We start from the raw sequence: 144,179 nt of genomic DNA on the forward strand, positions 1-144,179 counted from the left end.
CTACACACATATAGCAAAAGCCTCCTACCTCCACACAAATACACACACAAAGCCCACATTGTTGCTGACTGTGCAGCTAATTGAAGGTGTAGCGCATGTGAGAGGTTGTAAGAGTATTCGTGTAGCAGCAAGGTGACTTGGCTCGGCGCAGCGAGACTCTACAGATGGCCCGGTGCTGCCGAGGTGGCGGCAGCGGGGATGTGTGTGTGTGTGTGTGTGTGTGTGTGTGAGATAGAGTGCCGTGGAGCCTCAGGCATCGGTGGGGGCCCCCTGTGACTTGGCGGAGAAGCAAGCGAGGAAGAGGCCTGTGTGGGTAGGAATCGGCAAAGGTATGAAATGATCTGGAGAGGTGGTGGGGGGTCGTCAGAGGGGCAAGACATCAGTCAGAGGGGCAGGTGGGGGTTGAGGAGGTGGAGGTGGCAAGGTGATGGAGTTCATTTGGGGGATATGAGAGAGGAAAGGAAGTAGTAGTAGTATAGCCACTTTTTTTTTAGCCAAAAATATAAAGAAAGCATGCACAGGTATCAATGTTGTTGACAGTATAAGCACTGGTAGGGCTTTTGTCTATTCTTTAATCAAGTCTGGGTACACTCACTTTCTTTTCAATTTGTTCCAAAAATGTTAAAGTGTACACAAAAAGAAAAATGGTTGTGTTTTTGTTGATTTTCTTATCAGGTATACCACCACATCAAAATGATAAAAACCTTAGTTAAACCACATTGATCTTGTTAATAATGCAAATGACTAAATAATCAGTTTTGAAAATCTGTCTTACTCAACATGTGTACTTTCTTGTTTTCTTGATAGGGATCCCATATTGTTTAGACTGTTGTCTAGTTATTATTTCTCTTTTTAGCAGCCATTGTGAACATATCTGCCCGCAAGCTTGAGGACACAATGAAATTCATCCTCATGTCAAAAATCCATCCTGAGTCCTACAAAGAAATCCACAGTCCAACAGCATCAAACAGCTTAAACAAATCATCCACAGGTGTGTATAGGCACCCGAGAAAGACGGGGAAGGTCTAATTTGTTATGTCACGTTACAATTAGCTCACATACGGCCAATAAAAAAGCGATTATTACATGTAAAGTGCTACAAATTGTTACTATAGAGCCACTTTAAGGACAAAGTCAGTGTCGGAAGAAGGGCCCCGTTCAATCCCAGAGATGGAAAGTAACTCACTACAAATACATCATTACTGATTTTTGAAGTATGTGTACTTACTGTGTACGTATTGATTTTTCTAACAACTCTTTTACTCCCTATATTGTAATACAAATATCTGTACCCCTTACATTTTCAGAACAGGCTTGTTACTTGTTTAAATGCATTTGAGGGAAATTATCGTTTATTTTTATGTTTGCGTCATTGCACGCCGCCTTCCCAACATCACAAGACTGATTTCAACCTATGAGTGCAAATCATGCTCGTCAGACATAGCGAGATGAAACACCGTAACAAGACGGAAACAGACAGAGAGAGAGACTTGAATGGGGAGAAAAGGCATGTTAGTGTCTCGTATCTGCAGCCCTCTGCCTGGAGTTTCTTATTTTCTTATTTTCTCAGTTTGTTTTGCACAGAAATGGCCGGTAGAAATGTCCTTTAGAGGGACTTTGAGTACATTTCAGAGTCTGTATTTTCTACTTTTACTTGAGTAAAGAAGTTGAATTAGTACTTCTACTTTAACCAGAGTCTTTTTTTACACAAGTATCTGTACCTCTACCTGAGTGATGAACGTGTGTACTTTTGACACCTCTTTTCATTCCCACAGAATCTGCTCAGAGGCACATTGAGCCAAAAATGTTCAACTTCCCAGTGCAGCCCTTTTTGTAGATTGGCACATTAGAGACCTTTGCCGGCCAAGTGGCAAGTGGCTAACTTCCTGTTTAGGTCTTATAGACTTTCCAAATGTTATCAAACTGAATGGATCAAATCCTGATGCCGAAACAAATCATTTCATGGGGTTTTGATGTGCAGTAAATTTTAGCCACAGTTTTACAGCTGCTTCTTGCTCAATGTAAGCTTATGGGAAATAGTCTTTTAAGTCTGGAGAGTGTTTGTATTTGATTTTTTTGCTCCAACAATGATTTATTCAATCTCTCTGGGCTAACTAATTGCATGAGTCTGAAGTAAGAGTGGTGAATAATGGGCAAAATAATAAGGCAACAATAATAGGGCTCCAGTAGCCTGCAGAGAGAGAAGGACACTCATTAAAGGTAAAAATCTTTGTCTCACAGGTAGTCAAAAAAAAAAATCCTTGCTGAAGCCTAATAGGCCCTTTAATTCAGGGTAAAGACTGCTTACCTAAATCGAAGTACAGCTGGATCCTCCAGGGTCAATTGTTATTGAATGCCAAGTGAACCATTTTCTGGTTTCAACCCACCAGTTGACTCTCATGTCACACATGAGTTGAAAGCGAGTAGGAGGAAAGTGAAGGACACAGATGTCACGGTAACAGTGTATTAAATATTTTTTCTTTGTGTATTCCTGCGACCATGTTTGAACAAAAAAATACTTTATGCAGCCCAGGAACAGTATAAAACAGTGATTTTAGGAATTCAACCTTGTTCCCAGCAGCAGCCACTATTATTAGTTAAAAAGCTCTGATAAACCCACTGTACACTAATCTGTCCAGCACCAAGCAACAAAGTTAGCGACAAGTAGTGAAATAGTCGAGCTAAAGAGCTGAAGAGCCAGCTGCATCTCTCAGGAGTTAGCGGACAGTCATCAGATGGTAAACTCTACAAATCTAAATGAATGTTAATGTAGCTTCTTATCTGAAGGATGTATAAATAGGAGACTGTATGCAAACTTCTTCATCATAATAACTTAAAATATGTCAGTGTTGTGTTTACAGCTTGACTCCACTGTTAATGAAGGTGTAAGAAGTGTTCAGAGGGTATCAGTATATTTTGATCTTTTTAAGTTTGACTCTCTTTTTTTAGTACTAAAAGATTAAAATAAAAGTAATTTTGTTTCTTTGAGGATCAAAAATTAATCTGAAAAGACTGATTTTGAAGAACATCCATATTTATTCCTTTAGTAACTGACATGCCAAACATGAGAGCTATTTTAAAAGTTTCACTACGGGTCACAAAGCAATGCAACATCTGACCTATCACATCGAAGCTGACCAAATACGGTGCTAATGTGGCTAATGGGAATATTGGTGGAATGATGCCTGAGTGGATTATCTAAAAGACATTCCAGTAATACTTTAACTTTTTCTCCTCACACGCATAAAAGTTACTAATAATCCCTGGTGCTCTGATACAAATGCTCATGTGAATGTAGTATTCCATAATGAAGACTGTTTGTTTAGTCTGCTAAAGTAAAGCAGATTCAAACTCTTCCTTGATATGTTTTCTTCAATTAAACACACAGTATGTAGTTTCTTCGATGAAAGCAAAAGATGTGGTTTGATGACATTGTGAAGTAGCGTGGGATCGTGGGAGTTGTTGTCTTTAATGTGAAACCTCCATTGCCAATTATAATCAAATGACAGGACTCGGGGAGAAATGTTTACAGATGAGGTAATGTAATGAAGTCCTTCCTCACTCTCTGACACATCATCTGGTGTTTTCCCCAGAGTTCATAGCAACAGGCACCCAAATAAAACGCACTTTTACCTTGACTAAAATTTACAGATTTCTCTGGGTTAGATGTTGGAAACATTTAGGATAATGTAAGAACACAACTGCACAGAATATACTGTATAACAAAGTCTAGTTGTTTTTTTTAAGCATTATAATGCAAAAATCCTACATATTATGTCTTTAGTTGTGGACACATTTCAACTCCAAAAATACCTATTTTCCCAAACAACTTGACCCAGAAAATAATTTAAAAATGTAAATCATTGTCAAAAACAAGACACAGATGTATCATCCAATTAGTCTGGCAGAGATCAGGGACCTGTGTTTTGGTTGTCTGAGGAGATGAACTGCCACATTATCCATCCACACCACTGTACACGCACACACACACATACACACACACACACACACACACACACATCCCTCAACCCCCCAACCTCTGAGTGATGGCAAGAGGGAGAAGTGATGTGAGGAACGGTGGAGAGGCGAGAAGTGGGAGCGTGCGGGGGAACCCCTACTGGGCACGAAGACACATGCCCACACACACACACACACACACACACACGTATATATACAGTACACACATATACACACACACACAGACGTCAGACAGAGCCCTGCAGTCCCACCTTTGACACTAAGCTTCCAGAAGCAGGGAACTCTGGCTCATCCCCGCTAACACAGACTGGCAGGTGAAGCTAAGCGCCCTCTCTTTTCTCCTCCAGTCCTCTCCCTTTTCTGTCTGTCTTCTTCGCTTTCTCCATCTCTATGTGTGTTTTCTTTCTTTCGCTCACTTCCTCTCCTATTTCTGTTTCCTATATCCATCTGTTTCTTTCTCTTCCCCTCACCCCCTCCCCTCCTCTCCTCTCCTCTCCTTTTTCTCTCTCTCCTCTCCTCTCTTCCCCTCGGAGGCTGCAGGCTGGGGTTGAACTCATCTGTCAGGATCAGAAAGGGGCTGGAGTGACGGGAGACTCCTGTTTCAGCAAGATAAACAGCCAGCACAGATCAAAATACTCTCCCTTTAACACACACACACACACACACACACGCATGCACACCTACACGCATGCACAAAGGCACACACAGAGAGCGAGTGATCCATCTCGCACAACGGCGACGTCAGATTGAGGGTGTTAGCTCCTTGTCAGCTTAGAAAAGGTGCAGCATCCAAATTCAGGAGGCACCTGGTTATTTACAAAGTTAATCACGGAAAATTCTGCTAAACTTGGCCAGAGAACTCAGGCGGCTCGTGATTGACGGCGACCGAGCGAAGACTCCGATATAGATCTTTAGAAGAGACGAACATATTTTTGGACGAGGCATAGAGACATCTGTATTCGCTTTGACTGATATGTTGAGAGCGGCTGAATATCTAAACTAACTTCTTCCTCTCTCGTTTTTTCATTGCACACGAGAGCTACTTCAACACTTGCCAAGATGACAACGGTTGCCCAAATGTTCTATTTGATGTTTCGAGCCTCAAGAGCAAGTGGGAGAGAAAGAGTGATACAGAGGGAGAGAGGGAGAGAAACCGAGGGAAAACAGAGAAAATAAACGGTAATAAGAGAGAGGGAGAAAGGGGAGACTGAAAGCAAATGAGAATGAGAGGAGTGGAAAAGAACATTAGCTCAAGAGGTGCCAAGTTCACTATCTGCCAGCCTGAGGTGTGTGCAGTCCCGGGTGTCGTAGTGGCAGCGGAGGGGGAGGAGAGGGGAAGGAGGGGTGAGGCAGTGGGTGTCAGGTATGTCTGTCTTTCTATCCCAGCACTCCAACATGCGCTTTTTTGCTGCAGCTGCTGCTCGCCCGGATAACAAATCATTCCCTACAGCGCCTTCTGGTAACCTCGTCATTCCCGCTAATAACATTTGGAGATGCTAAGCTTGTAAATTAGCGAATCTGGACCGAGGAGATATTATTTATGCTTGTCTCCCATCCTGAAAGACTTGTCTTGATGGGTAAATTGTGTTTAATTCTTGGAGGAAGCCGTTTTTTTCAGCGCCCCAGCGTGAGATGAGATTAATCCCTTGACAACCTTTGCAGGCGCACTTAAAAATTGCTCCCAAATGTCACCGCCGCCGCTGCCACCGCCGAGATTTGCGGAGGGTGGAAACAGGGGAAGAAACGAGCACCGTGCAGAAATGGGGACACATCCGACGCATATGATCCTCCCCTGTACAAACACACACACACACACACACACACACACACACACACACACACACACACACACACACACACGCACACATATTCTTTAAATGTATTTTTCCCTTCTTAGCATTCACAGAAAAAAAAACACACACAAACTCGAGGCACAAGCCATCGCCCGCCCACATACACAGACACACACCTTGCACCCTCCTATAGATTATGTTCTTGTTATACTGACACACACACAACATACCATGGCAAATAAAACTGTATCACTTCAAAACTGTTCGAGCAGCGACAGCAGACACACGCGTTCACACACAGGAGCAGTTGTCCTAACACACACACAACACTTACAGCTTGTTCCCCAGATTGCCTTTCACTAATTTGTTCCCTCCGAGTGAGAGTTTGTTTTTGATTTAATGTTTCTTTATGGCTCGTGGTGAAAAGACACTTTTAGATTTATTTACCAAGAAGACAGACATGGCCGGGGAGGCCCTTTGGCCCCGAGCTGCTTTTTTATTTGCACATAAATTCACACAGTCGAAGTAAAACACTGACAAAACACCTCTGGTCATCCTCGAGGAGCTCCAAGGGTCATTCAGAGGCTCCTTATCCCAGCGTGCCCTCACCCGGGTGGGGTTTGGTGGACAGGTCGGCCTGGCGTGACGAGTCTTGGGCATGGTTCAAACTCCCCTGCAGCTTCTAGATCAACTTCCCGGAGAAGCGGCATAGGCAGTGGGGGTATCTATTTCTTAATGACCCAAAGAGTGGCGGACATACCAACTGTCAACACACATCCGCCGCCTCCTCTCCCTCCCTCCCCCTTGTTTGTTTCTCTCCGTGCGGTCTCATCGTCATGCTTTCGCTCTTTCCTTGTTGTTTTTTTCTCCCCCTCGATTCACAGCTGGGCTTGGAGGGGGGAGAACAGAGCGAGATTGAAAGAGGGGAGAAAAAAAGAAACGCACATAATTAGATTGTAAATGCTTCATGATATTTGAGGACTTCAAAGGGCACAACTGAAACGATGAGCGAGTTTTGTGTGTGTGTGTGTTTGTGTTTACGCCTCCCTGTTGACAAGTGCTTGTGCATGCACGCTTGTTGTCCTCCGCGTGCCTGCTCGTTATGTGTATCCGTACGCTCGCGCGTGTTGTGCATTATCATTATCAAAGGGGGCAGCTGACCCCTCTTTCTACCGGCTTTGCGGCAGTAAAAACACTCAGAAGTTCATTTCACACCAGCGTGTGAAGAGTTCAGCCAGAGCTGCAGCGTGACTGAAAACAATGAGCTTTAATGTGTTAAAAATGAGTTGCAAAGTGCCGTTACCCAAAGTTCCACTGCCATCTGACCCCCGCACTCAAACATAAAATGACACGCGTGACTGTTTTCATGAAACAAGTCATTTCTGGTAATTACAGTTATTTGCAGCAGCCGTTCCTACACACCAATTACACCCGTCTGGGGCCTTTCTGTGAGTGCGCGTATCTGAGAGTGGGGAAAAAAAAGCCAAGTTGAAAGCAAACAATTGTCACATGAAAACACTAAAACAAAATTTGACGAGACAATGATATTTTTCATCTGTCAACTTCTCCTCTTCAACTTCAAAAGCAGGAAGTTGACCTCCGGCCCCCGGCGAGAGAGGATTAGTCGACTTCCTGTCCATTGGTTGGCGTCCAGCTCAATTTCTGCACGGCCCCTCTGAGCATGTTCATTGTGAGCGCATTTATTTTTGGAAGAACTTTGATGAAATATGTTACATGACAAAAAAGGGGCTTTAAAGTTGTTTTTGCAGAGCTGAAGAGATGTCATTTAAACAGAACATAATCCATAAGCTGAATAACAAGCAGAGATGTTGGTCCTCTCCCCGCTCCTCTCTCCCTCTCTCTGTGTGTGACACAGCTACATAATGTCTGTCTGTCGCTGTCTGAATGTAGGCTGTGGATCTGGCAACACACTTTACGAGCGCAGACACACACACACACACACACACACACACACACACACACACACACACACACACACACACACACACACACACACACACACACACACACACACTGCAGATAGAGCTGTCCTCTTGCACAGTAATGTTTATTTATTGGAACATTTTAGAGCCGGCATACTTCTGTCTGTAAATTGACAGCTTGGCTCAATACTGAAGGGAAAAGCTCACTGGACCGCTGCTTCATTTCAAGACTGATTGATTGGCAAGGATGGAGGAAGAAAAATATCCGAGTGATAGGACACTGACTGTGCACGGATGACATTTTACTCAAGTATATTTATTACGACAAAGTGAATTTCTAGTAATCCATCGAATATGAAGTCATATATGGGACAAAGTCATTAGGGGGGGAGATGGTCCAGAGTTTCTCACTGTCTAATAATTCCTCTATTTGCAGAATATTTATTTTATGTCTACATGGAGTTTGTTGTGGGCGCTCTGCAGCTCTTCCAGATCACAAATTGTCAATTGGAGTATTTTTTTTTTAGAAAAGCTACCTAAAGATAAAAGCAGATAATTCTGGACAAAGGTGAACACCTGTCAAAGACACTGTTTATAACCTGACAACTCAAAATTTGTTAATGATTCAGTTTTCATTTGTAGAGTTTGCTGTATTAGAAACTTGTAGTCAACACAGTATACCTTACAATTAAGGTATACTTAATTGATTAACTACTGAAGAATATAATCTCTATTTCTTTTCATTCTGTTATAATCTATTTTATTTTCTATTTCTCTGTGTGTGTTTTTAATAATGTTTTAATGCATTTCTAAGTCTTTGAAAAGCCCCTGTGATGAAGTTGCCATGACTTCCTAAACCCTACAATGCACATTATTCTGGAGAATATGCACCAACCAAAATTAGTTAATTTCCCACAACTTGGCAACCCAAAAGTTGTCTTATTACTAATATATAATGCATTATTACACTTTAAATTATACCAATAATTATTTTCTAAATCCATAAGATTAAAACATAGTAACACAAATGTCAGTTTTCTGTAATATAATTTGCATAAATATCAATATAAATGATGAAAGCAAAAAAAAAAAAAATGTTGATAGTGTGCACTCAGTCCCAGTAGAGTGCAGACGCAGGCCAAAAAGCAGCTAAGCAGGTTCCTGCCTCAGGCGAACATCCATGTCAGATGAAAAAGTAAATAATCTTGTGATCTCCTCATTATAGGTGAAGCTTTCATCGTCCTTTTAACCTTTTTTTTTTGTTGTTGCTAAAATGAACGTTTGCCCGATCAAAAAATTCCATCAATTAAAACTCTTGGGAGCCTGAACCTTCATTGTGAGGATGGCCTGTACTTTTCAGACATAAATGGTGAAACCATTAAAATGAAAATCACATATCACATCCATTTAAGGAGCACTGACTAAGTCCTAAAGTTTTTGGAAAGCTTTGCACACTTGAAGCTAGAATTCCTTCAATTCTCGTTGTTTTGACTCCAGTAAAAATGTAGTTTAAAAAACACATGCAGTTTATTGACATCGCAGCATGTAATTTCTGGGCAATTAATCCTTCAAACTTAAAAAAAAAAAAAGGAGTCCACTTCTTCCATTCGAGGCCCCTGAAGTGCATCTTTAAAGTATATGCAGCAGAATATACTTTTTGCAGACGTTGCCAGAGAACATCGGAGGTGCATTGAGTGCATTTACAGATAGGACGTTCTGTACATTATATAACTCTGCTATCAAACGTATGCTGCGTGAGGGTAGTGATAATCTACGTGATTTAGCTCTATAATGCATTCTGACTTTATGGATTCTGGATTTTGTTCAATTAATTTAGCACTTCTAGTATACGGTGAGACTTTTTACAAAAGATCCCTCTGATGTGACTTAAAACATCAGTACAGACCTTGATGTCAGTGTCACAGACTAATGCTCGGCTGTGTCGGTCTGGGACTTGTTGGAGAAGTTATCCCACAGACCTCCAGTCCTTGGCTCTGTGTTCTGCTGAAGTCGAGCTCTCCAACAGTGTTTATGGAGCTGTGTTTTGTGGTCAGTGTGGTCTCTCACTTGTCCCTGAGGCCTTGTAAAGAGCCTCACCACAGGGCTGCTCAGCCACACTGAGCTCCCACCACAATACCAGAACTCACACATCTGTCGAGCAGCAGCATGTCGGAGCTCCAAATTTATGTCCTGGACCTGACGGGACACGAGGAGGACTGGAGGTCCTGCTTTGGATTTGTTCTCTGGCACCAAACAGTTGTTTTTAGTTTTGTGGTGGAGTTTATCTTTATAAAAAACTTTTGTTATAAGCCTCTTGAAGGTGAATGCTTTCAGACAGATTTCATTAAGACTGGGTCAGACTCTAACTTTGATGTGCTTTTATTCATTCTGTAACTCAATATTACAAAAAAATCCACAGATGCATTGTGAAAAAGCATTATTCACCTTTCAAACAACTTATTTTTCCCCTGAAAAAGAACCATTTCCTCTTTATTTTGCTATCTTATTATTTATAATCATTTCTCTTTTATAAAATGGCTGGTATGAAACAACCAAAGCGATGGTGTGAAAACAGATTCCTGTGATTGTGCATAATCGGTGGAATTTCCCTTTTTGATTAATGCAAGCAAAAGCTTTTCATTATCCAAAAAGCATTTCAGTTACATAAAGCATCCATCTGAATTAATTTAAAGTAGTTCAGAATAGTGTTGTGAGTGAAATTGCATTGGACTTTCAACACTCTGACTGCTTTATTTCCCTGAATCTCACACACACACACACACACACACACACTGCCGGCCCCGTGTCCTGGCAATGATGGCTAACACATGCCGTTTGAACAATCGCCCCAATCCCCCCTTATCTTCAGGAGTTATGGGCCTAAATCTACTCATAATACACAGCTCACTGAGGGTGTAATCCCTGGGAACATCAGAATAAATCCAGGCTATATCCGCTACACGCAGACTAGCGACTGGAGCCAGGGCCATTATGGCGGGACTGAGGAAGAGGAGGAGGTGGGTTAGTGACGGGCACTAATGGGTCGTCTATGAATTCATATTAACACCGAGCCATTAGGACACCTCCATCCAGGAAATCCCTCTGACCCTCGTGATAGAACAGCTGTCCGAAGTTTAAACTTTAAACCGACAATCCCTCCGCTGTCACGTCTCTTCCTGTCTGCCTCTCTTCCCTCTGTTTCCCTCCCCCTCTCTACCAGACTGTGGCTGGATTGTCCTGATTCGTCCCAATCGAAAAAGTCGTAACAATTCCAACACAGGGCCCAGAGGCAGGGAGACGCAGGCAGCTGGTCACATTTGGTTGCAATGAGAGGGGACACAAAAGCAGGGGGAGGACAAATACGTGACGACAACCGAGAGGGCAGTGTGTCTTTCACGCAACCTTTCGCAACCTCTTCTCCTAAAATAAAGAAAAAAATAGAAAAAACAAAGCCGGCAAAATCAAGTTGATCTCGACTCTGATTCAAAGTCAACTGTCAGGACACATGGCTGTCTGCTGCATGGCTTGTGGCGTCTGTAGCGCCGTCTGGAGAGCACGCATGCTGGGGAAATCCTTGTCATATTAAAAAAAGTCCAAAAGCAAACAGAGGAGTAAGTGGGCTTTTTAATCTTGGAGCAAAATGAAGTGACGAGGCGATCAAATTAAAAATGCAAACTTGAGCGCTCTCTTTCTTTCCCCCCCTTTCTCACTCTTCTTCTAAGTCTCTCTGCCTCTTTCTCCCAGGCTGGAGTAAGCAGCCAACACAGCCATCTTAGAGTCTGGGGGGGGGGGGGGGGGGGGAATCGAGGCCCCTAGGCTCTTTGGCTCCTTGGCTGGACAACAGTTTCCTGGCCTGAAGGGGTCAGCGGTGGGCTGTCTGAGAAACTGGCAGCCATTGGGGTTCCAGAGGGGATGTTTTTCAGGAGGAGTGGGGGGAGGTATCTTGTGGCTGGTTGGCATGGAGCGAACACTGACAGTTTCCAAATAGTGTTGTTCCTGCCAGGGCCTGCTGAGCTCTTACACATTACGCTACACACAGGAAAAGACCAGAGGCACTCGAGGCCTGGCGCTATAAAGCCCCTGACAGATCCGTAAGAAAGCGATAGGGTGCCTTATTTATTTAGGGTGTTCGTACTGTAATGTTTTACAACTCTCAATACTCCAAACAATTAGATGGTGCAACATGGGGTATGGAGAGAGTAATTCCTGGTAGAAAACAGACTTCATGAATCTCCTGATGCTTGTGTGGAAGAATTTACCAGAACTTATTTATTTTGTTTTACACTATAACTTTAGCAGCCTATAATTATCGTTACATGGTATACATAATGTTAAGTCTGCTGTAGGTGTTTCTGCACCTCAATAACAGCGCACATTTCAATGTTGTCTGGTTTCAGTCTCTCCAACAACTACATTTTGTTCTCTGGGAATGGTGCTGTCATCAAGTCCAGTAAATCCCAACTTTTGTGATCTTGATTTTGATTCAGTAGCACTGAAAGGGCTTTAATTACCTTTGCTGTGATGTCAAGTTCAGATGTCTCTCCGAGCCGACAAGTAGGGTATAATCATGGAAGACAACAATGTCCTAACAAACAAATTAGCATAAAAACTGAAATGGTAGGAGCACTTCCTGGACTTAAAAATCACAAGAAAACTCCAAGGCAAAAATTAGACTCAGACATGTTTCAAAGGAAGACTAAGGCTTGTTTCCGAAACGTGTCAGAGTTTGTTTTTAAGGTCTGAAATGACCATGTTGAGACAATAAAGCCATTTAGTTCAGAATAAGTGCCCTGGAGTTTTCTTGTGATTTTTAACATGTCAGAATAATGTTGCCTTAGTTCTTTCCCGAAGTTTGACCCTGTTCACACCTGCCAACATGTGTCTTGAGTGATCCGATTACAAGTGGACACTTCTAAGTACGTCGGTTCACACCTGGTATTAGAGTGCATCTCCACGTGTCGTAATTGACCACTTCTGATCGGACCTCACTTCCACACTCTAGGTGCGGATAAACACGCACATCATTTCTGTTTGCAAAGAGCAAATGCGTTGTTGTTTTTAACCAGTGGGAGGTAGTGATGCACTTCCCAACAGAAAAAAAACAACTAACCCTAACCCTAACCCTAAAAACAGTAGAAGAAGTTTGATGAATCATCCAGTTTACCTTGGACCGATTCTTTGGGTCATATGGAAATCAGACAGGGTGTGTCGTATGTTCTTCATCCACAAGTATCCATTTTGCTTGTTTCTGGGGCTTCCTCCTGTTATTTTGCACTTGAATATCACACTGTTGGCACGTAAATGAGTACTTACTTCCGCTTACGTAGAGGACGTCAGTTGAGTAGGCGGTCCTTCAATGTGCCCAGGACACATTTGCCTACACACTCAAAAGAATCTGAGCTGAGTGATCGGATCTCAATGCTTCTTGGGTGCATTCACACCTGTATCTATAGCTGTCCACTTGTGATCGGATCACCCAAGCAACATGCTAATATCAGGTGTGAACCAGTCCTTTGACAACTTGTACGACTTCTTCTCATTACAGTGAACTTGTGGCTGTTGGTCAGCAGCAATATACCAAATGAATCACACTGATTCTGGGTACAACATCACCCTCTGAACACTAGGACCCCATTTAACATGCATATGTGTTTGGGTAGCCTGTCTAGATAAGGAACGATAAATGTTAATACAGTTGTAAATGCATGAACAGTGGGCGATTGATGGGCCACATCTGGAGGTGGTCGATTGCTCCCTTCGACCTGGGCCCACCAGCTCTGCCTCCCTACTTTACATATTGAGATTCAATGACATCGCAGGCAGAATCCAGACATAAAGAATGCTTATTAATACCAGGTGTGAATGAAGAGGGCGTGGGTCGGTTGTCATTATCCAGGAATAGATCACGTGTTCGTAGCAGGTGTAAATGGAGCCTGGGTTTATGCTGTGCACCCACACACTCACACTCGCAAGCGACTGGGAGGAAAAGCGGCAGAGTCTACCTTCACTGCAGAGTGATGATGAGTGGTTCCAGGGATGCTTTCATTCATATCACCTTGTTTACATACAGAAATGTTTGTAGTTGGTTTGGCCAGGTGGATCAATAATGATGTCAGCCAATCACAGCAAGAGGTGATGCCTCTGTGATCACTGAATCTGACCCTGCTGTAGTCTGATCACTGCAGAAGTCTCCTTGTCTGAAGCGTGTTGCGCTGTAGCAGTGAGGTGTGTATTTGGATGCAGTCATATCTTCCTACACAACATGATGATAATGATGATGTCTGGCGAGACGTCCCTCGTTTTTTTCATCTTAACGTATTGTCCCAGTGTGCTTTTACCGACAGTATCCAACATTCATGTAGACTTGGAGTTTGTTTCCTTTTATTCTTGACAATTTACTTGAACCACTAAATTTCCCTTCAGTTTCTCTCACCCTCTTCTTCATGCTGATATGCTTAATCTGTCCTCACCTCAGTCTTTTCTACTTTCTTATTCATAAATCCTTTCGCATTTCTTACTGCTTTATCCTTTTATTTTGAACATCCTTTAACCCCTCGCCTTTTAATGTTCAGCCCTCTTTACTCTTACTTATTTGTTTTACCTCTGTCCTGTTTCTTATTCCCTTTGCTGTGTCCCCTTTTTAATCCCCGTGTGTCCCTCATAAACCCTTCTTACCCCTCTCTCTCCATTTATTCCTTTTACCCTTGTCCCTCTGCTTCGGCGTATTTCCATATCCCTGAGCTGATTCCCTTGTCCCCTCGCTTCCAGCCTGTTGTATTCCCTGTCTCTCTTCTCATCCGTTTATCACTGGCCCTTGTTCTGTTAATCCCTGAGGGTTTTGTTTATTTGTGTTGGAGCTGCTTTTACAGCTTGCGACTGACCCCACCTATTTTCTCACCAGTCATTTGAACAGCAGGGCTGCTTTGCAGCTACTCCACCAATTAACATACCATTAGCATAATATTTGCATGTGTGCATTAGGGTGTTGATGGGGAGCGAAAATAACAGTTTTACAGGTTTTTTTCCCTGTCTCAAAAAAATATATATTTCATGGAATGACGTAAAAGCGCCCACGGGCTTCTTTATCTCGCTTTGATACTGCTGCTCAGCGAGCAACATCATGTTTTCAAGTTTGCTGTGAAAAGTTGTGCGGCTCTTGTGTGATGGGCCCTCCCACACGTTAACATCTGTGATTATCTTCTCCTCTCTTCTAATTTGTTATATCACCATTCTGATTTGATCAAACTATTATATAAATGTCAATCTTTTTGCCACTTTAGTGATGTGTGAAGTATAATAAATGAGAAAAACAGTGCTTGAATCACTTACCCAAATATAATACGACAACATTTTATAATGTGTCGTGTGATATTTCACTGACACTGTTATTGAACTACAGTGAGTAAAGTCTGATCCCTGAGGTTGAAGGTGAAGAGAAGGGACAGGAGAGAAGAGAAGAGTCAGAATGTGACCGAACAGAGAGGAAGTCTTATGAATGAACGAGAAAGTGGGCACACACCATTGAGAAAGAAAGGGAAGACAAACAATCGTGGCCTGAACACACACATATATGAAGGGAAATAAACAAATTCATACGTTTTGATGGAGACAGACAGGAAGAGAGGGGTGAAAGTAGGCCAGCTGCTGCTGCTGCCGCCGCCGCCGCTGATGAAGCCGGTGAGCGTTTCATGTAGAGAGAAGCGTCTGAGCAGAGGGGCGACGTGTCAGGGGCGTCGAGCCAGTTTCCCAGTCTTGATTGGGGATCAGCCCGCGGGCCTCGCTGTTCCGCTGTGTGCCACGCCTGTCCCTCACACACCGCCGCTCTCAGATCTGTCACATTAGGGCCGTCGCTCAAACACTGACGGCGCTTTGTGACTGTTTGTCTCGTGTCACGCTGATTACTTTGCTCATTGAAACAAGACTGAAGGAAGTGGATGAAGTTGTGGTGGGAAAGTCACACCCAGAAATGACTCAAATATTCGCCCGGTCATCATCGGACACCCAATCATGTCGAGGCTCGTCTCGCGTTGAGTTTACTCTCTCCCGTCCAGACAAAACAGATGCCAGATAGAACTAATTAAACATAATTTGTTATGTTTGTATTTAAGACACAAGGACTGAGCAGTGCTGTCATGTGATAATGTGATATGTCTACATGTGAACTGTCACACATTAATCCTACGTGTAAAACTATTCACACTTGAATCATGGAAGATAAAGTAACTGGGTGGCCTTCAGCCAATATGATAAAAATAAATATATTTAATAAACCATATGCTTCCATATCTCTATTTTATTTTGCATCTCAGCATCTTGTTACCCTATTTTTATGGTTTGAGTGCAGGCACTTTCTGATATGGGATTACTTTATGGACTCTTAATGCATCAGTCACCTAATATTAATGGCCAGCCACAGAGCCTCTTCTCACTTTTTTAGCATCATTGAGAATGAGGGACGACCGATGAAATATTTGAACATTTTTGCAGCTTAAGTACTGTGCTGAAATCATTTTTACGAGACTTTTATGATCGCCCTTTTCCTGCTTTAATGATGCTGCAGTTTGTGTATACATTAGTGTGTTAGACGGGGGATTAGCTGGGCTGCCAGAATCAAAGATGAAAGAAGAAGAAACAGCGCTACCAGATAAACGCGTTATTTGTGAGAATATGTGGTTTTAGGGCTCAAATAAATATCAAATTGTAAGCTTGGTATTTTTTGCAATTGTATTTGCTGCTGAAATCAACCAGATAATAATGTATTTTTCAAAATAAAGAATAATGATTCTGTAGCTTTTATTTTTCAAATGTAAAACCATATTTAAACTATGATTCATTTGGATTTTGCAGTTTATATTATGTCTGCAGTAGAAACAGCTTAAACTCATTCACAAATCATTCTATTCATCAGTAGAAAATAAAAAATAACGTTGCAATAGTCAAATTTTAATTCATGCTTCATATTGCTCATATCTTTAATTCCACTCTACAATATTCTGTATGTGTGTGTTCAGTCTTACCTCCTGCATTGTGTGCTCACGCAGTATAAATGCAGTTATATATAATATCTAGCAGGCCTGTTGGCCCTGGCTGCTCTGCTGCACTCAGCTCTCTAACTGCTCTTGTCTCTGTATAATCCCCCCTCCTCATGAATACATTAACGCCGGAGCCTTAAACTCAGCTTAGCTGGCGGCTCAGCGTCACAGCACATCCTATTACCGACTTTAAATCATTAATGTGACATCGTTTTCACTCAATTTCCAAACACCCACGGTCGAAAACTGCATATTTCACTGAGCCGGTGCAGAGAGAGGGCCGTGCTCAAAGTCACACTGTTGACTAGACGCATGCGCTCATGCAGGCGCCGAGTGTTTAGATACAAGTGCATGTGATTCACACAAGTCTTTCCTTGAGCTGTATGAGATTTACACAAGCACAGAAAGTTAGAGCAAATTAAATCATATCGAGGAGCTGCACAGCAAGAAACGAACCGGCATTCAAATGTAAATCTGTGATAGTTTTCACTCTTTTGTCTCTACTATTGTGATAAAAACAGCCAGTGGATAATTGTGGTTTAAGCTGAGCTAACTCCTACAGTAGCTGCACCTTAGGGTGTGTGTGTACAGTATGTGTGTGTGATTTAATCTGTGGGTCTAGCCACCGTTTGCTTCCTCCAGCATCTTGCATAGTACTGCTGACAATGAAGGAAGAAGAAAAATCTGAATCCCCTTTCTTGCTCCTCAACTATTCACACATAAACCTTTTCTCAGGTTTTTACCTCCAGGCTGCCTCTGAAAAATTCACAACGCCCAGAGAACAACTAAGTCCTTCACTTACCGTAGGAGTTGTAGATCTGCCCCCATCATGCCTCTTTTATTGCATCAAAAGGGCTTTTTGTGTGTGTGTATGTGTGTGTGTGTGAAGCTATGGTAATTAGCAAACCACGTAAAATCATCTCCTCGGAGTGCATTTAACTGTTTTTATGCGCACGCCGTCAGGAGCAGGCGGTGGGGGTTGATTGCTGGAACATATGGACACAGATGGGGACAGCATTTTAATGGGCGCACTGAGTGGGGTTTTGTGTTTTTTAACCCTTGAAAGAGGAGGCACAAACATCCTCAACATCCTTAAGCGAACATCAATTAAAGATTTGCTTTTAAACAGGCGACAGCAGAAGCACAGGAGGCTGGAACCTGGAGCTTTGACAGGACACAGAGAGGCAGTCAGAGTACACAGCCTTCCTTTTTTTTTTGTTTTTTTGACGGGCACATGTGCACACACACATACACACATTTCATCACTCAACCCCTCTTCCCCCCCCCCCCATGTCCCTTGTTGTGTTTAATTAGGTTATCAGGTTGCTAACGGGCCGTGATTCGGCTCCACGTCTCCCAGCTGGCCCTCTGATTGGAGGGGCAAGAAGGTGGACTTAGCATAATTAACACGTTGTTATGGAGATGATTGAATTGTTCGGCGACACACGGGCAGTGCCACCACCACGAGGGTGTTGCCGAGGACAGAGAGAAATGTCAAAATAAAACACCTTTTTATAATGTGAAAAACTGATTAGACTCACATCAGTTTAACATTTTGTGCACATCTACTCATTATTTATCTTTTTGGTTTTATTCACAATATACAACAAAGTGTGGATGCATTCATCGTCCTCTCCATGGGTAATATTTCCGCAAGTTTTTTATGTGTTTTTCGAAAGAGGGACCACATGGTGGTGTGTATTTGTATGTTTATGTAAATATGTCGGAACCTTGAAGTGAAAATGTATGTGTGGAAGAAAGAAGTGACCAGGACCAGCACAAGTTTTACCGAACACATTGCTGTCTTTATTAGAGCCTTGTCTGGCAGTAATACTGAAAAAAAAGTGAACTTAGAACAGATGGTGGTGGCAGCCCACGGCTTGTTTTTTTCCTGTTTTTCTTTATTTCTTTGATATTTTTCTTCATTTTTTTGTGTGAGGGTACTGCGACTCCTGCTTTTCTGTGGCATGGATAACATCAATAAAAGAGACAGTAGGGAGAGAAAAAAGAAATATACAACTTATATTACACTGTGTTATGAACAAAATATAAATCTATAACTCTATGTTATATTTACATAATTATCTTTCTTGATTTTTCAAGTTGAGATGGTAAGATATTTTATTTTAGCTTGTAATAATTCTTACTTTGTTTTGAGCTCCACTCATGACTTTGATTGTCTTAAATAATATCATCATTATCATCATCATCATTTTCATTGTCTTGATAAGGGGACAGACCTTGCCAGCAGGGATGATTGACGTCTTAATGCCCCACCCACCCACCTGATACCCTAAAAATGGACTGATCCACTTAGTCCCCTCTCTCCAGCATCGGGTTGAACCACGGCATGATAACAGGGGTGACTATACAGCAAAAGTAAGACCCAGAGGCTCATTAGGTGGCGTGTAGCGAACATCTACAGCGAGAATGATTGTGGGGATCACTATGTGGCAGCACACCTGAACAGTAGTCATGGCTCCTGTAGCGTCGCGTGGAGCTAAAACAAAGCAAAGGGCTCCTGATGAGAAGTGACTTTAAAGATACTGTAGATATGCCTGGTCGTCTCACACACACACACACAGTGGAACACCTTTGGTGGATCACAGTAAACACTGCTTCCTATGATTTAAAAAAAAAAAAAAAAACACCAAACAAAATATATGTACAGGATTTTAAATCTAGAATTCTAGATTTCATAAAACAGAAAAAAAGGACAGCATAGGATTTGTTTGGTTGTCATGATAATCTCTTCATTTTAAATGTGTGTTTGTGCATGTATGTGTGTGTGCATGTATATATGTACGTGTGTGAGTGTGTGTGGATCCAAGCCAAAGATGCTCCACTGTGTCTCATGACGCGGCCAAACTAGTAAACGGGGACGGGACTCTTTGTTCACAGAAAACAGTTTCCAAAAGTGATAAAACTGATTTCCAAAAGAAAAACAAAAGCAAAATAAAAGAGAGGAAACTTCACATTATACATTATAATAACCATTACAAATAAAATTATAATAACAATAAAAAAATCATGTTCTTCTTTATCTCTGACTGCACAGAGTCTGAGTGCTTTTTAGAAATGGGTTTGGACATGAAAAGGTTACATCTTCAGCTCGGAGGAGGGCTGGCGTCGAGTCTGTCAGTCCAGCTCACTGTCCTGACTCCGCCCGCCCACCCGTCCGCAGGATTAATACAAAACGAACGCATCAAAAAAGAAGGGAACGTAAGAATGCAAAACAAAGCAAGGTAAAAGGACAACTTTTGTTTAGATCTAAATACCTACCAGCTAAATAGAATAATGTTTCATTGACTGTCATAGTTTCATATGGTCATAAAAACCCGATAAAGAGGAGAAAAATAAATTATACTGTACATAACTTACTAAACTTAGGAAACGCTGACCATCCTTATAATTATTGTTAATAATATTAGACTAGAGGCAGTTTGAAGAGAAATAATAAAATACAGTATTCAAATACAAACAGAAACACTGACTGGCTGACTTCACCTCGGCTCCGCCCACTGGGGACAGCAGGACGATGTTGATTGGAGGGAGCAGGAAAACACTGAGGGACAGAAATACAGGTGTAGGTGTGTGTGTGTGTGTGTGTGTGTGTGTGTGGTACAGTAAGTAACAGCAGCAGTCTAAGTTGCCTGTCTTTCTGTATCCTACATCTTTTTCCGCACTAGATTTGACATACATGTGCAAACGCCAAGTAAAGGAGTACACACGGCACACACGCCGACACACACTCACACTGTCGGATGTTTCAAGCTAAGTCGTGCTGATGTTTTGCCCCAGACGAAATCAAGATATCAGGGACAGAGCGAGAAGAAAACTGGTGGATTGTCTCACAACACAGTGCTTTCGTTTCTGCTCCGTAACGCCAGAGAAACTCCCCTCATCTCCCCCCCTGAGAATCCTCAAAGTGGGACAGTCCACGCTGCACTGGTCAGTCCTTGGCTGGACCGTCCCATCGGACTCCAAATGGGAGGGGTGGTGGGGAGCGGGCAGTCACAAAAACACAGAGAAAAAAGGGGGCGAACCGCTGACAGCACACTGCGAGGTCGAAGGAAAGATATGTTCTTGTTAAAAATAAACATGTCTGATGTCTTTCAGGTGCTTTACAACAAAAGGGGGAAAAAAAGAAATGTCTCTTTTTTCTATTATTATTCAAACTTGTAGCACAAAAACAACAAATCACATTCACAAGCCACTTATTGGCACCGTGTACCTGAGTGAGAATATTATAGAACCAAAGAACAAAAAAAGCTGTTTTTTTTAAAAGTGTCTCTTGATAATAAACAGGTCCGCCATCTTTAAAGTGTCGTCTGTTAGCCTTTGACAGGTCCTTTTGTTTTAAAATGTCTCCTTTACTACAAACAGGTCTAAAAGGTTGCTTTCTGAGTGTGATTTTGATTTCTCCTCACTCGTGGCATTACAGTCAAACTCTTGCAGTAGTACTTGAATATTCCTCAGCGAGCTTCAGAGCTGGCTTGGTCGTCTCTTCTCCTCCCAGACTCCAGTTTGTGTAACAGTCAGTGTGAGTGACAGGTCCTGTGCTTCAGTTGATTGATCAGATGCTGGTATCAGGACTCCGGTGGGAGGCGTCTGGCTCTGTTAGAAGAGTCCATGTTAGTTGGGAGGGGGGGAGAGGGTGCCAGGTGTTGTGTGATTGGGACTCAAATGTGATTGGCAAAAGAGAAAGTTTTCTTCCTGATTGGTGGGTTTGGGATTGCGTGGGATTAACCAGCTGTGATTGGCTTTTAAAAAAAAAAAAGGCGGCTCTAGCGTCCGTCCTATTGGGTGATATGGTTGTCGTTATCGCTGGCATAATCGGCCTCTTCGTCCTCGTAGTCGAAGTCGTCGTACACGTCGCCGTTGCTGTCGTCCAACCGTAGCTCCTCCTTGATTCGAGGCTCGTCCCCCTTCAGTCCAGGCATGTGGGGGTTCTGGTGGTGGTTGGCGTTGGGCTCGGGGCTGCTGGACATGCTTGAGTGCTCTGAGGGCATCTGGGGTGAGGGCATCCCCGCCATGGACAGGGCACCTGGGTAAACCACGCCTGCGGAGGACAAGGGCAACTGGCCCTGCTGCCTGTAACACACACAGAGGAAGAATTTTAGGACATTGAAGTCATCGTTTAAGATATTAGGAATGTTTCAAACTCAAAATGGCAAGAAAAGTAATTTTAGATGTCTGTATGCTGAATATGAAGCTACAGCTAACAGATGGTTAGCTTAGCTTAGCATTAAGACTGGAAATGGGGAGACAAGCACAAGTTCACCCTGGTTAACCCTAACCAGCACCTCTAAAGCTCATTAATTAAGACACTATACCTCTTGTTTAGTGCATATAAAGGTAGAAGCGTAGAAATGACATGTTGCAGTTATGTAGGGGGGTTATGAGGTGGACTGCTTTGAGTGCAAGGTTATGGCCGTACTAGTTAGCCTGACTTGTTGAGAAAAAGGAAAGTACATCAGCTACATCCTTAATTAATCATGAAGTTTAAAGTAATAAAGTAAAAGCAAACAAAAAATAAAGACCTAAAAATAGTTATTAGAAAAAAAGAACCCAATAACCTGAAAAATCTCAATTGGAGGACTTATTTCAAAGCTTTTGGTTGGTGTTTATTTATTGATTATTTATATCAACAATAAGCTCAAAGAGTATCGTACTAATATAGTTGTTTTTGATGTGATAAGTACTTAATTTAAGTAAAATAAAACCAAAAATGCTACTATTGTGGTAATTAGAGTATAAATATTTAATACTAAATTCTACTGAACTAGAAAAACACTTCCCCTTACAGTTCCCTTACCCCACACTGAAGTATTGTCTCATTTCCTGTCTGCGGGACCTCATGATAGCCTTGTACTCGCCAATGCGCAGCTTCTTGCCATCCACAAGGCAGGTGCGTTTGGGTCGCGGCTTGTACTTGTAGTCTGGGTATTTCTCCAGATGCTGCTTGCTGAGGCGAGCCTGCTCCTCGTAGTACGGCTGCTTCTCCAGGTTGGTCATGGCTTTCCAGCGTGAGCCTGCAGACGGACGCGTTATAATAATGATCAGTTACAGTTATGCTCTGAAGAAAAGACTGATAAAATTGGCAAATGTGTTGAACGTGCTGTACTGTAAGTAAGACCAAAGCAGTAAACATGAAAATAAACCATTAAAGGAGATTAATGATACTTAAATTGAAGCAAAATGATAAGAATCAGTTTGAAGAAGTGATTTAAATCGAGCATGTATGTCGGCTGTAAGATCAATTACATCGTGTGTGAGGAACTGTCTGTGTGGTATGCGTGACCCTACATCACATGTGCGTACAGACACACGTTATAGCACATAACACACACACACACACACACACACACACAGATAATGGTGGAAGTCTCATCCGAGGAGACAGAAAACGGGGTTAATGAGGAGAGCGGCGAGGACGACAGGTACTCATCTAAACTAATGAGGACTTCACTTAACCTGCCGTCATCTCTCTCAGCTCAGCTTCCGCTCAGCTGTTTGTAGTATCAGACCCTGCGTGTGTGTGTGTATTTGTGTAATCTTGAGTGTGTCTTCCCCTGTGTGTTTCATATCTGGTCTGAATTTGCACTTGACTACTGTATGTTTAATGGGTAAAAGCTGTCAGCACTTGGCTGTTCTCGCTCTCTGTCTTTCTCTCTCTGTTCTGCGATCTGTTAGCAATCGAGAGAGAGAGAGACAGAGACGGAGCGAGAGAGAGAGAGGGGGGCTTATTAAAACCAGATTTCCCTGTGTTATAAAACGCTTAGGAGCTCTTTAAAATGTCAGGGCCGATCCCGGCGGTCCGGGGGAAATGTCAGGCGGCCTCGCGCTGCTTGTTTAATGCATAATGAATTATATCATCATTTGTCGGAGCCGTGCTCTCCCCAGCCGTTCATTAACAGCCGCTTACACGATGCCACCGCTTGTAATGAAATCACGGTGTGTGAGTGTGTGTGTGTGTGTTTGAGAGTGGCAAACAGAACCTGCCGTACATGCGTCTTCCTTTCACTTGGGTTTAAGTGGTAGTTGGTTAGGGTGATGTGAAGGCACCCATCACTCAAAGCAAAGCTGAAGTGTGTGCGTGTGTGTCGGCTGGGTGGGGGGTGCGTTTTACCGAGGATCTTGCTGATGTTGGAGTTGTGCATGTCAGGGAAGGCCTGCAGAATCTTTCTCCTCTCGTCCTTGGCCCAAACCATGAAGGCGTTCATCGGCCTCTTGATGTGTGGCTCGCTGCTGCCGCGACCCCGAGCCTCCCGGAATATTCTGGAGTCTGACACACTGGGGGAGCCTGAGGGGGGAGGGGGGAGGAGGGAAAGGTGAGGCATGGCAGACAAAATTCAAACACACTAAAATAAATTATAGATAGAAGTGCAACAACTGATTAGTTGTCATCTTTCAAATGGACCGCCAACTACTTTGATAATTGATTGATCAGTTTGAGTAAATTTTAATAAAAATAGGCAAAATTCTTTGATTCCAGTTTCTTATATGTGAATATGTTCTGGTTTCTTTACTCTTCAGTAAACTGAATATCTTTGGGGATGTGAGAACCTCATCAGTAAACCCTGATCGACATTTTTCACCATTTTCTGGCATTTTGTAGACTAAACAACTAATTGATGAATTGAGAAAATAATGGACAGATTAATCCACAATGGAAATAATTAGCTGCAGCCCTAATTATGGACACGGAGTAGGTGGTTTACAGGAAATTCTATTACAGTATATACACTGATAAGTTTTACCTTCAAATTTAGTGACTGTATGTTTAAGTTTTTCTTCTTGTGTTGAGAGAATTCTTTTGCATGTTGAGCTCAATAAAGTGTATAAAAAATGTATTAAGTTAATAAAAATGAATTGTGACAAAGGAGTTTTGGAGACGTGTGGTTGTCACAGGATGGTGATCCTAATTACAGTATAATGTTGATGGAAACTGGTGATATCCATCAGATTTAAGAAGAATTTCCAACCCTTTTTAGAGCAATTAAAAAAATAAAAATAAAAATCACACACTTTTTCTCACCTGCGCGTGTCTATGTTTGTGTGTGTGTGTGTGTGTGTGTGCGTCCTTACCGTCAGAGTCTCCGCTCATGGTGAAGTCCAGCATGGCATGGCTGAACTTGTCCTCGGCCTGCTGCTTCAGCTGTTGACTCAGACTCTCCAAGGCAGCCTTGTCCTGAACAACACAAACAGTTCACAGTTGCAGTCGGTCAGTCAGTGAGTCATGAAGTGTGTGAATATGTGAATGAGAGAAGCCACGGGCCCATAGCGATGCTCAACAACTGTCAAAATAGTTTTAAACTCAAACACATCTTTCTTATAATTGATTTTAAATAGATTTTTTTTTGCCTTCAAGTTTTTTTTATGTCTATTTATTTTATAGCTGTAGCTAAAATCAGAAATTGTTTGATTTAATCATAGAAAATCATAATGATAATAAAAATCATATTAGATGCCCATTGGCCTGAAGCTAATCTGTTAAGGAGAAAATCAGTTTTAAAGATGTACAAACTCCTTCACAGATGTAACAAATGATTGGATGAATCTCATCATGTTCTACTTTAAATGTGAAATAAATCAGTTAATCATCATTTGTTTATAAATGGATCCAAACAGAGAGAAATCAGACAGATAATGGCAACGATTTCAGCAGACAGTTTGTTTTGGTTTGTCTCCATGTAAATTTACGGAAATGTTAATGTCAACATGAAATTGTTAGAGTGCTGTACGCCTGCATGCTTGAACACACATCTGTGTGCGTGTTTGCATGTGCAAGAATGCTGATTACATTTAGTCCTATTTGGATGTTTACTGTTTTGTGTGTATACTGTATACTATATGTGTGTGTGTGTGTGTGTGTGTGTTTGTGTAGCCACTCCTGGCAGCCACCTGCGAGAGTGGAGTGCAGCGGCTTGCCTCTCTCTTGCAGAGGCCCCCGAGGGTCGACGCATTAGAGAGAGAGAGAACGAGAGAGTGCAGCGCGGACGAGAGCGAGGCCACGCCGCACGGCCCCCTGGGTATTTATTACAACCAATAAAAGGCTGATTTACTGAGCATTTACATGCTTAATGCAAGCAGCCGGCACACTCTGCGCTGGAACCTGGCGAACACACACACTCAGTCGCACACACACACCGCTGTGCACCAGTGCCAGCGTTTTACAGTTTAATTATACGATTAGGAGCGGTACCCAAAACACTGTCGTCTTCTAAAACAACCTTCCAAAAAGTGTCCCTCTCCATTTACATGTGACCCTGGCGAGCTGGCTGGCTGGATGGAGGGAGGGCAGAATGATAATGAAATGCATTTTCTCTGTTTTTAGTCCAATTGTTAGAGATAATTTCCCCCCAGATTGGAATAAATACGGCTAAAAGAGAGGCAGGGGAGAGGGAGAGCACGAGGCAGACGCACGCTGCGGAGATGTACTTGTTTTTGTTTTTTTTGCAAGCCATTTCAAAAGTATTTTATTTACAATTTATTATGTTTTCATAAATGAACAATAATCTTCCAGTGGGCTGGAATAATTAAGTCATTTCATATGTGAAACAGAAATATGTTTGAAATTCTCCTCACACAAATGATCAGCCTCATTCAAACCTCATTCAAGGAAAAAAGAGCAGAAATGTGTCTCACACTTTTAGATTTAAAGCATCAGTGTGCTGTTACAAAGGGGTGTGTGTATGTGTGTGTGTGTGTGTGTGTGTGTGTGTGTGTGTGTGTGTGTGTGTGACAGAGATGGAGATGAACAAGGAGACAGAGTGGATGACAGGCTAGTCTGACATTAAGCCCCAGTACAGTACACTAGAAAAGTGGATTGAATGGCTGACACTAGAGCCAAGGCACAAAGTAGCGACAAAACTAATCCTCCGAGTGTGTCAGAGATGACACTGTTGTATCTGTAACGCAGAGAGCTTGCCGGCTTCACACTTACACAGCACAAAGCCAAAAGGGCCGGGGAAACAGGAGTAAGCGTGAGCTGCGTGGCTTTGGAAGCTGAGAAAGAGTCATGTTCTTTCAAAAAAAAACAGCGATGTAGAATTCACAGATATTAGATTAAAAAAAAAGACCAATCATACACAAATCATATTAGGCACTTCATGTCAAAAAACATGTTTTCTGAATTTTAGTGTTACGTGAAGAAAAAGACATTTTTCTGAATAACACAGTCATAATTGTTCACAATTAAATTTCACTATTAAAACTTGAGTATGAGAGGATGAGTCAGAATAAAAGGAAAACTTGACTTTTTCAGCTAATTTCCCTGAAATATTATATGATAACATGTACCAATTTAGCAAGAAATGACTGATGATTTAATAAAATAAAGTGTTGTATTTTATCACCCCCTGCATTTGAGTAAAACAGCTAAATACCTCCATCTAATGCAATGAATGTGTGGAACAGGCTGTAAAATGTGCTCCGGAAAAATGTTCCGAGGTTCTTTTACTTCCCGGCAGAACTGATTAATTTCTCTGACTTCCCCTGGTGTGAATCTAATTGGCTGTTACAGTTAAGCCTTCATACTGTATATACAGTATATCCCACATTTACACTCAATGTGCACAAAAAACCAGGGCTGAAAACGTAGATCAGTGTGGGTTTGACTGTTTGAAACGCATCAGATGAGAGGGTAACTAAAAGGAAGAAAGAGACAGATAGAGCTGTTGAATGTCAGCGGTGCAGATGCTTCAAGCACACTGTTGCTCTGTGTGTGTCTGTGCGTGTGTGTGTGTGCCTGCGCGTGCACCAGCTGACTCCCAATGTGTTTAACAAATAACCACAATTTAGCCACGCTGCCGAGGAGCCGGCGCCGTCACTTCACATTACTGTCTCCCCGACGCTCCGCTCTGCCACACACATACGCACAAACACACACGCACACATGCACGTAGCCCTGCAGTGCGCCTTACAGACACACTCATTACCTCCGAGACGCCTCTGGTTTTACCTTATCTGGCCCTGTTTAGCTTCAACACATTTCAGCGAGCACATTGTACACCGATTTACCACCTACATGGTGCAGTACGGATGGCATGTGGCAAGACAAATTATTACACGCTGACAATGAGACGGTACAGCTTGTGATGACTTTTTTCTGCATTTTTTAAAAGAATCTAGACCTTTTTCAATCAGTTGTATTTTTTTCTCTAGCGGTAAAATGCTCTAATTCAAAAGGAGCATAAATACATATATACTAATCGCATAAATCATATTTTTCTCTTTAGTATTTGATGCTACGGATGAGTGTGAATCATTTGTCGTAAAAATCACAATATCTTAATTTGTATTTTAACAGATGCAAGAGAGAAATATATCAAGAAACTGTGAAATGTATTTCATTAGAACAAATACAAATGAGGACTTTGAAATAAACAAGTGGTTTGTAAGCACTAATTTGAATAAAATGTGCAAAGGTCAATACAATAATATCGTATCAGATCACATCATTTGAAGTGACAGCTGAACTTTTGAACTTCTGTTGACATGAGGTTGAACTCATAAAGCCTTAACACATCTCATGAAAACAAGATACTTCTGTTTGCTTGTGGCAGATGAGCACTGCTGTATGTTCCAGATTTTAATGTGGACAAAACTCTGTTTGTTGTTATTCTTTGGACAAGTGAAGAATACAAAAAAAAAAAACCTTGATTTTTCTGCCTTTAATCCTTCAGGCCAGTTGCCACACATTGTCGCCTGTTGCTAAGGTTACAATCCGGTGCCACATGCTGGCACTATAGATGTGCTTTAAAGCCGCCTACCTTGTCTGAGCGTCCGTTGTTGAGGCTGAGGTTGCTCACGGCGGCGACCTTGGCGTCCAGGACCTGCTGCTCTCTCTTCAGCTGCTCCTTCATCTGCCTGGCCTCAGCAAAGGCCTTGGTCACCGCCTCGTGGTCGTTCAGGTAGGCTGTGGAGGACAGCGACGACAACAAGTCTGCTGAGACACAGCCAGAGAGACAGAGAGGAGGAATTAATTTGGTTTTGTGGTGAGTAAAAGTGAATCAAGCTGTACACAGTATTTGTTTATTTTAAAATAATAATGAGACAATAATGAGAGAGACATTTGATATTGCATTTACAGTTGAGTTTGGAAAAGCAAATAAATGTGTGTGTGTACTTGTTCTTGCTGCATAGTGAGGACCAAGATTTTTAACTTGCAAATTGAGGACATTTTTGCCAGCCCTCATAACTTTAATGGGCTGTTTAAAGGGTCCGACTTTGTTTAAAGGGTCGGGTTAAAATTTTGTTTAGAAAAGCATTATGTCAATGAGGGTCCTCACAAATATAGAAATATATGTGTATGTGTATATATGTGTGTGTGTTTGGTAAGCTGGCAGGAGGTTCTCATCCAGAAAAAAATTTCCCTTGAACCATGAGGTAAAGACATTAACATACACTTGACGAGGGGAGTTTGCCAGGGCGTGTGTGTGTGTGTGTGTTTGTGTGTGTCCCCCCCCCCCCCCCCCCCCCAGACTCACGCTCACACACTGACCACTTTACTGTCGAGCTGGGCATGTGAGTCAGAGTGTGCCCATGGCTAGCCTTGCTGAAAGCTGCCCACCTCCCTCCCCACCTGCCCTTAGCTGTAAACAGACAAACAAAAACAAACTATAAACACTCACAACCTCGACCCCTAGACATCTCCTTTAAATCTCAATTAAACAGTCATCTCTTGCACAAGCAGACACATATCTTTTCATCTGGACCCTGACACTTCCACTTCATAGCGAGATGGCCAGATGACTCTTATTACAGCTAAAAAGTCCTGCTAATTTCCCCAGTTGAGAACATCTGTCCCGACACCTAACTCAGATCACATCTCCCCGCTCCTCCTCGCTGCCTATTATTTGTATTATTTCTGCAGCTTAGCCGGCGATGAGGCATCTGCTCTGCTTGAGTGTGTGCGTGGTTGTGTGAGCCGCTATCGCCTCTCTCTATCAGCCGGGTTAGCCCTCAACAAAGAGCTGCGGCTGGCTTATGGGGCCTTTATCAGCGCTAATCCGCACCGCTAATGCCATCTCAGGCCAGATTACCAGCTTCAGATTGGTAATGACAGAGCCGTGAACTCTTTCAGAAGTCATAACCGGAAAATCTGGATGTGAGCGGGGCCAAAAAAAAGGAGGGGTGGTGGGGGACGGACAGAGGGAGAGCGGAAAGGGCGATGGAATCGGGTGGCAGTCAATTTTAATCTGGAGTCAAAAGAGAGGGAGGGGGACAGATAGATATTCTTGTGCTCATGACTGTGTGTGAGTCTCGCTTAAACTGACAGCAATGCCAACCATCCAGACAAGTGCATGTGACCCAGATAGAGGGGAGGAGGGTTTCGCTCTCTCACACTCCACGCACACAAGTTTTGTTTCTCTGAGCGCCAAATCTCTACAGACAGGCGCAATACATTTCTGACCACAAAACCACTCCGGCAGGGAGGTCAGGGGGAACTGCAGTGTTTCATGACAGGGACAAAGACAAATGTGTGATCGTGGAAGAAGTTACAGGCGCTGACAGGCCTTCAGTTTTGTTTGAGATGGGTGGATGGATGGATGGACGGATGGAGGAAGAGGAAGAGAAACGTGCCTTTGGGTTGAGAGGTGTCAAAAGAAGAGAGGTGAACTGTGGAGAAGTTAGCACAGACAGACAAACTAAAATTCATCCAGACATATATACAGGGATGTAGTGGAAGGTAAAGCTACTGAAAAACCCAGTTTAATCATCTTTTTACCTGCAGATATGACCCAGATATTCTAAAAGCCTTAGTGAGCATAAAGACTGCAAAAGCATCGGGGCAGATCTTACACTGCTTTGCACTTATTTGTAAACTTGACACATTTATTCAATATGTGCCTCATTACAAGTGATACAAAACTGATGTAATACAAAAATGTTCAAAATGACCTGGTTAACTAGCAAAATCATACCAATTTAGGAAACATGCAAAAATATAAAAAAATAATATAATCATGGACTTCATGTATCATGAGTAAAAAGTACTTGTTACTCCAAGTGCAACCTTTTACACTGTTATATTCTTATATATTACATATGATTGGATTATTAATATGGATACATTTCTATCTAAACTGCACTTTAAAGTTGAAGTTGGTTGAGGTTGGGGTAATTATAAATACCTGATATATATATTTTCAGGTGGTTTATTCATTAAAAATGTCAAATCATAATCTGTAACTTGATGAAATAAAGATACTCAAGTAGCTTAAAAATATACATAATTACAGCATTAGAGCAGATATATTTCATTATATTCTACCATTGCCATCATGTAAGACATGTAATTTTAGTAAAACTCTTTAAAATAACTGCCACCATTTTTAAAAGTTAATCAGAAAGAGTTATAGTACGTCACATTCCAATAAGAAAATACTGAAATATATGTTCATATGACTTAAAGTGGGAGAAAAAAAAAATCATGTATGTTTGTCATGTGTTATTCTTTTTACTGAACTGCTCACCTTTTTAATTTCCACTACATCCACTTTATACACTGTATGTGTCTGTTGTTTTTTCTGTCTGAATTTAAATAATCTCAACACACATTCATACTCTGTACCACCCACTCACATATCCCCACACAAACAAACACACACACACACACTCACTCCCACATCAAAACGACCGCCTCTAGACTCTATTCCAATTTGTCTGCCCCCTCTATCCCCTCTGAACTTGTAACAGGAATCCTAATACGACTATGAACCGTAATAACAAATGTGATGGTGAGCGGCTAAACTCAGTGGCAACAGATGGGACCGTGAGCTACAACAGAACTGGGATCTGCCACACAAAACACACTGGTCTCCACGCACAAATAATTCAGCAGGGATCACACACAAACTTTAAACACTGTAATCCATTTTTCTGAACAAAAAACATCTGGGACCACAAATCCACTAATCTGATATTAAATCCGCCGATTTGTTGAAAAACAGTGAGATTAGCCAAGAAGTCAGAAAAAAATGACTAACTGCCTATTGCATAGGAGGAGGAGGTGGGATTGTGAGCTTTTGTGTGCGTTTGGAGTGTGTTTGAGTGTGTGTGCTGTCATTGTGTCATTAATGCTGGGTGTTTGCGCTGTCCTGGCTCATGTAAGAGGCTTGTCTAATCTCATTGGTGATACCTCCTGTCTGTCATGCGCTCCTCTCTTTATTATTCCCCCGCTTCATCGCTCAGGAAAAAAAGTGCTAATCCCCGTTTCTCTCTCTCTCTCTCTCTCTCTCTCTCTCTCTCTCCTTCACTCCTATGTCTCTCTGTCTCTTTCACTCACTAATAAACACATAACAATGAAGCAGCCCGGAGGCAAATAGCGACACGGAGGAAAAACACAAACCACACTAATTATAGCCTGTTACATATGTGTAATATTTGAACTATCAGTGTTGCGTGAAAAATGGATTAAGAGTACAAAATGGTGATTCATTTATGTCATATTTTATGTATGTGTGCATATGGCTGGGTATGATTATGGTACTGGCACTAGCAACAATGGCAGCACTACGAGGAACACGCTATTCTTGTCCTCCCCACTACCACCAACTCTATTAGTGTTTCTTTTAAAGACCTACATTGTCGTAATGAGAAATATTTGCAAACCCTTTTTTATGGAAGTGTATTGAAGTGTGGGAACACTCGTTCTGCATGTGTACAATTTGTACGCATTCACAAATGTGTTTGTTAGGACGTGTATGTGCCTTTGCACAAAAATAGGGTTGATTCCAACTTTAAGCATATTTTTGCTGTTCATTTGGCCATCAATTGTATCATTTACAACAATAATGCTTTATTCATTCAGTCTGATCATCTGATTGCTTATTTCTGTCCCATTTTGAACTTTGTTGTAGCAACGAAAGCAATGATAATCAGGCTGAATTGCCATTTTACTTCATTCATTTGGCCTCACACTGTTTGCAAGTTGGTCGATTTTTTGTTGGTACGCGGGGTTATTTTGTCTTGCCCTGACTAAACAGTAGTAATAAACCTGTCCTACAAACAAACTTTACTAAGAGGAATGTTACAGTACAATGGCCAGTATAGCTACATTGAGCGCTAAGTGGCTAACTAGCTTTGCAGGAGGATGATGTCCCCATTTTTACAGGGTTCTCACGCCCACTTAAACATCAAATTCAAGGACTTTTCAAGGACTTCCCTGGCCCAATTGCCTCATATTCAAGGAACCAATGCAGGATAGTTTGAGACTTGGATCAAAATTAATTACTGTGACAAAACTTGATGTGTATTTTCAAAAACTTTACAATACCCTGATTCCTTCCCTTGAATTAAAAAATCTTTAAGGATTTCAAGGATTTATGGGAACTTCGTTCTGTCTTGAAGAGCTCTGATTGAGTGAATGCCTCTCCAGATGAATAACCAGGACACTAAATCTCTTTAAATTGCTACACAAATTGAAGATGTGTGGTATGACTCGGAGGTCTCGTAGTAGGCCAGCCATGTTCTCAGAACCAAGAAACTTGGAGAGTACAATAACAACCGATGGTAAAACTACGAAAAAGACCCAAGTTGTAACAACCTTGTATTATCCTTTAACTTTTCCTGTGGCGTGTGTGTGTGTGCGCGTGTGTGTGCATGATGGATACTTAAGTCCACTTACCAATTGAGCTGACTCTGGTCGGTGGTCCTCCGATGCTTGAGGGGGCAACGCTGTGCTTCACGGAGCCGGCATGGCCCAGCTTGGTGGCAGCAGCAGCAGCAGCAGGGACCTGTGGGGAAGTTGGGGGGGAGTTGGGTGACTTGCTCTCGGATGCCTTAGGCTTGGCCGACAGGTTCAGTGGCTGTGCACCCTCACTGTCCTGCAAAAACCAAAACAGCACAGTTTCGCCTGCTGTGACCACCGTAGGAATTTGGAAGTGGGAGGCAGAGTGGGGGACCCCTCACCCTTTCTCACCACGATCACTCGCAATTGAAGCTTTAACACGTACCAATTAAACGGGAGCCCATGCACAGCAATCTAAGGCAAGCCTGGTGGGACAGATGACAAGGTGCATGCCACTGCCCGTATCCAAACAGCTCATCATAAGCGATACAATCAACAGAACAAACAAAAATATTTACCAATATATTTAGGTGCAAACCACTGACATGTACATGCAAAATAACTGACTTCCTGTCACAGCAAAGTCAAGACGAGATCATGCACATGCATGTGCACACTCCACATGCAGGCTCCAGTAAACATGCACCTGCTCCTCGACATGCTCCAAACAAGGCCAGCAGTGAGAGCAACAATCAACACCTGAGGAGAGGAAACACCTTGAAGTCATTCTCAAAACTACAGGGTTCGCCTCCTTCTGTCTTTCCCATAGAATAACATCTCCATGAGAGTGTCTTTACAGCTGCAGGACTCTTAAGACAAAGTGACGTCTCCATGTATCAAACAGCAAACAGAACAGAGGACTGTCTGCCACTTCAATGTGCACTTGCTCCATTAAAAACAAGGGACCTTCATGGCTGTGAACATGAGATTGGGTAAAGGGAACAGTGAAGGAGCACTTTATGCCTCAAACACACACGCACAAACACGCTCACACATAGTCCCAAAAACCAATCAATAACTTTTTGGAAGTAGCAGTTTTTTGAGGACCATGATGCCAGCAGTACTTCTATATTAAAGTATTACAATGCCAAACAGGACTTAATATCACTATGTCTGTATCATTAAATTCAGTCATTCATCTAAATCAAAGGAGGTCTGCACACAGCTATAACCTCGATTTATGTAACAGACAGCGGCCCCTAAATGAATTGGCATGTGGACCACCGCACGATGCCGGGGGCTGTTATCGCGTTTATTGTCATGGCAACACCCCCCCTGCTGATGACCTAATCCAATCAGGGGGAGCCTTGGAGGGTCACATGACAGGAAGGAAGGAATTAGATCGCCGAGGGGCCAGATGTACACAGACCGCTCGGTGTAATTAAAACTCTGCAATTAAAAGGCAGACACAACAGGGGCCTGCCAGAAAAGATGCTCAGCAACAGTGTGAATGATTACTACTTTGTTTTATTTCAGTAAAATATATTTTTTTCCTAAATGTTAATTTTTATTTTTTTTTAAGTTAAAGAGAACATTATTTATGACAGGTGTGGTCCAATTGTAGTTAAATTTACACTGTAGAATGGAGACATTTTTCTTCTTTATTTTCTGGTCATTAGTCTAATTGCTGCTTAAGCGGAGCAGAATCCAGCATACACTGAGATCCAAAAAGAGAGCAAGTACTGTATGTGTGTGTGTGTGTGGCATATCCACTCATTAAGGTCGACTTTCCCCGATTCCCACTCCTTGAGTCGTACTAAGCCTTATGAGCCCCTCACAACTCAATTAAGCCCTTCCAATTAAGCCCCTACATGTGTACGTGTACGTGCCTGTGTGTGTGTGTGTGTGTGTGTGTGATCAACACTTTGCGCATGTGTGTGTGTGTGTGTGCGCGCGCATGCATGCGATGAGGCCTAACCGGATTGTCCTTCATTAGGGGGGTCTTTCTAAATAAACGGAGGACCCCCAAAGATGCCTTCAGTGAGACAATGGGCCAGGAGAAGAAGAGGCGAGAAAAGCAGAAGAGAAAAACTGAGCGGGATCTTCTCAATCCTGACCCATATTATGGTGGGCTTTGGCTGGGATCGCGTTTGAATATTTATTACAAATAGATAATGCCTCCGCCTCTTGTACAGTGGATGGGGGAGTCTCCCCTCCGCGCCAAGCCAAATCCTATGGTGGGAAGGTGGCCAACCTGCATTATGCCAGTGTGGAGGAATTAGTTTAGACATTGGAGCTCAGAGGCTTGGACTGACTTGTTTATGTGTGTGTGTGTGTGTGTGTGTGTGTCACTGTGAGACATTGTTCAACAAGCTCTAAATCTCATGACAGTGTGTGTGTGTGCATGTGTGCGTGCATGTGTGTAAGGCCTCTAAAGCCTCTGAAAGGCTTGGAATCTTGAATTAATACAATTGCTTTTGTGTCTCTCTTGGCTGATGAAACAGTCTCCAGCTTTGAGACCGAAAACATGCAGAGTGACAACGAGAGCCAGAGGGACAGAGAGGAAGAAAGAGGGGAGAGATAATGTGTGTGTGTGTGTGTGTGTGTGTCTGTGTGTGTGTGTGTGTGTCTGTGTGGGCTGTATTTCACTTCTGTGGATGCCGACATGTGCGAGCGACATCAGGGTTCTGCATCTTATCACGGGAGCTGACGGTTCAATTAACAGGACAAGTGTGTGTGCCACTACCGTTTATCCCGGGCAGCTTTCTGCCTGTGTGTGTGTGTGTGTGTGTGTTTAGGTGAGTGTGCTACAATGTCCATGTCAGGACCTTTACATGTGGCTTTCTCCTTGCATCTCTTTCTTTCCTCCTCCCTCTGTTTGCTGCTCTCTTCCTTTCCTCCCAGCTAGAAGTGTCTGTTTGGATATTAATTATATTGTCGTATCTAATTCCCTCAGACAGCAGGCGACACAGGAGAGGCATATATGACACCGGTTCTTAAAGTGTGTGTGGCACTGATTCAAACACTAACTACTCAAGTGTGGAAAAGCACTTCACATTTTCGGTTTATTTGTATTGGGATAAAACATTTGAGTAGATGTGAGTTTACCTTGACAGTCTAGACTGATTGTTTAATGTATTCATAGGCTTGTCAGCTCAACTTACCTCTCTGTTAATAATCATTGGATTGAAAGAGTTATTCACTTTCCAACACACTGAATTTCGAGACTTTGTAATTTGATGTAAATTGCTTGGTAAGTTTGCATTGGTAAACCTAGCAATGGTTATACTTTCATGATTATACTAGGATATCAAAGTGTTTAACTCATGATTGCCAACATAGTGACACACGTTTTAATCTGAGCAGACTGTTAATGTATACAAAGTTTATATGGCAAAACAAGATCAACACAATTTGTTTTTAAAATTCATTTAGCCAGAAAACATCTGGTGCGCCAAATTGACCCTTATGGTGGCCCCACTTTGGACAGCCCTGGTATACAGTAACATAAAATGTAAAATACTGAAGAAAGGTAAATGTACTTCATTACTTTTGGCCACTGCGTGTGTGTGTGATGCATGTCAGCAAATGGGCTACATATGGTGCATAATTTGAATTGCACTATTGTATAGGTCTGTATGCATGCCTGCCCACATCTAAAGATCCACTCTTGTGTAAAAGAAAGATGCGTGTATGCTGCAGTGATTTGTGTGTGTGTGTAAAGGGGGTGCATGGTTTCTAGTTGGCATGGTGCCTTCTTCAACACCTGTGAGTGTGTGTGTGTGTGTGTGTGTGTCCGTGTCTCACCCGAGGGTAAAGCACTTAAGCGGTGTGTGCCTGAGTCCAAACAGCTGTGAGCAGAGGCAGACAGCACGTCTCTAAATGACTAGAGACCTGAGATAGAGCCCACAGGGGGAGCACACCTCTGAAATATACATGTCACTCACCCAGAGAGAGTGAGAGAGGGGGAAAGAATGAGTGAGAGAGCTGCAGTGGTCAGCCTGAACCAAAGACATCAAAGAAGACTGAGAGATTGACACATAGAATTAGAGGGAAAAGAAAAAGAAACTCAAGGAAAGCTAGAAAGACAAATATCTCTAAAACTCCACAGACCGTTTATCTAAAGTTTGTCTCTCGATGCTCACAAACAGTGTGAGTGCACAAGGGGAGGAACATCGACACAGTGGTGCGATCAATTGGCTGGTTTGGCTCCATGGGGCCTGTCTGGTGCCATGAGGGTCCACTCCCCAGTCTGCCACTCCTGCTGGACTGGGGAGGCCATTATGGCACCATATCCACCACAGGCCACAGCACTTGCCTGTCAACCCAACTCCATATATATGGTAATAAGACGAGTGTGTTGGTGGGGCGGGACGGTAGTAGTGTGGGTGAGTGATGGTGTAGTGAGGGTTTGATGGACAAGGAAGCAGGGGTGCAAGCTCTAGGGTCAACCGTAAGCTTTAATCTGTGCAATGAGCTACAGCTACAGTCTGGCACATGTTAGAGTGTGTGTGTGTGTGTGTGTGTGTGTGTGTGTGTGAAAACGGGAAAAGGCATAGGTCAGGAACAAAGTAGAGGAGGAGAGGAAAAAGAGAAGAAGAGAGGAAGTGGAAGAGAAGAGAAGGAAGGAAAGGAGATGTAGGGAAAGGAAAGGAATGGAGATATGCTGAAAGGAAAGGAAAAGAAGGGAAGGGGGGAGAAATAGAAAGGAAAGGAGATAAGAGGACGGCGAAAGGAAAGGAGAGAAAATGGAGAGATGCCAGGAGAGGAAAATAAAGGAAAGGAGATGGAAGGAAAGAAAAGGAGAAGAAAGGGGAGAAGGAGAGGAAAAAAACAGAAAAGGAAAAGAAGTTGTAAAACTTTGATTTATGTGATAAAATGAGAGATTAACCCGAATCAGATTGTCGATCTCTGCAAGAGTCTGATCCCATGTGTGTGTCAATGTCTGTGTTGATTTGTGAATGACCATTACACTTATGGGGGGTCCAGGGGTGTATGGAGGATGTCAGGGGGCATGAGGGTGTTGTGTGTGTATGTATGTGGAGTGGGAGGTGGTCAGGGTCCCAACGGCTGACCAGATATTCATAGAATTCCACTTGAATGGACACACAAGGCTTCCCTTCGCCCCTATTGTGCAGCCAACCAAGAAAATGGCACAAACACCAATACATTGTCAAATCTATCACCACCGTACACCAGCTGGAGTTTGACGATAAAGTTGAGGTGTTTGATTTGCAGAGTTGACCACGATTATTGTCAGGGACCAAAGTGTGCATTAGTATGAGGAGCTGATTGTTGCTCAGGACATTTGTTTGATTGGGAGAAAACAGGACAAGATTGGGGATGCAATGCAGCCTTCAAACAAGCTTTGATGCACATTTTCAGCTCATGCACTGCAGTGAAACACAATTTCATACAGGCAAACATTCACTCTTTCGGTCTCTGTTGTAACACTAGAAAGTGTATTCACCAGACAGCTAAAGTCATGTCTGAGTGAGTTTGAGTCCAAGAAATTATATTTTCTTATGTGTGAAATTTGCAGTGAAATTTGTGAGTTTGTATTCAATAGAAATTCACTTTTAGTCAAGAATATTGATGAAATTAGTACATTTTATCTTAAAATATGAAACAATATCTAAGTCGCTATATTAGAATGAAGGAAACAATTAAGATAAGATTATAAAATACTTTTAACACGTTGATTTACATTGAAAACAGGTCTTATTTACTTAAATTCTAATAAAATGACTCAATAAGACTTAAATTATTTTGTAGTTTAGTGGTACATTTTCCAAATCTAAATTTTAAGCCTTATTGTCCTTTTGTGTTATTTTCTTTCAGGACATTAAAAAAAAATCTGGCTCCCCAACTGTGTGGGCCAGCTCTAACTCTCAAATCCACTAGCATTTTTAGTATTAAACACACATACATACACATGCACACACACTCGCAGCAGCCATTGTTTTTCCCTCACCTTGGTCTTGTTTGATTGTGGGGAGCTGCGGCCCTTGTCGCTCTGTGGGTGTGTGTTGCTGGGTGGGGAGTGTGTGCCCAGGTTGGCTTGAGGGGGCAGGCTTCCTGCGTGCTGCTTGGCCCCCGGAGACACCTGCATCGCTGCCAGCTGAGCTGCGTACAACTGCTGCAAGGTCAGAGAGACAGGTAGACAGACAGAGAGACAGACAAGAATTGGATTGGGGGGAGGGTGGACAGTAAGAAAAAGGAAGAAGAGAAGGAAAAGAGAGGGGAGGAAGGGAAAAAAAGGAGAAGAAAAGGGCGACATGAATAAATGAATACTCGAGAGCGCACAAACAAAAAAGAAGACGGCGGCTAAAAAGCTCTGGAAGAAGAGGCCATTAGTGGCCCGGCCTCTGTTTGTGTGACAGTGAGAGATAGAGAGGGACATCTCCACTGTCAACCCCCTCCCTCACCCCATGGGAGAAGCGCTAACAGCCTCTCTGACAGGCACAGAGATGGCCATGTCCCCTCCAGGTGCATCGTGGGAGAAAGGGAAAACATTCCGGCTATCGAGGTCACGCCGGAGAGCCCGGTCTCTCGCTCAAGGTGAAAAAAAAGTGATGATGGGGAAGGAGAGAGGGAGATTTGTGAAGCTACATGCCAGATGGGACATGCCAGAAGTGTCTTGTGCCCCTGCGATGTATTTTAGTGTGCTGACAATAAGTTGCAAAAACACACAAAGCGCTATACAATAGTCTAAAATTAAGATAAATTGCTTTGATAACTGCTGCGGTAAACAAAACAAACTGGGCTTCCCTATTCTTATTTATGTATTTAATTAATTTCCAATTAAATAAAAGCATTATGGCTTGAGCTGCTATGGTGTGAACATACTCGGGAATATTTATGCAATACCATTGTATCACACAAAACAGTCTCTGGCCAGTATTTCCACAGCAACAGACACAGCATAATATTCACAACTTGGAAGGAGCCTCAGTATTCATAAACACTTCTTTCTGTCTCTCTATCTTCCTCCTCAAAATCATCCTGCAAAGCTCAATTACTTTCATGTCTGCTAATACAAATCTCCAAGACGCCGTTTTGTTTTCTCAGAATTGTTATTCCCTCATCTGAAGAGCAACAGAACGGTTGTTTAGTGAGAAGTAACTGATGTGTTGTTTTTTTTGAATAGTTATAATTGTTATTATTTATTTCTGGTGGAAGATTTTTCTGGATGAGGACCATCCTTTTTTTTTCTTTTTTTTTTGAGTTTAACTTCCGTCCTTCTGTTGGTGCTTGGCTGCCGGCCACCGGCGTCAAACAAAGGCTGGTTTATGCAAATGGACAAGGAAGAGATGCTGTCACTGCTCTCTCTCTCTCTCTCTCTCTGTACCTCTCTCTATCTCTCTTGACAGCCACATTAACTCTGACTCTCCTCTGCTATCTTAAATAAAGACATTTATCTCCTATTACACAAACAAGGGGAAAAAATGAGACATTCAAACTGGCAGCGCACACACATGCACACAAAGAAGTACTATTTGGAACAAACTCATATTTGAATTTGAAATAATCTCCGCCTGACTGTCACTCACATGTGGCAACAACAATATTCACTGTCCAACACTGCAATAGCAGTGTTTTCTCTTACAATACTCCAACTTTTCTGTTGATTCTATTGAATTCGCAAACTTTTCTCTTATATAAGATACCTGCAACTCCAAAAAGATAACTAACTTTATCCCTGACAAACACTTTGAGAGACTTTACATTGAAGAATTTTTTGTAAAACCTAGGTGTAGTGACTGTTCAGAGCCTTTGTTTCTCCCTATGTGATTTCTTTCAGCCTGCTTGCAACTTAGCATTTTGTCATAATTTTCTCAGAAAAATGGGCGTGGACATCTCTTCTTACTAAATCCTCTGGTGCTGCTCATCATCGCTTTTGGAGAAGAAACCCATGCCCAGAGTGTCAGCATCTGCTGCTGTTCTAATCACCGGGGGAACAATGATAATTGAAGCACATACAGTGGACAGGGTGTGCTGCTGCTGCTGCTGATGTGGAAATCAGCAGGAGATCGGTCATGCTCTGGCGAGCTACACGAAGGCCGCGCGGAGGACCAGCTCGCTGAGATCAGATCAGCCTCCACTCGCTCATTTCTCTTCAATTAGCTGCACTGTGGCTCCTGGAAGAGAGGGTGGGGGGGTGCAGCCGAGCATGAACATCCCTCACCCCCCCTCCCTTCCCTACCAGCCAAACCCCCTAGCGAGTGGACCACAGGCGGTGTGTGTGTGTGTGTGTGTGTGTGTGTGTGTGTGTGTGTGTGTATGTGTGTGTCCTGCCATATTCGGACCAGTGGTTCAAAGGCCTCTTTATTTGCAGAGTGAATTGAGTTCCATTACAAGGCCAGCTCCCGTCACTCAAAGACTGCTCAATGGGCCGACGTGCAATGACACACACACATGCTCACGAGCTCAAACACACACACGCACGTACAGAGGGCAGAGGCACTGTGGTGCGCGCCCAGAGCGTCGCCACAATGACATGCATGTCAACAAACAGGAAGTGACAGCGCAAAGCCCCCTGGGGTGACCGGAGGAGCGAACACACACACATACAGGCACACAGAGCAACACAATAAGTGAGAGGAGGGGGGGCTGCAATCGGAGTTGCAGGATGAGACTAAGGAATTTGAAATGTCACTCACTATCCAGGCGTGCATGCTGAGCTGACTGTGTGTGTGTGTGTATGTGTGTGTGTCTGTGTGTTTGTTGTTAAGACCCGTTAAGACGTGCTCCTCACTCTTTCTGTCCCCTAATCCCCAAATGAGAGGCAAGCGCCAACACATGCATGTGTTTTTGTGTGCATATCTAGTGGTCAGCGTGTGCTTGTCACATGACACCCCCAACATGTGTGTTTGTATGTTTGTGTGTGTGTGTGTGTGTGTGTAAGCATGTGAAGCCTGAGCTCTATTGACAGGAGGGGAAAAGGTGATGTGTGACTATTGGTGTTACTTTGAGTGAAGACACGGGGGTGATTGTTTGGTATTAGTGCTATTGACACTGTGTGTGTGCACGCGCGCATGTGTGTGTGTCCATTCTCTTAGTCGTGCTGTTTCCCCTGTCATCTTAGTAGGGGGGATCTATGAGTGTGTGTGTGTGAGTGAGTCTTGGTCAATAATCTGCAGCTTTAGTCAGATTACCAGCTCGCCTGGTCTTTGTTGTCAGAGTTAGCGGCGGTTCAGAGCAGCCTGAGCTCTATTGTTTACATGGACACCGAGGAGTATTGTGTGGATCTTAATGGATTCTTGTCTGTCTGTCTGACTTCCTGTGTCTGACCATGTTTTCTTCAGTGTATTATTAGTGTTCTGTACTGAAAAACAAAAAAGAGAAGAGAAGGGTGGACTAATTGTAGACCTCTGTTGCTTTGCACATCTTTCGATCTGTCCTTTTCCTTTTGAGCCTTTATTCTCATTAAGTAATTGAAAAATATTTGTGACTGAACTATGCAATGGATAAAATAAAAATGTAGAAAGAGGAACACAGTGGTAAAGGTTAAACAAAATGATTACAATGCCTTTCTTATACCTTTGTGGGCACAGCCTCAAGGACAAACATAAACAGCATGAAATCTGTGGAGTTTCTTTGACAACAAACATTTCAAGTATTTGGGATATTTTTCTCTTTGTGTTTGCTTTAGTTGTAAAGAATGTTAAAAAAAGAGTAAAAAAAGTTACTTTTACTTCAAGCAAAGTGATTTAACTTTATTTGAAACCATTTGTTGTGCCGTTTTATCACAACCGTCAATAAAGTAATTAAGTAGGCTTTCACACCGACAATCAAAGAGGATTTTATAATTATACATTTAAAAAAACCTTTTCCTTTACTCATTATGTGCTGGGAAGAGGTAAGGCACATTTTGCCTTACTACAGTCACCTATCTCTGCTGTCTATTGATTTCATATTGATCCCTTTGCTATCACAAAATGGCATTTCCTTGCAACCCCAACAAGCCTTTAGGACCAAAAGGAAGATATCAACCCTGAAGCAATTCTCACCTCCGCGAAAATGCTTTGCTACACTCGTCCTCTCTTCCAGATAAGGTTTTGTGGAGACACGAGTTGCTCAATTGATTTCTCATTTACCTTCTGTCTCTTTTTTCCTCTTTTTTTATCCTCCCTCCCTCCCTCCCTCACTCAAACTGCCTGTCTGTTGTTCACCCGTCCATCTCTCCGGTGTACAGTGCGGTAATCCAGGACAATATGTTCCAACATCTGCCTCTCCATATGATGCCTGACCCACACCATTGACCCTCTTTATACCACGCCGCACACACACATTTAATCTCTCTCACACATCCACCCTTTCCTCTTCAATTTACCTCCTTCCCTCTTATCTCTCTTTTTCTCTGGTTATCCTTTTTAAATGATCATCCTTCTAAATACCTCTCTGGTACTTCTGCCTTTTCACCTTTATCGCTGATCTCTCTCTTACCCGGATAAGTGCATTTTTCTTTTTTTCTTTTCTTTTTCAGCTCTCGTTCTGTCCTCCTTAGTCCATTTATGTGATATGGATGATATCAATGATATCAAGGGTCAATAGGGAGCCAGATTAACATGCTCTAATGCACAATGTCACACTCATCCCCCAGATTAAGATACTAAATGCCAAACTTGTGTGTTCCAAAGCCTCTGTTGCCTTGAAAACCGTCCGTGGAGGATTCTGTGTTAAGCTCCCATTGACTATAAGTGCTACTCTTTTGATTTCTATGGAGGATGTTTTAAACATAGAAAGAGCTTTAAATCATTGAGAGATTAATACATTTTTCTAAGAACTGCACTTAACTGAAAGCCGTGCTTTTGAGAGTTTTTCCATCCAGTTTTCTTTCTATGTACATAGTTTTTACACAATGAAGTCAGGGTATCACTGATTTCTTCCTCTATTCCTTTAAATGTAAGTGATGTTTAAAAATATATAAATTTTAAACTACAAATATGATATGTGGTTGTGGTGATGTAATCAGGGTTATTTCTACAGTTTGGAGTCTAGAGTTTTTTATTAGAAATCCTGCACAACAAACTGGAGGCATGGAGCTTAAAAAAACATGAGCATGTACCAGACAGGAAGCTAAAACAGAAGATGCCATCAAGTTACATCATGGGAAATGTAGGATTCAGTGTTTCTGGGGCTTTTGACCTAAAAATCGATAATATAAGTCAAGATATCTCAGGCTTTGCTGCAACAATTTTGATGATTTAAAAGAAATGTACTTCTTTTAAGTCCAACAACTTCAAAACATGGGCAATACTAAATTGCTGTAGTGCCCCTTCAAATCCTGTTTGTTTTTGTTTTTTTTTAATCCTTCACCGGAAGTATGAATAAAAACTTACAGGGAAGTACAAGACAAATTACCAAACACTCAGTTAAGAGAAAGAGAAAGATCATTACAGGACTCCTGGGTAATAAAACTGTCGAAATTCAAACATTTAGTAGCTATTTGTGGTCACCAGCAAGGTGCGCGGTGCAGCTTTAATGATGTCAGTAGGTACATAAAAAGGTGTGTTTGTATAGTATGGGTTGCGTACATTAGTATGAACTACTCAAATGAGTCTATTGAAGCCTGTTGAAACTAAAGGTCATGACCTCAAAAAACTTAATGCCTGAGATATGAAGTGTGTTGCATATCACTAAAACTCAAATATTAGTGACTTTCATATTCTTACTGCATTTAAGGATTACATTGTTCCTTTTTGGACCCAAAAAAATAAATCATATTTGACACTTCGAGACACAAAAATAGAGTATACTGGATTTTGACTATAAATACAACTGTTTACTGTATTTCTTTAACATGTCCTCATTTTAATGCAATTTCATGGGTGTAAGGGAAGAAATGCATGATGTTGCATATATAAGAAAAAACATTTGTGCCAAACATTAGTGTACAGGAAATGACACAATATACTGTGTAGTGTCTGCGTGTGTATAGTTCTATTGTCCACGTTGAAATAACATATCTGTCAGCATGTTTCTGTGCACTTTTAAATGCAACTGGGAAGTTCATTGTGTGCCCTATCTGAAAATCTTTCATTTTCTCTCTCTGTTTGTGTGTGTGTCTCAGTTAAGTGGGTTCACCTGTGTCATCTCCGACAAAACCCACTCTGTTGCCGTGGCGACCTGAGGCCTGAGCTAACTGTCATGTCTCGTCTTGGCGACAGAAACACCTCCTTATCAAATGAGGGCGCAGGGACAATCCCAAAGGAAATCCATGCACATTGAGACATCTGTACTTGTGTTAGCTGGGGCAAATCCGTTTCTTTGTGACAAGCCTTAATCTCAGTGTGTGACTGTGTTTGTGTGTATGTGTGTTTTTCTGGGAGGATTGTAAGAAAGAAATCTGCGAGTGAGATGTGTTTTTTTGAACTTGTTGTGTCCTCTCACCCCTCCCTGCTGGTAAAAAAACAAAAAAAAAAATCCAATTGCAAGGTGGACAAAGCCGTTCAACTGGAGATTGAGTGAGTCTGAACACAGTCGAACATATGGACGGCTAGATTGAAGCAGTGATAACACGCAGAGGACATTATTCTCAGGCTAAACACACAAATGTCCTCACACACACACACACACAGGCACGCACACACACATGCGAGTAATAATGAAATCAGTGTGGACAGAGGGGTCCGTTCTCCATGACAGAATTACACAGCTATTCTATTCTCCCTGTAGTGTCTAGCATATGGGGCAGCACGTTTGGCTGACAGGTGCAAATGTATTACACACACTCTGCCTAACCTTTAACCCATATTTTCCCATCATTCCCTAAATGTGTGAACAGTAAGTGAAAAAGATGTGCAGGAAAATATGTCTGTCAGTGCAGCTGTTTCTCTCGGATATTTTGCGTGTGTGTGTGTTTATGATAATGCGTGTCAAGGAGACATGAGGGCCAAGTGCAGCCTGCACCGAGGCAGAGCCCAACACTGGAGGTTAATGTGTTTCAGACAGGCGACTGGGGGACGCCCGCGCAGGCTCTTAACCCCTGGAAGAGGGGGCCCCTGAAGCTCATGTGGATCTGAGTGGAAGTGTGTGAGGTCTGGATGTGTGCTTTTGTCTGTGTTGGTGTACGAGCAGTGGTCGGGGAAGTAAGGGTTACCACGCGATAGGCCACTTATTCTACATATGCAGACAGGAAAAAGACTAAAGTCAGACTCATCCTCCTTATAAGTGGGATAACAGATGTTGACTCATTTGTTTTTATGGTTTTACCTCTCTGTGGCTTTGTCTCTCTGTCATCACTTTCTGCTTTCTTGCTTATTCACTGTTTGACCTCTATATATGTGTGTGTGTATGTGTGTGTATGTATGTGTGTATGTATGTATGTGTGTATATATATATATATATATATATATATATATATATATATATATATATATATATATATACATATATATATATATATATACATATATATATATATATATACATATATATACATATATATACATACATACACACACATACACATGTATGTATGTATATGTATGTATATATATATATATATATATATATATATATATATATATATATATATATATATATATACATACATATACATACATACATACATACATACATACATACATACATAAGGGTTGACCCCTTAAATTTGACTGCTCTAAACTTTCAGATAGCTTCCAGCGTCCAATCAAATTATACATCGCTATAAAATTCTCTGCCATTTTACATCTTTACATCTTGCACAACTTTACACATGGCTATCAAGTTTTATACGTCTGGCATGTAGCTTTACTTTGTCCCATTTTTTTGGCCGGAATGAAAAACCTCCTTAAAATTCAAGTGATATTCAGTGATTTTTGAACAGTTACAGTTTGTGGTGAGTTTCAGCAAAAAATATCTTTGGTTAATATTAGAAATTTGTTTGCATTTATTGGCAACATAAAGATAACTGACCGGCTGACCACTTTTTTGTAAGCATATGTTTTATCTTGACAAGTGTGTTTTCCTAGTTGGTTCCATTCATGTCAGTACATGAAGGACATTGTGTTACAAAGGCATGAAGGTTGCTTTAGATATGTAATCCATCACAGTCAATAGCATTTTCTTTTTCTGTGTCTGAATCACATATAAATACGCCTCTGTGCTGTTAAAAGAGACTGAAATCTCTTCAGCATCACCCACACCCACACCCACCTCTGACAGTCAATCTGAATATTTCTGTCTCCTACTTCCTTTTGCAGGACAAAGCCAGGGGGGCTCGGGTTACACTTGTCAGTTCTGTGTGATTTTTGAGCTCTGATCATGAAGATCATGTTTTTATGGGATCACTCCACTGTCCACACTGTGACAGCTGTTCAGCTCCCCCTGCGGCTGTGTTTGTGGTCTTGTATAACTCAGTGGGCAGTATGTGGTGTGAACACTGTCAGGGTTAGGGGATTTATTCCCAATGGGACCACCCAAGTGAAAAAGAAAACTGAATGTTTTCATCCACGGTATTCAAAGACTTGTGGTTGTTGTTGTTTTTTGTCCCTATTTCTGTTTCTGAGGTCATGTCAGGAAGTCTTACCTGGAGTTGTAGGGGTCCCAGGCCTGGTGTGGCAGCAGCAGCAGCAGCCATTGTTGTGGGGATGAGCTGAAGAGGGTAGGGGTCACCTGAAGAAAACCAGACAAGATCACACTTTTTAACACATTTCACTAATATTAAATCAAAATCTTCCCTCGCCCTGTCCTTTATTCTCATTCTATCTCCCCTTCCTCACTCTCATCCTCAATCTCTTTCTGCATCCTCGTCCCTTTCCCCTCATCCTCCTGTTTTTCTCCTCCCTCTCATACCACCTTCGTCCCTCTCTTCCCCTCGCCCATCAGCTCGCCTCCCCACCCACCACCACCACCACCACCACCACCACCTGAGTCCCCCTCTGCAGCTGTTAAAGCCGTCCTTTGTGTGTGCTGCCGGTAGGGCCTTAATGAAAAGCCTGATTGTGTGTCCTCCTCCTTAATACCCCTGACAAAGAGCAGCGAGGTGAGGGGATTCTGATAAAGCTGGCCCCAGCGCCGTAATTAAGAGCCGCCACTACCGATTGCTGCTCTCTCCTCCCTCTCTTTTTTCTCCCCTCGACTGTCTTTTCTCCTGCTTTGTAGGACGAGCTTTCAGTCTCTCTCGCCTGTCTCCCACTTTCTCCCTCCTTGAGTCCTTCTTGTTGTCATCTTTCTCTCTTCACAAGTTACTCTCCACATCCATCCCTTCCTTCTCCCTCTCACCCCCCCTCTGTCAGGAATGATAAATCAAGACAGAGATGGGCGAACAGAGTGGAGGGGATGACAGAAGTGTGGAGAGAAAAGGACGGGTGTGGATTATTAGTGACCAGGTGCTGATAGGCTGTGTTGTAATTACTCCGAGAGAAAGGAAGAGAGAGAGAAAAGGGGGGAGAGAAAGGTCAGAGATGAGGGGAGGAGGAGGTGGAGGGTGAGGAAGGACAGATAGGGAGAAAAAAGGAGAGAGGAGGAGGGATACTGTACCTAATCATTCTTCTATTGAGTAAAACATGCCTGTTGACAGGTCTGATTTCTATGTGGTCATACCCACAAACCAAAATATAGCACATGGAGGTCAGGTTTTAGACACTGGTATCACAGCGAGGAGAAAACTTGGGAATGTTCTCAGGGCTTGACCTTGCATTTCTGACCTGAACCTTTAGTGCAGCGGTCAGCTTCTTGGCTCTATCAGGACCTTCTATTGTGGATGTGTGTGCCCGTCTAAGTGTGTGTGCACTTGGCATAAGCCAAGAATCTTTTTCCGACATATTTTCCCATATAACTCTGTTCTTAAAAAAAAAAAAAAGCTGAGACATTCTTTTCTCCAGCGGGGAGGGAGGGCAGGAGGGATTAAAGAATTATTTCAGGACTGTGTATTCTAGGAGATGGGTCTTTTCTCCTCGCTCCCTGGACAAACATGAGCTGGGTGGATATTTATGCTCCTCCTGGGGGTCGCTGTAACAAAGGGAGAAGGACGGAGGAAAGCAAACATGTTGCTCTTGGCTTGAGGACAGCGACCTCGAGGAGGAAATTTCTCACTGACAAACAGACCAAAGAGGGAGATAGATGGAGGGATGAGAGAAACTAAAATGTCATCGATATCCCTTTGGAGCCTTTTGTGCAATTTTACATTTGTTAAATTCTCCAAGGAGTGCTTCACATGATATCATGATGATGTAATCAGGGTTTTCTTGAGCTTAAGGTTTAAAATTTTGCAAAGACAGCCTGTTATGAACTTGAGACATTGAGTTTGAAAGAGCAGGCAGAGATTGTCTTAAGAAAAATGTTATTGGGTTGCACAATGGGAAATGTAGGATCCAGTGTTTTTCTAGTCTAACCCATAATGCAAACTAAAAGTCACCATATCTCGGCCTCTACTGCTTCATTTTTGATTATTCTACTTTTAATTCTGTCTCTTGTTAGTCCCCCAACTTTACAAAAGTGCAATGTTAAAACACTAGAAAAGCCCCTTTAAATGTATTTTAGTAGGAGAAAGGAGAAACACAAGAATCTGAAAATCCTTGTCACTGCAGAGGCCATATGTGGAATAACACATTATGTTTGTATAATTTCTATGACTGAAATGCTTTGAGATCACCAGCCTTCCCAGAACTTTTTTTTTTAAACATCGAAGTTTTGGAATAAAAGTCAAAAGTGAAAGTCAGCTTCAAATTCAACTTCTCGGAAAATGATGAAAGTCACACCAGATAATGCAGTGCTGTTTAGAAACATTAAAAACAGATTATAAAAAGTCCTCAGTTTAGCTTTATCATGTTGTGTCAGTGACTTGGACAACAGACAAATTGTGTTATTGTTCAACAAGTGTTCACACTGAACAGCCGTCCATACTGTGCAGATAAAATCTATTCATATCTTCAAAGCGATGAAGCGCCGTGAGAATATGTCAGAGCACAATGCTACACATGTCCTATTTAGAGCTGCAGCACCAAACTACATCAACTCAACAACAACTTTGAAAGTTGCCAGAGAGTTTTCTCAGGGGCGGCCCAGCCTGGCGCGGAGTGCCAATCCGGTTGGAATTGGCGGAGGCAGTGAAAAGACAAGCCCACCACTTGACAGGGTATTTACGTGGGCAGTGGGCGTGGGTGAAGATGGCACTAATTAAAATGGAATGGACTTGTTTGGGAAGCTGTGAAACTCTAAGGGGGTGTGGGGGGGAACTTGGTGTGCACGCGCTTGCGTTTGTGTGCACGTCTGTGTCTAAGTTTTTTTTGTATTTGCGATATCACAAAGCAATCGCTGGCTGCCTGGACATTTGTGTGTGTTTGTGTGTTAGTGTGTGTGGGCTGTATTGGAAACATGTTCTGGCTGCGTCCTGTGTTAATGTGAGGAGAACCTGGGGCAGGTCACATTACCACCCTCCACACCCCCCCCTCTGCTAACCCCCCCATCGTGCATTTATTCCCAGCATCCCCTGGCAAGCACCAACCACTTTTTTCTCTATCTTTCTCTCTCTGTCTCTGTCTCTCTCTCTCTCTCTATCATGGTAAACAACACATTGCCACACAGCCGGAGCGTGATAGCCAAAAAAAAAAAAAAAAAAAAAAAAAACATGTCCTGCAGGACGCCTGTATTTTGTTGCTTTTATAAATCAAAAAATAGACAAGACAAAAGGAAGGAGCCAAAAGGACTGAGCGAGAGAGGGAGAGATAAAGAGAGAGAGATTGAGAGTGTAAACAGGAAGGGTGTATTTGGACTGGTTTTTCTATTAAGAGAGAGATGTTGTTGTAGGGGCGAGCTCGTCTTTTGGGAAACAATCCGACTCCCTGTGTGGGAAAACGGTCAGACTCTACCTTGCTTGGTGAAAAACGTTTGAAACATCACACATAGAGAGAACTTTTACACTGAAAGTTGCACCTATTTATGAATGTGTGTGTGTGGATGTTACTCACTGCAGCCAGGCTTGTAGTTGAAGCCAGGGGGCATGAGGAAACCCTGCTGGGCTGCAGCCGCCGCCAGCGTCCTCTGGTCTGGAGGAAAGACAGGAATCATCAGCGGAGGGAGTTGGCCCTGGACCTGCTGATGAAGGAGGGAGAACAGGGGAGAGAGAGGGGAGAGAAGGAAAGGGGGGGGAAGAGGAGGTAGAGGAAGAATGGAGAAAAGGGAGAAAAAAACATGAGCATCCTTGGCATCTCTTTGAGTGACCACTCACAGACATGCATGGAAAACAACACAGTAATGCTAAAAATAGCGCTGTGAATGTGTGTAATAGCCTTAAGTACCATTCTGAAGACAGTTACATCTGAATTACATCATAATGATTTCTCAGAATCATATGCATTCAGGTTCATATAATTCACATGGAACACATACAACACTAATGACGTGCCGCACACACACACTCAGACTGTAAACACCCGTCCTCTCGATTCAAAGACAAAAAGCAACTCATGAGGAGAGTTCACAAAACTCTCACAACAGCTGGCCCTTTCCTTGTATTTGGAAGATGATGTTCTCTCCCTTCTCCCCACATCAATCCCCCCTCCCCAACAACCCAAACACATCGACGCACACACAAACGCACAGACACAACCCTCTGTGCGCGCCCGTCGGCAGGGAGCCATATGACTTCACAAGGTTTCCAGGATTTTAAAAGGAGAAGCAGAAAAAAGCTCCTTCGATGGGTGGCTTTGGCAGGGACGACAGGAGAGGGAGAGAGAGAGAAGGAGACAGAAAGAGAGAGAAGTAGGAGACAGATGGTTGCACTAAACAGCGTTCTGCCAAAAACAACACACAAAGACTCGCGTGTGATGGACTGACTGACAGTTTGAGAGGAAGACAGGAGAAGACGAGGAGAGGAAGTGAGGAGGAGATGGAGAGTGGAAAAAGGTGACACGAGGAGGAAAATACGGAATCTTATCGACCTGTAAAGAGGTGTAAAGCTGGTATGATGTAGAGGCCACAGATATGAAGAAAGGGAAGGAGCTCAAGCCAAATTCCTTGCAAATTTTCAGCAATTTTCCAAAAAGTAAGGACAAGAAAATCAATGTGTTTCTATAAACTACTGGGCAACATTTTGGATGAAACGTACTCAATGGAGCCTCAGTAACTCTTCAGCTGTACAGGTGCCTCAAGTTTTATGTGTTGTCTTGCTTTTGTTGAAACATACAGTGTTTTTATTGGCCACCGGTTCTGTTTTTAAAAACATTGGGCATGGCAACAATACAACAATGCTGCGCCTACGCTGTACTGAAATAAGATAAAGAAGAAGAGACAGGTCCTGGAATGTGATCACTTAGTTAAGAAATCCGTTTCATCATTCCTGTACTTCTTCGCTTTATTATTAAAATTGATTTGATATTCAGGCATTTTTTCTATTTTCTTCTTTTTTTAGGCTCTCCATTTGAGTTTTAGTTAAGGAACTTTAAAAATGCCATTCAAACAGATGTATGGAAAATACATTTTGACAAAAGTGTTGAACGTTCACCTGTTGTTTCATTATGTACTTGACAAAATACAACTCTTTTAATCAGTTTTCATGTTGCTTGTGACTTTCTCTCAGTTCATGTCCTGAAAATATGTAAAACTTTTCTTTCTTTTCACTCCTGTGTATTAGTAGAGTAGTAGTAGAGTATTTGGTTTTGGCCAAATATTTGGTCTCTGCAGAGTATATGACTGAGTTAGACTGGATTAAAATCAAAACTTCTTGAGCTGGCCTACAATAAAATTAAAGGATGGATTGCTTGCCACAGCAAACAACCAAAACAAAATGAATTAAAGGTGCACTCCAGCAAATGCATTTGGCACTTCCGTAAAGTTGGGATGCTTGTGAGAAACAAAGAATTGTCAAATTCAAAGCTGAAAGCCAAAGAAATCAAAGCCAAAGAAATCTTGAGTTTTATCCCTTTGTATACGCCGCACTCCCGAACCTTTGGATCCTTCATTTCCCATAATTCAACTTGATAAAATTGGTAGAGTGCCCCTTTAAATCAAATCCCTGACAGGGTCTTGAGGTCTTTGGCCTTAACCCCTCATTGCAAAGCACTTTTTCTCTCATCTCAGCTCTCCTCCTCCCCTCCTTCTCCTTCCTGTCTCTGTTGTTCTGCCAGGAGGGCAGCAAGGTAATAGCTGCATAAGATAATGGACAGGTAAAAGCTGTTTGATGTGGAAAATTGATCTGGAATGATGAAAATGGCGGGAAATGGCTGCACAATCATAAGGATGCGGCGGTGCCACGGTACAATCAGGCAATATCTCAGCGACACGGACACTTGAAGTGGTTAGTGCTCGAGACAGGTAAATAGTCTCTCAGTGCTTACAGCCCTTTCCCTGCCTGTGTGTGTATACTCAAGTTTCCCTCGGCGTATGCATGCTCCTGTACTGTAAACACCTATGAGTGTGTGTGTGTGTGTGTGTGTGTGTCTCCTCCTCCCCCCTCCTTCCTCCTACTCCTGTGTGTCGGCATGCGGCAGCCAGCAGCACTGTAATCAAACTATCAGTACGCAGGGGAATAGCGCTCTCTTCAAGCGGCTCCTGTTTCCCCCTTACACCAAAAACAATAATTACTCCACCATTTTGGTAAACCATAAACCGCCGTGCCGCGCGATCAGAAGGGAGAGGCGTTCCAGCGCGATGCTCGGACAGGACCCCCGCGGGGACGAATCACAGACAGAACAGTTCCGCTTTGCCTTTCAGGCCTAATTGGACATATGCTGGAGTGGAGCTGGCTAGCAATACTGTAATGTACCGTAGGGAGGGGAGGAGAGGAGAGGAGAGGAGAGGAGAGGAGAGGAGAGGAGAGGAGAGGAGAGGAGAGGAGAGGAGAGGTCTGTGGCAGCTGTAATACATACATACTGTACATAGACACACTGGCATATATATTGTATGACATCTGTGTGTGTACACATGGCTTTGCTTTCTTCCACTGCAAATGAAAATATCAGTCTCTTTTCCTATCACATAACAAAAAGCCTGCACACAATAGGACAACATTAAGCAGTCTAAAGAACTGTTGCACAATACACATGAGTCTTCACAATGGGATAAGAAGATCAAGCAACACAAGATATGAACAAAATGGCACGAGACAGACACAAAGGAATTAGAACACAACAGAAATATACAGACGAAGTAAGACAGAACGGTTCATGGAGAATCCTTTCCTCCTATATGTTGCCATTATAATTCAACTAACATAACAGCAACATATAAGAGGGAATGTGTGTGTAACAGCTGTTGAGCAGCAACACAAGCTTAGCATGGTCACTGGCATACACTGACCTCCATAAATGCACATATATATGAGGCAGAAAACATGGGTCGGATGAGGTTGAGGGAGAAACTCAATGTGTGAAGGGGTGAGGAGGGTGAGGGAGCTTCGTCCGCTATCTGATCATATGATATTGAAGTGGATGCGTCTCCCTCATAATGGCTCCCTGTGCATTCCTTCCTATTTACATTCCTTTACCATGTGCAAAATGACTTAATCTGATATTTCTCCCAATATTGGTTATACAATAATGCAATACCTTAAAGTGGATTATGAGCTCTGTGTGCTAGCCTCGTGATCATAGTGTAAACTTTGAAGCTGAGAGGAAGAAAAACGAGGGAGAGAGCTCTCCCAAATCAGAGAATAAGAAGAATCAGAGACAAAGAGATGCATTGACAGAAGGAAAGAAAAGCCTGTGAGAGAGAAGTGAGGGTGAGAGAAACAGACAGAGGGAAAGTGAGAGCGAGGCCAGATCTATCAGACAATCTCCAGATCCCACATAAAGGAAAAGGCACATCTGAAACAGCAGGCGCTTTGGGGAATAACGCACTCCTCAGCTTCTCTTTCACATCAGGCCCAAAGTGAACATGAAAACCTACAACGCACACAGACAAAACATCACACTGCTGCTACTGTAGGCTGCCGACGTGCAGAATAAGGAGCTCCGCTTTTTATCTGCAAACCCCCTCCCCGTCCAAAAAAGAAACCTGAAGCAAACAAAACTGGAACTCATCTGAAATAAAAAATCCTCTAATCAGCGATAAGTGAATGCAAAACAAAGAAAAATACTCTGAACGGAAGAAAAAGCACACACATATATATAAAGAAAACGTGTGAAACTTTTTCTTGAGAACTTTCACAGGGGCAAAGAGGACAGAAAGAAAGAGAGAAGTCGACAATTCACCCTGGCGAGAGAACTTCTCAGCAAATAAACAGCAGATAGATGGAACAGAATGAACAAGAGAGGGAGGAAGAGGAAGAGAGACGGAGAGGGGAGCAAGAGTTGGATAATTGGCAGCGAGTCGAGGCTGCGTTCACCACGCGCCAGGCGGCACAGCTTGAACTTAAAGCGCCGCTGCGGCATAATGAAGATGTGGCCGCTAATTAACATATGGGGTGCGAAACAGGTTGGTTGGCACGCGGCGCGCTAAAAACTCCAAGGTAAAGTTATTATTGGGGAGTAATTAGCTCTATGAAGTTAATGCGCCGAACAATAGCTGCCAGCGCCGCACAATATGGCTCGCATCTGAGCGCGCGAAAAAAATAGCCCCCGCTAAAGTGCGAGTCCCACAGCTAAAATCTGTTGGCGACCATATGCTCCGGCAATTAATGCAAGACCTGAATGACCTATTGCTAAAGAAGGGACGTGCGAGCGATAGAACCAATAATTAATTTGGAGAGAGAGAGAGAGCGAAGAGAGAGAGAGAGAGATAGGTGGCTTTTAATATTAGTCCATTAACTTTCTATGGACAGGGGCTATTAGAGGTCAGCCTGCTGTGAATGTAGAGGGCATGGCTCATGTCCCAATGGACTGAATGCACACACACACACACACACACACAGGTGTGTCTGAGTGTGGGTACAATAGAGAGAAGGCATGTGAGAGAGGGTGGGTCTCAGTAGGAATGGCTGCTTGGTTATGGTCCAGTTTGTGAGTCTGTGCATGCACATCGACATGTAAGGAACACACAAATTACACTGGTTGCAGTGTAATGAGAGTGATTAAACAATTACACAGGCAATTGGGTTAGCCGCTCCTATGCACAGGGTACAGAGGTGGTGGTGTGTGTGCATGTATGTGGTATACTGTACGTGTGTGAAAATAAATGAAAATCAATTACTGTTGCTTTTGTTTTTGGCTTTTTCTTCCCACAGAATGAAACATATTCAACACGGACAAAAGGTGTGACTAAATCAGGTATTATTACACTTGAAGGTGTGTGTATATGTGTGTGTGTGTGTATGTCTGATTGAGTTACCCATCTAGGTTAACCTTAATTGAGAGCTTGTTAGCCGCTGTCGCCGCCGCGTCTGGCCTCTCTTAAACTAGTCAAAGCATCAGGTGGCTTTAGTCATTTTGATTCTATCTCACTTTTTCTTCTTCTCTGTCTCCCACCAACAGCAACAGTGCTTGATGAGATGAAACACAGCCAAAAGAGGTAAAGAGGTAGACACACACTCGACTGTGTGTGTGTGTGTGTGTTTTGGTTGAGTGAGTTTTGATTCATTAGGCAGGACACACTTGTGTCCCCTCATCCCTCTGTTTCAAATATACTGTACATTGTGAGTGTGTGTTGCCTCAGTTCTATGAAAATGCGTGTGTGTTCTCAAGGTAAGCCCTGAGCCGCTCGGCAGGTGAGCTCCTTTCATCCCCGTTGCGCTTCCTCGCGCGGCAGCGACACTCGTTCCCGACAACACCGGAGGGAGCCTTGGAGACAAGTCGTTTAATTAGAATGAGAGAAGAAGAGAGGGAAAGCAAAGAAGTGTGAGGAAATGTGCTCACCCCTTTGAGCTTAACAAGACGGCCCCTAGCAGGGGGTAGGAGTGCATGTGTGTGTGTTTTTGTCTGTCTGCTTGTCTTTATGTGCACACATGTTTTTGGTTTATAATTCTTAGGAGAGTAAGTTGTGTTATACCCTCAGATTGGCACAAAGTTTTTCAAAGTGAAGGTCATTTTTCCTGGTCTTTACTTACCCTGGGGGAGATGTTTAGCTTCAGGGTGTTTGTATTTAGGTTTAAGATTAAAATATGGATTAAGTTTTTATGGGTTAAGGGTATGGATAATGTATGGTAAGGGTTTATGACCTATTAACGGTTAGGATTAGAAGTTTAGTCTGGATAAAGGTTCACGACTTGGATGAGTTGTAGCAGACCTCCCTCAAACAGTAAAACGTGAATGAGTTAATGAATGAATGTGTTCATGCTGCCGTGAATGTTAATATGAGTGTAACAAAATTAATGGATCATAATTGATGCTAATTCATTGATAATTCCAGGTAGAATGAATTAGTCAGAGCAATAAGGGAGCCAATCACTGACTTGTGAGCACTAATGAATGGTGTGTGCATGTGTGCCCTGTTCATACCGTATGTCATTAGCTTGTGTTGCTGTCATGTCTGCCTCTGTAAATGAACTTGCTTGTTTGTCGCCTCGCACACACATTCGGCGAGTGCTGCTGGCCTAAATAGTGGACGCTAACACACATATAGCTAGCTCGATTTGGGTTTCAGGGTGAGAAAAAATAGGAAACCGGACGCGAGGACAATAAATAATTTGTCCTCCTTTCATGAGGGATGTGTGTCACTCTCTTCTCTTTTTCATGAGCTTGATTATTCGTTTCATTTCATCACCTCTTCCAAGTGGACGGTTGAAAGCATTCTTCACAGGCCTTTGGGGGGTTTGGGCCTAACAAAGCCAAGGACGCAGACACACACACACACACATACACACGCAAACGAAGGGACAGCTGAACTCAGCCTCGTTAGGGGGAAATGCAATCACAAGGGGTTTATCATACAGACACAAAACACACACACACACACACACACTGAACCTGGTGCCCTCTCTCTGGCAGGCCATTGTATTGTGGGATTGTGCGGACAATCTCTTCATGAATGATTAAGCAGTGTATTTCTCGACCAAGTCTTTGATGATGAGTGTGTGTTTGATCATCAGGCAAGTGCGTGCCGCTCTCTGCGGCCGCTTTCAATACGTGTGTGCACGAGTGTGAAGACGTATATTTCCGTATGTTTGTCCGTGTTTGTGCATACTTTGATGTGTGTGATATATGTGAATGCGTGTGTTTTTGTGTGTTTTTGCGCTCCTGCGATGAGCCCCTGTTGATTATGTCCCTCTCTTAACGAGGCTGCCTACAGCTGCCCCTGCTTGTGAGAAACTATTGTTGGGCCCGCTCAATGGAGAGACGCTTGTTTGGGAAAAGGTTGCAAAGTCATGGGAAAAGGGAGCTTTGTCTCGGCGGGGTCGTGAGGGAGTGAATCATGAGCGGACGTGTTTATAGCTTAACACACACAGCTGCGGAAAACACACACACACATGCACGCACATATGCACAGATGAAGAAATGGACGCTCTAGAATGCACAGAGAAATCCTCAGAAACAAACATGTGCGCTCTCTTATTTTTTTGTCAAAGACACAAAACCCGAACAATTCAGAATTAAACTTGCACAAAGCAAATAAACACAGCTGCTTTACACAGAATCGGGGACACACATAGACACACGTCCCACACACATGCTATCACAAGGTCTCTTATCACACAAACTGTGTATGGCTAACCTCTCGGGGGGAAAGGGAATGTGTGTGTGTGTGTGTGTGTGTGTGTGTGTGTGTGTGTGTGTGTGTGTGTGTGTGTGTGTGTGTGTGTGTGTGTGTGTGTGTTCCCTCTTGGACAGGGTGTCTCTTTATGATACAAAGCCCGGCTTTCTCAGCTCAAAATTCAGTGTCATCTGCTTTTACAAAGGCCTGGGCTATTCGTTCCAAGCCACCTGGACCAACATAGAGGCTCCAGTGTAGCACCCAAAAGGACAATACTTCCATTTTTAAGTGTTACATACATACCCACCCATTTTCTTAGGAGCTGAAGACAGAGATTCACATTCAGAGGGACTTAGTTGATTTACTTTGCTGATTTTTTTTTTTCTATACAAGATTATTCACTTCTGTCTACAATCTGCATGATTAGATTTGTTTAAATCTTGTTCATAACAAATAGGCTCCAAATAAGAAGTAAACTAAGTTTGCATTTCCTAGTATTTTCTTGTGAAGGGAATTCCTCTAGTGGATGCCAATGTGATCAGGAGAAAAATGTGCGTTCCATCTGGTGGCTAATAACGATGTCCGTTAGCTATCATGTAGTCGCCATGGTACACATTTTAGAGGGTGTAATTTGACCTTATTCTAACATTTGATTGGCTACATTTCAATCCATGGAAAAGATTAACCTTGTTGTTATCTGGATTTGTAAATGTTTTTGTTGCTTAACTGAGCCCATCTACTGTTCTGTCTGTGAAAACGCCTTCACAATCACTGAAATACACAATGGATTAAACATAAAAAAGTATACTTCACTGAAAGTTTGATGTGATTTATATAATAAAGACTTAAACCATACATACTGTACGAGCCAGCACCTGACTTCTGATTTTTGCAAGCAGGCTGACCACTTTAAAGTGATTACATAGGTTTTGTGTGTGTTTGTGTTTCTGTGTTAGAGGAGGAAGAGCTACTATAAGCGACGCTGATTCGGGCCCCAAATGCTGATGGCTGAGCAAAGAACAGCTGCAACAATCACAATCACAAAATTGTGGGCCTTGCAGACACACATCAAGTCACATTCACACACACACAGACACATGTACAGTTTGAAAGATACATACACATGGATGGACACACACACACACATACACACGCAAACTGGCCTCACCTGGATTTGCTGCTGCAGGAGGTTGATTTTGTGTTGCTGCTGCAGAAGCTGCTGCTGTTGCCGGGCAATCTGAGGGACAGAGCGCACCACAACACATTATTAGAATGTATATGCAGTATCTGTGTGTGCACATGTGCATGCGTGTGTTTTGGTGTGTGTGCAGGGCCTGTGGGAGATGCGACACATCTGCAGGTCTCCCAGGCCCCAGTTGCACGACAGAGGGTCGATGCCCTGGTATGAAATATTAAAGGGCTCATCTCATCTGGACTCAGCTCACAGCCAAACGGACTACAGAGTCACACTGACACACTTTGTATTTCCAAGTCCATCAGCTATAATGCTTTATTCTAATCAACAATAGATATTTTGTCACTTTGACACATTTATTTACTCTGTTTTGTTGTTTCTAATGTAATTTCATTCTGTTTTGTAAACTAGCACTTCTTTTGGAGTTATTCTGACTTTTTCTACATGAAAGCAACAACTTTAAGTCTTAAAAATAATTAACTTCTGCACAGAAACACTCCAGTGGCTCATAGAGTGGAATGGAAAAACAAGAATACAGTATCCACGTACAGTACATTCAAATACAGCCAGACTCTGCATACTGGTGCAGGAGCAGCCAAGGGCACTGTCAGGCACTGTATTTGTCACAGGTGATTTGTCCTCACAGACGTGTGTGTGTAGTTCTCTTTTTAGCTCTCCAGAAGCTAAAAAGCACAACAAAGAGGGAAACCCTTCTCTATGCAAATACATGGCAGACATTCGCCTGGGAGCCAGTGTGTGTGTGTGTGTGTGTGTGTGTGTGTGTGTGTGTGTGTGTGTGTGTGTGTGTGTGTGTGTGTGTGTAAATGCATGTGTATGGCTCCGCTACATCCGCTCTAACACTACATACCCTCAGCTCATTCCTGTGCAATGTCCCTGTGTTCATGCTGCCAATGGCGCATGTCTCTAGCTGTGTGAACACTGTACAGTATGAGATGTGTGTGTGTGTGATATCCTGTGTGATTTGTTGCTCTTCAAACACACGTCAGTGCCCACCTTCTGTTGTAAACCTTAAAATGTGAGTGAGGGTTCATGGTGACCATTAGTGATGTTTATGTTTGTGTGCATTTAACTGTGATTCTAAATCAGTATCCAAACATGTGCCTTTGCTTACCGTTTCCTCTTTACTACAGTACTGTGAAGTTTATCTTTTGAAATATGGTGGATAAGAATAAAGATATCTTCAGATGAGGAGAAAGTCTTAAAAGGTGCTGATCTGAGATATACCAAATACTTCAGGTGATTCATTTTGAATTTAAAGCCAGACGTAATGTCAAGTTAGGATGGATTTTCTTCTTTGCAGCGTACACATACAGTACAAAGCATTTACAAATGAAGCCCTTAACATGCAGCGTGCTCCTCTACCTGGTCCTGCTGCTGCTTGGCCAGCTCCATCTGCTGCCTCTGCTTCTCCATCTGCGAGGCAGCCAGCTTCTTCTGCTCCTCATGGGCCGCCAGGAGCTGCTCCCTCAGGCTGCTCAACTGGCCAATCATGCCCATGAGCTGGCGCTCTTTCTCCGCCAGGCTGTCTGGGGTACCTATGGTAAAAGAGAGAGATGGGAGGGGAGGAAGAGGGGTCAAAGGTGAGATGGTAGCACTTTGAAGAAGATTGTAAGACTCGGTTGAGGTTACGCTCTGAAACGCCATCATTTAAAAGGAATGTTTGGTTTTGTTTAGGCTAAAAACAAATGTTTGATTGTTCATCCATAATTTGTAAACAATTAACTTCATATTTTATTTTTATTTTTCCTTTTGTGTATACAGCAACCTCCAGGCGTTCTGGCTGTTGACAAATACATGAATAATATTACTGCATGCAACAGTGTTATGAGCCATTTATTACATGTTTATATAGTGGTTATAAATGATAAAGAAGACGAGGTAAAAAAAATTATACAAAATCTAAAACTGGGATGTCATGCTGAGTTCTTCTTTGTGAGTTTTTCATGGCTATCCGGAGGCCAGAAAGGATTGTGGGGGTGAGGTTAAAGGTCAGAGGCATGAAGGAGAGGAAAGGAGGAGGAAGAAACAACAAAGTGGTGTAAAGCTATCCACGGCTTGTTGGCCAAGCTAAAATATGTCTGGTTAGGGGGTTTAGACGGTAGGAGGGGGCACGTCAACGGAAGGTGCATTTGGTGAAGTGCGTATGTGTGCCGCAGAGTTGTAAAACCAGATGTTGACTTATTTTCCTGGGCGCAGAAGGCCAGCAATGATCACTCAAGCCACATTCATCACTGCCTTTATTGCCTTATTGAAATCATGAAAATAAATCTGGCTGAGGAAACATTTGTAAACAGTCAAAATGTGGAGGCAAAACAAATGGACAATCTGAGCCAGATTCATATGTTTAACAAACAAAATAAATCTTCAGCCAGGTTTGAAAATTTACATTTCTTACTAAAACTTCCAGTAAAATATAAAAGGATTTGATTGGCACTGAATTGTGGGTAAATTTGGAGATTGGTCTATCAAGCTGTACTTTGTGTGTGTGTGAAAGAAAGAGAGGAAAAATAAGAGAAAAAGAGAGAAGGAGAGTGTGTCTGGTCTGTGTTTACCCTGCAGTCAGCCAACCTCCTGCTCACATTTAGCATGGCCTGACCTCTGACCTCTCAGATCCTGACATACCAGCTCCATTACATACACGCACGCACACACACAATTACACATACACACTTTCACACAAGACCTAAATCATTCAACAGGATGTAGTTAGAGAGAGGCACATTGAGGCACAATCAGTACGAGTGTGTGTGCCCATGTCTGGTCATATGTACCAATGTTTGCCTACATGCCTTCAGTGTCTGTGTGTGTGTGTGTGTGTGTGCGTGCGTGCGTGTGACGTGCATGTGTGGAACAGCACAATCCCCCATTGTTCTTCAGCTGCTACCTTTAACAGGGCCACATTCCTGCGCCAGTCAAACCAGATGAGGAAGAGAAGAGGAGAAAGAGAGGGAAAGAAAGAGAGACGCAACAGGGGATGAAAGGGGGAGTTGGGAGAAGGGATGTAGGGAGTGAAGGCTAGGGCTGCTGACCTGGCCTTTGACTGCTCGGGAAGGTGAGAGCCATCCATTTGTCCTCCCTGTTGGTGGCAACCTCCTTGCCCCCCTGTCCCCCCCGCCTCCACTGCCCACCGACACCCCTCCTCCTCCCTCACTTCCCTCCGCACTCCATCCATCCGCCAACAATGAACAATAAAGGCAACTGTCGGGAGCACTGGCCGCTGGAAAAATAAACACGCCGCTGTCCTAACTCACAGACCCACCTTTGTAGAGCCAGAAATGTGTGTGTGTGTGCGTGCTTGTGTGTGTGTATAGCCAAAGCTGACCAAGACAAGAAAGAGCCTTGTGTTAAAAACGTTAGGCCGTTCAAATGGGGGGTGAAGAGGTGGGGAGGAAGGGGGCAAGGGGGAGAGAAGAAGGATAAGGGGGGTTGCAAAGGTGAAACGATTGATCAAAGGAGTCTTTCTTGTAGGGGGTTCTTGTTGGGGTTAACCCCCCTTTACACACACACACACACACACACACACACACATCCATGCACACGCACAAATGCAAACACAGTAAAACTGGGCGCTTCTGTGCAAAACAGTAAGTACGTTGAGGTGGAAGGACATTCCTTTAGTTAGGTGTGTGAAAACGAAGACAGCCTCTCTATTCTTTTTCTACAAGCTGTTCTCAATCCGCTCTCAGCTGTGGATCTTTTATCAGCAAACCAGAGTATTTGCAGAAGACGAAGGAGAATCCAAGAAAACAACACGCTTCCTAACTGAGATGAGTTTACACTCCTACGTGGACCAAGCTGCCTTTTTCCCTCCCATTCAGACTTTGAGAATTTCTGCGGTCGCCCCATAAATCAGCTTGTGTTGGCTTGTTTCCTCAGCTGCTGCAAGGCGGGCGGGTGGATCGATAACTGGTTTCCTCCATCGGTTTACACACATTCCTCCTTAGGCAGATTGCTATGGCCCGCGCTCACCTACAAGCCTGCCGAACCAACACCAATCCTCTCCTTTTCCCTTGCACACACATGCGCGTGGCGTAATTAACCAATTTGTAACAATGTTATACTTGTCACCTCGTTCGCAGGGCTAATTAATGACCCGGCTGCATTGATAACTCCCCCCTGGTAAGGCGGGAGAAGCGGGGATGAGATGGCTGAGCAGGAAGGGAGAGAGAGTGGGGGAGCGGGAAGGACTAAAGAGATAAAACACAGACATGTTGGTGGAGGAGAGAAGATGGTGAAGGAATGATGTGAGGGTTAAGGGTGAAGAAGGAGAGGAAGAAAAGGAAGGGAGACATGCTGCAGGGAGGTATAAGAAGTATAAGAAGTCTATTCAGAAGGATACTTACATTGAGACCTTAACACAATTACTGCAAATAATTGAATAAAGTTAATATTAAGCTGATAAAATTAACGTCTGATTAACACACTGCTTGGTTAACAGTAACCTGATTTTCCACTAACTCAAGTTTACTTGATTTGACTGACTATATGATTTGTAACCCACAGACAATATCTTATTATTGCTGTTTACTGCTTCTCATACTGGAGGGAAATTGTTTAAAAGCTCATGCAGCGCATTGTGGGCAGAAGTTTGAGAAAATGTGAATTAAATGATACAAAGGATATTTTGATTTGATTAAATGGGTGCAGCCATAAAGAATCTTGGGGCTTGGGTTTAAATCTTTCCCTCAGTGTAACATCATGGAGTGCCGAACCAAGCTGATACTGTATATAGGGCTGTCGTACAGTGTGTAAAGACAGATGAGGGGCAATTCAAAAGGAAAATCAAGAGTTTATGAGATCACTCTTTCTTGTCACTCTCTGATAGATCTGATAGGAATGACACTATATACTGTGGGGATATTTATTATAGTCCTGTGAGTTCCATACTTTTGTGTGTATGTGTGTGTTGCTATGTGAACCGCATGGGGCCCTTTACCGATGTTGCTTCTCAATAAGGCTGACGGAGCGGGAGGCAGTGGCTCAAAATCACTTTGTTCCCCTCAAAAAGCTCTTCAATGGAATTCGATGGGGGGAAAAAAGTCAAGGGACAAATGAGAGCAATGTGTGCGCACACAGACACACAGACACACACACCCCGATACATTCAAACTGTTAACACGAACGGGTGCATGAACACTTGACTTTCCATATATTTCTCTTTTTTCCCCACAATCACAGGCACAAGTTCACACTCACAGACACACATTGTTATGTAAGCACCATCTAAATGGACTCAACTGCCATTGGCACACATACTTGCACTACCACTGCACAAGCACACACATGCAAACATACATACTCCTGATATTTCTCCCCAGCTGTTGCTGTGTGGTGCGCCAAGCGGGACGCCCCACACAGAAATGTCAGCACGGCGGGGAGCTGGGAAAAGGGGGTTTGATCAATGGAGCCCCCCTCTCGACGGCCATCCCGCTCCGCAAGGCTCTTTGATTACATATTGCTTTGCTTCCTAATGAAGCTCAATTACTGGAGGAGAACGACAGCTTTGCCCTGGAGTTACAGGGAATAATGGCTTAGACTCTTCCACCACTCTCTCTCGTTTCTCTCTACATCTTTTCTCCCCCTCGTGCTCTCGTTCTGTCTCGGGCTGATTCTTGCTCCTGCATATTCACAGCGCAGCTCTCTTGTTCCGCTTTTTGTTTCACTTCGTGCCCTCTGTCCTGGCCTGTCTGTCTCGCTCTGGGATGTTAAGAAGGGTTGATGTGGATAAAATGGGTGATTAACACCGAGATTAACACAGAGCTGATGGACTGGCGGAGGCGTCATTGACTCTTTGGTCAAACACGAGACGTAGCAAGCAGCTTGGGTCAGTTCATTTGAGTTCAGTTCAACTCAATTCAGTCAATACCAGTTTAGCTCAGTTCAGTTCAACTTAACCTTGAACCAGTTTTTCTTTTAATTTCACTCCCTTTACTTACAGGCTCATGGCCTGGAGGTCTTACCTAGGCATGGCATTTATTGCTATTTTTAGGATAATTTGGGCTCATCATTAATGCCATCAACTAACATGTGAGTGGTTGCATTCATGATCCAGGACAGCGTGCATGATAGGAAAAAGTTTCATGCAAATTGTTTGGGGTTTTTCTCTGTATGTCGGCAGGCTTTCAAGACACCAAATACTGAATGTATTTTATTCGATAGAGGAAAGAGGTAGTATTCTGTGTTCAATGTTGATGGGACATTCTGAGCCTTAGTATTATCAAATTATGTAACCAGAATCATTAAACTACAGATAAACAGAACTACAAATTTTAAGCAACTTATTAAGCAACTTCTCACGTTGATTTCCTCTCACTCATTTCTATCGGGATGACTATGTTTTAGTTTTTTGCTGCTGTTTTTCTCATAATGCTTGATGGAAACAGGAAATAAAATGTTGTTGCACCTGGGCTACACCCGACCCCTGCTTTTTTTTTTTACATATCTGTTTTTATTTGGTGAATCTGCACCATGAAAAGTTACATTAGTTGCCAGCAGTTCGTCAGAACTATCACCATGGACAAAGACAAATACCAAATGGGCATTATCTTTATTTTGATATCAGGGAGAAAGACTTGAAGTTAAAATTAGTCTTTCTTAAAGGTTTTAATGTAGATTTATGGAAGTTTTTCCTCAGAGGTGCATCAATCAAGTTCAAAGGTTTAATTGAGTTTCCTAACAGCTAGATTAAGTTTAGGTCTGTTGTTATTTGGTTGTACCATACCTTTGATTTCTCCGATGTGCCCTGAGCCCATGGCCAAAAGTTTATCCTTCCAGTCCTTTGACAACAGCCTCTCAATGCTGGGGGCCTCTGTTTAAGGGAGGGGGGTGGAGGGGGGTTGCAGAGGAAAGAGAGAGAGAGGGATTCAGTTGGCTGGCCAACATGACAATAAAGCTCATTTAAAGTCCATTTGCTGTAATAAAGGCAGCGGCAGCTCAGCCTAATGGCCGCATCAGCAGGAGAGAGAGGGAGCGAGAGGGAGAGAAAGGTGGAAAGAGAGAAGCTGATAATCGAAAGAGAGGAAATCTGAAGAACAAAAACAAGTGAGCAAAAGGGAGAGAGCGAGAGAGGCAGCGCAAGATAAAGAGAGAGACAAGTGGAGGAGAGAGGGAGAGAAAGAGAGAGGCTTTTTCCCTCTCACCTGCTGCTAGAGAATCATTAGCCCTGTGGGCCCTGAGACAAAGAGGGCCTTAATGCACCCGCCACAATGGACACATTATCAGCTAGCGCTTTGTTTTCAACACACACTCCACAGACCCCTTACACGCACACACACCCCTGCACAAACACACGTGTGCGCACAGACACATACCCGCAGAATTACTAATTGCAATCCTAACTATGGTCACATGTGGATGTACACACACACACACGCACGCACTGTGACTGAAATGAAAATGTCACACAAGAGAGCATACACATGTAGAGAATCAATCCTCAATGTGTGCATGTACACGCACTCATAGACATCACACACACACACACGCATGCACACATACAGACATGCTGCAATCACCCTGTTGACTGTTATTGACGTGGACAAAGGGAAAGAAGGGATATGATCAGACAAAGGAAGACTAGAAAGTGTGAAGCAAGAGGATGACAGAGAGAGGGAGAGAAGGAGGGAGGGAGACAGGGAGAGGGAGTAGTCTATTTACTGGGAGCCATCTGCACTTGGGATGCGAGGCCTTGTGAAGGAAAGAGGTTTTACACTTTGAGTGGGGAGATTAACCCCATCAGCCAACGCAAACACACATACTTGAATGCACAAACACCCACAAAACACACAGACGCATGCATGCACGATGAATGCACTTGAATGAGCTCATATATATATATATAGCTACACACACACATACTCACACAAGTATAAACATTGGCAACTGCTGATGGCAGGCGAAAAGTTTGTTGGTGACTGGATTAATTTTTTTTTCCATAATGACAAGAGTGATTTAAGAAAAAAAAAGTCTTAATCTCACTGGTATGAGACAGCCTGCCTACACACACACACACACACACACACACACACACACACTGGGGCCCAAACACGAGACGCAAGAGAGAGCGAAGTGTCCGGTGCGTTGAGCTGAACAGCTTAGCGCTTTTCTCCGCTAAGTGAGACATTAACGCACACACACACACACACACACACACACACACTCAACAACAAACCAAAGTACTTTAAACATCATCCAAACACAAAAAGCAGTGCTTTCCTAAACGTCTTTCTTTCCTCTTCATCCCTCCATTTTTTCTGTCTGTGATGGAGTGGGGAAACGAGGATGAGGAACCACCTGGAGATTTTTAGGCTTTAAAATGACACACGATCGCGCAAAAACAAGAACGCATGCGAGAGAGTCAAGACATACAAGCTCAGCTCAGACACACACACACACACACAAAGCACTGCAGTGTGTCCTACATACTATTCCTCGGTTTGTGTGTGTTAGTGCATGCGCGCCTACAGCTTCCCCAGAGGCCTGAATCAGGTCCTTTCCTCTGGCTTCAAGACCAGAGCATTCACGCTCCGCTGATTACAATGGGACATTCGCAAACATACACACAAATAGCAGAAGATCAATGTTGAACTTCAGGGCAGTGCACCTCTCTCTCTTTTTTTCTCATCCTTCTCTCTTGCCTTTTTAAATCCCTCTACCTTCCTTAGTCCTTGGACTCTGACTGGTCTGTCCTTGGTTATTTTTTTCTGACACTGCCACTCAGCCAGTTAGTCAGCAAACTGAGTTTCAGCGCTGCATCCCTGATGTGCCCTAGTGCTTTCTGTCCAAAGCCATCGTAGCCTTGAGGGAATAAGTTAGCAGGAGGAGGAGAGACGGAGAATTTGTTGCAAAAACAGGGAGGAGGGAAGAAACATGCGTATAGACGAGGAAAGAGTAGAAGAAAGAGTGTGCTCCTGTGTTTTTATACCCCCCCGTGACAGCTGTCTCACCATCACCCCAACAGGTGCTATTAGCCCCTGGCGCACCCCCCCCCCCTTTTTTCTCTCTACTGTCTCTCACTCTCATCTCTCCCTCCAGCCCCCTCTCCCTCAACAATGACAGAGGCTTTTAAGCCAAAGAGCTTTGACAAGTGAGAGGGAACAACAAATGGCAGTGTCGCCTGTTCTCTTTCCATAGCACTCCCTCTCTGTCTCCATCTCCTAGTTATTATTTTTATTTATTAACAGGGCTGCAGTTATTGTCCCCAGTGACAGGCGGGGGCCACTTTAACTATTAATAAAAAAGCCAAGAGGCTCTTTCATTGTGCGGCGGATGGCAAAAAACAGGAGGAAATGGGCAGGAGGAGAGGAGAGGAGAGGAGAGGAGAGGAGAGGAGAGGAGAGGAGAGGAGAGGAGAGGAGAGGAGAGGAGAGGAGGAGAAGAGTTGCTGTAGCTTTTAGTGAGATGTTGATTGATGTGGTGAACACTATGAAGAATGAACCCACACTGTCACTGTTGCTAAACTACAAACACACACACTCCACAGACAGGACACTAACCCACGCAGACACACACACACGCAAACTCTGTGCATCAGTTAAAAGATGTGTTTGGACATCCTGAAACCTCACAAAAATGTCTGACTCCTGCATTAGCTTCTCATCATGGTTGTTTGGGCATTAGAAGACTTTCAGCTGCCAAGTGCACTTCCTTCTATTCTATATGAATATAAAATGTGGTCACCTTTAGCTGACACTGCACTCACTAACAACTTTTAAGATGCAAATCAATTCTTGACAGTGTTTCCACTTCTCTCATATCCAAGGATTTTTTTGGTTCAGCTGATTTTATATGTCATATTTCAAGAGGTTTTCATAAAATTCCAAACCCAGCAAGCATCTACTACTGCTAATTGAGGCCAAGAATCACATAATAAAAGAGGACAGCACAACACTTTCCATAAAAATCAGAGAAGCTACTCCCTGTTCTTCTGACGTGTGTGTGTGCTTTGTGTGAGGTAAGGAGTCTGGTGCCCACGCAGGGGTGTGGGCCACATATTTGCAGGGTGGGGTGTCAGGAGCTGAGGGCGAGGGAGGATACCCGCCTCCCCCATTTGACAAAAACGAAGGGGTGAGGAAAATGTGCAGAAGAAGGGGAGAGAGGAAGTCAGTGTGAGTCGTACAGGGCGGTGTAGGTGTGTGTGTATTCATGTCAACCCCTTGAAATGCAGTTTTCCCCTTTAGTTGCTTTAAGTTTGGAAAAAAATCATCGCATAAATATTCTTTATCAGCTTGTTCCAAGTCCTTATTAAAGCTTTATGATGTGTACACTGAATGAAAAATTTAAATCCAATATTCCAGATGTTGTGCGCAAGTTTTCTTTTATTTATTTTTTTCCATTTCCTCAAATTTATGGTATCTTTTGGATCAGACCCCTTTTAAAAACCATCATCTTGTTTTGACTGCACGACTGTGAATCCCTCCGTAGTATATTCAAGCGAAAAAAACCACACATTAATTCGTCCGTGGGTGACGTTCCTGTTCCGATCCCGCACAGCTAAGAGAGGGATTCTGGGAAAAGCAGAGGGGGGAAAGCGCTGACAATAACTCTGGAATCGTCGGCTATTATCTTGGCTCATTGGCTCAAACGGAGTCAAGCTGCTGCCCTGCAGCCGAGCCAAAACAACCCTGTCCACCTGCCGAGAGAGGGAGAGAGAGAAAAACCGTGTGCATGTGTGTGTGTTTGTGTGTGTGTGTTAGAGCGAGCCCCCATCCGGCTTTTGGATCCACTGTGAGCTTTTGGTTCAGAAGCTGCTGGAGAGAGGGAGAGAGAGAGAGAGAGAGAGAGAGAGAGAGATGGGAGGAGACTCAACTCCAGTCCAGCTCGCTCCGACCGACCTCACAAACAATACCTCTCTCTCTCTCCCTCTCTCTTACTTTCTATTTTTCACTCAGACGTTTTGCCCTGAGTCACCACAAGCGGCCAGCTCTATTTTTCCTATTATCTCATATTTGTGAAGCCTGGAGACCTTTAGAGGAAAGGGGGGGAGGGGAGGAGGAGGAGGAGGACGAAGAGGGGGGTTTGTGGAAAGAGAGAGAGAGAGAGGGGAGGAAAAGAGAAAGAGAGAGAGAGAGAAAGAGCCCGGACCCTCGGGTGCACAACAAAGGGACCTCTGTGCCAGCGCCAGGCCCAGCCGGGCTCAGAGGAGGGTGGAGGATGAAGGAGGAGAACGAAGACGAGGAGGAGGAGGAGGAGGGCCCACAGGAAAGGGCCCTGGCTTGGGAGCCTTATATCCCGAAAAACAGGCTCCACATTGACTTGGGCCTTGGCAGACGTGGGGAGGCTCCAGCTACTCTCCCCCTCCTTTCCTTCTCCCCCTCCACCCTCCTCCCTCCCAAAACCGAGCAGGGGTCAGCATTGAATAAGCAATTATACAAGCACTGGTGGAGTTTGTCTGAGACCGCCACCCTGAACACTGAAGTATTGAGATGGAAGGAAGGAGTAAGAGCGAGAGACGGAGAGAGAGGAAAGATGTGTGGTGACTTCTGTGGTGGAAACACATTAGCCGGCAGCCATGACGGAGACAAGAAGAGAACGTTTTCATGTGATCTACAGATTAGATTATAACCAGTGACCAACTGTCATGTCAACACCTTTTGCAGGTTACAGTCAAAAAAGACCTGGTTGACTCATCATTTCCTTGAAGTATGCAACAAAATACCAATTGTTTCATTGTAAATAATAGACACTAAGGAGGTCTGTCCACATTTTTCTGAACCATTAATGAAAAAATAACTTTTTCTCCTCAAGCTGGATAAAAGAACAAAAACTGGTGCCTGTTACAGGCTGCAGTTACACCTGCACATCACTCACTCACACTCACTTAGAAATACTCTATTTTTCTTTTAAACTACAGCAAGTATTCATTAATGCAAAACAGAAAAAAGTAGCGTTACTATTTAAATAACATGAGGTAACTTAAGTCTTTCAGTAGTGAAATGTTACAACTTGGACGGACCGGATCTTCTGCATTATGAAGATGTTCAAAGGAACTTCAGAGAAGCAGAATGTGGAATACGACTGCTCACTTATTTACGCCCTCTTGGTGCTGCAGCTTTGCTTTGCAGTTCGGCTGTTCCCTCTCGCACTGACGGCATCAACATACTCCATTACGAAATGATGATGTTGATATTTTGATGATCAATTCATGTCTGGTTGAGCTGGGCCATGTGTCTGGACACATTTTCATTGATTCCTTCTAAAGACGGTCCAATCGTTCCAAAGCGACAGGGGGGTGGGCGTGCCAAGATTATGGGCAGAAAAAAAAAAACAGGGGCAGTACACAACGGCTTGAGAGAAGAGATAGAGACAGGGAGGGAAATGTATCAAAAAGCTTTTTGTCCAAGCCCACCTCGCACCACCACCTCCGCAAGGTTAGCCGCTAACGGTACCAATTACTGGCTTGTTGTTGGGGAGAACAGCGCTTGGCAACAGTTGCGGTGGTGGCCGGGTCTCTGTGTAAACACTTAAACCCCTCTCCTCCTCCTCATCTCCCTCCTTACTCTCTAGCCCCGTCCCAGTGCTCCCTGTCTCCCACTGAAGCAGAGGATGTGCATTTTTATATATATGTCTGTGTGTGTATGTGTGTGTTAGATTCAGTCCCTGGCCGGTCTCAACGTCTACAGTGACTTTCAATTCAGAAGCTGCTCCGACTTTGGTTATTAATAAGCACCCAGACCACTAGGCAGGCTGGGGGGACACATACTGATACACACACATACTGAAAGTATTTGGCACACACACAGAGCGTGACATCAGCTTCTGAGAATTTAAAGACTGTTATTCACCTTGCAAAGTAAGTTAAGTTTTTGGGTGAAGCGACAAGGGACATATGGTCCTCCCCTAAAGTACTGTGACAATCACAGACGCGTCTCTAAACACATTTTGAGGCGACACACCTGTTAACAGAAAACACACATGCACACGCACATAATATGACTTGCCAAAACACCTAAAGACTTACGGGGGAGAGGGCTTTATTTTTGTCTATTTTTAAGTGAGATGAAGTTTGAGGGAAAAAAAGCTTAAAAAAAGAACAAATTTTCCTTTCATGTAAATGTGAGGAAAAAATATACAGAAGCACAACAGATGTAGCGGGACATTTTTTCTCATTCCAATATGAGGGTATGTATGGACATATAGCAACATGTTATCATTAAATGTGACGTTCTAAGAATAGGCCACAGCGCATAAAGTGAAAATTTACAAGGGTGTCAGTCAACAATTTAATAAATTGAAAATCCATTTATCTGAATACAGAGTTCTGCCCTTCACTCCACTGCCTTTCCCTAACAGATGGTGTTGTGGGTGCTTATGTCCAATTTGATTTGAACCAAACCCTCAGCCAATTTTTACACTGGCATGAAATCTCAGCGAGCCAGATCCACACACTGGCAGTCAGAAATAGCAGCGGAGAGGGCGCGACATTGTGAAAGAACGATGAAGGGCAAAATCTGGAGCGACATTCGAGAAAGTCGCAGAAAAACTTTCCTTGTTGTCTCGTTTCGCTTGTGTGCTGTTTTTTTTCCCTTCCTTTTTCTCTCCCTCCTCTGCATGTTGTTTTTGTGCCGAGCTGGAGAAATTAGCGATGCTATCTTAATGCCGTGTTTTTGCGGGAGACAGAGAAACGTTCCTTTCACACACACAGACACACACACTCGCGCCATTTTCCCAATTGCCTCTGTGACCTCCATTATCATTAAATGGTGTTTGATAGCATCTAGACATTTGAATCCGCTGTGAACTAATTCAGGCTTGGGCCCTGATAGCCGCTGCCACTGCACCTTATTAGGGACAAGCTATGGGACTGAACACAGATCCCATTTTCATTTTACGACCTCATACTTCACAGGCTGAAGAGACCGAGTGTCAACTGCGGTACTGATAACCACCAAATACTGCCTGCTAATTGCTTGGTTAACAAACAGCGCCTCATGAGGGACTTTTGAATAGATAATAGAGGTTCACATGCAACAATGGGTCAGGCTGTATTTAAAACTCAATGTATTCACTGAGGATCCTTTGAAAAGCTGCTCTGACAAGTATATTGTATCCAGCTGCTGCTGTCAGGTGAAAACCTTGTATGTCTTGAATGCAAACCTTTCAGAAGGAAAGAAAAGTCAGTGCCTTTTTTACATGATCTGATTTATTTTGAGACCGTTTCATAAACCAAAGAGGTCAAAGAGTTTTCTCAACCAATAGAAATGTACGATTTTATCTAACAACTAAACCATGAAAATTACTTAAATGAGATTTTCAGCAAGAATTTCTGAGTTATGCGCGGATACAAATGAAATTTAAACTCTTCAAGTCTAAACTCTCAAGGAAAAATGTGATTTAATCAGTGACCTGTGAATCAACCAATCAGACAAGCTGAAAAAAACAAAAAGCATGTCTGCAAATTCTACTTTCTCAAACTGATGTCAGAGTGAGGAGAGGGTTAAACAGTTGGGGCCGGCACTCTCTTAATGCATGCACATCTCTCCCTGTCAAAAGCATCCTGTTGAAGTAGGCCAAGGCATGTGTATTGGTGTGTAACTGTGTGTGCGTATGTGTGTCGTACACACTGGCTCGGGCTGCTGTAATGGAAAATGACACTTGCAATCTGTCTCGTGGCAATAACCCCTCTTCAGTGCTCTTGTCTCCACTCCATGCTCGTGCACATGCACAGGCGCGCACGTTTCGTGTCTCTTGTCATCGCAGCAGCCCCCCGGGCCATCCTTGTCACTGCACAGCTTTATTGCATCACTTTAACGTGACAACAAAAGAAGACATTGTGCATTGGGTCTGCCGCGTATAGGAGGGGAATGGACCCACGCATTAACTCTGCGAGAGACAGACTGAGAACACACACACACGTTTGCAACGTTTTCTCTTGTGAGTCGTGACATTTTTCGTCTGCCTGTCAAAGCAATGACAGAGAGACAGACAGAACAGCAAGACACTCCTGACACACTAATGTTGCTTTGCATGTTGGAAGCCTATTCAAACAAGGCTGAGCTGTGACTTTAACCTCCCCTGCGCTTGCGTGTGTTGGTGCATGTGAGACTGATGGGTAAAGACTGTTATTTCTGATGCTATCATAGTTTTGGCCCAGTGTTGGTTCTTTGATTGACAGTTGGCTTGGCTTTGAGTGGCTTTGCTTTGCCGGACGGCGGAGGCGGGACCCGCCTATTCCAGTTAACGCGGACGCTGTTGACAAGCACAAACAGACGCACACGCACACACTTCTCCCTCTGTTTATGCGTCTGTTTGAGTCTTGATATTCGTCTCTGGCTCTTTTTGTCTTTCTTCTCTATGTGTGAATGTTTGTTCCATCTGTGCGTCGATCGGCCCGAGACAGAGCGCCTTGTAAAGTCTTAAGAATAGCCCACATTGTCCTGTGTGCTGCTCAAAGATAGGGCGACAGACATGTGAGAACCATTAGACCAATGGCAACAACAGTCCCAACAGCACTGGAATGCTCTGCTGACTAGTGTGTGTGTGTGTGTATGAGTGTGTGCGCGCCTGTGAATGTTTGTGTGCCTGACCTGTTGGAGTCTTACGAGTCATTGTGCTCCAATTATTCCCTCACGTCTCTCCCTGTAATTCTTTTCTTCCTCCCTTATTTTCATGGCAAGATCACATCGTTTTCACGCGAAGAAAAAAAAAAGTTTGATTGGTTGATGAGATTTGCTTCTTCAGTAATGGCTGATGCTGCGCGTTAGGTCACATTTAGATCATTTAGCCATCTGGACGGCTAGAACACATAAATTAAAAGATGGTGAAAGGAAACACTGTAGTGACAGTGAACTGATATTTTTGCTCTTAAATTCCACTTTTTAAAAACTGTACATCAATGAAAATAACCACCACTATTTGATAGAAACAGTATTAAAGGGACACTCTACAATTTAACACATGAAGATCAGGTCACTTGTCAGACCACACAGTCTGTTAAAACAGTTCTATAATGTCTTCTGTAGCTCTAGAGGGACCTTTCAAAAGTTTGAAAAATAACCCTGATGATGTCAGCAGGGTTATCTTGACTTGGGCTTAAAACTTCAAAAAGAGAGCCAGCATTACAAACGGGAGGTGTGTGGTTTCAAAGAAGTGAGCATTGAGGAGCATGGGAGTGCATTGTTGCACTATGAGAATGTAGGATCGGGATATCTGAGACACTGCTGTTTCAATTTGAACCACATTTTTAAAAATCCCTTGTTAACACTTGTGAGAGAACTTTATGGGCACGCAATACTCATTTGTTAGAGAACCTGTTAAATTAACTGATTTTACATTCAATAATGGCACTCGTGTGAACATTTGACATTTAAGTGCCCTGGCCAACATGACAATTAATGGTCCTTTTGAGTTTTCTGAGGTTGATTTTAAACTTTTTCTAATATAAATGATTGCTTTCAAAATTGTTGTGAGCGGTGCCCACTTACTGTTTAGTCATACAGATTCACGATCATTATGGCTTGAACTGACTAGAAAGCTGCCAAGTTGAACTCAAAACAGCTCAAAAGTGTAGTCAGCGCATTTCAATTTGATAAGTTCTGAGTCAAAACTTGATTGGCAGTTCAACCAAAACACTAATTAAAAGATAAATGCTCCCAACACTGGAAATATTTATAGTGTACAGTAAGTAATGGATGATTAGGATGTTTATCAAATCAAGCTTGGCCTTTCTATTAACATGTTGTCATTTGATTGAATCAATCCTGTGTTAATCTGATCATTCATATCTTTATTAGAACAAGTTAACTGTGTCAATTCAGTTACACGTATATTGACTTTATAGATGAATATTATAAAATGTATTTTACTTCAGCTCCCCTCCTCAGCTCCTTGCATCAGTACTTCTTTTCTTCCAGAACATTCCTGTCGGTTTTTGACCCTCTCCTTCTTCTCCCCCCCACCACTCCTCCAACAGACATCCACGACTCTTTGAGTGGGCTAATTGTCTTAACAACGTCTGGCTCAGAAGAGACTGGAGACTACAGTGGGGTATGATAACCTTGGTCATAACTTTGTTAGCGTAATTGAACAAACCAAGAAAACGGATGAGGAGGGCGTGATCTACAGTACACTGGGGCAAAAACTAGTGTAGTTAGTGTCCGGCATCCGCCTGTGTTTTCACATGGTAAACTGATACGGGGGGAGGCTGGGGAGGCTAGACAGACGGCTCAATGTTAGAGAGTGCGTTGGGTGTGTGTGCTTTTTTGGGTGTAAGAGTGTGTCAGACAAACCGACATGACCTAACAAACAAGTGTCCAGTGTCTCAGTGTGGACGGCTCCTTGAACAAGCATCACAAGACTGTCTAGTGTGAAGCTTGCAAACAAACATGAGTACATGAGTTCAGTTTGAGAGAGAGAGAAAAAAAAGTGTGTTAGAGAGAGAGAGAAAGACAGACAGCAAGAGGGAGAGAGATAAAGATAGATCAAAAATCTGCCAGAAGGAAAAGATGGATTGTGGAATGTTTTCCCCCGATGTTTTCTGTCTATGAATGTGTTAGTGTATAAAATGGACCCAGATAGCATCATCACCACTCTGAAGCCCACTACTCACCATCTGACACACACACACACACACACACACACACACACACACACACACACACACACACACACACACACACACACACACACACACACACAGAAGAGGCTTGCAAACTCCACCCACATCTAAAGGAGCCTTAAATAGTGCTGTTACACACCACTTACACACCGCTGATCATAGATATTCATAGTTAATCATCATTTTACTCACAAATTTCAACAACAAGGATTCTAAATTTAAGCGAACAGTCGGGCAGAAAAGGGCTGTGAGCGTAGGAAGGGAGTCTGTGCCAAAAAAACGGTGACGCATGCAGACACACAAGCACACACACTGATCATAAATGTATACGGTTGAAGTTTTATGGTAACACTTTGAAACAGCAGGGAGGGAAGAGGAATGTAAGAAACCCCTGGCAGGTGTGTAAATGTGTGTGCGCGCTGACTTCAGACAGGGCAGGATGGATGTTTTGGAGAAAAGAGAGGAACAAGTGAGTGTGAGCGGGGTGGGGGTGGGGGTGGGGGGTGGGGGGTGGGAGGGTGAAGGTAGAGAGGTACAAATCATGTGTTGCCTTAGGAATGGAGAGTTTCTCCAACAGTAAACAGAGTTACAGACCAGACTAATATAAACCAGCCTAATTGAAGGTTTACTCACTGAATACAGAAGCAAATCCATCATTGTCTGTTACAGTAAACATCAATAAATGCCTAATGAAATGTTCATTTAGAGCAGGAAGCTGATCTTGTACAGATGAAGCCTCTTAAAACTTCCTGTTCCTCCGTGACGGGGCCTAATTGGCCCGTGGCGGGCCCGTGCTCGGAGCTAGAAGAGTCCGTGACTGCAATGAGATCCCCCGTGATGATGTAGTTAACGTGGGGCTGAATCGTAGCACCCCTAAGTGCTATGTTCGGAAACCAGCTGCAATGGTTTATCTATCCACCAGGCGGAGCAGTGATGATGGAGGTGGAAGCGTTATTTCAGCGGATATCAGCTGTTCGTACTATATCGTGGGCATACAGTATTCGATTTGTGTGAGAGAGCATATTTAATGATTATTAGGCTACCATATCATGAGGTCATTAATAATATGCTTAAGCTTTTTGTTTTTCAGCATTACTACATGAAAGTGAAAGTAATATGGCTGGGGAATTAATTATTTAACAGGAAGGAAAAAACTTTGTGTGCCGCACCCGTCTGAGCAGCTGACTTTATCTTCAGTGGTACCAGGACAAAATATTACAGTGTAAGAGCCGTTTTCTTGTTTGTTATTGCAGTTATATAAATGTAATTTCTCATGCTGTTAGATTACTGCATGTCTGACTATGGTGTCAGGTGCGTGCAAAATCCAAGAGCAAACGCAAATGTTATTTCCTCAGAAAGCTTAATGCCAACAAGCAGAATATTTCGTTAGGTAAAAACATGTTGTGGATTTGGAAATTATTACATCGATTTTCTGTTGAGTCCGCCTTGAACGCTCCAGAGATCGTGGGATTTCCCAAACTGAATAAATATTGCGCATATAAACACAGAAATACTTAGCTAGCTTAACTAGGTTGTGATAATTAAAATACCTGCTGAAGAATAATACTTTCCATGGACAGATTTAGGAAGGTTATTACACATCTGCAGACTTCATGTGAAGTAACTTCATAGTGTTACATTTCAGCTTTTGGAATTTTTAATGGAAAAAATATCGATGTAATCATTTCAAAATCCACAACATGTTTTTACCTAATGAAATATTCTGTTTCAATATGTGTTAAATCACGTGGGAATGATTTTTGGCAAAAAAAAAAAAAAAAGGCTTTAAATGAAATCTATGGCTCAATAAGCTCATCATCCTTTTGATCCACAGTGTGCATGTTCAGTATTTAGTTCTCAGTGTTGCTCTAGAGGGGTGAAAAGGCAAGTGTATACTCCACAGTTAGGGCTTAGGTAGGCACCACTACAAATTCATTAAATATTGGATTTGCAGCAAGTTATAAAACATGTCAAAGTCGGTGTATTCATTAAATGTCAAAAATGTTGAACCTTACTTCAGGTTTTTATTGACTTCCACAATGTTTTACAATTAGCTTATTTTGTTAAAAAGGTATTTAGTCCTGACAAGCAAAATAATTAGAAATCTGAACCCTGACTGACACACAAAACCATTTAATTTAGAAAATTGGGAGAATGGCTGTGTGGAGTCTGTCCACTTCAACTGCTACAGACATCACTACAGTAACTGGAAGAGCAATTATTTAGTCAGGAAATCAAGTCAAGATTAAAGGGGCACTCATGCAATTTAGCATTGTACTTTTACAAAGTTAGGGGTCTCACAAGAGTCATATTAAAAGAACGGTCAAACTTGAGACAGATATTTTTACATTAAGACCCTAGTTTAGGCTGAGAGGCTAAAACACTGGATCCTACATTTCCCATGATGCAACTCAATAGCGTTTTTCAATAGACTGTTCCTACCTGTTAAATTCTCTCATCTTTCTAACATAATGCTCTGATTTTATAATCCAGGTTTTCTGTTAAAGTCCTAAACCTAACTCAAGATAATCCCAGAAACATCATGGGGGTTAATTTCTTTGACTTGAGGAAGCTCCTCCAGAGCCACAGAAGACATTATATGATTGTATTAGTGTCATTTGGTTGTAAACTTTCAACTTATAATGTCCCCCAAGGAGGTTATGTATTTACCCGTGTCTGCTTGTTGGTTGGTTGGTTGGTATGTCAGAAGAATTACATAAAAACTACTGAATGGATTTCCATGAAACTTGGATGGAGAACGGGTCCTTTTGGTAACTTTTGGTGTGGATCTGGATCTGGGATGGACCCAGAAGTTTTTTCTCATTTTCTTTAACATTGCAAAATAGGGTGTTTTTTGTTGTTTTCATTTATTTCTCAGGTAATAATGCATGGATCATCAGGCATATTTAGGTAATTAGTATCTATGAGTACTGTTGGGCCTTGAGAGAGGTAAGCACTCTACTGAGTGCCATTCGTTTAAAAAAACATCTCTACGCATTAAAAGTTCTTTGTATAAAAATACTGAATTCCAACATTAAGGCCCCCTTAAATGATGGACTATATATGTCTGGTTGAGTCTATTGCAACTCTGACAATGTATAAATGATCACTGTAGCATCATGTCATAATGCCCCTCTTATAGCTGTCAGGGTTTTTTAGCGGGATATATATTAAATAGGGGAGGACCCAGATGCAGACACACACAGGAGGCAGGATAGGGGAAACAAAAAGCGAGCTTCTTTAATAACTAAGCTGCATGCAAAAAACCAACAGAGAAAGACACGGGGAACTCACTAGACAACACAAAAAGCTAAGCAAAGTTTAACAAAAGCAAAGTACAAACTCAACAGAGAAACCAAACTACAAAACATACCAAGACTGGAAACATGAGGACCTGGAGACACGAGGAGACACAGAGGACCAAGTTGGGAGTCAAACACGGGGGAAGACAGACCAAGACGGAGGGTGACGAACGATCAGACAAAGACATGAGGGAGAACAAAGGCTATATACACAGACACTAATGACAAGACGAGGTACAGGTGGAGTAAGCACGGACAGGTGAGGGAATCAGTGGAGAAACACAGGAGGAAGTGACAAGAAGACTGTGACACACAAGGGAACAATTTCAAAATAAAACAGGAACTAAACCAAACAGACACAGAATCATGACAATAATAAACAAAACACTGAATCATGACAATCAAACCAAAACAGACACTGAATCATGACAATATTAAACCACAAACAGACAGAGTCATGACAATAGCCCCTGACTGTGATGTTTTGGAAAGGCTACAGAAACACACACCTGGGTTACAGACAAGACTGGCGTACAGCAGCTGATTTGCTTTGTCGGTATTACAATAAGCCAGGAGGCCCTGTGTTTGCATGTGTGTGTACATGTGCACGTCATACTGTGTGTGTGTGTGTGTGTGTGTGTGCGCGCGCGTGCGCTTGCATCTGAGTGTGCGTATGTTTGGATGTTTGTGTGTATGTGTGTGTGTAGGTGACAGCTCCAGCCCCAAACTGACTGGCATCTGGCGGTGGCAGTTGTTTTAACAGCTGAGCTGACAGCATTAATCCGAACGCACCCAAATCAAAAGGAGACAACACCTGTTCACTGCTCCTGAGCCCAGCCGAGGAGGAGACTAGGGAGGAGGGGAGGGGAGGGGAGGGAGGGGGGAGAGAAAGACGGAGAGTGAAGTATGAATGGAGGCACGGAGTGAAAGAGATGGAGGGGGAGTGATTAGAAGCAGGTGGAGAGAGTGACGGGGACAAAGGGAGGTACGAGGAGAAGGATGGAGAAGAGGTGGCAGAGAGGAGAAATAGAGGATAGGGCAAGAGTGGAAAGCAAGGGATGAGAGGGGGAAAAGAGAGAAGAGGGAAGGATGAGGTAGGAGAAAAGGAGGGGGACGATGAGAGCGGGCATGCTGCCAGGCAACACACACACGGCACTCTTTCCCCCTGAGCGAAGCGGAAAGGGGCAGTGGGCCAAACGAGGAGGGAGGGGTGAAAACAGAGGGAAAGGAGGGGGAGAGGTGAATGGATGGATAGAGATCCCACAGGGAGAGAGAGAGAAGGACTGCTGAAGAGAGGAGGGGGGCGGGCGGTGAAGTACAGCAGCGATCCATCCAGAGGAGCATCAGAGCTCCGACATGAGTGGCTGGTGACGGCCGAGCAGCAGCGAAGGAGAAGAATGCAACGGGAGGGATGTGGTGGGGGGTGGAAGCGAGGCTGACGGTGGGGGATGCTTGTCTCCCAACATCTGGCTCAAATAAGGCCGGGCCGTGCTGTGTGCTCAGGGTCGTGACCCCTGGGACTGACAACACAGACACCACCACTTCATCTGCGGATTCGCCCTCTGACCAGGCAGCCAGGGGTTAATTAATATAGACCCCATGGCTTCAAAGGCTCACACAGTGACTGGCTGACAGAACGGCTGAGTGATTGGCTCTCTGGCTCACTGAATGGATGTCTGTACAAGACTGAGGAGCTGAGAGGCTGACTTCTTGGCAAGCTCGCCAGCGCACTGTAGGACCTTCCTTGCTCGCTGACTGGCTGACATATTGAAAGACTGAGTGCCTGAGTAACTATCTGACTGACTTGTTGCGCTCTGAGTGCTAAAGCTACACAACAATATGTGCACCACCTTAATATCTGTCACGTAAGAGGAAGTGGAAACAGCAAGGGTGGCCCGTGGGTGGTGATTACGTGGATCATTGGCATGCGTCCATTTGCTATCCCTAATGCATCATGGGTAGCTGTGGCTCCTTGGTCAGGTCAAGCAGGCTGGTGCCTTCGTCATCATGACTGAGGCGTCATACTGTACATGCGTGTTTTTACTGCAGTGTGTGTGTGCAGACAATCTAACAAGAGCTACGAAGTGATACACACCAACCCCACACCTCCGCTCAGGCTGTTAAAGCGCATTTATATCCATGTCAGGTCTTAAATCCTGCTGGACACTGCTGACATGGGTGATCGGGGACTACAGCTCGGATGCTTTCACATGTGTGTTGGAGCTAAGATGTGAAATTTTGCTAAGAAGACTGTGCTACTTTGTACACAAGCCTACATGGATTATACCAAAGAAACTGGGGTGCAGTCTCTGTCACACATATATATTAACATGCAGTATGTGGCATTTAAGGCACATACAGACCTGCCTATGCATATAGTAGATAAGCACAGTATACAATGTAAGTTAACACATTGAATCTCTTACAAAAACAGTCACAGCTAATAAGCTCTAACATAAAGCTTACTTAAAGTCTATTTAAAGTACATTATAGCCTACAGTAAGCTTACACGCTGCCATCAAAGTATAGATGTGCACCTACAGTATAGGACCTGTTTATATAGGTCACATAAACACATACGCAAATGCATGAATACAGAATATATGTACCGTAGATGCACATTTGCATCACAATAGATTAAGTTAATCTCACTCTTATCTGGAAGTGCAGAGAAATTTGCATTTGATCATGTTGCCGTGCCAGGTGTCAGAGCTTTATCTGTTTAACCTGGCTGATTTGCTTATGTTTTACTTATTCAAACACTGTATCTTCAAAGCTCTACTTTCAGTTTTGTTTGCTTGTTCCTCTATACATACTGATTCCTGGAGGTTACATAAATGTAGAAGACACTGACTAACCTAGAGAGGTTTAAGTTGGTGCACAAAAGTCAGCTGAACATGGAAAAAATGTGAAATTTGTCTACAGGCAAACATACATTTCAATATACACTGTATATGAAAAATAGTGAAATAATCATTATCAATTTCAATTTCATATGCTTCAAAAGTCAAAACAGCAAATCAAACTCTAAAATACCGTCTCAGAACTTTGTCTATGATGAGGACCAAATTAATTCTTTCAAGGAATCTTCCTTGGAAAGTAAGGCGTAAAATAAAGCGTTACCAACTGTTGTAATTGACCCCGTAATATAAAAATCTAAAAAAACACGAGTGCGCTATTAAAAGTCATGAACCTCCACCTTTATTCAAAGTTAACTTAGAAACACCTTCACGCACACTCATTTACATTTGCATGTAAATATGTCTGGAATGCTCACAGCAAAGTGACACCTTTTTATATCTTGCTGTGGCTCAATGTCAAAATGAAAAATCAAGCATTTCATTCCAAAATGCAACATCCACCTACTCATAAAGTAAGTGCTGGTAAGTCAGTGAACTACTTAATGTAAGTTCAATGATATGTTCTCACGATTGTTCTTACAAAGTAAAAATGTTTGATGCAGTCATCTGGCCTTTTGAAAACTTGTTGAACTTGAAGCAGTAATTCCTTTTCTACAATGTTTCTCAGAGTGGTTTTGTTGCTTAAGTGCCTCAGTGAAAAGTTTTAAGATTTCTCAGCTGCATTTCATATCCTTTTGATAACGTAATGGAGAGACAAATGAAAGTCTGCGCACTTTACACAAAACTCATTCATCTTGCGGCCATTTTGCAGCATAAAAACATTCCTCTGTCTCTCCATGGGAATGGGAGAAAAGACCAAGAAAGGAAAATCACAGAAAAGGAAGAAAAAACAACGGGCGTGCAAATGAGGAGAGTTTATGAGAAAGCTGAATAGATAAATCATGGATTCCGCTGATTTGGTCATGGGACATGGTGCTGAATGGAAGTGAATGGGCGGATGCCAAAACACTGGGGCCTGTCTAATATTTGGGAGTCGGTGACAGGAGGCCTTTATGTGGGACAGTCTGACTCACACAGACACACACTCCCAAACATATTCATATGGTGTGTATGCCAGACAGGAAATGCATAGATACATTCCTAATGCGACAACGTTGCACACATAAATATGCCTCATCACCAGGTGACCAAATACACACATGCATGTACACACAGTGCACTGTAGGACAGTCAAGTTGCGTGTAGGTCACAATAGCTAAGCTATGGAAGCCCTGGCTGATTCATGAACCTCAGGCCTTTGTCCTTAACTTAATGCCACGCCGGGAGGCCAATAACACACACAGACACACACACCATCAGGAAAACCACAGGACCCTCTCTCCTCTCTATAAGCCCCTTTATGCTCATGTATTGGACAAAAGCTGGGGCACTGCCCCCCCCCAAAAAAAAACACACACACACACACACACACACACACACACACACACACACACACACGCACTATTCATCTCCTTAATATCACTCATCTGGACTGGGAAGAATGGTAGAAAGGAGTTTCATCCCCACTGATTGTCTCGTGCAAGGCTGGGAGAGAATGCCACGTTGAAAAGCAGACGCAAAACAATTCAATAAGAAAAGTGACTTGAATGCGCCTTTCATCGAGCCAACAATGGCCGGCCCCACAATAGGCCTCAGGTTCGCCCCATGACGTTGCCTGTTTCTCATGCCACAAAAGGGGGAAAAAACCCCAGAATTGACTCGATTTGAATTGTGAGCCATATCCATGATGATTTTCCCCCGTCTACTACAAATGCGGTGAAGTTAACTGACACGATGACACTCGGGTAACTGGAAGGAATCATAAACAAAAAAGGAACTGGTTTTCTTAGATAAGTAACATGTAGTGTCAGCTCTCTGCATTGCTTCAAAGTGTGTTTTACTTGTAGGAAAGGATTTATTTTTCAAAGTTGTGACTTTTCTGAGGAGCAAAGATCTGAGTTTCACCACTGAAGTTTTTTTTTTTTCAACTTACCAGGTCACAGGATTGGAGGCATAGTATTAAAAAACAACACAAGGAGTTCAAATCTCCTAAGTAAGAGGTTCAAGGCAGGGTTAGTCTCATAAGCATGATGTCAACTTCTCTTTAGCCAGTGCTGATCGTGTATTTAGAGACCTTTAATTGGCGAACAGGCAAAATCTTGCTATTTTTCACTTGCCCGAACTTTCTCTTTTCTCTCTTTCAACCTCCCCTGTTTCATTTCATTCGCTTTCCTTTTCCCAGCGCAAGAAGAATGATCGCGACAAACAATGACTGTGAGAGTCCTGCTGCACTTCACGTTAATTTATACAACTAACTAATTACCGACAAAGGGTGGAAATCACATAAAGACGTTCGCCCGCTCCCACGCTAGGGCTGTGAACCTGCTGCTCTATGTATGTGTGTGTGTGTGTGTGTGTGTGTGTCGGTGTGTGTATGTGTACACGTTGAAAGTCCAAAATTTTCCCTTAGGCATCTGGTGCAGGTCCAAGTGATGACTTGCAAGGATTGTATATGCTATTGTTGATGTTTATAGTGTGTGTGCATGTGTGTTTGACATAACCCCCCAGATAGCAAAGCAGTGGAGGGATTAGGCAAAGTGAAGGAGGGGGTGGACTGATGGACGGATGAACGAGAGACTGCCTCGATCCCTCCACTTCTCCTGCTCTTTTTCCCCTACCCTTTCTTTCTCTCTCTCCTTCTTCTTGGCAGAATGTATCCGCCCTTCCCATTGTCACCCATTGGAGTGTACGGAGGCGTGAGGGAGCTCCGGCCACTGTGTGCTTGTGTGGCACAATGGCCTTGCCTAAGTGCTGTCCTATAAAATGCCTCAGTGCTCTCTAAAAGCAAGCCCTGGATTCCCTCCCTGCCTTGAAAATAGATGAAGTGCTGTGCGTGTGTGTGTGCATGTATGTGCGTATGTGTGTGTGCGTGTGTTGTGTGACATCTGTCATTGACTTGGCATTTTCAGTATGGAAACCAGTGCCTCGGAGCAGCAAGTACGCTCAGCCATAAAAACGCCATTCTGGTTGACCTGAAGGTTGCTGCTTCGGTTGTAAACCTGCACGCTGTGTATGAGTGTGTGAGTGTGTGTGTGTGTGTGTGCGTGTGTCTCTTGTTTCCCTGCACGTGTGTCCAGATCAAGGCCGTAAAGAATAGAGACCAAGGACTGACCCCGGAGCTGCGCCCTGGTTCAGTTATACAACAAGAATATTGACATTTGTTGACCCAAGGCCAGTGACCATCAAAGCCTCATAATTAAGCTCAATGCAAATTTGTTTTGATTACTGTCTCACAGCAATAACAATCATCTTGTCAAACTGGATGTCAGCTTACAAGAAAGTGAGCAGTTTGATGCCTTTTTTTCGACTGTTTAAGGTAAGGAAAACGCCATTATTAAAATCAGACATTAAAGAAGGAAAATGCCATCACATTATTGCATTTTCAACTGCAGCCGAGTCAATACATGTTTCTATCACATGTTCTTTGTCATGGGAAGTGAAGTGTTCTGAGGGATAGTGACGACGTTGGCTGCTGCACTGAAATAAGAAGTAAAGAACTTCATTTTAAAAAATGCAGTTTAAATGTGTTTTCTTTTTTATGCATGTTGCATTGTGAACTGCTAAAGGTTTGTTCTGTGTTTACTCCTGTTTACAGCAGAGTTTATACCAGAAAAAAGAAAAGAAAACACAAAGTCCCAGAGGCCGTGGAGCTCCAGTGACGGGTAGCTGTAGCTGGGTAGCAGAGGGTCAACAGACGGGTCCAGCGACAGAGCTCAGCTGGCACTTAATGTGAGCCACTTACAGTCGAAGCTGCCACTGAGAGAGGGAAGGAGCGAAAGGAGAGGAGAGGAGAAGAGAGGAGGAATGAGGCTGAGTGTCTGGTGAAAGTCCAGGGCAGCGGAGGCACCACTCCAGGGGCCGAGAGGAACATCTGTGCCCCATTTAGTGCTGTTTCTCCTCCTTTTAATTTCCCTCGTTTTTCTTCTCTTTCTTTTTGCTGTTTCTACCTATCTATTTACCGTATCTATCCATCTATCTATCTACTGTATCTATCGTATCTATCTATCTAGTCTGTTTTCCCACTGCTGTGCTAATAGATTATCACTAGGCCTTGCACTGTGGCACAGAGGTCACAAAGGGTTAAATGGCAAGTCCAAGGGAACTGTCCAGGTGTGTATGTGTGTGTGTTTTCAGCTGCACAGGTGTGTGTTTGCTTTTGCAGCCATCTCTCTTGGGTGTTAGCACCGGGTCTCCTCTCGACCCCGCGCCTCCCGCGATGCTCTGGACTCTGCTGTCATTATTCCACGTAATGACACACACACGCACTCCAGCACGGGCTGCTCGCCCAGCCGCCTAATGTTCGGACAAACACACACACACGTATACACATATGGCAGTGTCATGGCATTCTTATCTTCGCTCTTCCTCCCTGTCGCTCCTGAAGAATTTATTAAAGGCAGCGGCCGGTGTTTTGTGTGTGCGTCTGCACATATATGTGCCTGTGTGTGTGTGAGAGTGTGAGTGTGAGTGTGAGTGTGTATCTCCAGGGTAGCAGGTGGCCGGTGGAGTAAGACAGGAGATGAATGGAGAGAGCAGGAGAGCGGTGGAGCATGGTTGGGCCAGGCCATGGGGGACAACATGGCTAGTCATTTATTAGAGGCCAACACACACAAACATAATGTACAAACACACACACACACACACACACACACACACACACACACCTTGCATGCATGAAACCAAACACCAACCTCTCCATATAACACACATGTGCGCACACATTCTGTCACAAAAACATATGCAAATACACACATACACACGAAAACACGCTCCCAACGGCTTAACCAGCACACACACAAACACACACACTGACCTAGTAACTACCATTCTCCATTCATCTAGCCTAAGTAGAGCAACACTAGCCACAGACACAAAACTATATCTTTCAAACTTAAGCCATACATGTGTGTTTGTGTGTGTGTGTGTGTGTGTGTGTGTGTGTGTGTGTGTGTGTGTGTGTGTGTGAGAGAGAGATGTCTAGCTGAGGGCGTGCCTTCGTGAAGTCAAGCTTCTCATTCTCTTTCGAGATGTTTATCGTTTTCTGACCCATTTCGTGTCTTTGGCCCCTTGTTCACATCCCTCCTGGTGTTAATGCTCCTACACTCTAAATGTGTGTGTGACTGTGTGTGTGTGTGTGTGTGTATGTGTGTCATTGATCCAGCTGGAAGCAGTGTGCGAGCGGGTGTGTGTAAGAGAGAGAGAGACAGAGAGAGCAGTAATATTCCAGGCCTTTCATAATGATTAAAGCCTTCATTAAATTTTCATCCCAACCTGCTGTTTGCTGCTAATGGCCTTTGTGAGCCACACAGCCAAACAATAGCTAGCCGGGCACAGAAAAGGGATTTCTATCTTGCGTTCAATACCGCCCCTCGTCGCCCACCCCCCCCTCCATTTGCCTCTGCCTCTCTTCATCTTTTCTCAGCATCCCTTTTCTTCCTTTACTCTCTTTTCTTTCTTCCTTTCTCTCTTGCTTGGCCTGGGTTTTTGTGTGTGTGTGTGTGTGTGTGTGATGGGTCTGGAGGCGCTGGGGCCTTTTGTTAGCGCCTTTCATTTAAACGTAGGGCAGATAATGCTCCGGGTTGGTTTGGATGCCGTACCACAGTGGCACTCTGCTAATGGGGTCTGCGAAGACACTGCTCTTTCTCTCCTTCACTCCTCTCTTCTTCTCTTCCTTCTTCTGTCCTTCCTTCTCCCTCTCTCTTCTTCCCTCTGCACTGGCTGACTCATAAAGATCCATTATTGCTGTTTTTTTTCCTGTGCAGGCAGTTCATGAGGTCTAGTGAAGCAGCGAACAACCCAAAACACACCTCAATTACAGCTCAGCTCGACAAACAGCCCAGTTTTTTTCTTTCTTTCTCTCTTTTTTTGGGTAAAATGTGCCACAACAGGCCTCTCTATTGACTGGAATCAAAACAACCAGACTGCGAGAGCTGACCAGCAGTCTCAGCCGCTTTGAAAACCTCACAGAAAAGCCTAGAAAATAAGGTTAGCACATCGCAGCTTGAAATGAAAGCCTGTTGATGTACTGCCGGAGCACGATCACACGCATACACACCTACACTTTAGAGACAAACACACACTGCACTGCTGCACTGCTCTTTCACCTTTTGGGCACAGGGCTGTACACTGCATACAGAGATGTTTGAATAGAAAACTTAGCGCACAGCAGTGGCAGATTTAGAAGCTAAAGGGAATAATAAGAAGATCTAGTGGCTGTTATTGCATGTGTCTGCTTGAGAGGTCTTCATGGGTTCAAGAAATGAGAAAATGAGACCCGACCTGGGACCCTGAGCTGGACCTGGTCCCAATTAAGTCTAATTGGGTCAGGCAGGGTCTCGTCTTACTGCCTAGGGTCTTAGGTATTTGTGTTGATATGTCTAATAGCCAACTGGATCCGAATAGATTGAAGCATACTAAACCCAGGAGTTAGCAACAACTCTGGCTACACTGAAGAAAAAAGATTCCCCTGTGCTTCACAACCTGAAGCATGAAGAGTGGTTTGTCATGATCACTGCCAGAGAGAGTACTCAGTAACAAAAAAATGTATACTATTAAGTGACGATTGGAATTTGAATCTCTAAAATAAAATTGGTTGAATGATTATGATCTTCTGTCAATCTACAGTCCAGTTGACAGGAAGCAAAAACAGGAGTTTGAATTATTTCTGCAAATTATCCTTCAAAGCATATAAACAGATTCTTTTTGGAGTTTCATTGACCTCATCATTCATAGGACATTACTACTATATTGCTGCTTATTTAAACTGTGGCTGCTTGTTAATTAATGGCTGCTGCTAGTGTTGGTGTTCTCTCTCTATTACGGTTTGTTTGGCTTGACCACATTTTGGATCAGGTCCAGTTATCCCAGGTCCCTTTAAAAAAAATAAAAATAATTTAAAATATGCATATTGGGTTCGGGTAGGTTCGTCCAATTTTTTGGAGCCACAAAGACGCCTATTCTGCTTTGTATGAGTACCCTTGAGTCTCTACCAGTGTCAGGTACTTGTTGAAGCTGACACTGACCTCCCTGTGTAGCACATGACAGATATGTCCACCAATAAAGCACAATGTTATTTATATTATCCCATCAGATGGACACCTGTTGGTAATCTCCTTATCACATTATCACCATCACATGCATTTCATAGTGACTTAAGCCCCTGTTTATCTGCCCAATAGAAATTAGACTTGGCCATGGGCTAATTTTATCTCTTGACTCCAACTGTTAGCCTGAGGCTAAACTTGAGAAAGAAATATGGCGGCTAATCGAGCTAAGCAATGTAGCCTTTGGCAAAAATCTGGTTCAGTCTGTTCAACACGGTATGAATGTGAAGGCTGAGAGAGCATCATCCCAAAGGTAGTTGGAAATGTGATCAGATGCATTTAACACTAAAAATCTCAATGTGAGTGTCCCTTTGAATTCAAGCTGGGAAGCACTGTAACTAAGAGTTGTTGAGATATCCAAGTGTGTTTGCAGGCTTTCTACACACTCAAATACTACACACACATGCACGCATACATCTCATTTGTCAGGTTGTGATAAATATGCAAAGCATGGCGGACAATAGGCCCAAACAGCTGATGCTGTCTGTCTGTGTGCTGGAAAAACAAAGGCTCCCCTCTCATCTGAATGTGCATGGGTTCATAACAGAGGGAGAGAGAGAGAGATACTGATAGAGCCGTGGAGAGAACAAGACAGAAAGAAAGAAGAAGAGAGAAACGACAACAGAATGTGATAAAAGAGCGGCGCAGAGCCAGAGAGATGGCGAAGAGTTGCAGATCACACATCTGGCCACACAAGTGTCCCCTTTCATCACTGACCTTCTGGCTCATTCTTGATCAGCTCTTCCATCTTGCGTTGTTTCAGTGTGTCCACCACATCTGCCAGGCTGCCCTTGCGTCTCTCGGGGGTCCCCAGGGTGCCCGCGGCAGAGCCCCCCTCGCTGCAGGGGCGCCCCCCGCCTCCACCTTCCTCTTTGCCTGGTGAGGTAGCATTATGCTGGGGGTAAGGACTCAGAGAGCTCCCCTTAGTGCTGTCCTGCTCCTGGAGGGAAGGAGGAGAGAGATCATTATTAGATTAAAAAAATACCTCAAATTTAAGACATAAATAAACAAACTGTGGAAGAAAAAATGAAGGAGGAGGCAGGGGAGGTGCTGGCACAGACCCACTCATTATCTCCGTCCTTCTCTCTTTTCTCTTGCTCTTTATTCTCTCCATCTCCCCTTCTCACAGCTCAATGCAACCAACTGTCATCCCTGGCCAGCTATCTCAAGTTAGGGCATACTTCTTCTTCTTCTTCTCCCCCTCACATCCTCTGGAATCTGCATTTGACTGACTTGGAGGTACTTGACAGAACGAGCACATGAAACAACAGCAAAGGACTCCGCATACTCTCAGAGTCACGCTAACTCTTCATTACAAAGCCATCGACAGCTCGGCTTTGAGGGACGTCCAACGCTACTGTACCAAATCCCGTGCCCAAGTTTCAGCAACGGCGCTACTTTTGTCCAAAGATTTGTGACAATTAATGCTGAGGATGCAACTCCATCAAACATGGAAATCATAAAAAATAGATCCTTTTTCAGGAAACAAAGCTTTGGATGCATGTCAAATCATTTCCATAAACTCATGAAAGGGCTGACAAAACAACAATCAGCATGACAGTCAGCTACAAAATAATATATACAGCTCGCAGTGAGGCTCTGTGCCTTTTGCCAAGCTGTCATGATGAATAATTATCCCACTGTCTTCTGTTTAAAGTTTACCGCCTTTAACACGTGAAGTTTAACGACCTTTGGGGAGGAATAAAAACAAACTTTCACACAATTGTTTCCAAAATTCCTAGCTTTGAAAAGTATGATTTTTTTTTTTTTTTTAATTTGGATTAAAGTCCTGCTCCACTCAAAAAATTAGCTTTTCTTATATCTTTCTTTTTCACATTCTTCTGCTAAATGGGCAAAAGTTTCTCTGTGCCATAAGTTAAAGTTAATTTAGTGACATCACAAGGGTGAAAGTCCTCTCAGACACAATGTCACAGGGTGGAGATTTTAAAACTTCTATCAGGACTACCTCAATTTGTTTGTGCTAGCGACAAAGATACATCTGTCCCCTGCTAAGAAGCAAGCGCTAGCGCTAGCCATATTTATCATATAAAGGGTCTACCTACAAGCTACCGGTTATAACATGTCTAGTATGACTACTTGGTTGGAAGGTGTTTTCAAGATAGTGCTTTCCTCCTGAGGTCTTGATAGAAGCATAAACTTGTGCTGTACAGTTCTTCCATTTTGCCTTCTCTTACCTGTCTCATTCCTATTGACAGTGCTATATCTATGGATATTCCAAATAGCAAACAGCTAATGACGCTGCACACGTGCTTTGCTGAAGCTGTTGTTGGACAGCTGTTAGAAATAATGGGTTTCAGAGTGCAGTGGTGCCGTTGTCATGTTGTCTTACAAGGCTTTAATATGGAAGCCACCAGCGCACGTACACCTAAATAGGAAAGATCTTGTATCTTGTAGTTAAATTTTGTTTGTAATTGTAAGTAATTTGGACTTTGAAAAAACACCCTAGACACAAATTATTATTAAAAACTGATTATATTCAAACGTCTTAAAAGTTAGAAAAAGTTGGATGAATAAACATTAAGAGAAAAACCTCAACAGTAAGTAACATGTAGCATCTTAATCTTTGACCCAGTAAAACCTGTGTTTGTTTGGCTTGCCTGCATGATAGACTTAATGCCGGCTGAGCCCAATTAACAGTGACAGTGAGAAGGAGGACAGCGTCAGCTTCAAGACAGGACAAACACAAACTCCTTGTCACACATAATTGATTAGATGAGTTTATGCACTATATCCATGCATCTACAAACATGCAGGCACATATTGAGTCCTTCCATATGCATGCACAGGTGTGTAAAGGCATGTGTTGGGCTCTTTAATTACAGAAGCAAGGGAGTCAGTCAATCAGCCTGTCAGTCTGTCAGCTCAGCTCTTCGCAGACAGGAGGGTCAATGGTCCACAGGGTTAATCTTTGCCTAATCTTACTACAATATGGAGCATGCCACCTGGGACAGTGGCACAGATATACAGTACCTCTGTCTCTGCGTGGGTGTGCATATGTGGGAGACACACAGATATAGAGGCAGAGACATTCCAGCTGTATTAACGACATTATAGTGTATTAAGGTGGAGACAGTTTTCTAATCATTAACTCGCAGGCTGCTGGTGGCAGTGGAACTTAATACTGAGATCACAGTCCATGATGAAGTCATCTAGATCCCACATGACCTCCGCTTTTGTTCTTTTCTATCGGCTTTTTTTCTTAGAAAAGCATCGATTTAATTGGAAAAAGCAAAACTCAAAAGTCTCAAATGATTCCTCTGTGTTCTATTGAGAGAATAAATCCAGGAAAAGGCTTTCAATATTGACGATGCTTTCATTGTCAGTGGCCAAACGCTGTATGAGAGGTACACCAGACCATTATCACTTGCTGCTTCTACACTTCACTGACTCTCTCTCTCCTTGGCTCTGTGTTTCCACACTCTGAATAAGTCAGCACGCTCAATAATTCACTAATTCTCTCCTCTGCGTTCTTGTGTGTGCATTGTAAGGGAGGGACAGAGTGTGACAGTGATAATATGGCCGTAACAGCTGTGTATATCTACTGTATGATGGAGTGATGAGCCTTCAATCAGTTGCCGTTGAGTTTTGTAAGACACTGGCTGAGAGCTGAGCTGCACTGCGCTGGGAAAGTGTGTTGTGATGTCTCCACACTGAAAGGCTCTCCTCTTACCACCTGACCAAGTGATGGCTCAACCTGCTCCTGTCTGTCTTTGTTGTTTCATTTTCTTCCTTCACCCTCTCCCCTTCTCCAGATTAGGGAAATTTAGACTTCAAATGAGCGGCTTTGTGATTACGAGTTGCATCAGCGCCGGCACAGCACGCAAACGTAATGAGACAAGAGGGAGAGAGGGAGCGCAAGTGGGTAGAAGTCAGAGAAAGATGGAATAGTGAAAGGCAAAAGAAAGAAAGAGAGAGGCGATGTTATTAGAGGAAATGAGAGAGAGAGAGAGAGAGAGAGAGAGAGAGAGATACATGGAGAGAGAGAGAGATACATGGAGAGAGAGCAAGGAAGGCAGGCATCTTGAAGGCAGCGGTCACACCTGTCACATCCCATTTATCTAATCCAGCGCCTACTTAAAACAGCCGCACTCTTTCTTTTTCGAAAAAGACTATGCGCAAACAAAACAAACAGAACAAGAATACAGGAGAAGAGATGGAGGGAGAGGGAGAGGGAGAGGGCGGATGTAGTCAGGGTGGGGGGCGAGGGGTTGTCGGATCGCTTCGGCCTGTCAAAAATCTGCCAGGGAGATGTCATCTCGCTGCGTCCAACAATGAAGGTCATTTCCCAATCAAAGGGAATTAGCGGGGAGCCGTGGCTTCTTCAAAGACCTGGTAAATTAGTGCCTGTGACATTATTTATGTGTGAAGTCAGACAGACAGTCTTATCCCGAAGGCAACTTGAATGGCTTATGATCCCCCCCCCCCCCCATCAACCTCCCAGCATATAATCCATGTGCCCCGCTGACATTTTTTACCCTGGCGATTTTCTAAAGTCCAAGACAGAGGGATCAAAAAGACAAGACTAAAGACAGATTCCTTATTGTAAACTGGTGTTGCTCAGCCGACGTGTGCGGCGACACGTTCCCAAAACTTTTCTCATCAACATGCATTTATTCAGAAGTACAAACAGAAAGTACAAATTCTGGATACTGTAAATGTTCGTGCCCTCCTCTTGGCGCATGTGTGTGAGCAGGTTTTTGCCATTTCTGTGTGCATATGTGTGACACTATGAGTGCACATAGCCTGTAGGTGTGTGTGTGTTAATGTGTGAGTGCCTGCATATATGTATTTATATGCACTGGATGTGGCAGGCTGGCAGTGTGGGCGGTTCTGCCTTTAGTTTGCAGATGTCAATTCTCTTCCAAAATGACTGGAACAAAGTGAAAATTGCGCCTCACTCTCTTTATCCTTTTACTGCCTCTGCAATGGAACCGAATTAAACAACTTTTGTCTTCTTAAGCTCATCTGTGAGGGGAGGTTGGTTTAAAAACACGTAACTCTTGCCAGAAAGAGGGGGGGGGGAAAAAAATCCAAATGCTATTTTTTTTTCCTACAGCCAACACAGATGCCGCTGTTCATGTTCTTATTTTGATTTCTTCTTCGTCTTCTTCCATTCCTCCTTCTCTGTTGCCCGACAGGAGCGACCCTCTCTCTCTCTACCATAGCCTGACATGTCTCAGGCTGTGCAAGGTGTATGTGTGAAAAACAATATTGGATGCTTGGCGCGTCGTTGTGGATCAAGGCATGGACAATGTGGCAGTGGGAAGAACTGGAAACAGCTGCTCATCTAAAATACACACAAATACACACCATGAGAATGTCACTGATCGTTCCTGCAGGGGGGTAAGACTTAGCTCCACGCCAGAGCTGCCAATCTCAGCGACATACACTTAACACACCTCCGACACACTGCCAAACACCCAAACACACACACACACACACATACACACACATACACACACACACACACACAAACACACACACACACACACAAACACACGCAGCAAATCCCTTTACATGCCATGGCTAAACACAGACACTGTCAGTTTTGACTGCGAGGTCCCTCAGGCTGGGACAAGCGAGGCAAACACACACACACACTACTTTTATCCTCCTGTTACAACAATATGGTTAAGCTTTTTCCATGGAAACCTCGAAATTTAAAAAAAATCAAAACAATTTTTTTAGTTTATTAATATCAGTGTCTCTGAAAAACTAAAACTGTTGTTGAATTCTATTTGAAACTACTGGTCCAAGAACTACAAACTTGCCCTTTCCTGATGTTAAAACATGCAGCTGTATTTCCTCCATTTTAAATAGCAGTTTGGCTAAAATGTATGCCAGTGTATTTTACCACGACCCCTCGCTGTTGACAGGCAAGCGTGTGTTGATTCATTAGTGCATCACTGGCATGAGAAATTAAGTGTGACCACTGTGTCTCAAGACTGCTCAATGACTGTGTTAAATCTGTCAAATTCTTATGAACACACACACACACACACATAATCACACATAGAAATAACACAAAAAAAGAGGGGAAGAGAGGGCTCGTGGAGGAATATGAATAAGAAATAATGCCTGATGAAATATCTTTGTAGTTTTCTATCGTGTTAGCGTGCATCTCGCCTGTTAATGAAATAATTAGTGTTTGTCCATTAACACATTTATGAGAGAAGATGCTTGCCTCTGCCTGATGTGAAAACATGTTTTTTCTGCAAGGATTTGCAAACATTAAAGACCTATAAGAAAGCAAGAAGCAAGGTATTAAATCTGCACTTGCACTATACAGACCCTGTTATAATAATTTCATTTTGGTTGTTTACTAGGGAATAAAGTTAAACATCCATCCTTTTAGTAACTTCGGTAGCATCATGACTGGATTCTGTGTTGATTGGCTGACCTCACTGAACTGCTGTTAAAATCCTTCCCATCAGGCGTTTGAACTGAGCTGCACTCAGCCAATCAGGGTCCACCAGCACGGTGAGAACTTCACATTCAATAAAACACCCTTTTAGCTAAACTACATTCATTTGCAAACCATTATGAATAGCACTATTCGTGTCTGAAGCCGGGGGTTTGTGCAAAAACAAAATTTGAAAAAAGTGGATAATCTGGCACCTTTCAGCTTTTTAAAACATGTGAGTGCTGTTTTTTTTTATTCTCTCTGTGTGTGTGGCTGTACAGCTGCAGCAGGCAGGTAAAGCGGCCGGGCCAAAGCCGAGCAGGCAGGCGAGGCAGGCGGGATGAAGAGGTCAGTGTGTAGCCGAGCGCTTCTCCGCCGCCGTGTTAATTTACTATGACAAGATAAAGCTGTAATCTCCCCCCCCTCCTCCTCTCACTCTGCCCCGCTGCTTCACTTCCAAGTCAACCGGTCGCCAATGAGCCATTTACTTCCCCCTATCACTTCACGACAATTGCCCTGAGAGACACAGACCCCCACCCCACTCCCTCTGAGTCCCATCGACACCCCCGCCACGTCGTAAATCTCCTTCTCCCTCTCTCTCTATTTCTCTTCATCCACTCTTCACTTACAGTCAGCGGCAGAGGGATTGGTGCGGTAACCCCCCTCCACACCCTGAAAAAAAAAAAAAAACCTTAACACACATCTTACAACATGCCAAGCAGGCAGTCGGATAAGCCCCATTCCACCCGCTAGACACACATATCCTAGTTTGCCACTTAATAAGCCACATCAGCTATTATGCTGAGTATGAGTCCCCCCCCCAACAACACAAGTACTTCAAACACCCCCCCCCACACACACACACACACACACACACACACACACACACACACACACACACACACACACACACACACACACACACCAACTCTGTCTCCCTTGTGTATCAGCTAATGGACGTGAGGATATTTAATAATTTTAGGGGTCTGTTCATAATGACCTAAAGAGGAAAGTGATGAGACTGTTCTGTACAAAATATTAATGTTAATATAATAATGTTTGTATTTGCTTTTATATATTGTTAAGTGTAGATATCAAAGATAAATCTATCTAAATGAACCAGAATTAATCTAATCATTGTCCTCAACAGCAACAGATAACCCAGAGTGAGTGTGTGTGTATGTGGGTGTTTCCACGCCTGTGTGGTCCCAGGACTTTGGTTTACAGTCGGCACCTGCCACACATGACTCCACGGCGGGAGGGGCCTGCAGGCTAATCAGTGGGCTAATTACAGAATTAGCTTTCCATTCATGGCTCCTAAGCACAGTTTCATTGTTTTACAGCATGCGGGCATTTATCGTCGGTATGGGGGAAAGGTCGAACGGCTGTTATCACAGCGCTGCTGTGACGAGGTGTGTATCAAGGTGAGGGCCCAAGAGAAGCTAAGACAGTGTATTGTGTCCTGGCATACACCACTGTATGGAACCCAAAGTGAAAATACACACACATTTCTGTTCTATGGAAGACAAAATCCTTTAACAGATGCCATCAAATGTTAATGATATGTTTCTTGTGGTGGACGTTCAATATTTTGTTGTGCAAACATGAATTCACAAAACTAAATTATGCATAACAGCAACATGCTATACCCTTCAGTCACATAATCATACTTATTTACTGAACATGCATTGCAAATCACACCACATGTATAGAATGTGGAATGAGTCACGTGCAGAAAACAGAGTCATTTTAAAAATGCACACATAGCTGTGTACTCAAACACACACATGATCGTCAACTAACAGAAGTTTACAATAAGACGTATACTGCGAGGCCTACACTAATATTTAACAAGAATCACAGAGGAGATGCAATTCAACTGTACAAATACACGATCACACAAATGCACTTAGAGCCATACATACAGCACCACCGCACAATGTCACACTTCATCCTGAAGAAAATGACTCACTGCAATGGCTCACATTTTTGCAGTCACGCAACTGTGCATCAAATGGGCTCAAGGCAACGGCTGGTGGTGCGCACATAAAAGCAAAAACATGTGTGAACCCAAACAGTAGCCTTGAACCCTAATTTTTTCCCAATTTTGAGAAAAAAAAAGAAACAAAAACAAAGCTCCAGCTTCCAGCAACAAACTGCTTTTCACTCGCGGAGAAAGTCAATTTCTGCCTCTTTAGAAATCTCATTCTTTTCATGTCTGACAGGAATCATCAAACAAATATCCATATATTTTGTTTGCTCATTGTTAAGATTTTAGCAGCTTTTTGTGTTGGGGTTTAAAAGGTAACTGTTCACCATTAGAGGATTGTTCAATATAACATGTCAAAGAGCAGTTATCAGATCAAGTATTAGCAGAAATGCAGAAGCATCACTGTCTACTTGCCTAGAAATTACTGGAAATTCCATAACACAACACAACTATTTTAAACATGTTTAATTCCTCAAACTGCATTATATACCCATTACAGAATATAAGAGATAAAAATCAATGAAGTTAATTTCTAGCTGAAAACATCCATAAATAAATGGTACCTACTTAGCAAGGTAATTTAGGAAGCCTGTATCAAAAACACAGGGATACACTTCCCCTCAGCTGCTGACTATCCCTTTGTAGTGCTTCAGGTCAGGATTACCATGAACAGAATCTGATCTAGGGTCTGTGCCCTCAGGGTCAGTTTCAGCCCAGAGCCCTGGAAAAACACACACAGGCAGACTCTGCAGCCCTTCCCAAACGGGCATTCTAAAAAGCCATAGACACAGACAAGTAACTTAATATCTCAACTTTTTTGCAGCCATTTATTGTTGTTTTCACAAGTTGGGAAACTGCCATCAATTTGGATGCGGGTTGTACTGTACAGTCGTTCTGTAAAAAAAGTTTCCTGCGATTCGTTTAAAAAAAAATTGTTTTTGTCCATATGCCCCCATGTATTTTTTTTTTACCACGGGGCAAATACTTGTCTAATATGGTATAGAGGAGAATGTTGCAGTCATAATGTCAAACAAATAGAGCAACAATCCATGATTTCTAAATGGATTTATGGAAATTTACTCTTGATGGATATTGGAGATAATTGGTAAGTGTAAGTCTTACTGAGTCCAAAAAATATGTGTGAGTGTGATTTTTGACGCAAATTGTGGCAATATGGTGTAAAGGTTTCAAGATGGACTAAGGAAGGGAAAAACTTTCCTTGGAGATAGTATTTATCATTTTTTTTATATTTAAACAATTAAAAAACGTAATTTTAAAGAAAGATGTTTTCAACAGAGAAAAAAGTAATGTGACTACTCTGCTGGGTTGAGATTGAGAAGTAAACCTGAAGCAGTTACATACTTCAAAACGTTGCACCCGTTTTAAGAGATCCTTAGTCAGTGCTCAAGGCCAACGTCACCCATAGGTGAGTTATTTCACCCTGAGAAACAAAAAATGGGATAGGTTGCAAAAAATGGTAGCTGTCCTTACCATGTTGGGGGGGCTGTCCAAGTTACGGTTGGGGGGCGAGCGAGGGGACACCTTGCCACAGTAGGAGGCCAGGGGGAGGTGGATGACACCGCCCAGTCCCTCGCTATCCTCATCCTCCACTCGCTGTCTGCTGGTTGCCATGGTTACCTCTCCATCTGTCCCCCCCATATGGAGAGGCTGGTCGCTTGGAAGACATCCTGGAAAAAAAAAGGGAGAAGGGAGATAGAAAGACGGAGAGAGAAGGGAAAACAGTGAGCAATATTCAAAGGATGATATAATAGGTTGACGGCTGGAGTTGCATGATGGTGGTGACAGAAAGCGTGGAGGTTCATGAGGATAGAACTAGTTTCTGTAAAGTACTTGATGGTCTGATCCAACTTTAAATTTTACCCACTTTGCTGCATGTTTACTGCAAAAAGAAGCTTGCATGACGACATCTTTAAGTCCTTTCAGCAGGTATTCACTAAATCCCCTTCAGCTCATCAACCTGCACCAATTCTCTTTCTTTCCTTTTCTCTGGATTAGTTTTTTTTATCGCACATTCAGTCTACAGAGCTCTCACAGCGCAGCTCCACACAATATCCCTTCAGTCGGTTTGTGAGCACCCAGCTCCTTGGCAGACCTTCAAACACACTCTCAGGACTTACAGTATGTTTACCATTGGGGGCCACTCAACGTTCACATTTTCCAAAAGACGGGGCCATTACTGCAAATGGAGCCCGCTTGCACTGGCATTGTGGAGGAAATGACCATGTCTTGACAATAGGCTTTCAGAGAGAGAGTGGGAAAGAGTGGGGAAAAAATAGAGGGACACAGAATGAGAGCGGTATGCACAGTGGCAATAATATGTGGTTATGAAAACCTCTGGACAATAGAGGATCTAGAGGAAAATAGCTAGCAACACGAGGGCCCCGCTGTTTGCATGTGTTACTGTGGCTTTGTTCCCTTGAAAAGAAGAAAAGGATATAAAGCCACATCTATTAGGTGAACTCTGTCTCTCACAAGGTAAATTTGCCTCCCTGTACTTCAGCTGAATAGGGATGCAGTGACTATGCGGCAATAATAGAATTTAATGTGGTTCTCAGCATCGCCTGAGTGCTTTCAGATGCACTTGTCAGCCTTGAAGCCACTGCGACTATGACCCCGGGTAATAGGCTGCTAACGCTTAGTCGCACAGAGGCAATGCGTGACATGGATGGAGTGATGGAGGTGTGGATGGAGGGATGGAGGGACTGTGAAAACTTTAGGGGAGGGGTGTGTGCGATGGTAAGCAGTGAGAAACAAGAAAGAAGCAACAGGCGTCTCCGTCCTCTCTCTCTTGAATTCTTCCCCTCTCTCGCTGCTTGCCTCCGGTAAACTGATTACACTCTTGACTCTATTGGATTTCCTCTGGACTGTACATCTGGCATTGTTCCTAGGAGCAGCCACTGCCACTAATTCATTGCTTATTTACCTTATGACAGTGGAAAGGCAAACAATATTGAGTGCAGCTCACTGGAGGGGATGAGGGATGCGCCATGCTAAGAAACACAACATGCAGCGTTATCACATCGCGGGGAAGGTTACGGTCAAAATCAAATAAACTCTCCTCCAGCATTACCATGAGAAAACTACCTCTACACCATAGTGATGTAATTTAATTATCTTTAATTGTTTTTGGAGGATGTTTTCCTGCAAGATTACTAGACCTCACAGATAATCTAATCATTGAAACTAATTTACAAATTGGTGTTATCATTTGCATATCGCTGGGAACCTTTTTATCTCCAAAATGTCAAGTTTTCAGGAGCACAGAGCAGCAAAACTTAACTTTGTTTGCATGCCTTTTTGAGTTTCAATGGGCTCCGCAGGGGTTTGAAATTGGACAATTTTATCCACTTATGGAGGGGACCCATGTAAAACCAAGTCAAACCAGAAATGACTGTATCACCATGATGGAAAAGTGGCTATTAAACGAAGTTGTGCAAAAGTACATTCTCACTATTTTAATGACTTTTTTTGGTACACTTTCATTGAGGTAAGATTCCCCTCATCTGTTACAATGATGCTGAACAAGTTAGAAATAGGGTTTTCATGAAGACAAATACACGCACGCACGCACGCACACACACACACACACACACACACACACACTCACTAACCCTTTCAACAGGAATGTGTCAACAGGAATGTGTATCTGCAGCTGATTTCTTTATCTGTTTCTCCTGGACACTCTATCTCCGTGGGCCTACTCAGCAAAAACCAACGAAGACTTTGTTTCTATGACAAAAGACTTGAGAGATAAAACTGAACACTGCCATCATTAAATCCTATTAATATCAAAACTGTAATTGATATGTGATAACATTTATGATACTTGAGATAGAATGACTGAGAAAGGTGTGTGAGTGCACTAGTCTGTATATGTGTGTGTCAGTTCACACTCACACCATCCAATGCAAGCGGCAGGGCCAGCTGTACAAACTACAGGGCTTTGAGCCACGCCGCGCGCGCACACGCACACACACACACACACACACATATAGATGTGCACATACATGGAACAGAGGCCCTAACACTGCAGGTCTGTCTTCATCAGTGCCTGTTTACTTTACCTCCTTTCCCTCTCTCACAGTGAGGCCTTTTGTTTCAGACACACATATGCACACACACCTCCCCTTGTGTCCTGTGCACACCTCTGCCTAGCCATAACCCTGTACAGAGACGTAGAGTCAGCTCTGAATCCTCTCTCCCTGCTAATGTTGCACTTTGGTTCAGCAGCAGAAACAACTTCCAAAGTGTGTCAGTGTGGTGATGTTTAGTTTTGCTTTTACAAGTTCATTATCTGTCATTTAGCCACAGGAGTCACAACGCATGGATAGTTACACATTAACACAGAAAACAACACATATATCTAAAAACTCTGGAGTCCAAAGAGAGCGATCCATATTTCTAAAGAAAAAGTCAGACATTTCATGACATTTTTTGCTCCTCTTCTTCTTCTCCCTCCATTCCTCTTCACACACATCCAACCCCCTCCCCAACCCTGCTACTACTTCCTCAGAGGTGGGTGTCTATGAATGGGGAGGCCGTTTGCAGCTCCTCTCCGGCTATAAAATCCCTTCTCTCCCTCCCGTTCGCCTTTGAAGTCAAATTACTATACAATTGTGCACGGCGGGTGTGCAGGTTACGCCGGCTACTTCATTTAAAGTTTGGCAGGGCTGTCACGCTGGCAGAGACCTGGACGAGACCTGGAGGAAGCCGCTTGAAGGCACCGAGCGATGAGGAGGATTAAAAATAAAGGATGAGGTTTTATTAAGTCGACAAATTGGCAGTGTGGTCCAGGTCGTAATTAGAGAATATTAGCATAATTTTGCCCAGTCCAACAATACCAAAAAAATCGAACACATCACGCCAAATACAGTCATTAACACATGCATACACACACACATGCTGCTTTCTTGTTGCACAAAGCAGCACAGTAATGATATAACACTAGTGCAACAATATTGCAAGTGTGTTTTTTGATTTACAAATCAAATTAATAGTAAACTCCATTCTGCTGCTTGTCTCTTCTGTCCCCTAAACTCTCATTTCCCGTGCAGGATCCACACACACACGCGCGTGCGTGCACACGGTGAGAGCGCTAAGCTGAGATTAGAGCGCCACTTCCCCTTGGCTTTTTGATGATTAGCGGCTCCTCAGTTAAGTCCCTCTCATATCACATATGTCCACTGCTGCTAAGTCACTAATCGGACAGCGACGTACGTCCATTAACGGGCCGAATAATCGCCATCAGCGGTGGTTAACCGTCTCCTGGCCTTTTTTTTACTGTGATCAAGCGTCCATTTCATGTTGGCAGCATCAGCAGCGGCGCTTTTGCGCACACGCAAGCGTGTTTAAATACGGGCAGCAGGCTTATGAACACGCAAGCAAAACACTTCAAAACTACACACACACACACAAACACACACATCACATAAATCAAATGAATTAAGCAAAATGGGGACAAAGATTTGTTTCAGCTTCACTGAACAGTGAGGGAAAGGCAAAGCAGCCATCGCAGAAATGTCACAGGCTATCACACACACACACACACACACACACACACCCAGCTCTCTCTGTGTGTGTCTGGCTGCTAACATTATCATGGTGCTAACTGCTCTTGTTAACTCCTCTACTCAGAACAAGCTTTCAGGGAGCGTGGGAGCCTCCTCTGGAGAATTCCACAGTAAAGTGTGTGCGCTGCCGCGTATGCATGCGTGTGTGTGTGCATGCGTGTCTGTGCTCAGCCTCTCTTTAAATTACAACCCATTATTTCAATCACTACACAAACACATGCTGAACATTCAGTAGAATCTGTCTTCTACAGTAAAAATAAGCACGGCGGCTAATTCTAAAGTGCTGTCAAGAGTCAAAGTGACATTTGTGGAAGGTTTTTCTTCCTGCCACCTTGTGACTGCTAAGAACTGCCTGCCTGTCACTCAGGTACGGTCTATTTGCGTGTAAATGCGAGCTATCTTTTGAAATTGTTCTCTGAGGGAATGGAAGGGCATATCAAAATAGTTGAGCGGAATGTGCCTTTTAGATAAGGCGCCCAGGGCGTTTTGCCTCCGAGGAGCCGACCGCAACATTTACATCCGTATGACACCTCAGGCGGGAATTTAAACAAATGTTTCCCCCTGTGTCGCGCTATCACTCGCTTTATTGCCATCGCTCCCCCCCCTTCCTCTCTCGCTGCCTCGTCTCAGCTTTCAAAACGATTTCTCCCTCTCTCTCTGTCTCTATCTCTCTGTCACACACTCTTGAACTTATTTTAACATCGTCTGTCCTCCTGCTCTTTCCTTTTCTCTGTCTTCCTGCCTCTCTCCCCCCCACCCGGTGTTGTCTTACTTACTGTTCCCTCTTTACACAATCAGCTGTTTGTAAGAATGTCGCTCCATCCCTCCCTCCCTCCCTCCTCTCGCTCCTTCCCTCCCTTCTTCTCTGTGCAGACTCTTAAGGATATTGCCTAATATCTATTTATAGGCTGTCCTTTTGAACAGTGGGAAGAGTGGGGCAGCAACAGAGAGGGAAGACTGAGATGGAGGGATAAAGATTAGCAGAGGGATGACCTGAAGAAGGAAGTCATTGATATTCCTTTTCCACTTGGTGTTGCTCTGTTAGGTCTGGAAGTTCTTAAATTTAGAGCAAGTGTTAAGAACTTCTAAGTGTAGCCGCAAACAAAAGTCAATTAGTCAATTAGCTTACAGAGAGAAAATTAATCGCTAAATAAATCTTTCAAGAAAAAATGTGAAACATTTGCTGGTTCTAACTTCTTAAAAGTAACGATTTGGAGCTTTTCATTGTCATTTATGATGAGTCTTTGGGCTTTTGGCTGGACCACCGAAGCAATTTTGAAAACACTTTACTAATTAAACAATTTATTGATTAAGAATGAAAATAATCAATAATGAAAATAATTGTCGCTGTAGCCCTGCTTCTAAGTAGAAATGTTTTTAAATTCCTCTCCAACATTTAGATACAGAAAACAAGTGTCAAAAGAAACAAAACAAATGTCTAGACTCCATAAGCAAAACGGCAGTTTTAAAACATCTAGTGTAACTACACTGTAACATCGCTCAGTAAGTAAAAATGTCCTGCTTGTTAATACTGATGTAAAATGCTGTAAAATGCCTGCTGGACTTTCCCTGATGACTTTCTCCACCGAGGTAAACAGTGTGTAACAGGGAGAAAATCTGAACACAGCTCCTGCCTGTATATGCTCACACACTCATATATACACACAGACACACCCTTACACACACACACACACACACACACACACACACACACACAAAGGTGCAGACACACACTCAGCCTCACACACACACAAAGCATCCTCTGTGAGGTGCCCTAAATCGGCGGCCGACAGCCCAAACCGTGCTTCCTGTCCGGCTTAACCACAAAAGGCAATAACACACACATCCTAATGTCACCACTGTTAATCACATACATGCACGCTGTAGAGACAGTCATGTGTTGTGTATGTGTGTGTGTGTGTGTGTGTGTGTGTGTGTGTGCGTGTGTGTGTGTGTAGAGAGAGAGCAAAAGGGGTGGGCGCAAAAGACGTGGACCAAGTCATGTGGCCTCTGGGACTACCTCTCTCTCTCTCTATTTCCGTCTGTCTGTGTGCCTCTCTCGTCCATTCATCCACCCAAAGCTTTAGTCATCAGCAAGGCAACGCTCCACATGCCCTTCTTGTCATTTTTTCAGCTTTTTTCCCCTCTTTTAAACCTTATTCATGTATTTACACTGAGTCATCAGACAACGTGATCGTCACTGACATTTTAGCTCAGAAGACAGGATGGAGAAATGATGAAGTTTAGAGGAGGAGGGAGTGAAAAGAAGAAAGTTTGTTGCGCTTGTCTATCCATTTATCTGTTAACTTTAGGTATCATCAGCATCACCAAGTGAAGACAGCTCGTGGGAAAATCTCGACTGTTGCTATAGAAAAAAGGGAGAAGAGAAGCAGAAGGAGAGAGTTGGGGGAGGAGGAGAAGGAGGGGAGGAGTGAAAGGAGACAGACAGAGAGAGGAAAAGTGCATCCGGTGGACGGCGGCGGCCCCGCTCCCCCGGTGTTTTGCGAGGAGGGGAGACGCGGCATAATGTTTATTGAGCGAGGGACAGTGTTTTTCCATTGTTGTGCCAGGCCACTATTTGTGCTGCATTTGTTAAGCAATCCATAAAGGAGTCACAACATTTGTCTCACTGTCAGCGACTTGGCCTGCCCCTGTAAACCAGACACACAAACACACACACACACAAATGCGAGCTCATTCTCTCACATAAATGACAACACACAAATGCTCGAACACACACTCCCAGCTGGCCTCTTTCTGTCGTCCCGCACTTTGAAACTCTCCCACCTCGGCCCAAATGGTCTCCTCCTTTTCCCTCTGACCCCCCTCCCCTCCTGCCTCTCCCTCTTCCTCCCTCTCTATCTTCTCTCTCTCTCTCCCTCCCTCACTACCTGGAAAGACAGAAGTTTCATTGTCGCGCTCTGGGAGGGAGCTCCAAGCCTCTAACACTGTCTCCTATTGTCGATTGGAAGGATGGTAAACACTAGTGTGTGTGTGTGTGTGTGTGTGTGTGTGTGTGTGTGTGTGTGTGTGTGTGTGTGAGAGAGAGAGTGTATGTGTGTGTGTGTGTGTGTGTGTGTGTGAGTGAGTGAGTGAGTGAGTGAGTGAGTGAGTGAGCGTGTGTGTGAGAGTGTGAGAGAGAGAGAGAGAGAGAGAGAGCGTTAAACATAGTGGGATTAGTGTAAGACAAGCTGCCTGAATTGATGGATGGCTGAAGAAGAAGCAGAAGAAGAAGAGGTGGAGAGAGTAAGAGGATGTGAAATACACGCACACACTAAACCACACACATGTGCACGCCGCTGGAGTTTTCTTGCTCTGTTGACAGTGCAATACCTCCAGCTGACCTTTGACTTCTACCCTGTGACCTCATGTCATATGACCAGACTCTAGTTAGCCTAGAGGGACACCTCTGTCTGTCTCTGTCTGTGTTTTACACACACACACACACACACACACACACACACACACACACACACACACACACACACACACACACACACACACACACACACACACACTTTCTCTGTTTCCCAGTCACCTCTAACACTCCATCGCTCTCGCCCCTTCATTCCGGACCCCTTCATCATCTTTCTCCCTGATCAATAGGCAACAACAACAAGAACAAATGCAGTCTAATGTTCCCCTCCCTTTCTTCTATTGGCTATCACAGAGGGTCAGCTGATCGCACTGGGGTGGGAGGTCGTGGTGGAAGAGAGTTACTGTGGGTGGGAGTGTGCTGAGAGAGGGGAGGAAGTTGGGACGAGGGGGGAGGAGGTGGGCTTTAGCATTCTCCTCTGGTATTTTTCTGTCTATCGTTCTTTCTTTCCTTTTCTTTCTTTTCGCTCCCCTCTCGCTCCGTGGATGGAGACACGGTTATCAAGGCTCTCTGGGGACAGACAATATGGCCCAGACAATGGCCTCCAGTCCGAGGTGGTGGAGGGAGGGAGAGGGGGAGAGAGAGGGAGAGAGGGAGGCCGGGACAGGGCCACAGGGGAAGAGAGGGGCAGAATAGCGCATTAGTTTGCAAAGCACGGACACTCTACTCAATTACTCCACTCGCTCTCTCTCTCTCTCTCTCTCTCTCTCTCTCCTTCACAGACACACACGCATTCTCTCTTTCCTCAAACGCACACACCACTTTAATCTCACCCTTTTAAATGAAGTACAGAGACACTTACACTGGAAGCAGCACTGCTCACTTAAATTGGAAACAAGTTTTTATCATCTGCCGCAGGAATTTCTCTCTTAAAACCTGTCCGTACCTCTACAATTACAAAATAAAAGTAAATAATTATTAAAATAAATACAAATAAAACAGCCGTGTTGGATTCTGGTTTTGTTCAAGCAGCAAAAGCGTACAAAAAAAAATGCTCAAAGTTAAACCCTGCGTGCAAAATGTTACTTTTGTCAAAGTATCATCAGCACAATATTTTAAAAGTTTTCGAAGGAAAAGCATTTATTATGTAGAAAAGCCTGTTTAAGAATGTTTAATATTATTATATATATTATAATATTGGATTAATATTAGTAGTGTAGGCGGATTCTTACTGTTGTAGGCCGATTTCAGCTACTTTACATACTGATCGGTAGTTGAATCTATAATGACACACCACATATTATAAGTTCTTTTCTAGGTAAATCTTCAGTAGTAATTATAACTGTCAAATAATTGTTTGAGGAAACAAGTACAATATTTTTCTCTGACTGAAATACTCAAGTCAAGTACCTCAGAATCATCCTAAGATACAGTACTTGGCCAAATGTACTTATTTACTTTCCACAACTGACAATAAATCATATTTACTGATAATAAAAAAAAAACAGTTTGTTTCAATGAATTGAAGTAAAATCCTTCAGGCTGCGGACGCCGTCCTTGTTGCTGAGTGCGCGGCAACTGATGTCAGATTCTATCTGAGTGTGTCCTGTTTAAACCGCTCAAAGTGTTGACACATCCACTGCTGGCTGCCCCCCCCCACCACCACCTTCAAACGCACTGACATGCACACAAACACCCCAATAAACGGAGGGGACAAATGGAGGGGTGTGAAAATCCACCACTGCCTTCCTCTCCTCCCTCCTCCTCCTTCACCACCTCAACCCCCCAACATCACCCCCACCTCCCCCTCCAACTCACTCTATGGCACTCTCACTTTTCTGTGACCCTGCTCCTTCTTCTTCTACTCCTTCTCCTGTCCATCGGTGAGGAATGTGTCAGTTTGACCACATCATTCCCTTCATCTCTACATGCATCCACTGCCACACAAGCTCCTTCAAACGTCTCTTTTCTCAGTCTTCTCCCTCTGTCTTTTGGTTGCTTTGGCTTTCTCTGCGTCTCCCTGTGTGTATATTTCTGTTCTGTTTGTGCGAACAGATGAGGCCGTGTTAGCGAAGGCAGTCTGTTTCCACTATTTTCAGCTTCGGCTGGAAATTTTGATACACGGCCGAGCACTCGGAGAACCAAAAAAAATTGTTCAAATCATAAAAAGCTTGATTATAGTGTAAAATTAGAATATGATATAATATAAATCGCAGAAGACTCAAGCTTTTGTTAAAGCATGAAGTGCATTTTTAACAGCTTAACAAGCAGAGACAAAAAAACATATCACAAGACTTTTGTTGGCTTAAATAAAATGAGAATCAAACAGATTTATTTCACCCTCAAACTGATATTCGACAACAAATTAAAAAAAAAACAGTAATGATTTCTCACCTATAAAAAAGGAATATTTCTTTTCAGACAAATCCTTCTTTTAGAAACTCTGACGAAACTCTTCTTCATCGGCTGCTTTCAATCAAAAGTGAGTGAATTTTCACAACAATACAATTTAAGAGGAAGAGAGGAAGGAGAAGGAAAAGGGGGAAGAGGAAGTGTGATGAGTGGATGAAGGAGAAGAAGAAGAAGAAGAAGAAGAAGAAGAAGAAGAAGAAGAAGCATGGCTGAAGGAGGCGAGAGCGGACACTTACAGAGACGCAGGAACGGAGAGCATCGCGACCACCGAGGCTGGAGCGCACAAACACTGGCAACTCACACACACTCCGCTCCGCCGAGAGACTACCGCTCGACACACACACACTCGAAAACACACACACACATGGAAAGGAAGATACCCCTCTCTCGCTCACACACATACACACACACACACACATATATGAATACACACACACACATATGAACACACACACACTCACACACGGCCAGAGCCACAGTGATGGAGTGCATTACTGGAAAGCAAGACTTTTAAGCGCTCTCCTCCTAAGTCATTGTAATCCCTGCATTTATCTCCATACATTCTGCTTTTCTGTGTAATCCTTTAAATTTTTAATTCCTCCTAGCTGTTGTTATCTTTTTTTCTCTCTCCTCAACCACTTTGCCGGATTGAACGGTTTATTAAAAACACATTTTTTGCCACATCTAAATGTGTTCTTAATTCAAAGGGGCCCCTGAAATCCCCCACCACCTCCACCCTGCCGACCCCAGTTTATCTCGGAACAAAAGATTAGTTTCATCGGGCAAAACAGAGCGCTACTTTAATGCAATAAAAGTCAAGCAGGCAGAGGAAGAGAGAGACGTGTGTGTGTTTGCGTATATGTGTGTGTGTTAGTATTAAAAATGCCGGGTATTATAACATAATCTGTCTCTCCCAGCATTAGCATCAAACAGCCATTATTCCACAGGCAAAAGCCACTTGTGTTGACAGTGTCGGAGTGGGGCAAGGTTAGAGGGTTCGCACCTCTAAATGAAGGAGGCCCGCACAAACATCAGAGGAGCACAGTGAGATTAACATTAGCATAAGGCAAGAAAAAAAACAACAACACCACGCAGAGTGACAATAGGATTACTGAGGGTTTGCATGTATTGAATTTGGATTAAGTGAGAAATAAATCATAAATAAGTAAAATATTAAAAGATGGGGGTGAGCAGGAGGGTATGTTGTAAACACATCAAATTCTGATTGAAAAAAATCTTTATTGCTTGAATTTTGAGGTGTTTAAAAATAAATTAATTCTTTATGTATTTTTGACTTGTTGCAGCACTTCAACATGTTGGGCTGTTTCAGAGAGATACATATAAATAGCTGACAGAGTAAAGCAGAAGTAAATAAAGTTGTGGTGAGCAGTGGAGATGAGATGATGAGAGGACACACACTCACACAAACACACACACACACACACTTCTCTAAAGTGTCTCTCTTTCTCTCTTTCACACACTTACACACCCCAACACTGTTTTAAGCAGTTTGTCTATGGAGGTATTGAACTGAAACACAACTTTAGTCAGGAGGTATAGAGGAGGAGAAGTCCCTTCTGTTACTGCTGGGACAAACACGCATGAACACACTCACACAAACACACACTCACATGTAATGCCTGCTTTAGCCCAGCTTTGCACGGTATATCTCCCAAAAGGACAGGAGTCAATCATCAACTCTACTTAACAATTCTCTCTGTCACACACACAAACACACACACCCACACACACACACTTCAGCCTCAAACTCCGCCGACTCGCTGAGACAGTTCACATGCTTTACACACAGACACTGACGCACACTAACACATACACACAGACCGACTCTTCTCCTCACACACATGCCTTCCTACTTTATACTCCTATCCTCCTGGCACCTTCCCCTCCCTGTCTCTGTCCCGCTCCGTCTTTGTCATCTGTGCGTGAATGTGTGAGTGTGTGTGTGAGAAAGCGTCACGTACCTGTTACACTCCTGAGGTAGCTCAGGCTCAGTGAGCATGCTGGAGTAAGGGTCCGTCTCTCTCGTCAACAACAACATAAAACAGTCCCACAATGCTCAGATGAACAAGGTTAGTCTCCCCAAAACAAGACGGGATAGAAGTGATCCTTCAACCTCTCACACACACTGCTGATTCTCTCTCTCTCTCTCTCTCTCTCACTGTGTTCCTCTCTGTCTCTCTACTCACACACTTTCAGCCTAACACCCTCCCTCACTCTCTCTCTCTCTGCCTCTGTCCCTCCTCTTCTCCCTCCCTCGCTGTAAACTGTGAGATCTAGGCTCAGCTCTTAAAGGGCCAGCAGCGGCGGAGCCTTTTTCTCAGTGTGTCTGTGTGTGGGTTGGGGGGTGGGGGGCAAAGGGGAGGGGCCATTTGACCAGAGCTCCCTGAGTGCAAATGCACAGCAGTGCTGCCCCCTCCTCAAGTACATCCATCTCTCTCTCACACACACACAGACACGCACACAGACTTGGTTTTCACACACTCAGACAACAGTCACAGATAATGTAGACACACTTCAGAGTGATAAGACCACTGCAAGCCCTTGTGCACTTTATTATGCAACACTAAGGGAATTTATCATTATGAGGTGAGCTTCACATGAGGACATTTTCGTCTCTCTTTTCTATTTTCTCTGGTTTTACACTTTTAAACCACATTAAATTAGGAAAGAAATACTTCAAATTAAAATCAATTTAAAAAAAAAAAAGTTTTCTCTTAGATTCAGATAACTTTTTACATCTTTTGGATTACAGCTGCAACCAGGTAATGTAGTGAAACTGATCATTATGAGGGACCATCAGTTAAAAACGTATTCATTTAACTTATAATCATACAAGTGAGTGGAGCAGCAAATTCTCAAGTTTTAGATTCTTAAACCAGAAGATTTTAGGAATGTTTCCTCAATAAAACCTCCCTAACAGGGTAGATACATAAATTCTTAAGTTGAATTTAATACCTTTTAATACCTTTTTTAATACCTTCACAATATTTTTTAATACCAACACGACTTCGAGCTGCAACTGTAGTGGCAACCTTTCGAACTTCAGTGTTGGGGGTAACTAATTATAAGTTACTTTACTTTCTGAGTGAATAAGTGTAGTAATGCTTACAATTCAAATCAAGTACCTATTATTAGTGGATACTTTACTTTTTTGCCTCAATAAAAACACTGACCTATACACAATTATTTGTTATTTAATCCTAACCCAAGACAAAAAATTATTTCATTGTTATGTGTAGGAAGAGCACACACCACTTTTCCAGCGCTACACTCTTTCTTTCACTATCATTCTATCTCAATGAAGACAAAATGACAAATGAAAATCAGAAAAGGTTTAAAAAGTTTAAAAACAGAAATGTTTAATTAAAGGACTTCTGTAAAAAGTAAAGTGACGAGTATATAAAATAATAATTCCTTTCCAAAAGGAGTAAGGTAGCAGTAAGGAGAGAGAGAGAGAGAGAGAGAGAGAGAGAGGCATAGAGTTTGCTGTCTGACGTCTGTCATAGGTCTACTCATGGTGCTGGTAGGCCTACCACTGGCAGTGGCTTGCAGGAGAGTGGTGGAGGTTTGCAGGAGAGCGGTAGAGGTTTGGGGGAGAGCGGTGGAGGTTTGCGGAGATGTAGCCGTCGCACTAGTGCAGAACATCGAAATTGGTAGTTGCTCACTACGTCCGCGCATTCTTGTTTGGTGGCTATTAGACTCCATGTGTGACCTGACGGCATTCACTCCCATCCAGGTGATATTCATTGTTTTTTTACAGACGTGGCAATAAGCCTCTCGGCTGTTACCAACTACTTGCCTAAGCCAGTCTTTGAATCTCGAGTCCTCTAACCAGAGGTCTGAAAAATTACATTTCCCCATGACTTTGTCAATAGTAGCGAACTTTTGGAAACTTTTGGCTGCAAGCCAGCCGTGTGCTATCCAGTTGGAGCATAGACTGAGGCGCAAATAGTTTTACCGCATCGCACACTGTCTGACTTCACATCATCGATACCTCTCAGGTCCTACTCGCACATATCATTTATATAAATAAATTCACACAATTTTTAGGATAGGCCTGCACTTACCACAAATGGAAAAATAACTCATAGTTGGATAGTGGTTCGAACATTTAATACCTCGTCAGATGACGTTATTACTTTTTAATACTTTTTAATGGCCTTCATTTTTGCTAATTTCATTTACTACTTTTTAATACCTTTTACAACCCCGCGGACACCCTGCTTAAACTCAGGTATCAACATGGATGATGATTCATTAAATTTGTTTTGAGGGCTGTTTTTTTGCCACAAACTTCTTGGCTACTTTATTTCAAACTGTGATAGAAAAACCTTTTCCACGTTATTCTTCTATCAGCCATTAATGTTGTCCTGAAGTAAGTTTAGATGAACATGGTCTACTGTGTCTTATCATGGCTTAGCAGAACTACAGCTGGACATTAGACACTCCTAATTCTCTTATTGGATAACCACATTTTAAGGTTCATTTATTTGTCCTTTTCAAAAGGAAAGTTTTTCAGAGTAACAACATTACCTTATATTGTATTTATACTAGTGGCTGAATGCGACTAGTACATTTACAGTACATTAACTCAAGTACTGCACTCAAATAACATTTTTGAGGTACTGAACTTCAATCAGTCCCTTTTATGTTACTTTGTACTTCTATTTCACTACATTTACCTGACAACTTTAGTTTCTATATACTATACTATAAACTACTATTACTATATATATATATATATACATATATATATATATATATATATATATATATATATATATATATATATATATACATATATATATATATATATATATATATATATATATATATATATATATATATATATTATACACACACACACATATATAACTAAATACTAACCAGTAATCCAGTAATACATCAATCTGAAATTGTCCATTTATCATTTTGAGTGCTTTTACCTTTGGTACTTTAAAGGATAAGTTCAACCAAAAAAGAAAATTCAGTCATTATCTACTCACTGTCATGTCAATTGTCCATTTTGTGTTTGTTTGTTTTTTCAGTTGCTTTTTTTAGGTTTTAAAACAAGTCCCCATCTACTTCAGTTGTTTAGGAGAATGCTGCAAAACCATTTTGCTGTGAAGCTCCAGAAATGTTTTGTGGACTACAAATCTTCACCCGGTTTTCCACTGACATGAGGGCGAGTAGAAAATGACTACATCAAAAAGCACATTTTGATGCAAATACTGTGAAAAATTTTGAAAGCAGTACTAGTAGCAGGGTATTTCTACAATGTGCTATTGCTACGCTTACTAAAGTAAAGATCTGAGTACTTCTTTCACCAATGATCTGAACTCTAGGATGTGATCAGAGACGGCTGTGTGTAGTTTGGGTACTGTATGTATTTGCAAGAATCCTACATTACAATACTGATAGACATTTAAAACATATAATTGTTTTAAAGACTTCTTTAGCTTGTGACAAATGCTGTAATTCCATTACAACCAAGACAAGTGATTTAAGCAGTTATTGGATTACTGAAACACTCCAATTCACTGACACAATGTTCCACAGCCCGACATGACACTGTACAGTGTTGTCTGTCCGGTAACACAATTTCAACTCAGCCTGGAAACTACCTAAAATTTCCAACGTGATAATCTACCTTTTACTGTTCTTGGTCTGGACAAAGAAAAGAGAAGCTAAAAGTAATACTTTTTACTACATATTTGGAATGCCTTGAAGTCACCCGTGCTTAATTGGTTAACTTGTGTTGTTCCAGCCTCTTTTACTATCCCTTTGGTTCCACCATGTGAAGAAAGTGAAGCTGTTTTGTGCTCCACTTGACACACATCATGCTTTTCATATGATTGGCTTCGCTACAAGAATAAAGTAACAGAACAGTGGACGTAAAACAAGCCTTGAAACAAGATTAATATAAGGTGCTGCTACACTGTCCAACAAGGTTAAGATCACATTTCTAATGAATTAAAACTATACCAATAATGTATTTCTACATGTAATTACCATTAAAAAATCACTGTGAACAAATGTTAATCTTATTAACATGAATTCAGGTTTCAAGAAAAAAAAAAATCCAAGATGCAGTGATATCAGCCTATACTGATCTCATCTCTACTTTACCTATTTATACCCTCCTCCCCCGATTTTTTCAATTATACAGTGGGGTCCAGAAGTCTGAGACTACATTGAAAATCTCCAACATTGTTATGTAAACTTAGAAACAATCAGAAAGTTTGAGGTTTCAGGGAGTAAATGACCAAATGATTCTGAGGGGACAGTGCATAGAACTCTAAACACTGGATTTGAAAAAACTTGTATGCAAGCATAACCAGGCAGACCCAAAGTGACAATCAGTGTTCAATCAGCAAAAGTCTTGTCAAAAGACAAGTAGCAGTTCCTAAACCACTTCTCAGGAGGGGAAACAAGGCCAACCACTTGAGGTGAGCTAAGAAAGACCAACATTTCACAGTGGATGATTGAAAAAGTCCTATTTACTGATGAAGCCAAGTAAGAGATCGATGGCAGTAACAGAACGGTGTATGTAAGGAGAGAAGAGAATAATATACCACAGTGTTTCATACCCACAGTGAAACACGGTGGTGGGAATATTCAAGTCCAGGGCTGTTGTGCGTCCTCTGGAGTTTGACACCTGCACAGAATTGACTGGAGAAGTTTGACAAGGAGAAGTACCACTCCACTCCACTCTCTGTGGAAAAGGATTCACACTGCAGCAGGATAAAGAGCCGAAACACACCTCAAAGCTTTGACAGAACTACATGACCGAAGAAGACCAAGGAGTCATGAATGTCATGGACTTAAGTTACCTGACCTCAACCACACTGAACATTTATGGGGACACTTGAAGACTGAGAAAGCCAAGCATTGAGTGACATCACAAGAAGCTTTGTGGAAGACTATAAAGTCATGCTGGAATAACATAAGTCAGCAGGGTTCACACAAACTTTTGGAGTCCATGTCAGATTGAGTGCATGCTGTCATTAAAGCAAAAGGAGGACAATCCAAATACAACATAATCTGAAATTTACGGACATTTGATTCAAATATTCAACTTTTCACCAAAACTGTTAAGCTGATATTATTATTTCTAATGAAAACAATTGTTTTACATTCAAAACAAATACAAAGTAGAAGTATCTTGACAAGTGGTCTCAGACTTTTGGACCACTGAAGTTGCTATAAGATTTGTAGCCATAAGTTCAAATAAAATGAGTGTTAATAGGATGTTTCTATGCCTTTTGATATTAATGCGGAACAATGGACAAGGATAAACGTTGCAGGCCGCAGGATGAAAAATGAGAGGGAATAAAAGCTTAAACAGATTTCTATTTCTTTTCATTTTTTCCTTTGTTTTGATGCAGTGTGAAGCAGACATTTGATTCTGCGACATGGAACAGTTTTGTCACAAGAAGACAGCTGAACACTTTCAACAGAACATATGCTGAGGCTCACATGCATGAATGAACACAGGCACAAACACAAACACACACAGGCGCTCACAAAATACACATATACAAACTGAGTGAAACCTTCACCAATCACCCACACCCATTGTGTCCTCAGGTGTACATACTGTGTGTGTGTGTGTGTGTGTGTGTGTGTGTGTGTGTGTGTGTTTGTGTGTGTGAGAGCAGGGCATGCTGCTTTCAGCCCTTAGTGCTGTCAGTCACTATTAGGGGTGTGTGGTCTACGTGTCACACATACGGCCAATCCAGCTATTGTTCTGGAGAGTGCAGAGGAAAGCAGAGCTGACAGACTGCCACTTCTGTGATACTTAAACACACACACTCAGACACTGACTGAAACACACACACACACAAAGGGGGAGAGAACGAGAGCCCTGTCACTGTACCTACTGTAGACAGCACACATCTACTGTACAGTCACACACACAAAGTCACCCACACACATAGCATCCACAGTGTACAGTAATTGAAATGGAGAACACAATAACACACGCATCTACAAAATTCTAAACTTTTCACACATTGATAAAACAATCTAAAACAATCCCACAAAGTTCATTAAGCAACTGTTCTGGAGCTCTTTAGCGAATCAACTGCCATCCTCTTTGTTTTGAAAACATGTTTACAGATGAAGTTTTAATGCAAATATTGTGTACACAATATGGCTTGCTGTGTGGTTAATTGGGCTAACAGACTGGAGTGGAGGGACTGACCTGTTAGTGTTAACTGGCAGACAGCTGCTGGAGCTGGCGGGCTCTGGAGGAGACAGCTGTGGGCAGAGCCCAGAGCTTCTGGAGGAATAAATATCTTGAGTCAAGAAGAGCACAGAGTTTGTTTTTTTTAATTTTTGAGCCTAAAAACAACCTGTCTGCAGCACCAATCAGAGGTCAGAGACAAAACTGAACACAGACACATACAGCCTTGGTGCCCGTTGTTGCTTGCTATATTGTGGCTAATGTAGTGTAAGGTATTCTGGTTATTCAGGGCGAATAAACCCACGGTCAAACTCACGCATAAACACAAATGATACAGTGAACAAACTAGTACGAATAATAACTTGTTAGCCTTAGCTAGGTTGGTAGCTTTCAATCAGGTGGCCTTGTTTAACTAACTAGGCTTGCCTCGGTTCCACCTCTTTGCCCATTTTTAGCCATGAGTTAGGTAGACTCAGATCTTGCAAGATAGCAATGGCCAGTACCACCCATTTTAGGCTTCATTTTGGCTCTTCCGAAACCTATGAGTGAAGTAGGAGTGGCTCTAAGCACTGTTTTATACAGTCACTGTTTTAAACTTGATCTAATTTGTTAAATTGTTTGGTCTTAAGTTGTATTCATGAGAAATGTACTGTACATTTTTCCCAAGTTTTGAACCACAGAGTGTGCTGGAAGGTTTTTGTAAATTCATGGTTCCCACACCTTCTTAAGCATCAAATGAAAGGGCTTTTCAAGGACTTTCCAGGCACAGTTCCCTCAAATTCAAAGACCCAACACAGCAAAGTTTGAGACACAGATTAAGGTGAACTACACCAATGAGTGAGAACTAGCAAACTTTCCAGAAGCTCATAGACACCAATTAAAAAATATATCTAAAGACCTTCAAAATCTATTCTTTCTCAAAATGTAGAAAGTGAAGCACCTTCAGTGACCCACATTTATTCATGCTCATTTTCAAAGACTTTAAGACTTTTAATTTTTCCCCTCAAATTCAAACACTTTCAAGGATTTCAAGGGCCTGCAGGAACCATGTAACCCTAACCCTAATTTGGGCCGACCCAACCCCCATTTTAATTGTAGGAAAACATCTCTCTCTCTCTCTCTCTCTCTCTCTCTCTCTCTCTCTCTCTCTCTCTCTCTCTCTCTCTCTCTCTCTCTCTCTCTCTCTCTCTCACACACACACACACACACACACACACACACTTAAATACACACACACAGCCATTAAGCAGACACAGCAAACAAAGAATTAAACTCCCACCTTTACAGAATGTATATAACTAGGTACAGTGAATGCACATTTATATGTATACATAAACACTTGGGAAAAACACATCCATTTCAGCTTCCCCCTCTGCTCTCTATAATACAGCAATATAAACATGTCAATGCCAACAACAATCAGTAGCATTAGTTTTCTATTTGCCTAATCTAATTCATGGTCAAATGGAGAGAATAGACTGGGAGGGATAAATCTAATCGCATTCCCTGACTAAATTGAGCCCCGATTGGAAACGGCATCTCTCCTTGACCCCGTAGACAGCTGCAAAACCAATGATAACCTCATTTGTGCATTACAGAAACTTAATTTCTCCATTATGCGGCTGACTCGGCGGCAATCGGTCAACATAACGGAGCAGCACTGACCTGGGCACACCCCTTGCTACAGACAGCTGAGAGAATGTGGATGAGCCTTGTGTTTGTCATATTTTGAACAAATGTTATTACTGTTCACACAGTGGCTAACAGTTGCTTTCAGAATTTACTTAGCATTGGACTTAATCATGATTACTCCTGACTTGGAAATGGATTATATAGTAGATAAAGGTGATACAGAGGATAATGCAAATGCACAACAATGAATGTATAAAGTGTACATGTATGGAAAAGCTTCACATGAGCTTGTATCAATTATCCTGAGGTCAGGGTTTCTCAATAAGCAATGCTGCAAAGAAAACAGTGTCTAAAGTCATATAGAGACAGGATGAAGGGGGAGAAAAGTAAGCAAGCCGGGCACAGTAGTACTCCTCAAGTATCCAGCCTCTCAGGTGTAAGCCATCATCTGCGGAAAACATGTTGCTGAAGACTATGAATATGAACAAGGCCACCGGAGTGTACTGTGTTCGCTAAGGGAGAATAATGACAAGAAAATGAAAAGGGAGTGTTTCACCTGGGCTGAAATAAAAGGAGCTTGTTAAGTGATTCAAAGGTTCATAATCTGAGTTGTGGTGTTATAGAGATGGAAGGAGAAGGTATCACAAAGATGCTCGTATAAGGACTGGATATGCAACACTCACACACAATGAAACGTACGAACATGGACAGAGGGGGGAAAAGAAAATACCCAGAAGGAATAGCAAATATTCACGATTCTGCAGAAACAAACACACACATTCATGTTAAAAAAAAAAACCCATTCGCAAACACAGCATGTACGCACGCACACACACACACACACACACACACACACACACACACACACACACACACACACACACACACACACACACACACACACACACACACACACAAAGTCCATTACAATGAAACCGTTGATGGGAGGCCCCTGTGTCGGGACCCTAACAGCTGTAGTGCATTAGGGGCCGACCGTGAGCAGGGGCAGGGACAGACCGGCAGTAAACAATCCCAAAGCCTGAAGACACACACACATACAGTCACACAAACATCACCCACACATTTTCACAAACATTCACGCACCATATTATGCAAATGCAGAGACACACACGTTGGGCACAATGTGGCAAATCAGTAGTTATGGACCTGAGAGGGTTTTCAGTGGAAGAGCAAGATCACATCTAGAAAATGACATAGTTTGCATTTAAATCAAAGAGAATTGAGGGCGCTCAGGCTTGTTGAATATTGCTGTGTGTGATGCTTTGAATAAAAATTTTAGGGAGAGTGTAGCCCAAATTTTGGGAATTTCTTTTAAGAATTTCAATCACAGCCATTCAAAACACCAAGATAACGGTCAGAAATTGTGTTCTGAATGACTGATATTGATGATTGATAATTCAGGCCAGCATCCCAAGGAATAAGTTTAACATTGTGTGATTCTGCAGCACGAAACTGACATTCAATTTTAATGTTCAGTCCCAATTCATGCTGGAGAGATGGACAAGTGTGTACCAGAGTTTGTTTCTGATCACAGATCAACAATTTAAGTTGGCTTTTTTGATGCATGTAACAATGGTTGCTCCTTTGTGAGCACTGCTGGTGCTTATATAGCATGCAAACAAGTCCGATTATGCAGCTCAGGGCCAGTCCATGATGGCGTTCTTAAGTTTGTCTCACTGCTGCTGCTGGTGTTCTGACAACTTATGCTACTCTCTTAGGATAAGCCACCAATGTAACTGTGGACTGAGTAAAAGCTTACATCATTCACCTGACAGTTAAAACTTTGGCACCCACAGCAACTTAGTTGAGCCAGCGGTAATACATGAATGACACTGAGACACAACAATGGAAAGAAAGCCAGACGGAAAACTTGACTAGTGTGCGCAGAGATGCCCAAGTCAAATGCACAAAACCAAAATGCATTCAGAACACGCAGGAAGAAATGGATCCAAAAATAATTGTAATGTCTTACTGTTACCCTACAAACATATGTTTTTGACATTGTTGTATCAGATATCATATTCTGGGTTACGTCTTAAGACAGTCTTTCAGAAATATCAGATATGATCAACAATTTGGAATTGAGCATGAAGGCCTGTGGTCTGCATGCTCCCTTTTCTCTCCATCTGTCTCACTCGCAGCTCGTCTCAGTCTCAGGGTGAGCTCATATATCAATACCTCTGGCATCTTTTCTTCTCTCTCTCCTCTTTCCTGGGAGTGGAGAGGCCAGCATGGAGAGGCGCAAGCCCCTGTGAAGTGGCTTTATCGTGGGGAGACACGTGCAGGCAGAGGACCCCGTCTGAAGGCTGAGTGGCAGGCGGCAGAAGCCATTAAGATAGAGCCACTATCTCTTGCTGCCAGGGCCCTCTTAATACAGGCAGGGGCTCAGGCCACTCGCATCCACATACGCTCACACACACACCTTCTATCCTGTGGTACTTGAGCTGACATGCGGTGACATGGATGTAGACATGTGCGTGTTCATTTACACTTACAAGCTACTCTTTCTCTCAGTCTCTGTGGGTCTATCTGGAGTCTGTTCCACCTCCAAAACCCATCAATCCCTGCCCAGGCAGGAAGACTGCACAGATAAATGGGCAGGTGGACAGGTAGACACCAAAAGACAGACAAACAAATTGCTCTCTCTGCCACTTTTACCATCAAAGTGTGGTTGTGTCAGAAATGTGAAGGAAAGTGCAGTGAAAGGATTTTAGACACTATTTCAGGTTCACTATTTCAATATTTTTCATGATTTCTTGCATAGACAACAAATACCAACAAACAAAACAATGGGTGCATCTATGCTGGAAGGTTTGAATATACTTTCAGTGTAACCTCAGGTTTCCCTTTTCACATGTTAATCCTTAACCTGCAAACGTGTAAAGCATTATTAAATATAGTAATTGCTTGTCTACATGTCATTGGCTGTGCGTGGTAGCAGTGTAAATACACTGGAGATTAGGCATGCTTGTTCATCTAAAATAAATATTAATTTGCTCCTGGTTGATCCAAGCTGTGTGTATGTTGTAGCCGTACTGGACGGCTTGTCTTCTTCTAATTAATTGAGACAAGATTAAATGTTCTAAGCACCGCATCCACAGTACAACTTTTGTTTTAAAGTAATCTTTCTGTGATGTAAGTGATATACATGTAAGAGTCAGTTTACCCAAATGGCAAGAAACAGTAGTATCTGATTAGATGGTTTTAAATCTTTGGTCTCATATATTGAGATACCTGCTACATAAAGATATAGCTTGAGAGAAATATGTTTATTTGATGAGAAGATACCAAACCTATATCTTGTTGTTGGTATGGAGCTGGTGCCAGGAGTGGCATAACATAAAGACTGGAAGCAGGGGGAAAACAGTTAGCCTCTGACTTTCTAGAGTCTTTCTGCTGAATTTCAAGAATAATATCTGAGTTATATCTAAACTTACATTTTTCACTGTTGCAAGGACGTTGGAGGCAAAAAAAACTCAAAGATGTTTAAACCTGGACAAATCAAACTATCCTAACTATAAATCTATGTGCATAGCCTGCTGATTTTACAGAGAAATCCTGTTTTTGGTGATTTGGGTGCACTGAGCCTTTAATTACAAAGCGATGAATTGTATATCTTGACTTATGCAACTATACAAAGAGCACGTTACAATTTAGCAAACTTTAGTATCCTGCAAGTATTTAAACAACACCATACAAGAAAGAATTAGTGATGGGTCATACTTCTCTCATATCTTTCTTGGTCGGGCATTTTGCTCCATCTCGGCTGACTGACAGCACTTAAGTCCATCCCTTCATTTGCCTGACTCAGACACAGTCTTGATCAGATTTTTTTTTCTGCTGCTGCTCAAGGTTACTGGACATGGACTGCAGTGTGTGTGAAATCGACAGAGCACTACCTACCATGCCTCCACAGAAAGTGCACTACTCTTACGGCAAAAGTTGCACTGTAAACAGAGCTGTTTTCTTCACAGACAATGGCTGCATGGAAAATTAATTAACGATCTGCGCTCTTTGTGCTAATCTTAACTCATTCTAATTAGCTGGATTTTTTTCTTCCTCTCCTTGAAAACATCAAGTCAGTTAATTATGGCTGAGGGAAAATAGACTGTTTCTGGTGTCACTTATTTATTAGTAATCTTTGGTGCTGTGAGAGAGCGAGCGGCTGGAGAGGACAATGCAAGAAGCGAATGAAAGGGAGTCTGTGTCACAGCAGGGTTAATGAAAGACTAGCCTGGGAAGATAAATAAAAAGTGAATGATTTACAAAAAATGACCGGTCCAGACATCTTGGAAACACACACACATATACACACACATGCAAACACAGACAATTACACAAAACTGTGTTTAGACATGAGCGCGCACTTGCATACACACACTGCAATTGTCTTGCTACCTGACTGCAACACAGACGACAGAGACTTTTCCTTGAACTCTTCCTCTCTCTTCAATTAACAGCAAACTAAAGGCTTTGACTGACTAAAATCAATCTGCAGGGAGAAAAGAATGGGAATGAATCAGACATCTGGGAGGGAAAAAATCTGTTGGCTCCAAGCAGTGACTGAGCATCAAGGCTTTTAGTGCTTGGATGAAAGACACAGACATGGACTTCTTCCACCAAGCACCCACCTGTGCAGATATGTGAGACAGATAGATACATAACAGCGAAGTAGATGATCAGTGTGTTAAAATGCAGATTAATAATTGTATCCAGAGGTAACAGAGTACACTTATAATAAATGTCACTCTCTTGTACGTGACTAAAAAGTTAAACATCACACTACTACTATATGCTCATATATAGCACTTTTCAACCAGACAACAGGACAAAGTGCTTTACAATGCTTCAAATTTACCCACACACAGTCATTCACACATCATATACTACAGAAACTTTGATTGATAAAAGACTTTGCTGTTCACCCCTTCAATTAGTTAGATTTCTAATCACAGAGACCTGAAAATAGCAGCCAATTGTAGAGTCCCCTAGAGAGTCTTAGAGGAGGTCTTGCCAATCATGCAGCTTGGACTGCAATGATAACAGAGAGAAGAAACACGGAACACGTTTAAAACTTTTAACTTAAGTTAAGATGATCATTTGATGACCAGAAGCCTGTCTTCATACAATATAGTACTATATTGTCTGTCCAATTCATCACAAGTTGGGTCTCTTTTTGTAGTTTTGTCCATCATTGCTATTGGAAATAACAGTGAATTCACCAATAATATTTGCTAAAAAGAAACTTTGCTAAAAGGAGTCTTACAGGGTAGGAATGATGAGCAGGTCAGAAGATCATACAGGTTTTAAACTCCACGAGAAGTTAGTTGGGAGAAAAAATTAAGGCAAAAGGCTAAATCATAAAAAAGAAAAGAAAAAAAACATCCAAGTTTACAGACCAACTTTGGTTCACATTTACATTTTACTTCTCCCTTGATATACAGTAATTTAGATTATCTGCCTAAACTCTTGGCTTATTTAAAACCATCTGACAGCTTGTTACTTGGCCCATATTTGCATGGTTCCCCAGGAGCTATCTCCACAAAATCCATCACCCCTGCCACCCACTCTACCCTCACAAACTGCTTGTCAGAACTACAATCATGGCTGCAAAAAAACTTTCTGAAACTAAACAGTGACAAATCTGAAATCATACTCATTGGCCCAAAACATCTCACCACATCGACCCAGAACTTCACCCTCAGCTTTGACAACATCAACCTGTCTCCCTCTCCCTCCATCCATAACCTTGGCATCATCATGGACAGTACTCTTTCATTCGAACAGCACATCAGCCGCCTCACCCAAACTGCTTTCTTCCATCTAAAAAACATTGCCCGCCTCCACCCACTACTCTCCTTCTCTGCAGCTGAGACTCTCATCCACGCATTTATCACTTCAAGACTGGACTACTGCAACAGCATCCTCTATGGCTCATCTTCCAAAGTCCTCAATAAACTTCAATACATCCAAAACTCTGCTGCCCGCCTCCTCACCCACACCCGCTCCCGTGAACATATCACCCCCGTACTCCAAAACCTTCACTGGCTCCCTGTCCCACACCGAATCAACTTCAAGCTCCTCCTACTCACCCATAAAGCCCTCCACAACCAGGCCCCTCCCTACCTCACGGACATGCTCCACCACCACACTCCTTCTCGAAACCTCAGATCCTCAGACGCTAACCTTCTCTCACCCCCCCTCAGGACCAAGCACCGTACCTGGGGGGATAGAGCCTTCTCCATTGCTGCCCCCTCCCTCTGGAACTCCCTCCCCAAACACATCCGTGACTGCCCAGACTCATCCACCTTCAAGTCATTACTCAAAACCCACCTCTTCAAACTCGCTTTTCATCTGCACCTGTAGCTGTTTGCTGTACTCAACCTGTTCTCCCAAAAAACCTACACAGATCCATATCCTCATACACTGTTCTTTTTACTACATATTTCTCCTCTATCGCACCATGCACCTGTGTTTATGCACCATGCACTTGATTTTATGTATTATTGTATGTATTCTATTCTTGTAAAGTGTCTTTGAGAGTTTTTAAAAGCGCTGTACAAATAAAATGTATTATTATATTGGGCCCAATCAATTTTTCTATTCATAATTTACTTTGGTCAGTACAATGTTATCACAAACAATAGAAATGATGATCAGAACTAAAAAATCAAGACCCAAACTGGTATAAGCCAGAATTGTCCTGAAATAAACTCAACTATCTATATCTATCTTCTTTTATGTTTCAAAAGTCAAGAATGAGCTCTGACCCTAAACTCTTGAGCCAGCATGTTCAAAATAACCCTCAAAGTGCTTGGAACATTTGACAATTTGAACATCTATGATTCAGTTACAACTTAATCTGCTGACAAAGACCATGTGATAGGATTGAAAGCTCCAAGACGGCTTGTGCCTGCCACTGAAAACCATGCAAAATCTTTAATTTAACTATTACTGTACATTAATCTAGATATTTATAGTAATCAAGTGCGTGTCTAAGTGGAAGGTGAAGTCAGGGTTAGGGATGCAACTTCTGAAAGTGCACAGGTTTTGTCCTGACAGAAGTAAGTGGACAAACTAAAAGAATCACGAAGATATGGAAGAGCAAAAATTTTAAAAGATGAAAATACAGATTATCACTTTAAGACTCCCTGAGCTTTGTTCTTATCCCCAGGAGCTGATGTTCTCTCTCCATATCTTCATCTCCCTCCTCCTCCATCACAATCTCTTCCTCAGTTGCTATCTCTCATTCTTCCCCTTCTTCCTCCGTCCCCATAACCCCCCCCCCCCCCCCCAAACCCTCTACCTCAAAGCTGTCAGGATGTTGCCTCCTTCGGTCTGAGGCTGAATGGGGGGATTTGGCACCGCTCCCCTCTCCATGTTACTGCAGCCATTTTTTTTTTTTTTAAAGAGCACACATGTTTATGCACCAAATCTCTGCACTTTGTGTTTCTCCACGTCAAGGCACAAGCTCAACCCTGGATTGATGCGCACTGGCAGCCCCCTGTGTACTTGCTCTGAGGGAGAAGGGGGACGACAGAGAGAACAGAAGAAAAGAGAGCGAGAGAGGGAGCATGAGGAGTGAAGAGGAAATGATTTTCTGATTTTCTACACAGGCTTTGTGGTCCTGGAAGGCTGTTTATATGTGTTTTTTAAGTCCATTGGGGAGAACAAGAGAGGAGGAGATTGTGCTATCCACTGCCTGAGGGCTATGCTGAGCCTATATATTTAAGCCCCCTCTGTTCCTTGCTTAACAATAACGCCTACTAGTTTTAATTTAATTCTGTCATTTTTTTACTAAATAATCCACTTTCATTTTCTATGTCACAGCTGGCGAAATAAATCTAATCTTATCGCATAGCAGACTGGGTGTGAGGTTTGACGCTTAGAGTTTTTCTTTCCTTTTTTCCCCCTTCTTTTTCATCTTCAAGGCCATGTGTGATGAAGAACAATAGAGACAGAAGTATGTCACTGTGTGTTGTAGTTTACAGGAGGGCAGGTAGGGCGTGCACAGAAGAATTAACAATATGCCTGCTTTCTGTGTTTCTGTATTATTGTGCGTATGCAACCGTTTGTGATATGTGTGCTTGTTCGATGGTTGGAGGTAAATTGAGATAAGACATAAAAAGCTGACCAAGATGCCAAAGTAAGGCAGTGACACGGTGAATAAAGAGTAAGAATGATGAGTTAAACTAGTTTAGGTTTCAGAGAGAAAAGAAAGGAAAGAAAAATAAAACAGAAGAAAAAGAACAGTGCTGCTTGAGGTTTAAGGCTAGTAGCCAGCTGGCCCGTGGCCACTCCACATGTGGCCATCTTCCTAAACATCTTACTACCCAGCAGCCTCCTTTAAGCAGCATGCAGCCTACACCCACATACCGTCATTATCAGACCACAACTCACCACCTTTTCGTAGAAGCTATTTACATCAAATTACAACATTAGTTCAATGTGTAGCCAGCGCGGATGTCTGAGTTTGTGTGCTCTTTGTTTGACCCAAGACCACAAAACATCACCACAGGCATGGGGCACATTAAGTAACTGGTTTTAGACATGTCCTTTTAATGCATGTGATTTGTTTTTGGGTGCAAATTGATTTCATAATTAGCTGTATTTTTAAACTTGAGGCTAGACAGAACAGAGGAGTCTTTTCACACCTTGGTATGTGTCACTTTCACACCTGTGGTTTGGTTCATTTGGTCCGGACAGACAATAAAAATGATACATTGTTGTATTTTAGTTCTGGTTCCTGTTCACACTAGCTAGTTCTCCATCAAAATGTACTGCAAATATGAACAGAATTTCCATCTATCCACTACTGTAATGTGAATATTAACAAGGTAGGAAACATGATGCAAATATGGCATTTATGTTTGTTTTATATATATATAATATATATATATATATATATATATATATATATATATATATATATATATATATATTTATATATATATATATATATATATATATATATATTAATGAGGAATGTTACAGTCTCCACACATATCAGATCGTTTTACATGGCTCCATTTTTTAGTCTATTAAAGAAGTACTTCACTGCTGAAAAGATGTTCCTTTGATAAAACTTGACTGTCTATTCAGAGAAAACAGAGGAGAAAAAAAGGGCTGTGGTATTCCCTTTTTGTTCAAAAGTTAGAAAACCTACAACAACCAGAATTCATTGTACCACACTGGATGAATAAACATTTCCACTGAGGGTGAAGCCCATGATGTTGGGTGGTGCTTGGTTTTGGCGTGTCGACTGTTTTGAACAATCAATATTATATTACAGCTTAACAGTACACTAAAATATGTTTCTGTAAATTTGAGGGGGAGAGACAGACAATGATACGATTGTGGTTCATATTTTATCAGTACTGCCTTGTTTTACAGTTTTTTTAAGTTTTACAGTTTGAGTTTTTTCCGTCTCCGTTTTCACAATACAGGAAGAATATGGTGACCACTTCCGGTTCAAGAACTTTCGCTATTGCAGGTAAATGCTAGGTATGCTAAAACTTGTTTCTGAAAACATTTTAAGCGACGAATAGGCAGTGCAGTAACAGAATCTTGGTTTATAGTTCATCAGCCCTGCCTAGTTTAGACAGTTTATTCAGAGTTTGTTTTCATGGCCCTTAATTGATCAAAGAGAGAGAGGTGACTCTCTCTCCCCTCCTGAGATCCACAGATTTCTGTGTCTGGTTGAGTGCATACAAAAATGCAGAATTACAATCTGTAGGCAAATGCAGAAAAGTTTATCATTGTTTGGTAATATCACTGTAGTGATATAAAGCTGGCAAAAATGGCAAAGTTCCTGTTTAAGTGGAGCATAGGCATATGTCAATGTTGAAGTCTCATGCTTCATGAATCGTGATTTATTCGCCAAGTCTGTTTCTGTTGCACTTTGTTCCATTTGGCTTTTATCGATACACCAACCTTTTTGTGATGTTAAGAGTTTTTAGTTTTAAGTTTTTGTTTTCATTCAGGTTGTTTATGTGTAAACTGAAAATGCGCATGAAACAGATAGATGGAAACACAATTACTGGCACTTAACATAAGGTCTTGTGAATCATCAATTGGAAGGTATTGGCTATGTTCATCATGCATCACCATCATGATTAACATCATCGTATTGTGATGAAATTGTATTCTGTGACTAACAGAAAGTCATGTTGCCCTGTATTGCACCTCGTGTGTATTAATGTCATCTCAAGTCACATGAAGATCAAGAAATAACTGATCATGATTAGTGAGATCTGCAACACAAATTCATTTTACAAATAATGATAAGGCAGGCAGAAGAAAGACAGGGAGGATATTTATTGTCTGGTGTCTACATTTCAACTGCCAAAATACTTGGAGCAGGACTGAAGCACAACAGATCCCTGTTAAACTCCTTCTCACTCTCTGATTGATGAGAGAAAATCCTTCTACTCACAGAGTACAGATCCTTTTTAAGGGTAGCTTAAATAACAGTTCACAGCCAGAAGATGGATTTAATCATAGTTTAGCTTTTGAATTCAGGTTAAAATCACATATCTACCATCATAAAATCTATGGATTGGTTTTGCTTTCACACCAAACAAACCTCACCAAGTTCCTTCCTTTTCAGATTGTCTCAATCCGGCAGTTTGGTCTGTACGAGTTTGAATAACAGCAGCCCAAGAAGAACTAAATTAATGGGCGAACAATATAAAAGTATTGTGTAATACTAAAATAAAAACAGACTGCAATGATTTGCAAATCCTTTCGACCTACATTTACTTGAATATAATACACAAACAAACGTGTTTCTATTGGTACATATGTTATCTTGTTTCTATCCCTAGTACTTCACTCCATGACCCATCTTTGCCCACAGGAATACTATCAGGGCACTGTGGCTTGGACCCTTGACCCTTACTATTGGCTTCTTATAATATTGCTGCTTGTGGAGTTGTTGACATATATCCTGCTGCTGCTCTCTTAGACTCCCTCTGGACTGCAGCTTCAAGCTTAAGTAATGAAAAAATACATAATAATTTAAAAGAAATACCACTCTGCTAGCCACAATATGCTCCTGCATTAGTTGGAATAAAGCAGAGTCATCTCAAACTGTACATTATAGGACATTGCTTTTATGTTGTCGGACAGTGGCGTATCAATTCCTCAGTTTTATCTCAACATACAGTATTACAGTGTGCTGTTTTTGTGTGTGTGTCTGTTGTGGCAACCCCCGTTACCACCACTACGACCCCCCCAAAGTCCTCCCTTTCTCACTGTGGGAACACACTGGCACACAGATGGTTAAGCCCACCCTTGTGATGAGTGGGAAGGGTGGGAGGTGAGTAGGGGGGTTGCTGCAGATGGCACAGAGGGCATCGCCAATCAGCCTACACACACACACACACACACACACACACACACACACACACACACACACACACACACACACACACACACACACACACACACACGTCTACACAGAGAAATAAAGAGGTAGAGAGAATGAGGCACACACATAGGGGGAAAAGAGATAGCAGAAGATGGATGTATGTATGGATGGAAGGTATAGGTGGGTGTGTGAGTCCTGTACCCTCAGGCGTGTTGTGTGCTGTGTACGTGCAATGGCTGGCGCTGATGTAGCGTGGCACACAAAGCCCTGGCACCTCTGCCCACGCCATGCCACACTGAGAGGCACATCGAGGCCTGCCAGAGGGGCCTGGCAGCACAGTGTGTGTGTCTCTGACTTGGTCTACATCTTAGAACATGTCTTTGAGGTGTACTCATATACATAAATGCCATTTGACTCTGAATTATGTTGTATGGTATGTGTGTGTTTATGTTCATGTGTCTTGGTGATGGCCACCTTTTCTCCCTGTGACGAAGTACAATATATATAAAGCTGGCTGCTTTTGAAAGTGTGTGTCTAAGTATATACTGTGGCCAAACCAAACACCACACACTCCCACACACACCAGCACACACACCGGTACCCCCTCTCATTAGGAAGACCCTATCCTGTGTCTCTAATGGCTTAGCCTTTGATATGCAATGACGACTAATTCCCTCCTGTGTTCCACTCTCAGCAGACAGCGCAGTCATTAGACCACGGACAGGGACAAACACACACACACACACACACACACACACACACACACACACACACACACACACACACACACACACACACACACACAGTTGTGTTTGAACAGGAATCTAATCATTTAACCCGTCCAGCGGTTCTGATTCTCATCTGTCTTCACCTTACGTTATGAATTGTCTACCGGGGGACTCACTTCCCTCACTTGTGATGTAAATAGAACAGTATTTACATAAAAACATTTGAATTTATCATTAAAAATCGCTCTTCTTGATGTGGAATGCTCTTTAAGGCAATAAGGTGAAGCCTAATTTGCTGGATGCACTGTTTGTCTCGTATGCATAAGTTATTCTGACATCAATCTCACACTGTAATGAGGCAGAGAAAATCCAAACATTCAAATGCACCTACTTTTTAAAAGTAAGGACAAGCAGAGTGTGTTCACCACAGCAATACAAGAAACTAGATTTGTTGGTGCAAAAATCACAAATACGTTCTCTGTAACATTAACAGAGAAACTAAATGACCTGGTCCTTCCAAAATGTAAATGTAAGGAAAATATATCATGGCACGACATCAATAAAAATATACTGTTGACATCGATGCAACAATTACCCAAATGAGAGATATTATGATATTGTATGAGATCATACAGGGGTTTCTGTTCATTATATCTTTAAATTATCAGTCTTGTACACCATGGTCCTGCTTTCATCACTGCATCTTCTAATGAAAAGTACATTACTCCTGTTAATCTGCACAGCATTTCAGTCTAAATTAAAGCATGTTGCACAACTCTTGTGCGAAAACCATGCTCTATCAAAATCACCAAATGTCCTCAGCTATGTTGCCGCCCTGCCACTGGTCTGCAACTTGCTGTGTGTGCTCTCTGAAAGTAAAATATTGTTAAGTCTGTATAGCATTACAAAACACATTAATATTACGCCAACTTTCTCACCTTCACAATAAAACATCCATTGCTCATTTTGAAATAACAATTTAATTTATCAGTGTCAGTTTTCCCATGATGGACAGGCCTACAGGTACGCGACAAGGCTGCCAAGTCAGTAAGCGCAGTTCAAGACTGCATTTCAATATTTGTAAGAACTACACCGCTGGATATGTTTAAAGGTGCAGTTGGTAACTTTGAGGAGAGAGAGGACTTAGCATTAAATTTGAACAAGTACAACTTTCAGATCCCTCCCCCTCCGCTGCATTCCTGCCCTGCCTCCAAAGTCCCTCCCCAGGAGGGTGGTGTGCACGCGATGTTAGACATTACTGTTGTGAATAGTCAACATTGCTGGCCAACAAACGAGCAGAAATAAATCATGTCGACTTGAAAAGTAATCTACAGCAATATGTATTCAGTAAAAACCCAGCACACACTGATTTCAGTTAGTTACTTCAATGTTTTTTTTATAACCGAAACTGTCGTGAATATTGCTAAATGGCCAGTAAACCATGTATGACAACATTGATCTGTGAGAGCACAGAAACGTTCCACATAATTTTGAGGACAAAAACAAAACCAATAAGACTGCCAGGTAACTTCATAAAGATATTTTCTGCTACTTTCTAATAAAACAACGCAAACCAGTAACGTTAGCCCTAGCATCGGAAACAAGCTAACGACTGCAACATCACAGTAACATCACATGCACTATGGAGTAGTGGCTCTGGCTCTGGCTTCCTCTTTTTACTAGTCTTTGCCGTGTATGCTATTGTTGGTAACGGAGGTATCAGTAGTTTTTTCCTCGCTGATGGTTGTTGCTGTGCCATTACTTTCTCTAAGCTCCTGAAGCCGCTCTCGGAGATATGAGCTTGACCGAGCGCTAGCATGAGCTGAGGAGGAAGGGGGAGGGGGCTGTCCGCAGTGTGTGCATGAGCAGTGATTGACAGCTGTCAGACACTCCATCAGACACCATCATGGCTCTGATTGGTTCTTTTTGTCCGGTCGCGGTGGATTATGGCAATTTGCAGTAGGAGCAGTAGGTGGGGCTAAATGAGCCTGTTTTTTTGTTTGTTTGTTTTTTGTTTTTTTTACAGATTACTAGTTTCATGTAATGCTGTCTTATCATAGTGACAGTTTAAGCAAACATGACAAAAAGTTACTTTTATAAGACTCACCAACTGCACCTTTAAAGGAGATCTTTACATTTCCTGCTGTTTGTGTCAACCAAAACAGGTATTTCAAAACATGATCTGTACCTACCTAACAAAGTGTTCTTTGTGCCCAAACCCAGTCATAACCTAGTTATGAACATAAGTACAGTGTTGTCAAATGCTTTTTGGCAGATGCTTTTCCTGTCTCATTTTTTCATACAATGTTATAATCCTCTTACAAATGGCTAAAAAAAAAGTGATTATTACATGTTAATTGCTACAAATTGTCACATAAAGCCGCTTTAAACATTTTTCAGATGTAACCATTAACTGTGAAAATAATCGACGGACTAATTAAGAAGTAGCAGAGGACATGATATTCTGACTTTTGGTCCATAAGCTCTTCCCACAATGCAATTCAATTTTGTTTCCAACACCCACGTCTTTCAAACTCAAAGGGGCACTGTGTAGTTTTGGAGAAGAAATTTAAACTCAGAATTTTAATATTTACAATATTAATGAGGCAATAATACAAGAAATATTTATTTTTTCCATAACTGAATAAACAAGCTGTTCTCAGAGGAAAATAAGGTCCCCAGAACACTGTTCGAAGCTAGAAAGGTGGCAGGGTCCGCCAAATATAAACAAAGTAAAACAGTACAGAATTGTGTTGACAGTTTGTTTATTCAGTTTATTCAGTCATTAAAACTAATTAACTTTGTTAAGACATTAAACAAAAAATAAATAAATAAATAAACAGTCAATGAAGATCTCTCTCTCTGATTAAAATGTCCTCCCAAAACTACATACAGTCGTTCACCTTTAAGTAATTCCCTCCAAAACTCCTCCAGAGCAATATAAAACATCATACAATACTTTTCACAGGCTTTTTTACTCCACATGACAAGTTAACTGATTTTGACATGTAAAACTGGTGAAGTGCCTTCACTGAATGCCTGATCTAAACACCAGACATGCACTTTGAATGATTACAGGAGAAAACCCCTTCCTCTGATTACTTCCTTATCAGTTGCCCTCCTTTACCTCCATTACTGTCCTAACATGTCATTACCTATTGATTTATTTCCTTTTCTCTCTCCTCCTCATCACTCTCCATAGTCCATCCACCATCTTTCTCCCCTTCTTCTTCATCGTCTTCCTATTTCTACATCCAGTCCCCACGTCACCTTAAATTGATAACTTGAGCTTTTTAATTTCTCCATCTTTTTCTCTTTTGTTTCACCCGTCCATAATCCAATCCTTTTCTCCACTAAGACTCCCCCCCACCCCCACCCCCCCACCCCCCCTTTTACCCGACCCCTGGTCTGTTATCACTCTATCATTGTGTCCTTAGTTCATTCTGTAGTTATTAACCTGGTGAACAGCCTCGCCCCTGCTGACCCCAGCAGGCTGATGCAGCTTACACACGCTCAAACAGCTGGCTGTGCTGGCACACTTCCCTGCTCACTTTTGCCTTCCCTAACCTTAATTTTATAAATCCTTCCTATTCAGTCTGTAGAGCCCTTTGACTATTTTTTTTATGGGATAGTAGTAGTGAAAGTATCAGTAGACCTCTGCATACAGGCAACAGGAAGAACCTAGGCTGCAGGACAACAATTCAGCATCGCGATCAGGAGTTCATGAAGTGCTACAGGGATCGGTTACATAAGTTTCATAAAAAAAAACAAAAAACAAAACAAATAAGTGTCTGAATTTGAACAATAGCACACATACTAAAGGCATGATACAAACTACCCGATCAGCAGATCATGGTACAAGTGAAGGGTTGGTGTATCTGTTGAATAGTGACCCGAGTCAGAAGAGGAGCTGCTTTTATCAGAGGACATGGAAAGGCTTTTTTTGACGCTGCCAACATGCCTGGCAATGTGGCTATTAAAGTCCGACACTAGCGACAGTTGCCACAGCTACCACTAATCACCATTGCGTCAGTAGGTGAGGGTGAGAAGCCGAGGCTCCATTCATGCGGAGCACTGCTCTGTGATGGACCAGGCAGGATGAGAGCGGTCAAACTGATTCTGGATGATAGAAGCTGGTGACAGGCTTTAATAAATGCAGGGGTGGACTCGTAGGAGAGTACGGGAGGTAGTCCTGTAGTGAAATCTGATTGGCAACCCTCAGTGCCACTCCAAATTTCCTAGACAGTTGCTGATTGCTCAGCTTGTATCCAGCAGCTGACGTCACCTCAAGAGGACAAGTGTGCTTCATGCCTGGTTGTCCTTTTTGACAGAAAATAGTGCTTGAGGTTATTTCAAGTTTAGAAAATGAACCACCTGGAAGAAACTAGCAGCTGTACATGGATCTGTTATGTGGTTGCAGTTGCATTTTTAGGCTTCAACAGGCAATGTTGCCAATCAACCTCTGGGAAAATGGTTGAGTTCTTCAGTTGCCAGAACTGCTTATCAGACGGTGGAATAGGTAGGAGAACCCCTTCCCCTCACATCTTTCCATGTTCCATGATTGGGGGGTTTTCATAACTGACAATCAGACATACACACCCACTTCACAGTGTGTGAAGGTGAGAGAGAAGCCAGGGTTTGAACTTCACTCTTTAGCTCTTTTAGTTATTCATCACCAACTACAGTACGTGTTAAACTATGACTGCTTTCCTGGAAAGTCTAGGTGAAAATATGCACCTTTATTTATTTATTGAAAGTTTTGTTTGGTTACACTCTATGATGATCTCTAGAACCTCCATCAATAATCAAGAGAGACCTTTGATTATTGCTGTATCCTGTTTTATATGTCAGTATATTTAAAGATTTGCATCAGCAACTCTATGTCTAAGTGTCCTGATTATAAATCATTAAAAAGTGATTAAATAGCCAAAACTAAGTGCATTTCAATAACTTTAAAAGTTAACCTAGAACTTTGTTGCCCTCTTGTAGTCAACAGTTTCACACAGTTGGACACCACCCTTTCTTATCAAATCTCCTTAAAATTCCCGTCAATGCGCCAATACATATCAGTACAGTAAATTAGTTGTTCTCTCAGTCTACGCTTGTCTTAGAACATCTCTTTGAGGATGACAAGGAAACAGGGAGTTTCAGTTTGTATCAATTACTACAAAGATCAAAACATTGACGATCAAAAAAGATCACTGCACACTGTTGATCATATGCACTCACATTTTGGTAAGATGTGTCATACTGCTGTAATTATATGGGTAAAAGGGACTGTTATTTAAAAGATGACAGAGTATAACAGCAGTTATTAGGGCAGGAAATAGTTAATAAACATGATTGATATATTTTTTACATTTCTTGTCAGTTCTGGCTTATGACGGTTAGAAAGCAGTCTTATCCAGTGCTGTTGGGATATCCAGAACAGACAAGCTGGGGAGCAAATACCTCTCAGTAAGCACTGACACAATGGCTGTGTAATACTATTGTCTATGACACTGGGGTCATTGGCACTCAAGCAGCATGTGTATGTGTTCACGTGCGTGTGCATCTGTATGGCCTTGGTTTAGAGCATGTGCACATGCGTGTATCTGCATGTACATGTGTGTATTCACAACACCGGGCCGCAGTTAAGTGAGTGAATGCATTAAAAGGGTTGTTGGGGAGCCCAGCTCGCTCAGTGCCCGCGATAATGAGGATGTTTTCTGTCTTCAGTTCAATCAGCACTCCCGGCTCTCTGAGATGGGAGAGCCTAGCAGATGCACGGCACGTAGCAGATGTGTGCTATTGGAGTGACATCTGAAAGTAAAACTCTAGAGCCTTTTTACGACATTGTGTGCTGCTGTTTAGATGCCCGCGATTTCCTGGCGCCAAGCGATGGTGACAACTGCAACTCGGGGAACAAGAAAAGGCGGCAAAGAAAGAGGGGAGAGAAAAGGAAAAAGGCGAGGAGAAAAAGGGAGGAAATCTTTGGCAAGGGCCTCATCTTTGAAGTGATTTGGAGAGAGATGACATGCAAAATTAGAGAGTAGCGTTTCGCCCTCTCCACTTTGACTACACATTAAACGCAACAGGGAGAAATTTTTCCCCACAAAGATAAATGGTGCACAGGGCACACCGCGGTCCCTAAACAACACAGATTACCTTGTCTGCGCGCTTTCAGAATCTGTTAGGATTTCAAACTGTTTGATTAAAGTTTTGTTGCTTTTTTCAGATGCAGGTACATATAACTTTCCAACTATTCAGGTCCAACTTTTCAAAAGAAGAAAAGTCCTTTTCTCTTCAGTCATCTCTCAGCCAAAAACAGGTCCTTGGCCAAAAACCACTTAACAGACAAAATAAATACAAAGCATTTGTTGTGTACAAAAGGCAAGCTATCTGAAAGAATAAATGGCTGGATTTTATACAGGGGATTTCTTTCATTGTATACTATCTATGAGGGAACATGTTTAATTGTACGAGTAGTGTTTCTTTGGCTCATAATCACAGGCTGTGCAGCTGCTATGTAGAGCCATATTCAGATCCTATATGTCTGTCTATTCATTTTCATACTGAATGGCACCATATCAGAGCCATACGGTTTTCTAATTCTTTACTAAAACACAACTGCTATTTATGGTATGGATTGAAGGGGGGTCAAATGAGCATGGCAACTTCAGCAGTAATTGGACTATTAAAAACAGTGCAGATTGCATGAAAACAGGATATGTGAATAATGAGAACAACATTATTAATGTGAGAGCACATGGAGGTACTGAAAAAGCATCTGGAGTCCTAGGTAGAAGCCAGTTTTACAATAAAGACGATATGTGTGAGTCACATACAAGAATCCTGTTCTGCTTTGAAGCATCATGAGGTACCGCAACTTATTTGTCGATGCAGCAGTTCAGGAGTTTGCAGAATTAACTAAAAACTCTGCTGAGCATCATTTGATCCCTGAACCAAATATCCAAAAAGAGCCTGAAAATGTTTCACTATGAAAATAAAGATCCAACCCAACAAGACTTTCTATGCATTGAGCTAATTTAAATTGTGTGTAGGTGAATGTTTAACAGATTAGTGGGCAGACTTCATGAACATAAGAGTGTTCTTCATTCACACACACACTCACACACACATATTTATTTGTGCCTTTGAGACCGATGCATTGTGCTAACATATATGGTGTGAGGCTGATCTAGAGGGAGTTTTATTGTTGTGCCCACGGGAGCAGATGTCGCTGGCACTTACTCAATACTTTCTCTCATTCTCTCTCCGTTTGCTCCCTCGCTGTGTAGCTCTCTCTCTCTCTCTCTCTCTCTCTCTATTTCGATGTCTGTTTTTCTATCAGTCTCTCCCTTTTTTCGCTTCGACCAGATGGAGGGATGCTCCGCTCCAAACCTTTCTTGCTCAGGATCACAATGCTTCGTGTCATGTGATCCAGCCTGCTATCTCCTCCCTCTCTATGTCTCTTTCTCTTTGTCTCCGTCTATCCATAAGCGCCCGCTCTCCCAGTGTCCTTTTCCCCCTGACAAAGGCAGACAAAGGCCTTTCATTTCTCCTAGCCTGCTTGTGCTCTGTGTGTTTGTACTGTACCAAACTAGGCTCCCTCTCTCATTGTATTCCCTCCTTCTCTTTGCAAAGAAGGTGTCTAGGGGCCCCGGGGCCCCTGCTCTGAGACAAGGGGCCTGCCTCAGCCTGGTGAGGGAGGTGGTGGTGGTGGCAGGGGGGTGGGAAGGGTCGGCGTGTTGAGTGAGGGAGCAAGGGGAAGAAGAAAGAGCATAAGCGACAGAGTATATTATTTCATTAAGTGCTTTGGAGCTCGGCAGGGATTGGGGAGTAAAACCTTGCAGCTCTGTGTGTGACAAGGGCACGACCTCCCGCAACCTGGGAACTCTATCCACACATCACGTCGCTTTCATCTGATACTGGGGGTGTGTGAGAGCTCTCAGTCACTGGCGCTGGCTGGCTCGCTGAGGCCGCTAAGCTTTTTAGTCAGGGCCCGCTGAACGGAGGAAAAGGTGGCGAGGATGACGAGGGGAGGGACAGAGAAGGAGGGAGGGAAGGTAAAGTGACTGGGTTGGTGGGGGCAGGGTAGGTGAGGAGGAGGAAGACGAGGAGGAGGGGGTGTTTGCCCGAGCCCCGGTAAGACAGAATTGGGCATTGTCGCCAAGCAGAGCAGAGCAGAGCTAGCCCATTCTGTTGATCTGAGCAGGATCCCGGAGAAAACAAAACTGCATTGTTCCCCGCAGATGGAAGCCAGTGTCTCCTGGGTAACAGCATTAATCTCCCCTTTTCTCCTGCTTCCTCTCTTGTCGGGGCCATAATCGGTGGGCTCCTTTCAGCAGCCGAGCCAGCCTCAAAGCCCAGGCTCCTAACTAGCCTCCTAATTAGCTGCAATTACAATGAAGACAACATGATGAGATAATAGAAATTTGCAAAATAATGACATACCACGGGAAAATATTCCTCCTCCCCAAGCACCATTTTTCCCTCCGGGAGAGGCACAATGGAGAGCCGGGGCCCTTTTCTGAAAACGGGGAGCTCAGAAAAAATGGTGGCGCATTATGTAGCATTGAACCCTATTGTCTGCCTTCTGGTTGCTTCAATCAACAGGCCATTGTCTGGCTGCTTAAATCAAAATGACTCAAATACGGGCTCCGTAATGATGCCCTCTCAGCACAGCATACTGAACAGAGAGACAGACTGAGGGAGAGAGAGAGGAGAGGAAAAACAAGAGGAAATAAGAGAGGAGAGGAGAAAACAAGAGGAAAGAGGAGAGGAGAGGAGAGGAGAGGAGAGGAGAGGAGAGGAGAGGAGAGGAGAGGAGAGGAGAGGAGAGGAGAGGAGAGGAGAGGAGAAAACAAGGGCAAAGGGGAGAGGAGAGGAGAAAATAAGCGGAGAGAGGAGAGGAGAGAAGAGGAGAGGAGAAAACAAGAGGAAAGAAGCAAATCATGCAAGCTGTAACAAAGGTAAAATAATTACAAGAAGAAGGTTAGGAAAAGGCCCTATCGTTAGATATCCTGACAGAAGCCTCGAAAATCAGGAGGAAATAACAGGGAGCGTTTGGATACCACTGATGAATCGTTGCTGCACAGGTGTTTTCATCTGGTCTTGTTAGATCACATTAAATAGTTGCAAACACAATACAAGTAAACATGACTTTATAGAAATAGCCTGGCACTCGGAAAAAGGGAGACAGACTGAGGGAGGGAGTGGGAGGGGAGGAGGATGGAGGGAGGAGATGGAGGTAGACAGCAGGTGGTAGTCATGCACAGAGCAACATTTTTAGCAACTCTGATCAGTAACAAGGGACCAAGAGCTACCTCCGCTACGCCAGGGATGGAGAGAGGAGTAGGTGGTCTGACTAAACCAAGTGAACTTGGGAACGCAGACTTTAACCGGTCAGAATTACTGTACCTGTCTGCCTCTCTGTATGTCTGTATGTCTCTCCATTAGTAATGAAAGCTTCGAGAAATTTATTCATGGACTCTGTTTCTTTCTCTCTCTCACACACACATATGAATATGTGAAGTCGTGCATGCCATCAGCAGATTGGTCCACCTGATAGTTCATCAGCTGATCAGATCAGGTGACTCTTCCAACTGTCAATCATGCTCAAACAAGCCAATGAGGGGGGCTTTATAATCTTAAGACTCACTCTTTCACCCTGCTCTTGTTTTGTTTCGGGCCTTCTCTCGTTGTATTCTCACTTCCAGCATCTCCGAGGATCCAAAGCAGACAAGGAGACAGCCAGACAGACATATTGGCAGACAGATCATGCAGACAGACAGAGGGACAAACAAACATACGGACAGACAGATAGACAGACAGGCAGACGGACAAGCAAAACCAAAGGTTATGAGTCAAGAGAAGGGACAGACAGCTTTTGTGGGGTTCTGAGGGTGTGTGAATCTGTTCGTGATAGACTGGAAAGCTTGTGCTGTGCAGCTGAACACCTGGGGCTGACACACACACACACACACACACACACACACTGTGGGGGTGCAACTTACAGTTATTAATCGTTTGATCCACGATTAACCGATTAGTTCACTGTGGTGTCACTGCAACTGCTACTTTGCTTTACACTCATTTCCTGTTCTGTGTCATACACTGTACACACCCACATGCACAAACACACACACACTCACATAACAAACATATGTAAATGAACGCTTGATGGATACCAAACTACTACTATTACTATTCACTTAGTAATCACATAAGAAATATGTTTAATAAGCAGTCAAAGGAGTCTATAGCTGCCGTAAAGCGTTTTCAAGCCCAGCACAACGATTCCATTTATTCCAATAAAAGTACCAAAACAGATACTAAAATAATTTTTTGTTGAAATAACATTACAGCTCCAAGTTATTTCAGGTGCTTATACCCCAGTTTACCTCCTCACAGATCGACATTTTTTTTGTTGCATTACAGCTGTGAGGTAATGTATTTGATAGTGCAGACTGATTTGAAAGGTCTGCCCAGGTGGTGCATAATGTGAGGCTTTAATAGCATATAGGAGCGTTTTCATTCAGTCTTTACATCTGTTTTGTGTCGTATTTATGGTGGTGCAAGTAGAGTCCTATATGCAGTGATACTATGTACATTTCAATCAGAACCTGATCAGCCATGGCTAACTAGCATTTCAATATAAATGAACTCTAATTCACAGATGAAAGGTTTTTCATCAGCAGTTGGGCTTGAATTCAATGTATGAGACACCGGCATCACAATTTTGACAGTTAAAATGTGAAGTCAGTGATGCAGTTAAAAGTGCAACCCCATTAAAAGACAGAGGTATTAATCTGGAGGGTGAAAGGGGTCACAGGCAGAGGTGCTGCAACCTTTAAAACCAGTCACTCAAACACCACGTCCTCCTCCCAAACATGGAGGAGTCCCGCCGAGTAATTAGTGTGTGTCAGATAAGTTGACAAGCTCGTTAACACGCAGCATCATCCGATAGCGATGCCTTTGTTTGTGTAGGCTTCTGAGAGGAAGTTAGCCGTCTAATTAGCATAATTACGACTGCTGATTTATATGGCTGTAATTAGCGAGCAGATATCTGCATGTCGTGGTCTGATGGAGATACGCTGCTGCCGAGGAGATTCCCTTACAATGTAGGTCTCACACGCACTGCACGTCAGAGAGGCCGCACACACACGTTCTGTTATCACACATATTTTGACAGAGGTAAAAAAAAAAATAATACATGAATATAATGAACACATGCAGCCCACATATATTCAGCACACACAAAGTATTTGCTTCTGAATAGTTTCATAATAATTCACTACTCGTGTACAGAGCTGAGTAGCAGCTCTGTTATTGCAGATTTGATGCATACAAACCGTTCACCTCTGTTAGATGCCATCAAAGGTGAATGGGCTCAGTCTAGACACTTAAGAGCAAGCTTGTGTAAACAAATCATAGATTATTAACAGCAGTGGTGTCATACAGCAAATCATTTTGATAGTTTTTTTAAAGAACGGAAACAGTAGGCTGGAGCATGTGCTTCATGTATGTGTGTGTGTGTGTGTGTGTGTGTGTGTGTGTTTGAGTCCAAAGAGGGAGCTGCAAGTTCCAAC

General features: G+C 42.7%; 1 protein-coding gene across 1 annotated transcript; it reads right to left on the reverse strand.

Annotated features, from left to right (window-relative positions):
- Positions 1-18,529: 18,529 nt before the first annotated feature.
- Positions 18,530-101,014, reverse strand: sox5 (SRY-box transcription factor 5). The gene is given in 15 exon segments (XM_073480853.1): positions 18,530-21,840; positions 22,565-22,781; positions 23,879-24,052; positions 24,838-24,940; positions 28,524-28,699; positions 33,383-33,581; positions 39,240-39,404; positions 47,802-47,887; positions 51,184-51,310; positions 59,946-60,014; positions 61,356-61,528; positions 66,715-66,801; positions 91,630-91,852; positions 100,818-100,982; positions 100,984-101,014. Coding segments are annotated over 15 exon segments (2,289 nt in total). The 5' UTR covers position 101,014; the 3' UTR covers positions 18,530-21,545.
- Between the last annotated feature and the right edge of the window lie 43,165 nt (positions 101,015-144,179).

This window comes from Pagrus major, chromosome 14 (assembly GCF_040436345.1).
Source record: "Pagrus major chromosome 14, Pma_NU_1.0".
NCBI lineage: Eukaryota > Metazoa > Chordata > Actinopteri > Spariformes > Sparidae > Pagrus > Pagrus major.